A 143,634-nucleotide genomic window follows, 5' to 3' on the forward strand; every position below is an offset into this window, starting at 1 on the left:
AACACATTAAAAAAATTTTTTTTTCAAGTGCAAAATACAGAACACACCCTAATAAACATTTACTGAACTCTTACCATTGACAGGCACTATGTTACTTTGTAATATTTTTTTAAAATCTTTATAATTTGAACTGTCCTGTAGAGTGGAAATGCTAACCACAGCTGCTCAGGTCCACTGTGGAGGCCGGAACTCGCAGTATGGCTACAACACTCAGGGAGGGCCAGACAGTCACAAGGCGATTCAGTGTAACCAGCATCCAGCAGCACAGGACTAGGACTCCCAGCACCTTAAATCACATGGCCAGAAATAATGCATACACATGTACATTTTAATTTCTATGGCTAATATGAGTAACTTTTATTAAACCAGTAATAAAACAAAGAGGGCCATTTAAAGGCAAAGTTTTTTAATAAATGTCGCAGCAAAAAATGTCCTTGTTGCTAGAAAGATATAGAAAACTGAATTAGTTTCAAATAAAACTTCTGGAATCACTTTAACTTGACATTTATAACCTAAGATGAGAGCTGCTGGTACCCCTCCCACCAGTGTATTGGAGACTATTTCAAATTGGCTAGTATGGCATGGCTTTAGGAGACACATGGGAAGACAGAGAACCTCCTTAAATACCTGATTGGAGAGAAATTGTGAATGTAAAAATTTTTAAATTAAAACACCAACACAGCTTGTGTTTCAGAATACTTGTTAAAAAATAAAATGCTTGGGAAAAAACTGGGTATAAAAAAATATTTCAATCACTATTAATCTCATATAATTTCACAAAATGAAAACAGCCAGTTACTACATGGTTCCTAAAAATGTTTTAAAATAGTGTTTTATATTCTTCAGATTATATTCTACAGACAGGGCTACAAGACCTAGCACTGTAACTTACAAAGAAAAACCATGGCAAGGTTTTTTTTTTTAAAAAATAAATGCCCAAAGAGAGTAATTCTCTTAAGCATCAGCTTGTATTAAAATGTATATATCAATACAAGGTGATTTAGTCTGTTATGAACTTCACAACATGGAAGAAAACTTGGCTTTCGGCACAATCATTTCATGAGATGTTTAAAAGGAGTTCCCAGTTCAATAATGGGAAACAGACAGTGTGCGTGTATGTGCTAGGGAGTGGGGGTGGTGGAAACGGGATCAAGAAGTGGAGGATTTCAAGCACCTGATTCTCCAAGATCATTTTCTTTTTCATTGGCTTTAATTTTTAATCAAAGTTATACATCCTCTTGATTTAAAGACACAAACAGCTCTACAAGACCTGTTATAGAAAACAGTAATGCCTCCTTCTCCATGGCTCTCCCCGCCAACCTGAAGCAAAGATTTTTTTCAGAATTTCTTCCCTATCTTTATAAGCCTATGTTGGTATTTCCTGTTTTGTAAGTTTAGACATTATTGATTGTCTACCACAGAACATAAACTGCCTGCCTTCCTAACCTGCTCTCATACCCTGAACTTCTGCCAACAAAAGGTTTATCACCATGTTTGGCTTAATATTCAAGGCTGACCACAGCTTGTGAACACTAGTCACGCTGGGCCATGGAACATGCTATGAATACCATCCCTTCTCTGACAAATTTAAAATTGGTTGGTCTTTTCATTTGCTTGCTTCTCTGTCATAACGTAACCCCAAACTCTTTGCCCATTGTCTAAATCTCTCCAATACATCCTGACACATCAGATCCTGTACAAACATCATCTTCTTCCAAGGCTTCTGCCCAGTCCAGTCTGGCAGGAGTCAAGGTGGTGGGTAGCTGCTACCATCAGGGGAGCGAAGGCTGCCAGGAGGATGGAACTCAGGAGCCAGTGTGCGCTTGGCAGGGCCCTTGGCTGAACCACTCCAGGGACTCCTGGGCAGATTCTCAAGAGGAGGGAGATGCTCAGCAAGGAGAAAGTGAACTATGCCGAGGTCACTGCAAACACAAGCTGCTACACACTTGATATTCTCTAGGAACAAACCTAAAGGCAATTACAGGAGCCTAACAGCTAAAAAGGATGGCCTGAGGTTGCCTAAGAAATCCAGAGATGCTTTGCATAGAAGTCCCGTCATCCACAGGTGCAGGTTCTAGGTGGGCCAGGAGCAAAATCTCCATCTGTCTCAAATTTCTTCTGTGGTGACACAGGTGATCCTGAGCGAGAGAAGCTGTGATGGAGATGAACGCCTTCAGTCATCTTAAACACCAAGTCGATCCACAAGCGTAACTGTGCTATGGTCCTCCATAAACAAGGGACACTCTTCAATCACACCCTTTCCAGGGTGTGAGGGTGACGTGAATCAAGCTCGCCACTGATTTCTTTATTTGCTTAGATGTTCCTGCATCTACTGACAAGACTTCTATTTTCTTCTCTATTATGTTCTGATTTTTGCCAAATTCCCACCATGACATGTACTATTATTTTTTCTAAATTATAAAAATAATCCTAAATTTAAAAAATCAGTAACTACTAGTAACATAAAAATTCACCTACTCTACTTTTTATTACTTGAGATGATGTCATGAAAACTTTTATTTTTTTAAAAATGAGTCTCTTGATTTAGCACTCAGAAGCATAAGGGATTAGCCACTGTCATATTCAAAATGATACATTTATTCAAGGCAAATACTCATTTTCTTTGTCTTCTTCAGAAGAAATAGTTGTAACAATGCGTAAAAGACTTGAAATGTCAATTTAAAGCACTTTTTACTGAAACTTGATTCCTTGGGCCAGAGGAAGGTCCTTACTGTAGTTGATGGTACTAAGAGGAGTAAAAAATGAACAAAATTAAATGAAGAATAGTACACATGTAATAAGAGGAAATATATTTATGTCATGAAAAAAATGTAGCCGATCTGTGTATGTTAACAAGGCCAAATGTTCAAGTTATAAGATAGTGAAAAAAATTAGTATACAAAAAAGTTAGTATAGATCCAGTTTTATAAAAGAAAAAAAAAGAGAAACACAAAAGTCTGAAAAGACACACAGCGTATCTGTTAGTCGTGGTTTTCAGGGTGTAAAGAATATGGAGACTATAACTTCATCTTTATGTCTCTCAATAACGTGCAGTGAATTAGTAGGAAAAACACAGGGATTCACATTTGATAGAGATAAAATAAGGAACTATAATAATTTGGAAAATAAAAGGTTTCCTCTTAGCCATCTGGCTTTACTCCTGACACAGTGTCCCCATTAAATGGGTTCCAAAAAGGCCGCAGCTATTAATACATGTTTGGTCCCCTAGATCCCAAGTACACAAGACAAATAAAAGGAACAGGACTGTCTTCAACAAAAGGGAATCAGGCAAAGAGCAAGCGTATGTCTGAGACTAAACAAGCCATAGCCAAAGCACCTCAGAAACTCCTGACATACATTCAAAACTTTGCTAAGAGTAGATCTTAAGCACGCATGCATGTGCACACACACACACACACAATCACGTGAGGCTAAGTATGTGCCGACTTGACTGTGGGAATCCTTTCACAGTGTATGCCTATGTAAATCATCGTGTTATACATTTTAAATATATCGTGATCTTGTCAGTTACATACCTCAGTAAAGCTGGAGGGGGGAAAAAAATTCCTGACCTATATGAAGTTTCTGGAGAACCCCCTAACCTGCTCCTTCTGAGGTTCTAGAGCCAGTGAGAAAGAGTAAATGAGACCAAGACCGTGTCCTGGTTCCTCACCTGTACTCCTTTAACACCTAACACCACAGGGGCCTCACCTCACATACCATCTTATTGCACTTGGATGGAGCAATTTCTATTTAAAGGGAAGGAAAAATAGAAAACAAGTAAAAAGTCCTAATCAAAATCTCCCAGCCACAGGTTTCCTCACCGGCTACCCTTGCGCTGTTCTACTTTCAAGGTTCATGCTCGGTATTCCCAGAGAGCAGGATCCCCCCACCCCACCCCCGCCCCGCCACTCACTAGCCAGGCCTGCAAGCAGCCCGCCCACCTCCATGTTCTTCTACCCTGGTAGACTGCAGGGGTAGGTTAACTGCACCCAAGGAAAAAACTCAAAGGAGAGCCTCTTCCACTTTATCCTGCTGGCTGACCCCAAGTGTCTTGCCATGGTGCTATCCCTAGACAGAAACCACTGGTTTCAGTCAGGTGCTGGGCACTAGCTGAAGACAGTTAGGAAAATAACAGTACCAAGTGGATGACCTGGGAGGGGAGAGCTGTGGAATGTTAGAAACACAAAATCAAGAGAAATTACATGAACACAGAGCAGAAAGCAGAAATGTGTAGAAGCGTGTTCCAGAGGCTGTAAGGCCAAACTGCTTCCCCAAAGCCTTCTCTTACCAAGTAGATCTTCTCATGTACTGCTTCCAGGCATCACTGCCCGACTCCCTGCCACCGCCAGTGTGCTTCTCTCCTCCTAGAGAAGAGCACAAATAGCTCGTGAGCAGCACCTCTGTGTGGGCTCCTACTCAGTATCATGGAAATGAAGACACCAGCGGACCAGAGCTACCTGACCAGTTACCTTACCTGTGGCCAGAGTAGCTCCTTTCCAAACAAGTAAATAAAAGACAGAGACCAAAACGAACACAAACCAGGGAACTACTGTGGAAAATAAAGGAATTTAAAAAAATAGAAATATCAAGCAGCAGAAGGCAACCTTAAAAAAAACCTTACCACTCGACCACGGTGTTAAGAGTAGAAACCTCTTGACAAGAGAAATATAATTTATTTTCCCATTTATGCTTATCTGTATATAATTTTCTAAAATATACATAAACTGATGTTATAATAAAATGTTTAAATGTTATATTAATATTTTTAAAGATTATAAAAAGATTATGATTCCACAAAACAAGAAAAGGTTACATTTAAAAGTATGCTATCAAAATACACTTAATATTGTTTTTAGGTAAGAGCAGATGAGAAAAAACTTGAGAGAAGGATTAGAAGAAAAGTTTGAAGAAATCTCTCAAAAAGACTAATGAGATAGATAAAGGGAAAAAAAAATTAGATAATTCTTCAAGAGATAACATTCAAATAATAGGAGTTCTAGAAATTAAAACAGAAAAAAAAAATCAAAGGGAAAAAAACTCAAACACCACCAAAACAAAATAAAACTATCAAAAACTTTCCACAACTAAAACCTGTGAGTTCCAATGCTAAAAGGCCAATTGCTAGCCCACTGACTGTGCAACAAGAATTTTACCAAGATCTCCACTGAGGCATATTACTGAAGAATTTCAGAACATCAGACATAAATAACAGACCCCAAACTTTTGAAATGAGGGGAAAGATCAGAAATCAAAGTGGATTGGGCTTTTCAGCTACAGTAATGGAAACCAGAAGACAAGTAAGTTACAACTTCAAAGTCTGAGAAAAGTTACAATCTGTGCAGAAAATACACAGCAGATCTGTTTACAAGGCCACTAGCATCTAGAAACTTACAGGCTAACCAGTCCCCCATACGGTCTCACCAGGCAAACAATGTAGTTTATGTTTAATACTGGTTTTCCTTTTGCAGGAAATATGGGGGCACGTTAGGCCTTGCATGCCTGTGTGACCAACTCCCAATAAAAGCTTTGGGTACCAAGTCTCTATGCTTTCCTGGCAGACAATGTTTCACACACGTTGTCCAACACGGTAAAAGAAAAACGATTCTCCACATACCAAATGCACCTCCAATCTCAGCCCCACTCGTTGGAATGTTGACGTTCACAATGCCACAATCTGATCCTTTTGGTCTGCGTATATAAAAAAGGAGGCACAGTGAAAGCAAAATATAGGGAAGTTAAAACACACACACACACACACACACACACACAAATGAGTAAATAAATAAGCCGAACAAAACCTCTAAGATTCTCAGTGCTGAAAAACAGATTTTCACCTATGATGGGGTCATTTTCATTTTTGTGAAGTCCATTCACCACACAAATCAGACTTACACACATTTTCAAAACACACAAAGTTATACCCAAGCCAGCGAAAGATTCTGCCCATATCCTTGGTAAAGATGCTACTGGAAAGTCCCTGTTTGACTTCATTGTTCCATGCAAAGACCTCATCTTCATTCTAAAAGGACAGACATTGGAAGCTGTTAGATGATACAGTGTCAGGGCCAATCACTAATGGTAAACTCACTCCATAAAATTTACCAGGGTAATCGTAGGGGAACTAAGGAGTCAACATCTTCCTAATACAGTGCTTTGTGGGATCCTCCCCTCAAATGAACTTTGAGAAAAACATATAAGGGGACTTGCTTGGCTGTCCAGTGGCTAAGACTCAGTGTTCCCAACACTGAGGATCTGGGTTCCATCCCTCAGCAGGGAACTAGATCCCATATGCTGCGACTAAGAGTTTCCATATGAAGACCCAGCACAGCCAAAAAAATATAAAACACACATACACACACACAAGTACATTCTCCTGTTCATGCCACTACATATAAGATCTATTATTTACTAAGCTCTTAGTACATGCAACATAAACACACTGACCTGGGCATTGAACATACATTTATATATTTAATTCTCAGCCAATGACATAGGCTCAATGTTATCCCAAATTCACAGACTAGGCACGAGGGGCTAAATTATATGCTCAGGAACTCAAACATGTAGACTCACGACAAAACATGAAACTATAATTTATAGTCACATTATGTGGAACAATAATAGACAATTTAAAGCAAGATTTTAATTCATGCAATCACATAATTGCAACAAGGTATGTCTCATTACCCTTTAACTGTTAATCATAGTAGCCAAGCCTTGATTCAATCTCTAAGCTTCTGCTGGCAGAGTAGGGCCTGTTGCACGTGAGGAAGGAGACCCTCTAGATACCTATGTCTGCTGAAACCTCTGGCAGCCTGTCCTCTGATACAGGTTGTAACTGTATGTTTATATCTTCTCATCTTGTCCATTGATATTGAACACTCAGACTATCAAACTACCTGGCCCCTTTTGTGCACGATTGCATAGCATACACAGCTCAGAATCAGGTGATACAATGTGGGCCACATTCTCCATTAATTTCAACAATGGCCCTTGGCTTGTCTCAATTCCCCTGGCATCTAGCTTAACATGTTTTATTGTTTAAAGTGTTCGGATCATCGTATTTTGTCCTTAACTTTCAAATCTCTACTAATCAGAGTCATTTTATAAAACCTCCCCAAAAGGCTGAGTGAAACTTAATATGCCTTTATTTTCTCCTGGTCTTCTCATTTGTTTCAACATTAAACTAGAGAAAAGAGAGAAGGAATCCACATTTTACCTTGAATCTAAAGACATAAAGAATCGGGGCAAAAGTCTCTGTGTGTACAATGGATGCGTCATGCTCAAGACCTGTCACGATTGTCGGTTCTACGTAATTTCCAGGGCGATCCATAACCTGCAGCAGAGAACGGAAATAAAACCAAGAACATTTGTTTTTGGTTCTTCGGTTCAGCAGATACCATCTTTGCCTATACTTTAAGGTGTTTTTTTTTCATATGGACCATTTTTAAAGTCTTTACTGAATCTGTCACATTGTTGCTTCTGTTCTATGTTTTGGTTTTTTGGGCGGGGCACGTGGGATATCAGCTCCCCAACCAGGAAGCGAACCCACACCCCCTGCATTGGAATGTGAAGTCTTAACCACTGGACTGCCAGGAAGTCCCATGCCTATACTTTTGGGAAAAAAAAAAAATCATTTATAAGTGAATTATTTCTCCAAAATAACTTCCCATCATGAATAAAAATTTCTCTGCCACCTATTGGTTCTAATTTAGCTGGTCAGAAAACAAAAAGAAAAAAGGGTCAAGGACAGAGAGCAGGGATATGCATCATGACCAAGTTACAGTGAAAAAATGCGGCTACAGGTGGCTATTTTTAACTCCACATAATTTTTAAAGAGGTAATCTATATCCATCCTGTTACAATGTACCCCACCCCCCACCGCTTCCCCAATTCTTACACTGAAGCCTTAAACCTCACCTTCTCCACTATGACTAAATTTGAAGACAGGACCTTCAAGGAGGCAAAGTTAAACAAGGTCATGTGGGTGAGGCCCTTATCAGATAGAACTAATTGCTCATAAGAAGAGACACCAAGGACCTCCTCTCTCCAGGGAGACCATGTGAAGACACTGAGAGAAGGCGGCCACCTGCAAGCCAGAAGCCTCATCAGGAAGAACCAAACTTGCCAGCACCTCGATTTTGGACTCAGCCTCCAGAACTGTGAGACAATAAACATGTTGCTTAAGCCACCCAGTCTGTGATGCTTTGTTATGGCAGCCCTAGCAAATGAACACACAGTAACACAGAAACCTAAAGCTCCAAAAGGGCATACTGTAGACACGCTCCTAACTAAGCTCCACATAACCAAATTACTAGTTCATCTCCACATTAACGCCTATAAAATATTCTGATGCTGGCAGCGAGCTGCTTGGCCAGTGGTCAGTTCTCCAGTGTGCCTATACAATTCTGCTCTCACCTTCTGAGCTGTATGTTTACCAAGAGTCATCTATATTTACTCCCAGTTCTGTATGCAGCAGCTATATTTGTAACTGTAATCCTTTATTGCATTGTGTAACAAGTAAATATTACCCAAGGAGGGGAAAAAGTTACTTCTATAAAGTCATATGCTTAAAAAAAAAAAACCTCAAGGTAAATAAGTAACAAAAATACAAATATGCCTATACATCTCTATCAGGTGAAATATAGGTGTGTCAATGTTGAGAAGGATTCTGCTCTCACAGAGCTTTGCAAGAGACTCAGTTCACCGTGATTTTTAAAGAACTGAAACTACATTGTAGATAATAAATGATACTTATAGCTTATTCAAGGATGAAGACAAATTTCTATCGTACATGAAGAAAATGCCTTGGATCTACATCTCAAGAATCCAACAAATAAGAGTGTGAAAGGAAATTCATATTTTACAGCAAGACAAGAAAAATTTAACCATCAAAAGCTTTCTCTGCCCTATGGTTTCCTCTCTCCCCTCTCCTGTGCACTGTGTATCTGTATTATGCATCAACCAAACCTCCCCATAAGCAGAAATACCTGCTTAACCATAAAGAGCAAACATTCTCCTAGCACCAATAAGACAATTCCTTAAATATAACACTCCTTCATTATCTTGTAAGGAGCTACGATGACATTTCTCTAGACTGTGTAAACTGTCATTTAATATACAGTCTAAAATACTTTTATAACTGCCTTGACTTCTAACAGGCAGAATGGTTCTCGAAACGTTCCAAGATACTGTTCCTGGGTTATAATCCTTAACTTGGCTCAAATAAAACTTTCCATTTCTTTCTTGAACCAACTAATTAATTTTCCATTGACAACAGTAATATGTGTCAAATTAAAATGCTTGTAGTGTGTATTTTTTTGATTCCCTGCCTTAAATGACTTAAAAATCAGGACTAAATGCTGATTTAAACTGTACTGAATACAGTCCTCCCCTGTACCATGAAAAAGAGGTCTTCATCTTCCTTCCATGCAAATTGCCAGGCACTCAATTCAAAGATAACCTTGGCTCCGAGTTGTGTCTTTTCAGAAATGTTCCATGAGTGTTATACTGTCATTCTTTCAAATATGTACTTACTCCCCTGTCACAAAAGGAATGCAGAAAAGAAAGCGGGCAGTCAGGGACACTTCATCAATTTACCCAGAGCCTACTTGTGTGCAAAAGGAAAAGAAAGTCCTGATCTCAAGTGGTCATTACCTTGCCACCATAGACAACGGTGCCACCTTCCTTCTTTGCTTCTTCCACTGCTCCAAGAAACATGCTTACTGCCTGTTTGGTGTGGAGTGGCCCATAGAGAACGTTAGCTGGAGAGAAAAAAAGAATGCTCTTCATTTCACCCTAAAAGACATCATTTTATTATTCTAACAACTATCTCAATGAACAGACCAATCCCTTCATATATCACTTCGGTTTAGAGCAGGAGGTTTCAGCAACCTTTCTCTGCAGAGAGCCAGACAGTAACTTTTTAATGCTTTGTGTGACACGTGGTCTCTGCCATGACTATTCAACTACACCAATGCAGTGCAAAAGCAGCCACAGAAGATTTGCAAAAAAGCAGGTGTGACTGAGTCCTCATAAGCTTTCTATAGAGAAACATGGAGGGTCAAATCTAGGCAAAGAGCTATCAATTCATCAGAGCACTGCAGTCAAAATATAGGCTCTGCTTCTTCATTACAGGGTGATGATTCTCTAAGAACTTCATAGGCCCAGCAGTTGTGAACAAGTTAAGGGTGCACAGGGGGTCGGGGGCGGGGGGGCGACGAGGTAAGACCACGCAAGACTATAAACTTGCTAAAATAGGGCTCCAAAGGCATGGAAGTTTTAGTCCAAAAGCAATGAGTGTGTCAAGCAAGAGAGTGAATTATATGGTTACATTTTTAAAACTGCTTTGGTTATACTGGAAGGCAGAAATGGAAGCAGAAAAGTCAGGTAGGTGCCTCTCACCACCTTGCTTGAGGGAAGATGGTGGTAACTCCAAAGAGGGAAATGGAGAAGGAGCAGCTCCTCAAACTCACCCCACCTCAAGATCATTTCCCAAGCTCACCCGCCCCCAGCTCACATGAAACACTCAGATCCTAACTTGGAGCAGACTTATCACCCCATCTGCCCAATAATAACCTGCTTCAGAGTCCCTTGGGCCTCTCGGAAAGGGAAAAAATATATATATAGAAAAATATATATATGTAGAAAATCAGAAACTCTTATAACATCAGCAGTTAAAAAGAAAATCTTTGAAATCAACCAGATACTCACAGTCCCAAGGGTTCCCAACACGAATCTGTGCATAGGCCTTTTTAAGTCTATTGACAACTTCATCATGGATGCTTTCATGTAAGAACTAAATGAAGAAACATTCAAGGGATTAGGAAAGATAAATGCACTATTAATAGTACATATAAATAGAACAAATAAATGCACAAAATTGCTAACAATGTACAATTTTCTTTTTTTCTGCAGCCTTTTTTTTTTTTTGGCTGCATTGTGAAGCTGTGGGATCTTAATTCCCTGGCCAGGGATTGAACCCATGCCCTCAGCAGTGAAATCTCAGAGTCCTAACCACTAGACTGCCAGAGAATTATTCCAATTTTTCTTAATAGTACTTATTTATACAGGTGACCCTGGAACTACATGGGTTTGAACTGCTCAAGTCCCCCTGTATAAAAATATTTTTCTAGAATAAATGCTACAGGACTACATGGTTCACAGTTGGTTGAAACAGAAGATTTTGAATACAGAGAGCCAATGATAAATCATACAGAGGTGTGTAATACTGGAGTGGATTTTTCTAAAGACTACTACTGTCCCTATAGAAACGAATTGGGGTTATGACCCAAATAGTACCCTTTAATATTTGACACTTAATAGAAAGCATAGCTATGCATATTTGCTCCAGGACACAAAGGAAAAACAAAAGTTAACCAAATAAAAAAACGCTTGACATTTATATCATGTCATAGTTTGCCATGTAATTCAGTTCACTTCAGTTCAGTCGCTCAGTCGTGTCCAACTCTTTGTGACCCCATGAATCGCAGCACGCCAGGCCTCCCTGTCCATCACCAACTCCCGGAGTTCACTCAGACTCACGTCCATCGAGTCCATGATGCCCTCCAGCCATCTCATCCTCGGTCGTCCCCTTCTTCTCCTGCCCCCAATCCCTCCCAGCATCAGAGTCTTTTCCAATGAGTCAACTCTTCACATGAGGTGGCCAAAGTACTGCAGTTTCAGCTTTAGCATCATTCCCTCCAAAGAAATCCCAGGGTTGATCTCCTTCAGAATGGACTGGTTGGATCTCCTTGCAGTCCAAGGGACTCTCAAGAGTCTTCTCCAACACCACAGTTCAAAAGCATCAATTCTTCGGTGCTCAGCTTTCTTCACAGTCCAACTCTCACTTCCATACATGACCACTGGAAAAACCATAGCCTTGACTAGACGGACATTTGTTGGCAAACTAATGTCTCTGCTTTTGAATATGCTATCTAGGTTGGTCATAACTTTTCTTCCAAGGAGTAAGCATCTTTTAATTTCATGGCTGCAATCACCATCTGCAGTGATTTTGGAGCCCAAAAAAATAAAGTCTGACACTGTTTCCCCATCAATTTCCCATGAAGTGATGGGACCAGATGCCATGATCTTCGTTTTCTGAATGTTGAGCTTTAAGCCAACTTTTTCACCCTCCTCTTTCACTTTCATCAAGAGGCTTTTTAGTTCCTCTTCACTTTCTGCCATAAGGGTTGTGTCATCTCCATATCTGAGGTTATTGAGATTTCTCCCGGCAATCTTGATTCCAGCTTGTGCTTCTTCCAGCCCTGCATTTCTCATGATGTACTCTGCATATAAGTTAAATAAGTAGGGTGACAATATACAGCCTTGACGTACTCCTTTTCCTGTTTGGAACCAGTCTGTTGTTCCATGTCCAGTTCTAACTGTTGCTTCCTGGCCTGCATATAGGTTTCTCAGGAGGCAGGTCAGGTGGTCTGGTATTCCCATCTCTTTCAGAATTTTCCACAGTTTATTGTGATCCACACAGTCATGTAATTAAGACTATAATATTTTGGAGTGTGACTGTTTCCTTCTAAGCTTTAATGTAATAAATGCTTAAGATGAACAAATTTAATAAATTGTAAATACTTTATGAAAATTGTAGCTTAAATGTTCTTGAGAACTTCAACTGAATAATGTAAAAACAAAGAAAAGATTGATATTCATTCACTGTAAAATATAGGAAAAGTGAAAATGAGAAGTCAGGACAAAAGTAAAGACTTAATTTCCCTATTATCTTATTCTAAAACTAATTTAGATTATGCTAATCTTAGAAAGAATTTGTTCACATTCATTGTGGGTGAGAGGAAAATCTCAAAGCTATGGCCACCTCAGAAGAGTTGATTCATTGGAAAAGATTCTGATGCGATGGCTGGATGGCATCACAAACTCGATGGACATGAGTTTGGGTGAACTCCGGGAGTTGGTGATGGACAGGGAGGCCTGGCGTGCTGCGATCCATGGGCTCGCAAAGAGTCGGACACAACTGAGTGACTGAACTGAACTGAATTCCTCCATAATTCGATTTTTTTTTTAATGACAGGAGGAAAACTCAACAATAATTATTTTTAAAAAGGCAAATGTAGCCAAATTTTCTGCCTAATCAAAACTTGTTTGGCACAAGTTTTCAGTAGCATAAGTCATGAAAATCAAGGTTGTATCCCATAAAAAATCATTTTAAAATCCAACCCAAAACTAAGGGTGGATATTAAACTTCCCAAGCCCCAAGTACTGAAGGGAAATCCCTCTCATCATATTCACTTAATATTTATGTGCTCTTACACACTATGTGAACAGACTTAGACATTTCTCAAGAGAGAATACACATACATTTACTTTCCAGAAAATTATGTCACATCAAGTCAAATCCAAGACTTGACTTTCAGGCCAAAATTTCTTTAATTTTTAAAATATTTTACTACCTAAAATGTCTTTATAAAAAAGCCAAAATTGTCTATCTAAAAGCAAAACAGTTTTGAATTTTGTTTGCTATGCTAAAAGCAAACAGTTTTGAATTTTTCAAATGTTTTGTTGCTGTTGTTCAGGCTCTAAGTCGTGTCCGACTCTTTGCGACCCCGTAGGGTGTTTAGGTTGTTTTATTCTCTAAGTGACATGGGACTCTGTCCACATTGTTAGGTGCAGGATTGAAAGCAGGTCTAATCTCCCAAGTCCAACTCCAGGGAGGGCTCGACCATATCCAGCTTGGGGCAGAGCTGAGGCAGAGGCCCTGGCTGAGCAGCACAATTTGCCACGAGCACAGAACAGAGCAGGAGCGTCAACCACGTTCAGAAACCACAGGTTTCTAGTAGCGCTTCCGTCACACTTCCTGAATGGTACAGTGTGTTAAAAAATGGCAATGGAAACGCGGGACACCCTCACATGCCCACGCAGACACTCACCAGGCGCCTCGCAGTGGTACACCTCTGGCCGGCTGTCCCCACGGCTGCAAAGAGAGCTGAGGGGACGACTAAGCTGAGGTCCGCGTCCTCAAAAGCTTAGGGAAACAAAACGCACCCATTAGTGTCGTGAAGTAGGCAGACAAGGTACTTGACACTAAGTGGTGTAAGATGATGTCTTTAGAAAGCACAGGAAGAGAACATTAGAACTATTTCTCTACGATGAGCAGGTTCACTCTGCAGAGGTACTTCTCTCCCAGGGAAAATGATATGAGAATAGAGCGATGAGTTCATCCTCTTCTGACCTGTTTTATCTCTCACCTCTAGGGAGTTTCTGGTGCTGACTAAGCCTTGTCGGCACCCATGTGATCTCTTCTATTAGACATCATCATCTTTGTCAGTTTTACTTGCCTCCACCCTCAACCCCAAGGCTGATTACAATGGCAACTTCCCTGGGCCATAGAGAACCCACTGGGATCCTTCTGATTTATTACCACCATCAAACCAAGCTTTCTAACAATATCTACACCCTCACCTGCATCAGTCCGTTCCCTTAAATGCCACTTGTTCCCCTCTCTATAGAAGTTTTTTCAAATCTCTCAAATCCCTAGGGCCCTTTACTCCCACACCAGATGACCTCATCCTGCACTTCGTGAAAAATGTTGGAGTGATAAGCCCTTTCCTGCTTCCTCTGCAACTCTGAAGAGATCAACACAAAATGACCTCCAGATTCCTCTCCCCTTTAGCCTATATTCCTTCCTCCTACTTTTCCGCCCTCTGAAGAAAAAACGAGCATCATCTTTACAAGATTAACCCTTCCGGTGATACACTGTATTACTTATAACTCGTTCCTTTCCACCCCTTCCATAAACTTACAGTCCCAATTGCCTTTTACATTCTCAATTTTCCCCTGCCCAGTCTAATAGCATTCTCAGACTAATGTGATGGTTAAGAAGGTAGTTTGTACAACCAAACAGACCAAAGTTCTTATCCATCCCCATCCCTTTTTAGTTGTGTTATTTTTACCTTTTTAAGCCTCAGTTTCCTCATACATAAAATGGAATACTATTATCTAGGGTACTAATGGACAATAGGAAGGAGTTTTAGAAAGAGAGCTGTGCTCTGGGGTCTGATTACCAAGATACAAATGCTGACTCTGTCACTTTAGGCACATATCATGTTAAGCCTCAGTGTAACCTTCAAATGAGATTAATAAAGGTATCTGCCTCATGGGACTACTATGGGGATTAAATGACATATGGCATATGAAACAGCTTATCACAGTACTTGTCAAATGCCTAGTGATCAATAAACACTAACTGTATTTTTTAATCAGCTCTCTTACAAGATTAGAAGTTCATCCAGAACAAATCCTTCATCATACACTTTTTCTATTCCTGGTGTCCCCCACAAACACAAAAGCATTAAACACGATAACGACAGCAGTGTACAATTAGGAAGTTTTTTATCATAAAATTCATGATTCTGTGAAGTCTCAACCAGCTGATATTCATTATATTATCCAGAAGTTATGCTGGTGGACTATTTCCTTTTGTGTCAAACAAGTGAAAAAGAGAATTAAATAATCTCTAAGACTATAGCTAAATGATAAAATACCTCAAGGAAGTGTTCCTTCCCAATGTAAAAGCACTCAATATTCCACTGATGACAAGCTAGTATTTCTGGAAACAGATCATATACGAGTGACTTATTTATTCTAGAGAAACATGTGGCCAGTTAAAAAAAAAACAGGAGAACAAGAAACATGCCACATCAGAAAGTCTCACACACAGGTTCTAAGCCCCAGGTAACATTTTCCAAACAAGAACACATAAGGAAAAGTTCCCACACACGGGAGTTAGATCTCAAACAACACAGAACGGATGAGTTCTACACATTCAGGATGACTACTGAAGACATGTCAACCAGAAAACAAACAAAAAAGGCAACCTTACCTATAATGGCATTGTTTCCTCCAAGTTCTAATAAACTTCTCCCTTTAAAAATATATAAACAGAAATTAATGCCTATTTCAGTTTATTGCACACACCTGCAAACCACAGGCTATCCCATTTGTTTTACTTTCAGATTTAAAATATAGCATAAGCATAAATCAGTTGTACCTCAAGGAAAAGAAAAAAGAACGAGCATTGCATTAATGTCAAGATGACTGATTTCAATAACTGTATGATGGTTATATGACAGAAAGGCCTTGTTCTTAGGAAATACACAAACATATCTAAAGAAATACAATGTCTTCAACTTTCTCAAAAGGTTAAAAAACAATATACTCTCACAATATGTATGTGTTTTTGTGTGTGTATGTCTGTGTGTGCTGCTGAAGAGAAAGTGATTTTAAAAATGGGACAAGTGACTGGTAAAACTTATTAATGAGTATATGGGATTCTTTGTGTTAGTCTTGGAATTTCTCTAAGCTTGGAATTATATCCCCTTAAACTCCAAACAGTTACTGTAAAATGGTACAGTCACCGAGGAAAATTATATGACAATTTCCTAAGAAATTAAACACAGTACTACCATAAGATCTAACAATTCCACCTCTGGGTACTTAACCATAGGAAGTAAACAGGGGCCTGAGTAGTATTTGCAACAGCAATTTTCGCAATAGCTAAAAGGTAGAATCAACCCTAGTATCTACCGACAAATGCATAGATAAATAAACAGTGGTATATCCATACAGTGGAATATTACTCAGTCTTAAAAGGGAAGTTCTGACACACGCTACCACATGGATAAACCTTGAAGATACTATGCTAAGCGAAATAACTGAGACACAGAAAGACGTCTACTGTATGATTCTACTTATAAGAGGTTCTTAGAATAATCAAGTCTGAGACAGAAAACCGAATGCTTGTTCCCAAGGGCTAGGAGAAGGGAGAAATGCAGAACTGGTTTTTAATGGGTAGAGCTGGGAGGACAAAAAAGTTCTGGAAATGGATGATGGTGACAGTTTCACAACAATATAAGTGCAAATGTATTAATGCAACTGAATTGTACAGTTAAAAAAAATATATATATAAACCAAATGTTAAGTTTTGTTATATATATGTGTATATATATACACATATATATTACCACAATAAAAAAGTTTAAAAATTATGTGCTCATTGTAGAAAATTATTTGGAAAAAAAAAAGGCAAAAAAAGAATCAAATAAGCCAAAGGCATGGCACAAGTTACCATGAAATCTCTCCTCATAATTTGATACAGTGCCTTCCAATCTCTTTCCTATACATCTATATTCAGTTGAGATCATAATAATCAATTTTGCTTTATTTCCTCAATAAAAACCTATCAGTTCAGTTTTTCTCTAAATTATTGAGCTATATTTTTAAAAACATCACAATATAGCATTCCATCACCATGATATAAGCCAACTTTTATTTAACAACTTCTCTAGTGTTGCATATATTGGCTGTTGATTACCTACCTCTCGATTATCTACTTAGGTCAGGGGCAAAGGGTGTGAATATTACAGCACCTGATACACACTGCCAACTAAATTCCAGGAAGGAATACAGGAGGTTATGTACACCATTCTCATTTTACACTCCTGAGCACTGAGATTTGAGATCCGTTTGCCTCAACTTAGAGCTGTGTTTACTACTGACCTTTTAAATATACATTTATTTTTTCTTAACTGCACTTCAAAATCAGCTTCTATGTAACTGTTATTTACCTGGGACATTGGCAGCATATGTGACAACAGGAGAATATGTTCTCACCTCCACTATTCTGAAACAGTTAAGCATCAAATGGATTTTCATTTTTAAAGGATTTTTTTCTTTTTTGGCTTCTTGGGTCTTCCTTGCTGCATGGGCTTTTCTCTAGTTAGACTGAGGGGCTGCTCTCTAGTGTGGGCTTCTCACTGAGGTGGCTTCTTAGACTGAGGGGATGCTCTCTAGTGTGGGCTTCTCATTGAAGTGGCTTCTTAGTTAGACTGAGGGGCTGCTCTCGTGTGGGCTTCTCACTGAGGTGGCTTCTTAGTTAGATTGAGGGGCTGCTCTCTAGTGTGGGCTTCTCACTGACGTGGCTTCTTTTGTTGCAGAGCATGGGGCTCTTGGGCCTGTAGGCTTCAGTAGTTGTGGCTTCTGGGCCCAAGAGCACCAGCTCAGTAGTTGCACACAGCTTAGCTGCTTCAAGGCATGTAGGATCCTCCTGGATCCAGGATCAAACCCATGTCACCTGCAGTGCCAGGTAGATTCTTTACCACTGAGCCACCAGGGAAGCCAAAGAATCAAGTGGATATTAAATTACATGGGGATGGGGCTGTAATTACCAAAGCCACTGCGAGCTACATCATAAATGAGAGAAGAACAGACGCAAGTCTTCTATACCACATTCAGTCTAGGTCCTGTACTCTGAATGGTCCTGTTTAAATCACGAGTTTTCTTTTTTTACTTGCTAAACTGGTCAGTTACAGATTAATAAATACATTTGATACGATTTTAATACAGTCAGTTAGGGAAGGAATGACATCCTTTTCCAAATTATGGTATTATATCTGCTCTTAATATTAACCCACTATTAACTGTATCTTTTCTTTTACTTGGACAGTCAAATAATACATGGAAAAACCCCAATCTTTAGATTGCACATCCATAGTTGAGGGTATTAAAATGCTCGTTATAAAGCCAACACTTACCAAACCTCTCCTGCACCATGAGGGCCACCTGTTTTCCCACCTGAGTGCTCCCGGTGAAGGACAGCAGGTCCACCCGCTCATCCTTGGCCATTGCTGTGCTGCAGGGGAACAGACACAGTCACTCATGCAGAGAAACCCAGCAATGGTGGCATCCGACAGTGCCTAACCCATTCTGGGAGCTCTCCATAAACAGAAATCACCTCAAGGATGTTGTTAAGGAAGATATTCCTTCTTGTACTGATGGGTCACTGGACATTTCAACTGGAGCATTTCCTTGATGAGCATCTCAGTTATTCTGAAGTCTCTTAAAACTGATTCTTTCAAGAATTAAAAGTTTAGGGACTCCCCTGGCGGTCCAGTGGTTAAGCCTCCATGCTCCCAATGCAGGGTGCACGGTTCAGTCCCTGGTCAGGGAACCGAGATCCCACATGCTGCGTGGCTTGACTAAAAACAAATAAATTCTTCAAAATAAAATAATTAAAAAATATTTTTGAAAAAGAATTAAAAGTGCAAAGACTGTAGGGAAATATCCTAATTATCCCTCATGGAAGCTGACTTAGAAAGTCTGTGCTAGGATTTCCAGTTTCTAAGGAAGGTAGACCAGACACTGTCAATCTGAACCTCCTTGCTTATAACTCAGTGCTTCAAAGGGTGTGGTGTGTGCCAAGCAAGACAGATACAGATTCAGACCAATGCAGGGCTGGAAATGCTGATGACACTGCATGTGGGCTTTCCCAGGTCAGTCCAGCACACATGGGCACAGACACTCAAGGGGGTTGCTGCTTAGAGCCCTCTTGCACACACTACTGTTGTCATCTGAGCTATACCAAGGCCAACTTGAAGGACTGCACGTCCTAAGTATAAGAACAGAGTGGGTCAAAGGATAGACATATTTTAAATGCCATGTTTTAAATGACATTTATATAATACATCACTATATGCACTCTTTATATGGGAGTTGTATTTTCTAAACAAAATTTCTAAAATGTTCTCACTTATCTTTGGGAAAAAAAGTCTTTACTACTCCTTTTTGAGACTGCTCATTAAGTACAATAGATGGAGACAAGAGTAAGACTTTCACCATACCAGTAAGGGTTCTAAGACCTGACTCCTAGGAAACGTCACCTAATAAAAAGTCCAAGCCAGGAGAACCAGCTTTTACTATGGTTTAGAGAAAGTGTAGTCCGTTCCAGCTGAAAAAGGAGGTTGTGACATTCTGCCACGTGAAAGAAGCCAAACACAAAGGCAACATGTTGTATGATTCCATTTATAAGAACTATCCCAGAAAGGCAAATACAGAGACAGGAAGTAGAAGAGGGGTTGCCAGGGGAAGAGGGAGGGGAAGTGACTGCTATGTCTATCAGGCTCTTTTGAGGGGACGGTAACAAAAATGTTCTGGAATAAGGTAATGAGGATGGCTGTACAACACTAAGACTATTCTAAAAACCACTGAACTGTACATTTTTAAAGAGAGAACTTTATGGTAGGTGAATTACATGGCAACTTTTGAAAAACAATAAATCAGAAGTTGGGTCTCCAGGGTTCCCTTCTTTGGTCACGGAGGAACCCAGAGGACAGGCTGCGTGTCCTCGGTGCGGAGTGAGACAGCAGAACACCCCTCCACAGCTCTGCTTTGTAAGTAAGCACACTGATAAATCAAGCGCCAGGAAACCACAGGCTGCACACTGGCACAGTAATGTGTAACACAAACACCTTAGAATAGCAGCTCTGGGCAACAAAAAAGACAATTCTCACTCACTCTCCAACAACAGCTACATATTAATGAAGTAAAGCCCAGTGAGATCCATAACAGTAAAGATTTCAAAACACCACTCTCACCTCCTCCACTATACTGGGTTTTGAAATTCTAGTGAAGATGATTCTAGGTGATCATCCAAGGTCCTTCAACAGACACTCTGCACCTACTGACTTACCCGATATCTGCTCCACCGCAAGTCAAGGAACAAATTGCACCAGGCAGCTTGTTGTCCTCCAGAACTTTGGCTATTATCCTAGAAAAGAAAAGGCGATTCTAAGGAAGGGACTGATTTAATTTCTCACCAAATTTTGAAAAATAATAAATTCCAACCATTTGGCTTTCCTTTTTCAACTTTCTCTCCCATCCCTCAAGTATCTAGGCCTAGATTTCTCCTCACATACTAGAGGAGGTTTTCAAACACTTAAAAGCAGAATTTTTTTTCCCCCTAAAAGAAACTTCAGAATAAGACAGGCAAAATACATAAAAGACCTAAAGCATTGGTCAGGAAGTTCAAGTGATCACTGTTCTCAAATATTTTCTGCCCAACTATGAAGACATCCAGTTCAAAGTGGTAAATTGATTGCAGGGTTTTCTTGGGGCAGGTGGGGGAGCCCTTTCTCACCACAAATCCATTAAAATAATGTTAAAGAAATAAAGAGGGATATATGGAATAAAACTCAGAAAGATGAAGAAAATGAAGGATAGTTTCCATTAGTTATGAGAGGTTTTGCCACAACTCTTCCAACCAGAGCCAGCTAGAGAAATGGTAAAGGATGAGACGGGAAAAAGGTTCCCCAAACCAAGAGGGGATGTGGGGGAAACAGCAGAGGCCGCAGGACCTGCCTGCAGAACCCCAAAGAAGTTCAGGACGAGTGTCTACTGGCTTCCCACCAGCCTCTCAGCCAGGAAACAGCGCCCCACCCACCAGACTAAAGTAAGGTGGACAAGCACAGTCCTTTCTTAAGTCTGTGCTTACAACTTAGGCTGTTAAGAGTCAAAATGAGAAACACAGCTCAATGCTATTTAAATCTGATTTTAAGTTGTAAAATATGGCTCCAGTAATTCCAATTTCTCTGAAACAGGGTTCTTTCGTTGATTTTGAGCTTCCTGAGGAGTAGGTGCCTCAATGGGGCAAAAATTCTTTTGATCCATTACCCCAAGCTATTGGCTACTTTCTCCTTGATATTTCATAAAAATCTAAATCCTATACCCACTTCCATAAAAAAGGTACCATTATCATACCCAAGTAAATTCTCCAGTTGGCCCCCAAAATGTCCTTTACAGCTGTTTTCTTTCCTCCATCCATCAAGGGTCACACACTGTAGTTGCCATGTCTGAGACTAAGGATCACGTTGTATAATTCTCTCCAGGGACTCAGAGTGTATCTACCGTCTGCACAAGCAGCTGATTGCACCTGAAGGGTAGGCATTTTGCTTTGCACCTGTGAGTAGAAGTTAATCAAACCCTCTTTCCCTAATTCATGAGAATCTGACCTTGGGTTAACTCTTCAGTTCTGTTCCTCAGCTTGCCTGATAAACGCCAACGTCAACAATGCTATCTAGACAACATGGCTCATGGTAAAAGCAACCCCTGGCTGATCACCCCCATCTAAACTGGAATAATGACCTGAGAACTGTGCCGGGAGCCTCATGCTTTTGCTCTTCTCTGAGGGCAGTGGCTTCCGTAACTACATGTCCCTTGTGAGTGGCTGAAAGCCATGCATACAAGAATTGTTACAAGACTTTTTGGTTTCTGTGGGGCACTGAGCTTCTAAGCCAAGGTAACCCTGTCCAGTGTAGATCTCAACTCCTTTGCCCCAAATAAACTGCTCCAAAAACAATGAATGAAGAGAAATACTTGTACCTGATGCTATCCTCCCAGAAAACTATGTTCTTGTCCCATATCCTTCTGAACAGACAGGTACAATACGTAGTCATCTTACGAGTCTGAACAGCAGCTAAATTAAAAAGCTCCCAGTGGAAAAAAAATAAAAATAAAAACTCCCAGTGGATGGTATGATACCTTTGGTTAACTCCAGCACAATATATCATCACTTAATTTACTGTCTTCTATAACAAAAATCAGATGATATCTCAATCATCTAAAAAACAAAATCGGCCATGTTCCTATGTGAACACCTCAAACCTTTCAAAGGTTCAACCAAATAAATATTTAAAAGCATAAGGAATAACTTTATGCTTTAGAATACCAAAGCAATAACTGAAAACATCAAAATAATAATTTAATCAGCTATTTTATAACAACTGGCAAGTCAGTTCACCATGTTCATATTAACTGTTTGCTTTTTTTTTAAGGATTATTTTTTAAAATTGCCTAAGGGAATCTCACCATTTTTATGTGTTTTGTATATGGGTTCTTTTTCATATTTAATTTGAACCCTTACCTTAAAAGATATTATTTCCTCAATATCACACATTCCTTTTAATACTGACACACACTACTCTCTTGGCCGACTTTTTTGCTTCCTAAGCCAGTGTTCCTAAATGATCTTCTAACATTAAGGACCCTCTTATGAACAGACTCCATCACAAGCTCTCTGCCAATAATTCTTAAGCCAGAGAATGCAGGCCAGGCAAACAATGCGTCATCAAGAGCCCATCATCACCCTACACAGGCAGCCATTTTCCTCTATACGTTCTCTAACTCTGGAATGATAAATTAGTAACATTGATTTTATGACTTAACTAGTGTTATCATGTTTCCAAAGAGGAATAAATAAAACAGTAATTTTGAACCAAAAGATGAAATACATTTTAGACAGTGTCAGAAGAATCAGTTGAATAGTATAACCCTTTCTTTGCGTTGCTAAGGTCTATTAAACAAGAGCAATAAAAGTATCGGCCTGAGTAGATATTAAGATATTAAGACATGCTGCATAGTTACAGCATATAGCCCCTAAATTGCAAGACTATTTCCTCTCCACTGGATTTGTTTTTATTTTGCAAGTGACAAAAAAAAAAAAAGTTTTAAGAGTTCAAGTTCAACATTTATATCAGTATCTGGCACGTTTCCCACGACTTAAATGACATGGCCCTGAAAAGGATCTGTAAACTACACAATGATATGAAAATGTTATCCCAATCAAAGAACAGAGTTTATCCAGATTCTATGCTAAAATAAATATGACACTTTCATGTCAGATTAAAAATTCAGTGCTATCAATCACCCTTTTACGATCCTCCCAGACCCAGGAAAAAGAAAGCCACGCATACTTACTTTGTGACAGCTACACTAATGAGGGAAGTTGTAGGAGCTCCTTTCCTTGTAAGCGTAAAAAAAGAAACAAAAAAAATCAGCTTAATTTGGTGAAAATCATCAATACCTTTTATTTTTAAGCAGAAGCAACAGTCTTTGTGAGAAAAAGTTCTCAGTAAATAACAGAGCCTAATAACTGAAAGAGAAATCAGTCCTTCACTTTGGTGCCTCTGGGGCCCAAGGGACTATAAAACTTTCCTAAGTATAAAAATGGCCCTGAGCAGTTCTGAACCTGCTTGCTGCACTGATTATAGGAACTTTACATTAACCTCTGTCTATTGTGCAAACTGAGTAAAACAGAGATCAATCAACATGAACTTTCACTGGAAGACTCAGGGGGCTTCGGAAAACCATACTGCTAGCCTTTGGTAACAGGATGCTGAATCATTAATCCTTCCAACTATGCCTTGCTTATATAGTCTTTGAGTACCTTCAACTGAGAACAACAACATCCGTACACAGTAGTGGGGCAGACACAAAATGGGCAAAGACAGTTCTCCTGGTTCTCCTGACATAGGTTGCTCCATTGAACATGAAAGCTAAAAGCAAGCAACTGTTTTGTCACCTATAAATACTGACATTTCCCCAGCTAACTTTTACTATCGCATATTTTATAGCGATGTAACATTTAACACAAGCAATGGGAATACTGGCCAAGTTCCTCAGAATCACTTGGGAATTCATTATCAAATTTTTATTGAATTAAAGAAAAAAAGAGTCGTGTTTCTAAAAGAAGGTTGTGACTTATCACAAGTTCTCTTTTCCCTCCTCCTTGTTCATTTAGTTTTCTGCTTGTGAAATGTAGCATAATGCAGACTGTATCTGGTGTTCAGTTCAGTTAGTCAGCCACTCAGTTGCGTCCGACGCTGCCACCCCATGGACTGCGGCATGCCAGGGTTCCCTGTCCATCACAAACTGCTGGAGCTTCTCAGGGATTTGGCTCCCAGTTTCTGGCACACCCAGTATCAACAACCTCGGACTGTCTGAATGACAGAAGGGCCTTTGTTATGCTACTGAGGTAACTAGTGCCCCTCCCCACAAGACAGCCTCAGGATGGGAGGTGGTGATGAGAAAGATCAAGCACGGGGAGGGAAGGAGGAAGACGAGTTCAGTCACATGCACAGTGATTTACTCAATCATGCCAATGCCATAAAAACCCCATAAAACTTCGGGACGCCAAAGCTCAGTGATGCCTTCTGGCTGTGAAAGTGATGTCCTGACCTCACAGGGAGAGAGCAGGGATGCTCTGTGTTTGAAACCCTTCTAAGTTGAGTTCAGTCGCTCAATCATGTCCGACTCTTTGCAACCCCATGAATCGCAGCACGCCAGGCCTCCCTGTCCATCACCAGAGTTCACTCAGACTCACGTTCATCGAGTCGGTGATGCCATCCAGCCATCTCATCCTCTGTCGTCCCCTTCTCCTCCTGCCCCCAATCCCTCCCAGTATCAGAGTCTTTTCCAATGAGTCAACTCTTCGCATGAGGTGGCCAAAGTACTGGGGTTTCAGCCTTAGCATCATTCTGTCCAAGGAAATCCCAGGGCTGATCTCCTTCAGAATGGACTGGTTGGATCTCCTTGCAGTCCAAGGGAATCTCAAGAGTCTTCTCCAACACCACAGTTCAAAAACATCAATTCTTCGGTGCTCAGCCTTCTTCACAGTCCAACTCTCACATCCATACATGACCACTGGAAAAACTATAGCCTTGACTAGACGGACCTTAGTCGGCACAGTAATGTCTCTGCTTTTTAATATGCTATCTAGGTTGGTCATAATTTTTCTTCCAAGGAGTAAGCGTCTTTTAATTTCATGGCTGCAGTCACCATCTGCAGTGATTTTGGAGCCCAAAAAAATAAAGTCTGACACTGTTTCCACTGTTTCCCCATCTATTTCCCATGAAGTGATGGGACCAGATGTCATGATCTTCATTTTCTGAATGTTGAGCTTTAAGCCAACTTTTTCACTCTCCTCTTTCATTTTCATCAAGAGGCTTTTTAGTTCCTCTTCACTTTCTGCCATAAGGGTGGTGTCATCTGCATATCTGAGGTTATTGATATTTCTCCCAGCAATCTTGATTCCAGCTTGTGTTTCTTCCAGTCCAGCATTTCTCATGATGTACTCTGCATATAAGTTAAATAAGCAGGGTGACAATATACAGCCTTGATGCACTCCTTCTCCTATGTAGAACCAGTCTGTTGTTTCATGTCCAGTTCTAACTGTTGCTTCCTGACCTGCATATAGGTTTCTCAAGAGTCAGGTCAGGTGGTCTGGTATTCCCATCTCTTGAAGAATTTTCCACAGTTTATTGTGATTCACACAGTCAAAGGCTTTGGCATAGTCAATAAAGCAGAAATAGATGTTTTTCTGGAAGTCTCTTGCTTTTTCCATGATCCAGTGGATGTTGGCAATTTGATCTCTGGTTCCTCTGCCTTTTCTAAAACCAGCTTGAACATCTGGAAGTTCATGGTTCATGTATTGCTGAAGCCTGGCTTGAAGAATTTTGAGCATTCCTTTACTAGCATGTGAGATGAGTGTAATTGTGCGTTAGTCTGAGCATTCCTTGGTATTGCCTTTCTTTGGGATTGGAATAAAAACTGACCTTTTCCAGTCCTGTGGCCACTGCTGAGTTTTCCAAATGTGCTGGCATATCGAGTGCAGCACTTTCACAGCATCATCTTTCAGGATTTGAAACAGCTCAACTGGAATTCCATCACCTCCACTAGCTTTGTTCATAGTGATGCTTTCTAAGGCCCACTTGACTTCACATTCCAGGATGTCTGGCTCTAGATGAGTGATCATATCATCATGATTATCTGGGTCATGAAGATCTTTCTTGTACAGTTCTTCTGTGTATTCTTACCACCTCTTCTTAATATCTTTTGCTTCTGTTAGGTCCATACAGTTTCTGTCCTTTATTGAGCTCATTTTTGCATGAAATGTTCCTTTGGTATCTCTAATTTTCTTGAAGAGATCTCTAGTCTTTCCCATTCTGTTCTCCCCAGGCAGCCATTTTGCTTTTTTGCTTTTCTTTTCCATGGGGATGGTCTTGATCCGTGTCTCCTGTACAATGTCTTGAACCTCAGTCCATAGTTCATCAGGCACTCTATCTATCAGATCTAGGCCCTTAAATCTATTTCTCACTTCCACTGTATAATCATAAGGGATTTGATTTAGGTCATACCTGAACGGTCTAGCGGTTTTCCCTACTTTCTTCAATTTGAGTCTGAGTTTGGTAATAAGGGGTTCATGGTCTGAGCCACAGTCAGCTCCTGGTCTTGTTTCTGTTGACTGTATAGAGCTTCTCCATCTCTGGCTAAATACATCCTTTACAACAAAAGTGCAACCATTAAATACTGCACTTTCTTGAGTTCTGTGGGCCATTCTAATGAATTACTGAAACCAATATATGTGCTGTGCTTAAAGTCACCCAGTCGTGTCCGACTCTTTGCGACCCCACGGACTGTGGCCTGCCGGGTCCCCCTGTCCACGGGGATTCTCCAGGCGAGAATACTGGAGTGGGTTGCCATGCTCTCCTCCAGGGGATCTTCCCAACCCAGGGATCAAACCCAGGTCTCCCGCATTGGAGGCAGATTCTTTATCATCTGAGCCACCAGGGAAGCTCTACTGAAACCAGTGGTAACCTCCAAACCTGTAGACAGCCAGTGAGAACTGCAGATGTCCTGAGGACTGGGAACATTTGCAGCCAGCATCTTAAGAAGGAGGAGTCTTGTGGAAGATTGAGCCCCTAAACAGGTGGAGTCTGACACTGAGTCCAAGCAATTAATGTCAAAACTGAATCACAGTATACTTGCTTGGAGTAGAAATAACTAGAAGGAAGAGGGTATAAGGTTGTGTCAAAAAGTTAAGTCAAAAAATATAAATTTTACCAACGGTAAAATATGTAAATAACTAAAACCCAGCATTTCACAACTAGCAGATATCACTTAGTATGTTAATGGAAAGACTAGTAGAAAACATTTCAATACATTTGCAATGCTTTCAGTAGTACCTGAAAACAGAGACTTTTACCATCTAACTAGTGGATAAAAAAACAAACTGTTCTTACCAAAGGCAAGCGTTCCCACAGATCATGGCAATGGCGTTGTTCCAGCCATACACGGCCACAGGGAAGTTGAAAGCAGTGATGATTCCAACCAGGCCTACAGGATTCCACTGTTCAATGAGAGCATGGCCAGGTCCTGAGGACGAAGAAGGCATGCAACATGCTTAAACACATTAATTTAATGCCTGTCGAGGTCACAAGAACAAAGTCGGCAATCTTTCATTTTCAGAACAAAGATGCACCAGATCACATGGGGACTACAGATGCTTTGTAGCAGATCATCTTACAAGCTGGGGGACACTGGTACATTCACCAGCATACAGCAAATATTGTTATTACCAGACTACCTTATAAACCATGAGGATATCCAGTAAGCCTCTACTCCTCAAAGGAACTGTGTGGATCAGGGTAGTGCCAGTCCCATCTGGGAGACAAGGAAACTTCAGAGAGGAAACGAGACATGTCCTCGGTGATGTGATGGCCAAGGGTAGGGCACAACCACAACACAGGAGTCACGACTCTCCGGGCCATGCTCCTGATGGTGCCGGATGAGGCCCTCAGCTCACCTCTCTACATTCAGGACAAGTGACTCACGTACAGGGGGAAAGTAAGTTTTAACAATTACATAAATGGTGAATGAATTAAATGTACATATCCTTACATACATATAGGAAAACTGAAAATATAAATTAAAATAGTTGTATCTTATAGAGCAACTTAAGTCACCATAATCCCACAAGTTGTTGTTCAGTCGCTCAGTCGTGCCTGACTCTTTGCAACCCAGGGGACTGCAGCACCCCAAGCTTCCCTGTCCTTCACCATCTCCTGGAGTTTGCTCAAACTCACGTCCACTGAGTTGGGGATGCCATCCAACCATCTCACCCCACAAGAGCCTTATTTAATCAAAGGCAGCTGAAGCAGTGAAGAACCAGAGCAAGGAGGGCGAAGGCTCATGAAACCTGGCTAAACGCATTAGGAAGGCCGCACTCCCAGCCATCTGCCTTCCTGGCCATGCTCAGCCTGTCAGCAAGAACAGGGAACCCAGCACTTGTTCCACCTCACTCCCAGGCCCTCCCTTAGTCCGGGAACCCTATTCTCCCTGGAGGCGATGTGCTGGTACAGTCTCTCCCTCACAGAGCCTGCCTCCTCCTCTCTGCCCCTCCCCTCTGTATCCTTCTCTCCAGGGAGACAGCATAGCTCTGATGACATGACGCCCCCAACTTGGCACACTCTGGCAACCCCATCACTACCGGAGCTGCCCTCAGGATAAAGTCCAAACTCCAGGAAAAGTCCCTTCCCGAGGTTCCTTCTCCACCCATCTCTCCCTTCATCCTGCACCCCCCAGCAGGGCTGAAGTAACACAGTTCCCCAAATAAGCCAAGTTCTCCCATCTTAAGCTTTCACACAGGCTTCTTCCCAGTTTAAAATCACCCCTGGGAATACCCTGGCAGTCCAGTGGTTAAGATTTCATGCTTCCACCACAGGGCACAGGTATGATCCCTGGTTGAGGAACTAAGTTAAGATCCTGCATGCCGTGTGGCCAATAAGTAAAAATAAACAAAATTAAAATGCAAGGAATCTACAGCTTTATACATTTCTTGAGGGAAAGGACTATACTTTTTCAACCAAGTTATTACCTATTAGATCATTTGGCAGACACTCAACAAGCATTAATTGAATTAATGAAGTCAAAGTTACCCAAGAGCTTCTGCATAAATGAATAATCTATTTTTTTAATGTGTAAACAATTGAAAAGGATTTTAATTGGTGAGTCAAGACATTAGAGCAAGTAAAAATCAAAGTTACTTGCCTGCACATATATACCTCCCCAAATTGGCAGTTTACTTTCTTAACTCTGAAAAACCTCTGAAAGTGTTCAATATAAAATTAACCTTGGCTAATGGAACTCACTGTTACATAGCAGACTATGGACAATAACTGTACATTTGAAAAGAACTCCCTCTTTCTACCAGCAGGGAATTTGCCCAATATTCCAAGAGGAAACAGAAAAATGTGATTTTTTTAAAAATGTCTTTTCCTGATTATAAATGTAACCTAATTCCCAGTGTGGAAACTTTGGAAAATATAGAAGAAAGACAACACCAACCATTAATAATTCTGCCTTGACAGATAACCACCATTACTACTTCAGGAGATTTCCACCCCTGTGCTTTCAATACAGTCACATGAGTTCACCTGGTTTGTTCCATTGACATGGCGAACACTAGAAACTGGGTAAGCCCTTGTCCCCGCCACTGAGTGCAAGGCTGCAGCACAGTTTAACTGGCAAAGACTGAAACAGCCCAAATATCGGCTACTTGGGAACTGGTCATCCTTACAACAAAACAGCCATTAAAAAAAAAAAATGAAGGAAGCACCTTATCAGAACAATATGAAACAATTCCTAAGATACAATAAGTAGGAAAAGGACACCTGGTTTGCTACATATCTGTCTGCACCTGAATAAGCTCCAGAAAGATACACTCAAGAAACCAGAAACATTTGATAGGTTCATGGGAATACTATGGAGTACCCCACTGGGAGGAGGAAAATATTTCTTCCTTCACCTTTTTATTCCTCTTTAATTTTGTGAAATGAAAAATACTATCTTTTCAAAAAAATCAAAATCATCTACAAATAAGCGTATGTAAAAAAAGAAGACAAAAGAAGTAAAAATAAGTACAACTTTCCTATAAAGTTTGCGGTTGGGGAAGGCAATCTTTATGATCTCTTGACAATATCTGCTAATAAACTGCCAAAGTTATTTGCTCAACCTTTGTCATGATTGGACATTTAGGCCATTTCTATTGTTTCCTGTTTAATGGGACAATGCACACCCTAACACTTGAACCTCAGGTGCATTTCAGATTATTTACTTAAATTAAGATTCCGGAAACTTGCATTAAATATTTAATGGATTTAAGGGAAACTTGCATTAAATATTTTGGGGATAGATATTTTTCCAAACTGTTTTCCAGATAAGATTGGTGATTCACTTTACAAAGTCTCTATTAAAAAGTGTCAGTCTCACCCATGAACACTGAGCTTTATGTTAAAAAATTTAAAAAGTTTAAGCATCTTGATCTGATTATTTTCACCTGTTTTAATTTGACTTTCTTAATAAAGAGATTAAAGACATTTTCATATACAAGTATTTTGTGGAAACTGCTCACAACCAGAGAATTTTGGGGAGTCCCTTGTTTCGGAGTGCAATACTTAGCGCTTACTTTCAGAAGGCAGGATGGGTCCCCCAATCATCCGAGATAAGCCAACAGCATAATCACAAACATCCACGTATTCCTGAACTTCTCCCACACCTTCCACCAAGATCTTCCCCATCTCCAAAGACACCTAAAAATACAAAAGACCAAGCAGCATTTTTCCAACAGAATTCATGCTTTAAACTTTAAATTTGAGGTGGGGAAAGCAAAACATTTTATTTCTGCTTTGTGAGGGTTATAAACCAGTCTGTTCTTATTTTTCTGAAGAATTTTAAAGCCCAAGAATTGTCTTCACATTTTCCTGTCCATCTTGTTAATCCTTCCTCTAAAGAAAAGATTTTGAAATATATAAGTTACAAATTTATATACATATATATTTTTGAAATACATAAATTATGACCTTAAAAAGATCACAATCTTATACACAAAAGTACAAAACAGCCTTATTCTTCAATCAAAGTACTATATATTTACTACAAAAATACTTTACCAAGCTTCCTAGTACTTGGATCTTCTCCCGCAAGGCATCACCAATCTGTCTCACGATTTCTCCTCGCTTTGGAGCAGGAATCTAAGGAAGGAATGGCATTTTAGTGTCTGCTGAAAAGTGTAAGCTCATGTCTATTATCACGGTACTAATATGCTGTAAAAGAACAAAGCACAACCACATCAAAAACATCTGTTTTGATCTCATCAGTGTCTGATGTGACAGGCCTTAAAATCCATTCCAGAGACCAAGAAAATATACAGATGACACCTTCTTGGTGAGCAAGGACTCCACCAAGTACAGAGAGAAATTCAGATTGGACACAACTTTTTGGGATGACTCTGCATGCTTAGTTGTTTGTTCCTTCAGCCGTGCCCGACTCTCTGCGACCCTATGGGCCATGGCCTGCCAGTCTCCTCTGTCCATGGGATTCTCCAGGCAAGAATACTGGAGTGGGATGACTCTACAAAGCTCTAAATACCTTACATAGCCTATGATTTCCAGTGATGTTTTCATATGGGTCAAACTGACTGCAAACCCAAACCCTAAATTCAGCTTACTTAGGCTGGTGTCCAAAATCCATTCAAATCATGCCACCCCCTTACAAAATACTTTCTGAGCACTTACTGTGTGACATCAGCAATACTAGGCACTGGAGCTAAAATAACTGAGGCACTCGTGGAGCTCAGGGCTCTTCTTCACTCTCTCTCTTCCCCAAATGTACATCAAATATCCCTGTATAGTTTTTCTAATCTAAGGGTAGCCTGGCTTTCTATTAACATTTAAAATGCATCCTGCGCCCCCACTACTTTCAACAGGCAGTTCTACTTCTGGAAATTGAACATAAACGTAAGTGTGCAAAAGTCTAGGTTACAACAGCATTTACTGCGGTGCTGTTTCCAGTAGAGAAACAGAAACCATCCAAATGCCCATCAGCACATGATTGGTTAATTACAGAATAGCCATAAATGGAGGGCTTCCCTGGTAGCTCAGAAGGTTAAGAATCAGTCTGCAATGCAGGAGACTGGGGTTCGATCCCTGGGTTGTGAAGATCCCCTGGAGGAGAGCATGGGAACCCACTCCAGTATTGCCTGGAGAATCCCCACGGACAGAGGAGCCTGGTAGGCTACAGTTCATGGGTTCACAAAGAGTTGGACATGACTGACTGAGCAGAGAACAGCACATAATATGTCTGGACACTTTCTAAAAAGAATAAAGTAGATTTATAAGGAAAAACTTTTAAGAGCCATAACAAGACAACAACAACAAAAAAGCAAGATAATGCATATGGTAAGTAAACTTTTGCTTAAATTTCATGGAATATACAACAAGAGGTTAACAGTTGCAATTTCCAGGAAATGGAATCATAACATTTTGATTCTCTGCATTTTCTATGTCTGCAACATTTGCTATTTTTATGATACATGCACACTTTTGGAAACAGTAAACAAAAATTGTAACATTAAATGAAACAGCAAAGATCCTCTGTATTTTCTAAGGCATTGAATGAGTTGAACCAAATTTAGACCACACATTTATAGCCTTAGCAAATTGGTTAATTTCAACTCAGAATGGCTAATTCAGTACACATGACTATTCTGAGCTTATTTATTCTATCAGTCTTTGAACCACCACTTAACTGCACACATTTTATGTGCCAGATAGTGTGCTATTCCCCAGGATTCAAGGGAAACAAGGCAGCTAGATTCAAGTCCATTGGGGATGGCAGACACAAAACAGGAGATTATAACCTCACGTGGTAAGCGCCATGATGGCACTAAACTACACAAGTGGACCACCTATGCCTATTAACCCAGTGTTACTTGGGGGCAAGGAAGTGGGAAGGAAGGGGGCTTTTTAAAGAGTTGAGGCCTACAGCATGATTGGTGTTTGCCATCTGAAGAGGTAGATAAAGGAGAGGGAAATTATGGGGGACAGAGAAGATAACATATGCAAAGGCTAAAAGGCAAGAGAATATGATAATTTCGGGAAACTATAAAGACTTCAAAGAAGTAGGAGTGGAAAGGAGGGGCCACACTGCAAAGGACCATGTTAAGGATCCAAAGAGCAGTGGGGAAATCACTAGAGGGTTTTGTACTGTGGGGAGAAAAATCACAGTGCATTTTAATTTTTTAGCCACATCACGCAGCATGCAGGGACTTAGCTCCCCGATCAAGGACCAAATCCAGGCCCACTGCAGTGGAAGCACAGTCTTAACCACTGGACCACCAAGAAAGTCCTTCACAGTGCATTTTAAAACACCACTCTAGATGTGGTACAGGAAATATTATCAGAGGGAGGAAAGACTCAGGCAGGAAAACTATGAAGCCAGACAAGAGATGATGGCTATCTGGACCACAAAAACAGCAATAGGGATAAACATAATGCAAACTGTTAAGACCTGGCAACTGATCAAGTCTCAACCCTGGGTACACATTAGAACCCATCACCCAAGGTTTAAACTACATTCCCTCTCAGACCACTCAAACTTGACTTTTTTCTTTCTTTCTTCCCGCTTCCAAAATGATGGGTAGGAGCAGCAAGAGATAAAAAGAATGTCAGGATTAAGTATGAAGTGATAGATGAGGGAGAGCAGGAAACCAGGAAGACAGTCTCATTCCCCGTGTGGGTTTGACCAGCCCAGCACAACAGCACATCATAACCTTAGACCCTGCTGAGACAGCCACCGAGAATCCTCATCCCTGCACACTTCACTCTGAAGTCAGGTTTACAGCAAGCATCGGAGGCAGCCATGAACAGGGAACTAAGAGCACCGAGTTCATTACCTGCTGAGCCCTTGGCAAAGTACTGCAAAGACAACTGTGTTAAAGGGCTACAGAGACATCTGTATACCTATGGCTGAGTCATGTTAATATGTGGCAGTAAACAAAATTCTACAAAGCAATTATCCTTCAATTAAAAATTAACTTAAAGAGAAAGAGAGAGCTACAGGGATGTGGAATCCCTTTATGCAGCTGGAGAAGGCCCATTCAAGTTCCTGTCATCAAGAGAAGAAAGACTGGCTTTCCTCCTCACTGGGAATGCAGACGGAAAGTGAGGATACCCACAGGGGATGCAGACGGGCAGAAACAGGTGGCATTTGGACTAAATCAGCTCATGAAAGAAAGCAGCAGGAACAGGGGAGCGGAGCTTGGGGAGAAAAAAAAAAGAGAGAGCAGCAGAGCAAGAATTCCCAACCAGGTTCTTGGTGGTTAGTTGTAGTTAAGAGAAACATTTTTATAAACTGCCTTTTCATATTTTTATACTCTGTCTCCTTTTTCCTTAAAAAAAAAAAAAAAAAGAAAGAAAGTTCCCTTTGAAAAATTCCAGGTCGAATACAAAGAAACTAAATGAAACTGCCCTTTGTCCTCACAGGCAAGGCACCCAGAAGGGTCAGGACCAAGCAGAAGTAGCCCCATGCAAGTGAGGAGCCAAGAGGAAAAATGTGTACACCAGGAGGGGACCAAGCTTTGTTCTCTTCATGTTTGAGGTGTCCTGGAGGCACAGTGAAGAAATGCTCTGCTTCCTCCCTAAACTATGGACTCAATTGCTTAACTCAAATTCCAACAAGTGGGATTCCCAACTGATTCTACCATCACCCAGAAAAGCCACTCGTTCCCACTTAGCAGCCCCACTCTACGGAGATGAATAAAAATGAAGAGCAGAAAGATAAAGAACACTAGGTGCAGAGGTTGGCATGACTGTGGAAGAGCAGGCTTCAAATCAGAACCTGAATTCGAAAACAGCACCAACAGCAAAGCACAGCACAATATTAAAGACATCACAGTGCCAACTGCCACCCCCTTGGGCAAAGCCAAGATTGACCTAAAAGTCAGTTCAGGGAAAGGAAAGACCCTGAATTCACACAAATCTTTTTTCAAACAAGACTGTATTTATTGTGGGTACATACACACATACAATGGAAGTTTCTAATCAAAAGTTCCACTAGCATTCAAAACAGCACATGCAAAGAGTGAATCTTAATGCAACTTATGGACTTCAGTTACTACTGATATGCCTGTATTGTCTCACCAATTATAAGAGGTACCACACTAAGGCAGGGTGTTAATATAGGAAACTTAGGAGTTCAGAATAAGCCACCCCAGAATCGGCCAATCCGACAAGTTCTTTGGCTTTACTTTGAGCTACAGATAATTAAGGCCCAGAAGACTCAGGAAAAGATTTCTAACTCCCCTTAACAGCCCAAAAGAAATTAGAAAGGGATCTGTACCAGGAGTTATCACCAGTGAAAACTTTTTTATATCTGACTTATCTGCATGAGAGGGAAAATACCTGCTTACCGAACGCTTGCTCTGCTCACATTCCTAGCAACTGTCCTCCTCCTTTTTGAAGCCCCGGGCTCCTATCCCTTTACTTAGCTCAGGATGGTGTTTAAGCTTCAACTGCCTGCTGCCTTTGGGTCTCATATCTTTATGCCTCCCCCTCATAAAAAATTAAAATTTGTTTTTCTCCTGCTAATCTATTGTATATTGGCTAATTATTAGATCAGTTAAAGAACATAGAAGGGAAGAATAAAAAATTTTCCTCCCCTACAGTTTCACCCTAAAACTGTTCTAGTTCAGTTGAGTTGCTCAGTCGTGTCCGACTCTTTGCGACTCCATGAATGGCAGCACACCAGGCCTCCCTGTCCATCACCAACTCCCGGAGTTCACTCAGACTCACGTCTATCGAGTCCGTGATGCTATCCAGCCATCTCATCCTCTGTCGTCCCCTTCTCCTCCTGCCCCCAATCCCATCCAGCATCAGTCTTTTCCAATGAGTCAGCTCTTCTCATGAAGTGGCCAAAGTACTGGACTTTCAGCTTTAGCATCATTCCTTCCAAAGAAATCCCAGGGCTGATCTCCTTGCAGTCCAAGGGACTCTCAAGAGTCTTCTCCAACACCACAGTTCAAAAGCATCAGTTCTTCGGTGCTCAGCTTTCTTCACAGTCCAACTCTCACATCCATACATGACCACTGGAAAAACCATAGCCTTGACTAGATGGACATTTGTTGGCAAAGTAATACCTCTGCTTTTCAAAATGCTATCTAGGTTGGTCATAACTTTTCTTCCAAGGAGTAAGCATCTTTTAATTTCATGGCTGCAGTCACCATCTGCAGTGATTTTGGAGCCCCAAACAATAAAGTCTGACAGTTTCCACTGTTTCCCCATCTATTTCCCATGAAGTGATGGGACTAGATGCCATGATCTTCGTTTTCTGAATGTTGAGCTTTAGGCCAACTTTTTCACTTTCCACTTTTCACTTTCATCAAGAGGCTTTTTTAGTTCCTCTTCACTTTCTGCCATAAGGGTCGTGTCATCTGCATATCTGAGGTTATTGATATTTCTCCCAGCAATCTTGATTCCACCTTATGCTTCTTCCAGCCCAGCGTTTCTCATGATGTACTCTGCATATAAGTTAAATAAGCAGGGAGACAATATACAGCCTTGACGTACTCCTTTTCCTATTTGGAACCAGTCTGTTGTTTCATGTCCAGTTCTAACTGTTGCTTCCTGACCTGCATATAGGTTTCTCAAGAGGCAGGTCAGGTGGTCTGGTATTCCCATCTCTTGAAGAATTTTCCATAGTTTATTGTGATCCACACAGTCAAAGGTTTGGCGTAGTCAAGAAAGCAGAAATAGATGTTTTTCTGGAAGTCTCTTGCTTTTTCCATGATCCAGTGGATGTTGGCAATTTGATCTCTGGTTCCTCTGCCTTTTCTAAATCCAGCTTGAACATCTGGAAGTTCACTGTTCACGTATTGCTGAAGCCTGGCTTGGAGAATTTTGAGCATTACTTTACTAGCATGTGAGATGAGTGCAATTGTGCAGTAGTTTGGGCATTCTTGGGCATTACCTTTCTTTGGGATTGGAATGAAAACTGACCTTTTCCAGTCCTGTGGCCACTGCTGAGTTTTCCAAATGTGCTGGCATATCGAGTGCAGCACTTTCACAGCATCATCTTTCAGGATTTGAAATAGCTCAACTGGAATTCCATTATCTCCACTAGCTTTGTTCATAGTGATGCTTTCTAAGGCCCACTTGACTTCACATTCCAGGATGTCTGGCTCTAGATGAGTGATCACACCATCGTGATTATCACACATCGTGAAGATCTTTTTTGCATAGTTCTTCTGTGTATTCTTGCCACCTCTTCTTAATATCTTCTGCTTCTGTTAGGTTCATACCATTTCTGTCCTTTATCGAGCCCATCTTTGCATGAAATTTTCCCTTGGTATCTCTAAAACTGTTCTAAAATATAGTCTATTAATTGAAAAAACAAAAACAATATAGCTGTCCCTCATTATCCATGAGAGATTGATTCAGGACCCCCATGGATTCCAAAACCTATGGATGCTCAAGCACCTTATACAGAGTGATGGAGAACAGTCAGCACTCCATACCTGCAGATGTGAGCCCCGCAGATGGGGAATGAGCTGATTTAAAATAAGTTGGCATGGCATCGGTCACTATTCTCTACATTGCTAAGGTGAACTTCCCTTAGCACACTACTTTTGGAAGCAGTATTTTCTCTGTTCAAGGATTTTTTCAGTTCAGTTTTTGATTGTATACAATAAACCCTGAGCCTAACTTATAGCCAAAATTAGTTAAAGGAAACGTTCTTCCTGCTTTGCACAGAGGCAGCCTCTTGGCTAACAGTAACCCTGCATCCAATTCAGGGCTCTCCTGGAGAGTCTGCCCTTCCCCAAGTCCCCAGAGCAACCACTGATTCAGGAGGAAAAAACAAAAAAAAACCCACTGAGGCTCAGCAGTTCCAAACTCAGCAGCACATGATTCTAAAAATCAAACAGGTACTAAGGTTTACCCCTGCGTGTAAGCATGTTAAATGATTGACTCATTTAACCCTTATGATAACCCAAGAGGTAAGCACACCTGGCCTCCCCTTTTCTACAAAAGACAAAGCACACTAAGGCAAAGTAACTACCTGGGGCAGAGCTGGGTTAACATTTCAGGATATTCCTATAGCTTCAGGCCAAGTATCTCAGGCAGAAGACCAAAAGGGATGTTCAGGGTAAACCGGAAGATCCAGACTAAGCCAGTTCTTTACTCTCCCCTCCTCCAGAGCCTGGCCCTCATCTATTGACAGCTCAGGGTGGCCCAGCCCAGCTCCAGTCAGTTCCTACACCTGCTCACAGAACTAGCTGAAACAGAGACAGGGGAGGCAGAATTAGCCTAAAAGCTTCATCAGACTGCCAAGGAACTGAAGCCTAGGCCCTGTGAGAGCTGCTGCTGACACCACTCCCTCAGAACCAAGAATGCCGACCTACTAACATCCCCTCCCTGCCCCTAAAAAAACCTGGAGGTGGGGGAGGAGCATATGGTTTATTTTTAGCATAGATATTCCTTTCTCTTTGCTTAATTTTTGGAGACTTGGGTGTTCATAGATCAGTTGGAGATGAAACTGTTCATAGATTGGTTACGCTACAATGGTACCGAGTTCTTTTCCGTTTAAAATTACCCTGCTATTGAAGGCAAAATACGGAAAAGAGTACTAGTTTAGGACTACAGCTTAGAGATAGTCACAGCCCCCAAGAAGCTCCAGTATCAGCAAGGGGGCGCTGGCTGCCTCCTTGTCTGTCATTACTGTAGGTCTTTGTGTCCCGGACTCTGTACTTACATCTGCCCAGGTACTCCATGCTTCTCTTGCTTTCTCTACAGTTTCTTCATAGTCAGCCATGCTGGCCTAAATAAATATTTGGAGGGAGACAAAGGGAAAAGGGCAGTGATGATCTCGTAAGAACATAGACTTTTGGAAAAGAATTGTAAAATCCCCAGTGACCCTAAGATTTGTGTTTTAAAATGATTATCACGGCTTACACTTCCCAAAACTTGCTCGAATTTGCTAAGTTAGAATCTGTACTTTTTAAAACCTTGCCTTTCAAAGCAAGGTCCAGGAGCCTCATCTGTGAGCAATACCTGAAGTATATTAGAAATTCAGAATGTCAGGCTACAACCTAGATTCAAGAGGTCAGAACATTCATCTTAACCCAAGTTCCCTGGTGATCCAGAAACACAGACCTCAGTGGAACCCCTCTTGGGTAGTCCTCTCTAGGGGTCTCCTTTTCCAGGGCACATATACTCTCACAGAGTACAGGGTCTCCCCGAGAAATTTTTTTTTCCAGCTGGGCAGCGTAGCATGCAGGATCTAAGTTCCCAGATCAGGATCAACACGTGTTCCCAGCAACTGAAGCCCAATATCTTAACCACTGAAGCTGCAGGAAAGTCCCTCCCCTAGACATTCTTAAAACTTAAAAGGAAACATTCTTCGACTTTGTAAATTTGTATTACTCAGTGATCACTGGCACAAACTCCCTAAGGGCATTTTGCACGTAAAGGAAAAAAAAAAAAAAAAGCACGTACCTGTCTGACTCTGGCAATGGGCTCATTGTTAGCAGGACAGTAGGTGGTGATAACCTAAAACAAAAAAATGATCTACATAAATAGAAAATGGGGAGCAGACCAAACGGAGGAAGGTAAAAAAGGAAGGTGGGCGGGGGAGGGAGCTAAGATACAACAAACTCAGAACCTTTACAGTGGTGGTGGTGGTGGTTTAGTCACTAAGTCGTGTCCGACTCTTGCGACCCCACGGACTGTAACCCGCCAGGATGCTCTGTCCATGGGATTCTTCCAGGTGAGAATACTGAAGGGGGTTGCCATTTCCTTCTCCCTTAACTTGTTGCAAACAAGAGACTAGAGTTTTCACTTTTGACCTGAACACTCAGAACAACTTTTTCGCCAAAACCCTACCTCGCCATCTAAATGTTAGGCATCTAAACAAAAGCCTAAAAGTAACATGTTATTTTGCCTCTTCTTCCATTAACAGAGCAAAGTTACAAGTTTTAGGGACTTCCCTATAGCTCAAATGGTAAAGAATCTGCCTGCAATGAAGGAGACCTGGGTCAGGAACATGCCCTGGAGAAGGGAATGGCAATCGGCTTCGGTATTCTTACGTGGAGAATCTCACGGACAGTGGACCCTGGCGAGCTACAGTCCCTAGGGCCGCAAGAGTCGGACACGACTGAGCAAACACACTCGCAGTTACGTTTAGCTTATTAGCTCTCTCCATAACTCTGCCCACCCTCTGGTCAGAGGTGAAAAGGCCAAGGCTAGACAACCATGGGAAAGGTGTGTGTCCATATGAGCTGGAGGAATAAATTGGGGGGGGGGGAGGGGGAACCAACACCCAGGTATAGCTTTAAAAAGGCTTTCAGGAAAGGGTATTTATCCATGAACCTAATAATTGGATACCACAGAAAAAATAGGATAAAACCACCAATGGGGGATTGGGAACAATTAAAACCACCTGCACTTCCTACAGCCACAGATAACTAAAAGATGCCTTTCCTCCAACAAAGCAGGTTCAGTCAACAAACTGTTGGGATGTTATATAACGTTTTCTTATAAGTTTGGTTTCGTATGCAGCCCTCAAAAAAAATCCAAGTAATAACAACCTTAACTTTCCATCCTAGTCTATAAAACATTTTATTGAACATTAACTGAGAGTCAAGCTACTGTTAGGGTCTGGAAATAGAGAAATGCTGAAAATCTGGCCCTCAAGGCAGTTCTGAGCCCAATGACTGAAAAACAGGATTTCAGCAACTTCGAGTTTGCATTCCAGAGGATTTCAAAAGATAACATAATACTGTGGAACATTACCTGTGGCGCACGTCACATGTGAGGAGCCACAGTCAAGTGGAAAACTCAGATGATTTCCACCAAGTGCGCGGCATTTCGCACTACAGAGTGCAGAACTCTGCCGTGCGGCTTTAAGTACGCTTGGGAAGTTCAACCCCTTTCTGCTCCAAAATGAACTCGATTATCGGTAACACGCAGGACCTAATATCTAGTGGTACTTTTAATGGTTCTACTTGAGAAAATGTTTACTATGGACTTCAAAACTTCCCACCCAGTATAAGCCGACAGCGTCCGCGGGGATTAGGGCTGGGCAGTGCCTGTCCGGCCTCCCAGAGAGGCCGCAGAGATTTGCCCAAGTCGTGCATACCTCTCCCCGGCCTCCCCAGCTTCCATTATACACGCCGTCGTTTTCCTCGCGGAGCCCCAGCTCCTTCAGCCAAGCATACTGAGGCTGATTGATGAGCAGAGTGGACATGAAGGCGGCAGGCCTGGTCCAAGGTGCGGAGAACTTGCTCTTCCTTGCAACGCCCACGCAGAGCAGACCGGGAACGCGCCACATACTGAGTCAGGGATGCGAAGAGCGCCTGCGGCCCGAGGAACTGAAGCGGGGCCCCGCCCACCCGGAGCAGCCTATTGGGTAGGCCCGGCCCCGCCCTCGAGCGCGCCCCCCGCCGTCGCCCTGCCTAGCTGGATCTTGCGCGGGAGCCCGGAGCTGTGGCCTGTAGGTCAACCCGGGCCTAGAAAACGATGAGGGTGAAACCCGGAGGAGGTGAGCAGGCTACTGCCATCTAGTGAAAGACGGCGGGAACAGCGGCACCAGCTAGGAACTTTTTCCAGCAAAAGATTGGCTCTAAAATACAGTGAGAGAAGGCCTCTCAGGCTGTAATGTGCATGTGATCCCACCTAGCTATCGTGTTAAATGCACATTGTGATTCTGTAGGTCTGGACTGGGGTCTGAGAGTCGGTATTTTTAACCAGTTCTGGTGGAAAGGAGAGGATTGTTTCCGCCCCTTTGTTACTTTACAAATTACAGGTTTCTAATTAATGAAAAATGGTAAATTGTGGTAGTTCCCTCCAAATATTCTGTGTGGGTATATTCTTGCTGTTGAAGAACAAAGACAGTTTTGATCAATTTCCTTTTTTCTCCATTTCTTCTCTCTTCCTGCAATATTCTTGCCATCCCCACCATCCCATCTGCCACCCCTAATTCCACAATAACTAGGCCTATCCTATTTAAGAGAAATGGCAACATCTCAATCAGCATGATTTGGGCAGGAGTTTAAAATATACACACACTCTCAAATCCTTGCATAAATAAGGTGATTCCAAAGCTGCTAAGTCGCTTCAGTCGTGTCCGACCCTGTGCGACCCCAGAGATGGCAGCCCACCAGGCTCCGCCATCCCTGGGATTCTCCAGGCAAGAACACTGGAGTGGGTTGCCATTTCCCTCTCCAATGCATAAAAGTGAAAAGTGAAAGAAGTCACTCAGTCGTGTCCAACTCTTTGCAACCCCATGGACTGCAGCCTACCATGCTCCTCCGTCCATGAGATTTTCCAGGCAAGAGTACTGGAGTGGAGTGCCATTGCCTTCTCCAGATTCCAAACCTACTTTCCCAAAATATTACTTCTCCACACTTGCCTTGTGGCCTTCCACATGGCAAGCAGACAGTTGAAAGTCACACTTTTCTTTACAAAGCCTATGTTTTCCTCTCATGGTGCCTTTGCCCTACTGTTCCCTCTACCTGTAAAACCTTTCCTTCCATCTCTGCATTCAAGCTTTATCTGTTTGGCCCTTAGAACATATGTGATTTCAACAAATCATGTTGAAATAGGCATGTATCAAGCATCTATCAGAAACTGTGGTAAGTGCTGGCGATATCTGAATGGTGTTTCCACTTGAAAATGTTATACTTTTCCCCCATTAAGGCAAGGACCGCCTCTGACTCACCCTTGCATGACTCCACAATTCCCAGCATCCTACCAGGCTCACATTTATTTATATCATTGGGAAAAAAATGAACCTATAAACACACCTCAGCAGTAATAAGCAAGGATACCCTGTTCAGCATTGGTAATCTGTATCAACAACCCAGCTACTTCTGTCCATCCACTCCTAGGACTGATGCACTAATTTCCTTCATTTCAATTCTCAGACATTTTAATAGAGAATTTAATTCTCCTTCCTTTCTGGCTGCCAGTAAGATTCTTTGTACATGTAACCCAACATCACATCCTTCCATTCTCTTCCCCTCCATTTGATTCAAAAAATCAGAAGACATTTACAGATGCACTCTATTTTAGAAGCAACACATGACGCTCTCAAGGAATGTTAACTTCCATCTCTTCACTAAGTTGAAAAGAGAGGTTCATGGTGGTCTCCCTCTAAACAAGTTTTGGGACGACGGACACTAGCAACTGCCTATATGGAAAACAGGGATTACATCTCTCTTCCACCTTCTTTTTTCAAAACTTATTTAGCCTGTCAATAGGAGGTCAGGAAAAATCACCAACAGTGAATTTTGATGGGGCAAAGTGGGAAAATATAGAATTAAATGAATCCTGTGAAGGCACATTTCACACTTGAAAAAGAATTAAATGGATTGTACACGAAAGCATATATAAAAACTGCAAAGCCCTACAGAAATTCAAATGTCAAGATACCTTGAACTAATTTTGTATTAAAAGTGGAGGAGTTAGTAGATGGCAAATTCTACTTTTCAAATGACTTATCAAAGGCCTCAGAGAGTGGTTCAAGCAAAGACTCTGGAGTCACAGCGTAAGTACAAATGACCTGTGCTTGGGAAGTCCTCTGTGAATAATAGCTGTCTTTATTCTTCAAAGATAGTTGGCCAGAAGGCAGAGTGATATGAATATGCATGCTTGCCCCAAGGCAGTGGTAAATTGGAGAAATCACAACCATCCAGAATATAATTTCAGCATCTGATTTTTCAGAGCATGAGTGAGTGACACGTACTATTGCTCTGGGCATACTCAGATTAATCAAGCTCACCAAAATATCAAAATATGATGTTGTAACTAACATGCTGGCTTATTATTTAATGGGGAAAATTATTCTCAGAAAGGACCAACCATTCATGTGCTCTAAATACTGTGTTCTCTCCCAGGATACATTCTACTTATCTAGTGGTTTAATCAGCCCAGTGTCAGAAGAAGAGTTATTGATTAATAATATTTGATTCCAGCATTCAATGGTATCAGGCTACTACAGTCTCTCAAATATCCAAATTAACCTATAGATTCAATGCAATCCCAATCAAAATACCAGAATTGGCAAGCATATTTTAAAGTTTAAATGGAAAGGCAAATGAGCTAGAATAGTCAAAACAGTTTTAAGAAAGAAAAAAAAAAGAACAAATTTACATTACCTGATTTTAACAATTATTTTAACAATTTTACAATTGTTATAAAGCTACAATAATCAAGAAAATGTCACACTGGTATAAAGACAGACATAAAGATAAATGGATCAGAAATAGGGTACTCAAAAATAGACTTTCACATGTATAGTCAATTTTCAATGAAGGTGTCAAAAAAATCAAAAGAGAAAGAACAGTTTTTTCAACAAAGATGCTATATTATTTGGATATTCAGGTGCAAAAAAAAAAAAAGAAACGACTTCTACTTCATGCTATATATAAGAATTAAGTTAATATGAACCATAGAACTAAAACTCTAAAACATCTAGTGGAAAATATTGGAGAAAATCTTTAGTGTGAGGGGCTGTTCTATGCATTATATGATATTTAGCTGCATCCCATACCACACAGTATAATGTTAATAACAGCATGAAAATGTACTCCTACCTCACATTACACACAAGAACCCATTCAGGGGGACTGTTATTCTATGCAAACGAAGTACAATATCAGTTGTCTAAGAGGAGACCTTAGACAACCCAATAGACCTGTCTATTAGGAGACCTGGAGTCAGGACAGAGGTCTGCAATAGCTTAGCTATATAATCTCCCTTCAGTTACCAAAATAAAATGGGCCAAGTGACTTCTAAGTTCCTTTATAGGTACTAAATTCATATTTCAAAAATATAAATTCATTTTTTCCCATACAGTCTACACTAAGGAAATAATAAAACAAGTTTGTAAAAAGACATGTTCATTGCAAAACTGGCTACACTTTAAATGTACACCATCAGAAACTAAATAAATGATGCTACCTCCCTCCATGCAGTGGAAAAACTGGGAAGTCATTAAAAAGGAGCTAGATCTTTATATTTTGGTATAGAAAAGCGTCCTGGATAAACAGCTATATTGTTTCTTTTTGAAAGGAGATTACAGAATAGTAAAAAGGTACAAACAATAAGATCCCCTTTATGCCGAAATGGCAACCCACTCCAGTATTCTTGCCTGGAAAATCCTATGGATGGAGGATCCTGCTGCTGCTAAGTCGCTTCAGTCATGTCCGACTCTGTGCGACCCCATAGACGGCAGCCCACCAGGCTCCCCCGTCCCTGGGATTCTCCAGGCAAGAACACTGGAGTGGGTTGCCATTTCCTTCTCCAATGCATGAAAGTGAAAGTGAAAGTGAAGTCGTGCCCGACTCTTAGCGACCCCATGGACTGCAGCCCACCAGGCTCCCCCGTCCCTGGGATTTTCCAGGCAAGAGTACTGGAGTGGGGTGCCATTGCCTTCTGGTAGGCTACAATCCATGGGGTCGCAAAGAGTCGGACACGAGTGAGCGACTTCACTTCACTTCACTTTTGCCGAAAAAAATTCAATTAATATTTCTTCACCATGTTTACATACAAGAAATCACTGGACTGGGCACAGGTAGAAAAAGGTGAATAAAATAGACATTTTGGTGGGGAATTCAGACAAAAAAATTAAACAAATAGGCATATGACTATTGAAGCCATGAAGGAATAAAAAGGGTGCGAGAATGACTGTAAAGAAAGGACCCTGTTTTAGTGAGAGTGCTTGAAGAAGACCTTTGTGGGAAGGGCACATTTAATCAATTCTGAATCATGTGAGAGCATAACCTCTGGAAGAATGGGGTGTGGGGTATTGGAGGGTCTGCAGGCCGAGGGAACAGTAACTGCAGCGCCCTTGGGCCGGTTAAGGACCAAGGGTGCCTGAGAAACAATGTGAGAGGCGCCAGCGTGGCTGGAGAGCAGGAGAGGGACTCCAGCCTGAAGCACACACCTCCAGCTCTGTCGCTGTGCTGAGGTCTGAGCCGGGCGGCGACCTCACGTTCCGTCTGGAAGGCTCCCCAGGAGGCTACTTGCAGTGGATCACAGAGGAGCAAGACTGGAGCATCCAGGCGAGGACTGTGAGACCGAGGGAGGAATCCCTCACGGCTGCCATGCGTGCACATCTTTAGGTTTGAAGACAGCAGATCAGAAGCAAAGGCGCCAGGGTGCTGAGGCAGCACAAGTGAGCCGTTTGCAAAGATGATGCAACATCCGCGAGTCTCGACTCAGGCGGCCGGGGCGAGAGCGGCCCCCTCGCGGGGGCGCCCGAGCACCCACCGCCCGCCGCCCCGCCGGAAGTGCCCTCCCGGCCCGCCGCGCCGCGCCGGGGGAAGATGGCGCAGGAGGCCGGCGACATGGACGATGGGCCGCTTTCCGACTCGGATTCCGACATGACGGTGGCACCCAGCGACAGGCCGCTGCCGGTGCCGGTGAGTGCGGAGGGCAGGCGGGTGGCTCGGGGCCGGGAGCGCGGGGCCCAGGCGTCCTCCTGTCGGGCGCGCGGAGCCCGGCAGGCGGCGGGGAGACAGCAGGCCCTACGGACCTGGCCTGGCATTTAGCTGCGAGGCGGGGTGCGCGAGGCGAGCGGCTTCCCAGAGGCGGGCGTGCGGTCGTCTTCCCCGCCTCCCGTGCTCCTCTCCTTGTTTTCTAAACCTACGGAATTCCCCACTGGGCGTCGCTGGGTTCTCCCCGAAGGGCAAATTCTCCCGAACATGTAGAACGTGGGGCCGTCGGCCCACCACCAGCCTGTGGCGCTCATTTGCACCCCGAGGAGAAAGGGAGTGAGGATCGGAAATGAAGTTCATCTCTTGCTCAGGGGCCTGTTCTTCCATATTCCCATGGAACCTAGCTTCGTCGTGCCCTAATGTGCCACTGGGTTTTATGTTAGCTTCCCAGGTTTCTAAATAGGCGTTTGTCTTGGCCGCCCTACTACGTAGCAAGCTGTTTTGAGAAGGCTTTAGTGCCAGGCTGCCCGCGTTGGAATTCCAGAGCCGCCACTATGTGTTCGGTGACAAGGTATTCAGCCTGTGCCCCACCTTTAGAGTGGGAATAATAGTACCACAGTGGTAGGGTGGCGGTAAGGATTCGGTGGAGCCTAAATGATGGCTGACAAGTGTTAGTGCCGTTATTGTTTCCAGATACGAAGACTGCTAGCTTTAAAAGACCCCTCCCCTATTTCTAGCACGGATTAGGAGCTCAACAAATACTTTGTTTAGTTGAAAAAGCAAAGGTGATTCCTTTTGCATAGAAGCATCTTGGGACATCGGTACCAAGATACTTTGTTTTTCAATCTTTTTCAGTTTTCCCCAGATTGACCCTTGACTTAGTAAACTTAATGCCATGGACGCTGCGGTTTTACAAGTAATTTGTCAGTGATGCTTACACATAGGATTTTACTCTCTAGTCTAAAAGGAACATAGTCCCAAAACCTTATTAAAGGCAGTTGATATATCCACATGCATGACAGGCACCTTTGGAAAAGAGGAAAACAAGTTCTAACTGCCTGTAACAATTGTTCAACATGTGATTTTCAAACATTCTGACAACTGAAAAGATTGAAAATCTTCTGAAGGTGAGAATTAAGAGCTTTGATAATTTTTTGGAAAGCTGTTTTAGCACTAAGTGCTGCATTAGCTATATAGAAATAAGAATTTGTGGCTTTAAAAATGGAAATTCCAGGAAGTTCCTTGGTGGTCTAGTGGTTAGTATTGGCCACATTCACCTTGGGGGCCCAGATTCAATTCCTGGTTAGGGAGTAATCTTCGGAAGATCTCTGAAACCAATTCAGTCCCTTACATGGATTTTTCTCTCTCTCTCTTTTTTTTGGGCGGGGGGGGAGTGGGGCAGTTTGCAGGATCCCAGAGTGACGCAGGCTAACACTCTCAGGGATCCTGCAAGTGGCCAAAAAAAAAGGAAGTTCCATGTAAACCTTTAGAAATTCAGGCACCGAATTGGTTTCAGAGATCTTCAAAGATCACTGCTGCTTTAAAATGGTTCCGCTGAATCCCTAAATAATTTTTTTTAATAGCACTGGGTGTGTGGGGGTAATGTCTTTTGTGGAGTTGATTGTGATTTTCCTTCACTTGCAGAAAGCGCTAGGTGGGGACTGTGCACTACGGCCCTTCCAGAGTACTGCAACAGTGTGTGCCCCGGCATCCCATTATCGGACTGTTAAAAGTGTGGATTCAAGTGAAGAGAGCTTTTCAGATTCAGATGATGATAGCTCTGTCTGGAAACGCAAGCGACAGAAATGTTTTAACACCCCTCCCAAACCAGAGCCTTTTCAGTTTGACCAGAGCAGCCAGAAGCCACCTATAGCAGGAAGGAAGAAGGTGAACAACATATGGAGTGCTGTGCTGCAAGAACAGAACCAAGATGCAGTGGCCACTGAACTTGGCATCTTGGGAATGGAGGGCACTATTGACAGAAGCCGACAGTCTGAGACCTACAATTATTTACTTGCTAAGAAACTTAAAAGAGAATCTCAAGAACATACAAAAGAATTAGACAAAGAGCTAGAAGAATATATGCATGGTGGCAAAAAAATGGGACCAAAGGAGGAGGAAAATGGGCAAGGTCATCCCAAAAGGAAACGACCTGTCAAAGAGAGAGTAGGAGATAGACTAGAAATGAACTATAAAGGCCGGTACGAGATCACAGAGGACGATTCTCAGGAGAGAGTGGCTGATGAAATTTCTTTCAGGTGAGCATTTAAATATTTCTACAAGTGAACACTTGACCAATTGTCTTCCATTTATAAGATATACCATCGATCCCAAATACATTGATGGTGCTGTTCCTTTCTGAGATTTTAAAATCCAAGGCAAGAACTGGGCTTATGTGGTTATATGAATATGAATATGGTTGGCTGTTCTTAAATTTGGGCAGACCTGATAGAATAATTTTGTAGATTTTTGTGAACTTTTGAGCAGCTCTTTCTATTGAGGGCTATAGAACTCCTCAGATAAAAAGACCCTTTTAAATCATGTGGGTTTCTTGGAGTGTTTTTTTGTTTTTACAACTTTATTGAGGCTTATTATACATGTAATAAAATTTGTCCTCTTTAAGCGTTGACTTTTTTTTGGTAAATTTATCGGTTGTCCAACGTAAAGCACTTTTAAAACATTTCCATCACCCAATAAGATCCCTCATGCCATATGCCCATTTAAAGTTAGTTCCTATTCCCATTCCCAGGTAACTATAATCATTCTATTGCTGTCAATTTGCATTTTTTGGAAATTCCATGTTAATAGAATCACAATATGTAGTCTTTTGTGCCTGGCTATTTTCACGTAGTGCAGTGTTTTTGAAATTCGTCCATGTCGCAGCAGTCATCAACAGCGTATATATTTATACACACACATTTGTATTGGCTATTACACTTTTTGGCAATTATGAATAATTCTGTTATGAACTTCCATGTACATATCTTTGGACACATATTTTCATTTATTTTGGATAGGAGTAGAGTTGTTTGATGTGAATTTACATTTCATGTGTTTTTAACATGAAATTTTTAAAGTTGAAATTTTGTTTACATTTTATTAGCTCTAAGTCACTAGTGAACAGTTTCACAAGTTTGAAAACACGTTTGGTTCAAAGGTAATATAACTAGTAGGAAAACAAGTATTTACTTTCCAGGCAAGCCTGTCAACAGTAGTACTGGATTTTTTAAGTACTGAGGTGGTTTGGAATTTGAGTGCTGGAAAGAAACCTAGAGATTTTGTAAACCAATACCTTCCCTTTACAAATAGGAGATTGAGGCCTAGTAGTTGTGTGGTTTGCTCAAAGTCACTGATGTGTCAGACCTGGAACTGAAGTCTAGTCCCTCTATTCCTAGACTAGTGCTCTTTCCACAATAGAGAAAAAACAAAAGAAGCCAGAGCTTGGTAGGGAACTGGTAAGACTTCTGTTAATATTAATCCTCCTCCATCTCTGCCGAGGATGGTCTCTCATGTTAGGTGTGCTACTTACTTAGGCTTCCTGTATTTTTACCTGTCAGTGGTAAAAATAATTATATCTGCTTTGTAAGATTGTTGAGAGAATTAACTGAAATATAGTGCATCTATAGTTCTTAGGATTGTGCTTATCTCATAATAAGCCTTTGGTAAATATTAGCCATATCTTCTGTTCTGAGACAGGGAGCCCATGAGGGAAAAGTCCAATCCATTTTAAAGCTCCTAGACATCTCGAGTTAGGAGAGCTAAATTTTAGAAATCGTGATAAATGTTTGCTTTTGGACTTGCATTCGTCATGCTGTGTGTGCATATTTCTTTTGAAATGTGCTGTAACCCCATAAGGCAAAGTGAAGAGGCCAGTATGTAACTTGAGACGGAATCTTGACATTACTGTCTGCTTGGGCCACCCAAGATAAGAATGTTTCCATGTCAGTGATTCCAAGGTTAAATATTGAAGATTTCGGAAAGCAAATGTTACTAGAATGGGATGTTAATTCTATCTGAGAACTAAATTGGAGACAAAGGTAGATTTCCTCAACTTTATGCAACAAATAAAGAGGTTGATATTACTTCATTTGTTCCTTATCAGGTTGCAGGAACCAAAGAAAGATTTGATAGCCCGAGTAGTGAGAATAATTGGGAACAAAAAGGCAATTGAACTTCTGATGGAAACTGCTGAAGTTGAACAAAACGGTGGTCTTTTTATAATGGTAAGGCTAATAAAATGCCCTTGTCTCTGATTGTTGGTTCTCTTATTTATGGATTATAACCAGTGTGTTTCAGACTTTTAAAAACCTTCATTAATAATGAAAATTGAATTTAAACATTCAGTATGGTCACTTTTTACAATTAGTACTTTTCTTATTAAAAATATATCTAAATTGTAGCTTGTTAGTGTGTAGTCCACAACAAATCTCTAACAGGCTTCATTAAGGGTAGGGGCTGAACTAAGAAAAAATACAGGGCAAAGGACCTGGAAGCTCAAATTAGTGAGTATGGGTTTTGGAGTTTGGGGTTTCTTGTTTTGAATTTTGGATGTGCAACATACTAGATGTGACATTTGGCTAAATTATTTGACTTTGGAGACCTCAGTCTCAGCTATAAAATGGGATTAATCTTCTAATGTAAGGATTAAATAAGATAATGCATATATAATGCTGATCATAGTGCCCAAAACTCAGTTAGTAGTGGTGAAGAAAAGTGTTATTTTTGGTTCATTTAATTCATACATTCTTGGAAACTGGTTTTTGGGGGGCAAAAAAAAATCTTATGTATAAAGCACAGATAAAGTATGAGGATTAAAATTTCATGGGTGGTAGGGTGAATAGGAAACAAAATGTCTAAAGAGGCTTCTGGGGTTGAGGAAGGGGAAATAAAAATAATGGTTAAAAAGCACTTTATTGTCCCAGAATGACTGATAGAGCAGTTCTCTTGCTGGGGCCAGATCACAAGCAGTAGCAATTTATGCTGCAGAATGAGTGGTCTTGCAGATCTCATTCAATTGAGCTTTCACCACAGAGTGAGGATGAAGGTCGAATGGTTTCCTTCTTATTTGTTCCTCATGAATTTGAGTAATAACATCACAAGAGACTCCATCAATATTATGCTGTGGAAATGGAGAGAAAAGTAACCAATTAGAAGTGATAGCACTGGGTGCCGAAACAGCCTGTGAACATAGATTATAGAAGTTAACAACAAACTATGATGATCCTGAGTGTAGTGGAGCCCCCTGTCTGTGTTTAGGGCACTGTTTAGACTCAGGAAGCTTATGTTACAATAGGGAATGGGAAGGAAGCGGTCTAAAGAATAAATGTAGTATCTTCCAAGTATGCTACAAAGTGATACCTGCTATGAGAAAAGAAATAGAGCAAATGGGAAGTCTGGAGAGGTGAGAAGGACACTGCAGTTTAACGGAATGGCATAGTAAATCTTAATAATTGCGCCTTAGGAACATCTCTGAAAGTTGCTCTGACCATTCATGGTAAGAGTCTACACAGGATAATTTTTCTGTTCCTTTTTGTAGAATGGTAGTCGAAGAAGAACACCAGGTGGAGTTTTCCTGAATCTCCTGAAAAACACACCTAGTATCAGTGAGGAACAAATTAAGGTAAAAATGATAATGTCCTTGACTTTTAAGATCAATCATAATTTGACTGCCACTCAGCCTCTAGCTTCATCTTCTATTGATCTCTATTACCTGCTCTGCCTTATGTCGACTGATTTTTTTTAGTTGCTCTTTTCAAATAAAACTTGAACCTCTTATAAAGCTCTGCCTCCTCTTTTTCTCCTCTTTCAGAGACAAAGTCATGATTTCCTTTTATGGAAATTTTTCCTGGTGTCTTAGCATGTAATTATTTTTTTCTACTCTCCTATAACTTGGCTTTCGGAATCTTAAGGCTTCCCAGGTGGCTTAGACAGGAAAGAATCTGCCCTGCAATGTGGGAAACTTGGGTTCGATCCCCAGGTTGGGAAGATCCCCTGGAGAAGGGAATGGCAGTGATTCTTCTTGCCTGGAGAATCCCATGGACAGAGGAGCCTGGCGGGCTATAGTCCATGCAGTCACAAGGAGTCAGACATGACTGAGCAACTAACACACACATAACTTGGCTTTCAAGATCTTAGTTCCTTGACCAGGGATCAAACCTAGGCCCTCTGCCCTGGAAGCATGGAGTCCTAACCACTGGATCACCAGGGAATTCCCTCTATAACTTTTTATTAATGAAAAATTTCAAATGTGCAGAATAGATGAAAAAATAACAGCATGTATACCAATGTATCCTTTACCTAGTTTTAGGAGTAGTTAATATTTTGACTTTTTTCTTGTGTACCATTGAGAAATAAGAAGCAAACATCACGACATTCAGCCCTAATTATTTTAACTAGAATCTCGCAATAGTAAAGACAATATCCTCCATAACCACACCTAAGAGAAATAAAAATGATGATTTCATAGCGTCATCCCATTATCTATGTAGAATTTATTCTGGTTTAATGAATTGTCCCAAGAATGTATTTTCTAGCTTTTTTCCTCCCCAAACCAGGATCCTATCTAATAGATCTCCACATCCTTTTTGTTATATCTCTTTTGATCTTTTTAATCCTACATTTTCCTCTAGGATGCAGACCTTTTGATGGGTCCAAGATTGCTATTACAGAGGGTACCACATTCTGGTGATTGTCTGCTGGTGCATTTGTTTTTGTTTCTCTGTCTCCTGTATTTCTGATGAACAGGAAGCTGGGCACTTTAGTATTCTTAATCATTTTTGTATTACTAGAATGTCATTTGGAAAAACGTAAACAGTGTGGGTTTTTCATAGCTCAGAATTTGGTATCTTTTAATTTGTTAATTAAGGAACATGACTTGGCGTTTAGCACATCTGATCAAAATAAAAAACTGGCTTCTTACATAGGAAAGAGGTGGTACTCGTGCAACACAGCTGCAGTATTTGAGAAATTTTGTATTCTCTTTATTATACCAGTGGGTGATAAAGGTCGTAGGAATGTGCTTTAACTGTTTTAATATAAGGCTGATGGTGACACAAAATTAAAAGCCTTTTCTCTTGAGCTGATGCTCCATGTGAGCATATTTTGCATCTGCTCAGTTTTTTTTCCCCTCATATTCACTTTTGGTCATTTTTTTAAAAATATGTTATTGAAATTCCTCTAAGAAATGTTCCCGTTGTTGCACATTTGGAATCTGTATTCCTTAAGTGCTCTTTTCCCTCATTGGACAGTTATTTTGATAACGTGAATTTGTAACGAAGTGGATTTCCTTGGGAACACAATTTCTGAGTGGTAGAACAGAGCTTATATTAATACCTTAATGTTCTCCCACCTCCCCTAATATTACCCCTGGCCAGAAATGTGTACTTAGAAGGAACATTCTTCTCAGGTTTTGTTTGATGGCAAAATGTCACTCTTTTGAAAGATACAGTATGATGTGATGAAAAGGATTCTCTAAGATTCAAAGTCTAGGTTTTAATCTTAATTTTGCCATTTAGCGATTGTAGACTGTGAGAAGATTGCTTACTGTCTCCCCCAGCCTTGATTTTTTCATCTATAAAGTGAGGACTGTAATATGTGCCCTGCCTGTTTAATATTACTATAAAAGAGTTAAATAAAATGATATCTAAAAAAGCTTTTTCTTGGTAACTAAATCTGGACAAACAGTTTCCAGAAGCAGGAGAGAAGAAAAGAACTTTTATTTACCGTGAGCCTGGCACTAAGGCCAATATTTACAGGACTTACTCTTGACAGCCTGTCATTGGGTGTCACCCTGCTCTGCAGATGAAAGCAAGAAAAGGACAGGTCTGAGGTCACACAGGACCCTGCCTTCAGACCCATGTGGTTTCCACTGAATCACTGGTCTTTGAAATTCAGTTCTTCTAACTTGTTGTGGAGAAGGGAATTTAATGTGTGTAGATTTTTATCGTAAACTGTCAGAAACATGGCATTATAATAAACAGTGGAAACATTTTTAATAGTATCCAATAATAGGGGAATGTTTACTTATAAGGACATTCTTAAAACAACTATTGTGTAGCCTCTATTTTTGTGAAGCAATTCTGAGAAAATTAGAAAATAATAGCTGAAAGGCAGAGTACAGATTTTGAAAGAAAAAGAGTCATGGGATAATAGATTGGTAGTTAAAACACCAAAATGTTATCAGTGCTTTGGTCTGTTGTGAGGGGTTAGAAATGTTTTGGCTTTTAAGATTTTTTTTTCTGTTTTTTCCAAATTTTCTGTTGTATATGGATTGACTACCTTTGTTACTAGAAAGAAAAATCAGAAGGTAGATATAATTTTATTGCAGGTAATTTCATATTTCATTCAAACAATGGTGTTATAATTTTTCTTTGTCACTCTTCTTGTCACTCTTTAGTCACTCTTATTAACAATCACAGTCTGTAGAATTCGGAAGCCAGAACTGAACTGAGTGGGCTTGTTTTCAACTTTTTCAAGTCCAGCTATAACGATCGCCCTCTTAAAGTAGTATGCACTAGGTTCTTAACTTGTGGATGGGAGAAGAAAAATTTCTCTCAGATTATCTATTTTCTGCATTTGTTGTAACACGTTAACAATATGATAAAAAGACATTTCTCTAGGCCATTCCCTGGTTTGTTTTATTTAAGTATATAACCCATGGGAATGACATTTCCTCTTTAATAAGGTTTGCTGTATTTGGAGGGAAAGGGGGGACTTCATAATTTAATTTAGTATCGCCAAGCGTTGTACTAGTTAGAATTGTTTTTATCAAGATGTCTGGATGTGTTTTCATATAAAATGAAAATACTGCTACTATGCTCCACTTAAAGGTAAGTAGACACTTGAAACAATTGTGAATTTTCACACTGTTGTGAAGGCAACATAATAGGGTTTAAGGATATGGTAGTTTTAATAAATAGTAGTTCTTGTTTATTAAAGTTGTTCCTTTATTGTAGGACATTTTCTACCTTGAAAATCAAAAGGAATATGAAAATAAAAAAGCTGCTAGAAAGAGAAGAATGCAAGTGATGGGGAAAAAGATGAAACAAGCCATTAAAAACCTAAACTTTCAAGAAGATGATGATACATCACGAGAGACTTTTGCAAGTGACACTAATGAGGCCCTGGCCTCTCTTGATGAATCACAGGAAGGACATGGAGAAACAAAGTTGGATGCAGAGGAAGCCATTGAGGTTGATCATTCTCACGATTTGGACATGTTTTAGTGCATTTTGAGGAATACACCTTTCTAAGATAACATTGTAATAAACCATTTCTACTGAGATTATTTTACTTTGCACTGATAAACAAAAATCTGGAGAGAACTGTTACCTTGTTTAAATAAAATTGAATATGTGGGAGATGAATGTGATAAGAACATTTAAAACTTTCTCATGTCTGACAAAATATTTAAAAGTATATAGTGGAAGATTTAATTTCTTAATCTATTGCATGTGCTAATTATTACTAGTTGATAATCAATTTTGTCCAGGTCATTATAACATGCTGTTCAAAAGTTTTTCTGATTTATCTTTGCAATGAACTATGATTGGTTTCAAAACATTCCATTAGAAGATCCTATTAAGACATAAATTGTTAAGCTATTACAAATGCATTCAAATTTAGTTTTTCTGTGTTTTAAGAACTCTTAGGCTTTTAATGATAGAAACTAAAAATAGGTTTATACTAGTGGCTCTTCCCACTTATGTGTTTGTTCCGAAGTAAATAAACATCAGAAGCTTTTCAAAGAAGTATCAGTTCATAACTTTAACTTTGTTTTTGACTTATTAGTTACTTTGGTCATATGTTTAAATACTGAATATAATCCATATGTGCATAATTACAATGACATTTAAGAAATTCCCAGTGGTGGCCTGCCTAAGACAGTTTTACCTTATGTTAAGGAAGTTAGGTATTAAAAATGTTTCTTCTGCATGATGTTTAAAATTATTCATTTTTATTTAAGAAAATAAAGGTAGTTTACTTAAGGTGTCCCAAGAGTTGACCACAGTTTACAGAGTAAGCAAAAAATATGTAGGAAGCAGTTATTATCTATTCTTTGCAATAATGTACTTGAAGTCTTTCAGTAATTTTTGAAACACATGATCATTGAAGTTGGATCTAAGCAGGGAAGGAAGAGGAAAATGGTTATTGGTTACATTTTATTCATAAAGAATGCAGAAATAAAATTGGAATTCTGGAAGTCAATGAGATTCGAGTGATTTTATTGTTTAATCTCAAATTTTCTTTCATAAAATTGCCATAACCAAGGAAAGAAGCATTTTAAATAGGTAAGTATTTAAATATTGTCCCTAAAGTTTTTTTTTAACCTTTTATTTATTTGAAGAACTTTTTTCTAATTAAAATATAATTGACTTACAGTATGAAATTAGTTTCAAGTGTACAGCATAGTGGTTCAGTATTTTTATGTATTGTAAAATGATTACCACCATTCCTGGGATTACTTTGTGTGAGGTGATTTTAAAGGTCTGGTATATTAGTAAGATAACAGTCAGAAATCTAAATGTCATGTATCCTTGTAAATACTACTGATTTTTCTAGTGAAAGTTAAAACAGTTTTTGAAGAATGTCTCAGGCTACTTCATCTTTAGTGGATGGCTCATTTCTCCCCCACCCTGCTTCCTAGCTTGTTTTCATTTTCTTAACATTTGTAAACTACAGATTTCTGGATTATATTACATCCTAATGGTATAGAAACCAGTGCTTCAGTTTTTAAGGTTTCAAGTTTTGTTTATTAACATTACTCTTCTCTAAACCTTTCTGATTATCCAGATCTAGGAATGTCTGTACAAACTCTTGCTAGAAATGTATTCCCTTAATACTGTCACCATACCAGCGTACATTACAGTCATTCTTCTTGCTCAGCCGAACATTCTATTTGCTGGCTAGTAGGATTAACAGTAATAGCCCTCTGTGTCTCTGGCTTAGTAATTTAGGTGCTCATCCTCACTCATAACCTTTATTAGAATGAGTTTACTTTTTTACCTAAAATGCTCTGTGATTCAACTCAAAACCTAGGAGATAAAATGGGTTGGATTGGTTTGGGTTAAGGCAAGTTTGATTTACACTCAAAATCATGGCATCTAGATAATTGTATCTAAATAATGGCAAAACAGAAATGGGACATACCAGCTATGTGCAATATATAAAGAGGAAAATATGCAGTGATTATTTGTGAGTAATAATTGCTTAGTCCACTATATTTCCTAGTATCTTTGTCAAAGTTGTAGTATGTCTGCAGACATCCTTATTTTTTAAGTGCTCATGATAAGAATGATGCTGTACTCATGAAGTATTTAAAAAACATTGAAAATGGCTCTAAGCCCCACATTCTTAATTAACTGCTGAAGCAATTGCTATGGGTTACTATGAAGTTAGCAAAACATTGTTACATCTGAGGCAGCACTGTCATCATAATTAGTAGACTAGTGAAGTTCTAGATGAGAATTCCTGTCACTACTGGCAGTGATGGCTTCAGGCAAAGACACTTGTCCGATCCTACCTAAACTCACCAACAACTGTTCTGATGAGAATTCAGATAAGCTTGCTAATAAGTGAGGACTTAAGGGTTTGGGGTTTTCCGGTGGTTTTGTTTGTTTTCAGTCTGGGAGTTAACATTCATGGGGACGCCAATTATGTGCTTCCCCTTGGTATCTATATAGAAAACTTCATGTTCCAGAACAAAACTGTGTGTGCTAGAGAAAGCAAGACTGTCCTGAGTGTAGAGCATGTACTAAATTCAGAAGCTAAATGAGTTCCTGATTTTTGTGACTGGCCAGAGATTCCTTTAGCCAGTGCATAGGCCTGAGCTAAATCATGGTGTGCTGTTTTCCCCTTAAAATAAGGCCAAAATGAACATGAGCAAATTGTAAAGGACAGCATGCAGTTAGAGTAATGATATCCAGAGTGGACTCGGTGACACTTGGGGATTTAATGGGTCGGTTATCTAGTGTTAATAGGTGAGTCTCAAAGCAGTGACAGCTCTGTCCTGCAGATGCAGGGATTCAAACCTCACAGACAACTGCTTCCATTCCCTCAAATGATGCTAAAGCAATTGTATTTAGTTCACAAGATACCCTTTCTTCTTGCTTTCTTAATCTTCAGGTGTTGTGAGATTCATTTGCCACGGTTTTCCTTAAAGCAAGGGATGATCCCAAGACATTATGTAATGCCTTGGAAGCAGAACATGAAATTCAGGAATGTGAATCTGAAGGTATTTTCCTATAAATATTCATAATTTAAAAAAAAAAACTATAGTATGTAATATATCTGTGAATAAGCATACAACTCTATGTTTTGAAATTTGTTTTTCATTTTTTTCAGCTTTATTGAGGGACAATAGACAAATATGATTGTGTATATTTACAGTATACAACATGGGACTTCCCTGATAGTCTAGTGGTTGAGACTCGTGCTTCCACCGCAAGAGGCACAGATTTGATCTCTGGTTGGGGAAATTTCTCATGCTGTGTGGTGTGGCCGAAAAAAACTACGGAAGATTGTGAATCACTATGTTGTACAGCAGAAACTTACATGATATTGTACATCAACTATACCTCAACAACAACAAAAAAATTTGAGGGCAACTGGGGGAAATATAGCATATACAGCAAAGGGCTAGTTTATTAAAAAATCTTTAAAAATAGGAGCTTCCCTCTAGTGGTTAGGAATCTGCCTGCCTGTGAATGGGACACAGGTTGGATCGCTGGTCCAAGATGATTCCGTATGCCATGGAGCCGCTCAGCCCACGCACCTAGAGCCTGTACTCTGCAACAAGAGAAGCCACCACAATAAGTCCACACACTGCAACTGGAGAAAGTCCACATGAGCAAGGAAGACCCAGTGCTGCCGAAAATAAATAAAACTTTTAAGTGTACAGCCTGATGCTTTGTACATCACCAAGATCAAGCTAATTAACACATTCATCATCTCTCACAGTTAACTTTCTTCTTGTAGTAAGAATGCCTCAAATCTACTCTCAGCAGCTCTCAAGTATACAGTACCATTTTATTAACTATAGTCACTGTGTTGAACATTAGATTCTTAGAACTTCCTCTTCTTAAAACTGAAAGTCTGTACCCTTTGTCTCATTTCTTCCTCTTCCCAGGCCTTGACAATCACCATTCTAACGAGTTGTTTGGAGCACCTGCCACCTAAACTTGCAAACAAGTTAAATAGCAATATCTTACTCAAAGACCCCAATTATAAACTTAAAATAGATAAACCAAAAGATATCAGAAATACGTGTCTACATTTTCTCTACATAATGCCAACTCACAGTTATTAAGTTCATCAGTCGTAGGCATCATTAATTTTAAGGCTGTAGTACAGAGTATGTATTTTTTTTTATTAAAGTATATTTCATTTTCAATGCATTAATTTCTGCTGTACAGCAAAGTGATTCAGTTATATATGTATATAAATATACATATATTCTTTTTTATATTCTTTTCCATTAATGGTTTATTACAGGAGATTGAATATATTTCTCTGTGCCACACAGTAGGACCTTGTTTATCCATTCTATATACAACAGTTTGCATCTGATAACCCCAAACTCCCAATCCAACTCTCCTCTACTTCTCCTCCCCCTTGGCAACCACAAGTCTGTTCTTTGCAGAGAGTGTTTTTACAGCTGTACTGCATACTCAGGTTGAAAGGTATGCGAACAGTTTGGCTAGATGTATACACAAGACTCCGTATTCACTCAGTGCTTCTGTTCAGTACTCAGCAGTTTCAAAACATTTTCCAAATTCAGACTTGACCATTCACTTGTGAAAAGGTAAGCTGTTTCTTTAAAAGAGAATATAATATTCTGTAATAATCAGACAACAAGAAGTTTCAAGTTACGATTCCTAGGAAGAAATGTGTGTATGTAACTAATTTCCACATTTCTAATCAATAAGCAATTAATGTTGAATAAGAATATACTTTACCAAAACAGATGATATTATAAAATATGAATATTATACATAAAACGTTTCTAGTATTCTTGACCTTACTCTTTAGAGCTATAATTCAGCATAAATTTTTCATTGTGATTTCACTTCTGCGATTTAGTTGACAGTGTTCCTAACGGTTTTTAAAATATACTTAACAACTGGTATATGGAGCATCTGGAGAAGGTGATGGCACCCCACTCCAGTACTCTTGCCTGAAAAATACCATGGATGGAGGAGCCTGGTAGGCTGCAGTCCATGGGATTGCTAAGAGTCAGACATGACTGAGCGACTTCACTTTCACTTTTCACTTTCCTGCATTGGAGAAGGAAATGACAACCCACTCCAGTGTTCTTGCCTGGAGAATCCCAGGGACGAGGGAGCCTGGTGGGCTGCCATCTATGGGGTCACACAGAGTCGGACACGACTAAAGCGACTTAACATATGGAGCATCTATCTTACAAAGTAAAAGTGAAAACTAAACAAGAATTATAATGAAGTGAATGTGCGCTGAGTAAATGCTAGCTTTGCTTTTCTTCCATTGTACGATTTTGCCTATAGGAGATGAAATAGCTATTTAACAACATAAAAACAAGAGCACTGTATAGGAGAGAGGGGGCTGTACCCCAAGACCAGGCCAGACTGCTATTCAGCAATATCAGAGAATCAGAAATAGATGTACAATTCAGGTAATAACCTCTTACTACAGGTAAGTAACTACTGTCTATCCAACAGCAGTTGCAGCAGCCTCCGCACACCCTACAGCTTATTTTACTTTGTGGTGGTGTTTAGTTGCTCAGTGGTGTCCGACTCTTTGTGATCCCATGGAGAGTAGCTCGTCAGGATCCTCTGTGCATGGGATTTCCCAGGGCAGAATACCTGAGTGAGTTGCCATTTCCTTCTCAGGGATCTTCCTGGTGTAGGGATTGAACCCAAGTCTCCTGCACTGGCAGGCAGATTCTTTACTATTGAGCCACCAAGGAAGCCCTAAAAAGAGCTTTGAAAGTCAGCAAAAGATTTTGCATTCACATACAATGTTTTATTCAGCACTCAAAGAATTGTTTAATAATTCCCATTTTATATTTGAGAAAACTGAGTCCCACAGTACATAAAGGACACATAAGTGGTGAAGCTAAAGGTCAGTGATCTGACTCCAAGTTTAGAGTCTGCAGCCCACACCACTGGCTCTTCCTGTTGGTTGGAAGACACCAGTTATCACTGCTTTTTTAGAAAAGGGTTATTGCTCTGCCCACTAGAGATTGCTTCTTGACAGTAACAGAAAAACTACTGGGCAACTTCCATCTTAATATAATAAAGTGATTTTTGGTGCAATATACAGCAGATTTTTTTCTTCCTCTTAGCACGCAGAAGCATGTGGGATCCATGCTGGCCCTTTGGAAGACTCTCTGTTTTTGGATCACAGTGAAAGGCTTTGCCATGGGGAAGATCGTAAAGTTGTCTTGAAGAAAGGCCCACCAGAAATAAAAATTGCAGATATGCCTCTGCATTCACCTCTCTCCAAGTACCAAAGCACTGTGATTTCCCATGGCTTCAGGAGGCGACTGATCTGATCAAAGAATAAAATAATCAAGTAGTTCAGTCTCTCCCTCTCTCTCTTCCATAAATATTTCACCTACAGGTTTAATTTATTCAAAGGCTATAAGGCAACTGCATATTTTTTTTACATTATTATAGCTTAGAAAGAAAATAGTCTCTGAGAACACCAGGAGCAAGGAAAACTGTCTCACTGAAATTAATTTCAGAGTAAGTAGTTAAGAAACAGCACACTGATCCAGTCCCACCATCTATCTTCACCACACTCCTCTACCTTTTCCTCCTCCTCATTTCATCCTTATTATTCATCTCTTCCCAAACTCACTGTCAGGTAAACCAAACTGAGATAGAGCTGGAGGATGTAGGATTATTTTTGCTACTTTTCTGATTACCCCAACACTTTTCTTTCTGCCTCCCTCACCAACACACATACCCCTAAGGCTATAAGAGACTGGTAACTTACCAATATGGTTATTAGAAATGTTTGGTAGACAACTTTATGATGCATCATATAATTTTAGCTGAGATATACTTTCCATATTGGTTCAGTGTATTCAAGTATCAGTAGCCTACAGCAAAGAATTGATTCACAGAACTTAAGAAATAAGAATGACTATGGGCTTCCCTGGTGGTGCAGAGGTTAAAGCATCTGCCGGCAATGCGGGAGACCTGGGTTTGATCCCTGGGTCAGGAAGATCCCCTGGAGAAGGAAATGGCAACCCACTCTAGTACTCTTGCCTGGAGAATCCCATGGGCGGAGGAGCCTGGTGGGCTATAGTCCACCGGGTCACAAAGAGTCGGACACGACTTCACTTTCACTTTCACTTTCATGTGTAAAAATGACGCCCTGCTGTGGAAGACAGTATAGTAGTTGCTCAAACAATTACCCACAGAATTACCTTATGATCCAGCAATTTCAATACTAGGCATATGCCCCAAAGAATTAAAAGCAGTGACTTGAACAAATATTTGTACACCAGTGTTCACAGCAGCACTATTCATTATAGCCAAAAGGTAGAAACAAATGTCCATCAACATTTGCTGGGGAGGAAAAATTTTCCTCTATTCTTCTAGGTTCTTCTGGTGGGTTTAAGAATTGAATTGACATGAGACAGATTAACAGGAGAAAACCAAACAAACGTTAAATAACATGTATACATGGGCGAGACCCAGGAAAACTGAATAACTCACCAAAATGACTGAAACCCCTTTATATATCATCTTCTGCTAAAGACAGAAGAGGATTTGAGAATAGTGGTCTGGGCTTCAAAGAGGAGGAAGGTAATTGATACACGGAGATGGAAAAGCAAACGTTCTGTAAATGTTTGTTGGGCCATGCAGAAACAATATGACACAGAGGGGACAGAGATCTTGAGCGTTTCCCCCACCATACCTTGCTCATGTTTTTGCAGACGTCTCTGGTGATATAGCTCTATTCTTGTAATAAGCCTTCTATCTAAATTCCTTTAGGCACTTTAGGGTACCTGGCTCAGTGACAGTCTCATCACCTTATAGTATCAATTATTCTGTTCTACTTAATTTTCTCTAATTTTGTGTGACCCTCTAAGTTACCTCCTAGTAAGGGATTCTCTTTCACATTATTCCTCATCTAATTTCACTCTCTTAAATGTAAACTCTAATTTGTACCTATGGCTTCCTTCTTTAAAAATTCCAGGGACTTCCCTGATGGCCCAGTGAAGGTCCCCTTGGTTCAATCCCTGGTCAGGGAACTAGATCCCATATGCTGCAACTAAGAGCCCATATGCCTCAACAAAAAACGTGGCTCAGCTAAATAAATAAATATGCTTTAAAAGATTCCCTATTCCACTGTGGTTTAATTTAAAACTCTGAATTTCTCCCAAAAAGAGCAGATTATCATGCTGCATCTTGGGCCCAGGTGGGTTAATCCCCATGACTGGTAAATCTCTGAGATTTCCAGGGTTGAAAATGCCAAGGGATATATTTTATACATATTGAGAATAAAGGTGATCATATTCGACCATTACTAATTAGCTTCCAGCAGGCTAAGGGGCCACCAAGAGCAGGTGAACAGGTGTGTCCCACACAAGGGTGTCTGGCAGAGAAGGTGAGCAGTGGCTGCAATAGAGCCAGCACCACACTCCCCGAGCTTTGTGCACCTCAGCGCACCCCTGGGGCCCTGGCAACACAGGGGCCAGTTCCAAAATCTTCACTACGACTTCAGCTTTTCACGTGATTTATTACTAAAAGCCTGGCTGTCAGAAAGCATCTTTCTTCTTTTAAGAATGTGGCCGAAATAGTGACCACTGCTGAAACGCCAGCAGCCAGAATGAAGTTCAATTCTTTTATGGCTTCTCATCAAAGCAAGAACCAGAAAAGTCACATCATATGCACTTCCCCACGTTCACAGGAAGATTATGTCTTCCCCTCTTTCCAAAAGAGCTGACACAGAAGTATTCGATCAGTGCTTATCTGAAAGGATGAGGAATTTCAGATTTTGCGAGGGCCCTACAAAAAGCAGCAAACTGGCAACACAGCCCGAGCTTATGGGAAGAAGTCTGTCACCTACACTGAGTGCAGCAAGAGGAAGCTAACAGCACAACTGTCCACGTAGGCATTCAGCCCGGCAAGGTGCTTGTCACTAGATAAAAACCAGACAAAGACTGAAAACGATCCCAAATCTCGCCAAGTAGGAAAAGCAAGGGGCAGACATAAGGAAGAAACAATTGAGAAAACGCAAGAATCATTAGCAACTTTCATTAAAAACTGTTAAAATGGGACTGCCCTGGTGGTCCAGTGGTGAGGAACCTGCACGTCCACTGTAGAGGGTGCAGGTCTGACCCCTGGTTGCACATGCTGCACAAAAACAAAACAAAAAAACTGTTAAAATGAAAAAAAGGAGAATGTGGCAAAATATGTGGGATAGAAGGCTGGATTAAAAGTCAGGATGTATCAACTTGTGTGGATAAGAAGAATGCCTATGACCAGATAACAGTGCTGGAAGCCAGAACATCAGAATGTTTACAATATTAGTTCTGAAAGGTGGAGTTGTGATTCTTACTTAAAACCTCATATCTTTGTAAATTATCTGCAGCAAACACTGCTGTATTTTACCTTTGCAGACACTACTCCCCACATGTGGAAGGCACTCCTTTCTATTCTGCTGTCAAGAGTTTCATATTCAACACAACTGCCAACTCTTCTATGAAACCTAGTTCATATTCTTTTTTCTCCAATACCAATTCTCTCCACCTTAACCTTTTCCAAGTTGGTTCTCTGCCTAAGCCTTCTGCTTCTTGACCAGAAGAGGTCTCTACTGTGTTGCTCAAAAAAAAAAAAAAAAAAAGCTTTTTTTTTTTTAAATGTTTTGTTGGTTTGCACTTTTTTAATAAGGGAAATCTTTGTCATCGCCTGTTAGAAATATTGTGATACTATAGAAATCAGAGGTAGAAATTCTTCAATGCTTCTGTAACTAACAAATGTTCAGATAGAGCGTTTTATTCACAAAGGGGAGCTTAAACCCTTTGGGTCTACCCCTCAGTGCTTTGCAGTGAAATTATACCTAATATGTAAAAATTTGAAAACTGAAAAAAAAAAAAAAGAAACTAAGGGATAACACATTTAGACAGAAAAACATGTCTTTTTCTAGGGACAAATGATAAACCATCAGTAAAGTGATTCTTTGGAATTCAAGGAAGGCCTCGGAGGCTAATTTTTTTCTACAGACAAGAGGCAGGCAGAGGACATGTTGCAGGGAGTCTGTTCCAGGAAGGCCCGTAGGGTTCTGCTCAGATATAGAGCAAAATCAGCAAAGCAAAGCAAAAAGACACATGGGGTGAAGTCCAAGGGACAATGAGCACTAATTTCCAAAAGTCCTCTTTCAGTGAAGTCACACAAGATATATTTAATTAGCCATAGCAATGAGCTGTGACAACTCTGTTCTTTCTTTGATCAGGAAAATTAACTTGTGCATTCTTTGGTCTTTTCTGGGGATTTAAGAGAACATCTTGCAAGTACAGCAAGGTTCATTTTCGTTCTGGTGTTAAGAGACAAAGTTCATGGGGGGTTCTCAAGCAATTACAGGTGCATTTTATCCTAAGTGATGACTAGATGATCGGGCCTCAGCTGGTGCTACCCTCCAGAGAAGAGTTAAGCTTTAGAGTGTCAGAGAAATCAGAGCAGGTTCCAACAGGATGCTGGATTTGAGCAATGGGTCAGATGCAAGCCAGTGAGAGCTAGAAAGGACTTTCCACACATGGGAAAAGCATAAACAGAGGCAATGAGGAAAAATCACTATGTTTACAGAATATGTGAGGATATCCTGGGCAGAGAAAAGTTTCCTGCTGGGAAATAAAAGAAGGTAATCTTAGGAAAAAGGATCCAGCTTATTGAGGACTTTAAATTCCAAACCAGTGGTTGAAATAGATTACTATTAATGATCATGACAGAGTTTGAGAAAAACTAATCTGTCAATAATTCAAAGGATGAATTGAAGATTAAGAGATAAATAAACCAGTTTGAACATAAATCCAGGTAAGAAGCCCCGATTAGGATCAAAGCTATGCAGATGGAGAATAGGGACCTCCATCAGGATGGTTTATACTGGAGTGAGTGAAGCACAGAAACAAGGCTTGAGCATGTTGTCAACCCTTCCTGGAAATGAGTTTACCTGCACTTGGTAAGTTACCTTTATAAATCAGGTCAGTAAGGCACTATTAGAACTTTTTTTTTTTTTTTTCATGCACAGCTTGTGGGATAATTCCTCAACCAGGGATCAAATCCCAGCCCTTGGGAGTGAAAGAACTGAGTCCTAACCACTGGACCACCAGGGAAGTCCCTATTAGAGCCATTTTAACCTCCAAGAAAAGGTATAAAACACTTCTACTAGAAAGACAGATGATAACGCAGAAAGGAAATCAGTGTGTGGTATAGGAGTACCAGGAGGTGCAGTTGTTTTCTATTTTTTATGGTGAAGTATTTTAAGAAAACCATTTAGTGTGACTAATCTGTTTTTCCTTTCAAAGGTAGTTCATTTAAGTATAACCTGATTAGAAGGAATGAATAAGACAAGGTCAAGATTGGACCTGCTGTGTTGACATATAAAAATTCATGAAAGCAATGATATTTAAGAGCTCATACATTCATATCTAAGATCTGATACATTTGAAATGAGCTATGAGCTGATGTGGGTTGTGTGTATTTTTAATATAAGCAGGAATGACATTTCTTTTTAAAAAAAATTTTCATTGAAGTATTAACTGATTTACAGTGTGTTCATTTCTGCTATATAGCAAAGTGATTCAGCTATATATATATATATATCCCCATTTATGTACATTCTTTTTCATATTCCTTTCCATTATGGTTTATCAGAATATTGAATATAGGCCCCTGTGCTGTACAGTAGCACCTTGATTAACCATTCTCTACACAATAGTTTGCACTGCTAACCCCAAACTCCTAATCCATCCCTCCCCCAGACCCCCTCCACCTCTGGCAACCACAAGTCTGTTCCCTATGTCTGTGACTCAGTTTCATAAATAAGTTCACTGGTGTCGTTTTTAGATTCCACATATAAGTGATAGCCTTTTTCTTTTTCTGACTTTGCTTAGTGCAATAATTTCTAGGTCCATCCGTACTGCTGCAAATAGCATTATTTAATTATGTTTTACGGCTGAGTAGTAAGGAATAATGTTTCTAATCACACCTCTCAGATGTCCTCAGTGCAACAACATTGTTAACATGCCTTAAAGATGTAAAGCGCCTTAAGGAAGCGGTAGTCAGAATAAAGCCCAGCTGTTGCTTGTGCCACGCTGCTCGGCTAGATTCACAAGCTCAGTCTCTCCAGCCTCGCCTCCGTTCCCCCATTCCACTGGGAATGGCCTTTCTGCACTTCAAACATACCAAGTTAGTTCTCTCCTGAGAACTACCTGGAATGATCTTCCCAAGATTTTCCTGTGGCTGCCTCCTTCTCATCACTCAGCTTTGAAGCTGGATCATCTCCTCAGGGAGGGACAGAAGATGCTGTTGGAGGCTCTGCCCGTATGGCTCTTCACAGGGTGTGCATCCATCCCCCAGGTGCTGTGGGTACTGGCTGCTCCTGGCTCAGGCCTTTGTCCTTTCATGAGGAATTGCCTTTGGCTTGCAGGAGCCTCCTCACCTAGCACTGGTCCAGGAGATAATGGCAGTAACTTACACCTCCCCTCCCAGGGGAAGGCCGTGGACAAAGGCTGAATGATGAAAGGATCTAGCAGCCTCCACCTCTGATGGCTCAGACGGCAAAGAATTCGCCTGCAGTGAAGGAAACCCCAGTTCGCTCCCTGGCTTGGGAAGATTTCCTGGATGAAGGGAATGGTCCAGTATTCTTACCTGGAGAATCCCATGGACAGAGGAGCCTGGTGGGCTACAGTCCACAAGGTCACAAAGAGTTGGACACAACTGAGTGACTAACATATGACATGACCTCTGCGTGGAGCAATTCATGATTCAGGGCTTCCCATGGGATCGAGCTGAGACTAGACTTCTCCTAAAGCCATATCTTTACTGAGCTTCATCCCCTGCTGTCTCCTCCTTTTTTCACTCCCTAAAAGGTTTCTCCTTAAAATCTTTTAAGTAAGGAGTCCCATTTCAGATTCCATTCACAGAGAAAGTGGTTTAAGACAGCTAGTGAGAGGAATGGCCCTAGGAAGCCAACTGGATGTAGGTTTGGTGTTGGAGTGCTTATCTACTAGATGGCAATGAGAACCCTGTCATCGGTAGTGAGTGAACTATTGTTACTGCTTGGCTTGCTGTTGTGGTGCCATTGCTAAGATATTCACCTGCAGAGAACCAGGACAAAATAAAGGAAGAAGAAGCTGTATTGAATTCTGCAGTGGCTCTGGGTATTTAACATGTATGAGGAAACAGGGGAAAGCTTGGTACACAGGAATGCTTGCTTGTACTGTCTTTGCCACTTCTTGGGAGTCTGTAGTTATTTCAAAATCAAAAGTTGTAAATGAAAACAGATAGCTATTTAGTGGGTGATGAGGAAGTTTACTGGGCTTCCCAGATGGCTCAGTGGTAAAGAATCCGCTTGCCAATGCAGGAGACGGGTTTGATCCTTGGGTAGGAAAGATCCCCTAGAGGAGGAAATGGCAACGCATTCTACTGTCCTTGCCTGGAAAATCCTTTGGGCAGAGAAGCAAGGTGGGCTACAGTCCATGAGGTTGCAAAGAGTTGGACATGACTGAGCAACTGAGCTTGCAACATGAGGAAGTCTACCAGTTTAAGTGGGACTTAGAATACAAAAGGGCTCTGTAGTGGATCTCGGTTATGGTATAAGAAACATTGCCTTTTGGGCCACACGACCCCCAGAATTCTAGGGTATTTGATGTATCTGTGGTAGATAAAGATGCTGTGTGAAATACTTGAGAACCTTAAATGTGAGAATTGCAGTGCAGATCTCTAGGGTTCTTGGGCAAGGCTGTGTTACCTGTAGCAGAGAACTATACACCATTCACAAAACAGCGTCTGACACATTATTTCAATCTGGAAGTGACTATCTGATTATGAGACATCAAATCACTATGAAACAAGAGCTGCCCACCACAAGCTGAGTTTGGTCAGACTTACCAGGTCATAAGATTGGGTACACCAGCAGCATCCCTCAGAAGATGGAGACAGTGCATCTGAAACTAGGCTCGAGCAGTTCCCCAAAGCATAACAAAGCTGGGCAAACAAGTAGATCAGAACAACTACTACCTTTAACCTGAGGACAGCCTGCAACATCAAAGTTGTAATTTGTTCTAACAATTCTCCTAAGTACCAGAAATTGCACCAACCAGAATGCTGGAGGACCTGCAACCAGATGGAATGGCAATAACATGAGAAACAATTGGCTCTGAGTGGTACAAAGGGTAGATTGTAGCAGATGCTATTGGTGCCTCCCAGGTGGCTCAGGGGTAAAGAATCCGCCTGCCAATTCAGGAGACACAAGAGACGTGGGTTTGATCCCTGGGAAGGAAAGATCCCCTGAAGGAAATGGCAACCCACTCCAATATTCTTGCCTGTGAAATTCCATGGACAGAGGAGCTGAGTGGGCTACAGTCCGTGGGGTCTCAAAGAGTTACATAACTAAACAACTGAGCATGCATGAAATCCCCTTTACAAACTGGAGTACCAGTGTTGGCTGCTAATTACACCTGAGCTTTTCCCCAGGAGGTTGCATTTGGCTGATTGGAGATGCTTAAGTCAGAAATGAAGCCTCCTTCCACAGTCTACAGAGGCAGCTGTCCAGCCATGGACTACACTTGCTAGCCTCTTTTGCAACTCGATAGGGCCATGTGAATAGTTCTCACTGAGAACTATTGAGATGTATTCTCTCAAGACCAAGATTAAGAATCTTTCTCCATTTGTTTTTTCCCTATGCTCCTCCTGCATGTAAAGGGTGAAAACCCTGAGAAAAGAAGGCCACAGATAAAAGGAGGCTGAGTTCCTGAGTCACCATGTGGAAGGTGCCACCAGTCAGGATTGTTAAATGACTTGGGTCACAGTCGCAACAGCTGCATTACTCTAATATCCTCTCTCTGTGAACTCTAATGGGATTCCTGACATACTGGGAAGTGGGCCTGGATGCTTCTGAAACCTCCTGATACAGATTCTCTGGCACATTTCTTCTGAAATTTATAAACTATTGTCCTTGAAAGTTATGTTGTCAAATAGGATCATTTAATTATCCTGTAGTAAATATCGTAGAGCTTAAAACCACTGGATCAAAACTGGTTTCTAGCTCTGGCTCTTCTACAAGCCTGTTATAGAGTCTGGAAAATATAATTGCTCCTCTGAGCCTCAGTTTCATCAACTGTAAAATACAAATAAAATGCAGTGTGAACGAGGAGACAATATGACCTCGAAGTTCCTTTCGAACTCTTATGGTTATTACTTCTCTGTATCATATTAAAATAAAATCTCTTCGAGGAATGTACAGCAACAGGTCTTTATAGGCAGAGAGAAGTGGGAGCACAGAACTTTAGTGCATTAATTAATATTGCACTAAACTTAACCTATAATAAACTCTTTAATCACAGAGTATCTTTTATTATTGGACTTAAAAAATTGGAGATGAGTCATTAGGTTCTTTGCTTTTGGCTCTGGATATAGTCAAATTGTCTTGACCAACTCAGACACTCCATTCAGTTGAGGCAGTAATTGGGAATGATTTGTTTCAGGAGTAGGAAATGGGGCCAAATGAGTCCAGTGGGAAATGACTGGCAATGCCAAGAAATACTCCAGGGCGCCGGGCCATGACCGTGTCAGTGACACACAGCCCGCACTAACCACGAATCCCACAGTAAACCATAGGCTGATTGAACTTTTGTTTTCCTTTATAAACAAATAGGTATGGTGGTGTTCCAATAAAACTTTTACTGGCTTCAGTTATTATTTTTTAAAAATTAACCAAACTAAGAAAGTTGTTCAGGGGAGGGTAGTGGGAGGGGTTCAGGGTTGTTCAGGGTTGGGAACTCAGGTACACCTGTGGTGGATTCATGTCAATGTATGGCAAAACCAATACAGTATTGTAAAGTAAAAAAATAAAAAATTAATAAAATAAATAAATAAATAAAATTTTATTAAAATGTAAACAAAACAAACAAAAAAGAAAGTCGTTTAGAAGGCACAAAATTATTACAGAAAAAACTCTGCAAGCTATTAGATAAATCTGTTTCCCTGGTAAACATGAAGTCTTCTGACACTCTGCATCTCTAAATCACATCATTTCATTTTGTTTGTGTTGGACAGGGCATTTAACTAATCTCTTGGTGTTTGTGTAAGGAACTTGGGCTGGCTGTAGATAAAGGAGGGATTGAACTGCTTTGTGTCTTATCCATTGTAGAATATGCATGTTTTCATTGGGTTGATTTTCCTGCAGGTGAGCATGGTAAGCAATTCTCAGAGGTTAGAGGAGCTGCTGGGTTCAATCTAGGCTGTTGGATTATATCTTCCTGAATGGCCACACATGCAAATGTTTGTCAAATTCTAAGGTTAAGATGCAGCTCCAACAATGATATCTGGTAAAGTATCTCGAGTGATGGAAAAAGCAGATAATTTCCTCAGCCTCTTTACCAAGCATCAGTTCAGTCCAACTTCCCACAGACCTGGCTCCCAGTGTTGGGCTGTGTATTCCTTGCACTCCTAATAGTAATATAAAGAGAATGCACTGACTTTCTCTGCTGAGGCTCTGTGGACAAATCTGATGTCTCCTTGCATACATACACACCATGAGAGGACATACTGAAAGATCCATAAGAGTCTAGGACATGCTTTAAGAATTGCCCAAACTTAAAATCTTAGCTCTGTCTGCCCCTACCCTGGACTGCCTTTTACTTTCTATAGCCAATCACTTGCCAATTTATGTTTATTCAACATACACAGGGGTTTTCATTTCTTTCTAGGGCTACTCTCACTTACTTCAGAGCCTCTCACTGACACGGTAGTATTAGATTCTAAACTGCCTTCCCAGACCCAATGCATCTTAGACATGCTGGTAGACTAAGCATTTGAAACCTGGTTCCCATCATGTTTATTTCTGCTCATCCTTCTCATCCTCTTGCATATATAATTATGTATAACTTCCTCCTGGCATCTCTTAAAATTAAGCTCAAATTTGCATTTTCCAGTCTTAATCACCTATTTCACACATCCAACTCTAATATAACTACCTGGAAAAGTTGAAACTTTCTTATGAATGTGCTGTTTTTCATATTATGCCTCAATTCTTCTTTGAAACTTTTTTCATATAAGTTGGCTCTGGTTTTGTTTTCCTTCACTACTCCAAGGGCAGAACCATTTACATAGTTGGTTTTCAGTACATTTTTGTGGATCTGAGTTTGAAGGTGAAGTCTTTCAGGTACAATCCAAGATCCATTCTCTCATGGTGATGTGTCAGGCATTGTTCTAGGACTTGGGATAAAAAAAATCTGAACACACCAACAGGACTAGAATTATGCCCTCACGAAGCTCAAATGGGGGAAGCTTGGGTAGGAGACGAGATATTAAACAAATAAGCAAGCAACATACTTAGAATGTCATATGAGATGTGAGCTATAAAGAAAAGCAAAGTGGGAAGGGGAAGGGTGAGTACCAGAAGTGGCTGGGATAGGGGGAGAACTTTTAAATAATAGTGATCACAGAGGGTCCTTCTGAGAAAGTCATGTTTGAACAAAATACTTACTGGGGAGGAACTTGTGGCTACTGAGGAAAAGCCTTCTAAAAAGGCACCAGATATGTGGAGGCCCTGAGGCAGGAACTTTTGGTGCCCCAGTAATAAGTAGCAAAGAAAGCAGCGTGAGCCAGGCAACAGGTCAGAGTGGAGGGTCTCAGTGGATCATCAGCTATTGTAAAGACATTGACATTTACCCTAAGTCAAATGCAGAGACTTGGCAGGGCACTGAGCAGAGAAGTTCCATGATCTGTATTATATTTTAAAAAGATCTCTGGCTCCTTGAGAGTGAACTGATAGGCCAGGTGGTAGAAGCAGAGAAACAACTTAGGAGCATTTATGATAAGCTAAGATGGTGACTTGGACTTGGGTGGTGGTGAAGGGTTTGAAAGGAGGTCAGATTCTAGAAATATTTTTAAAATAGACCTGATAAGAGCTGCTGGTGGTTTGAATGTGGCATGTGAGAGAAAAAGAGAACCAACAATGAGACTTTCCAAGTGGTCCACTGGCTAAGAATCTGCCTTCCAATGCAGGGGACGTGGGTTCAGTCCCTGGTCAGGGAACGAAGATCCCACATGCCACAGGGAAACTAAGCCTGAGCACCCCAACTAGAGAAGCCTGCCCACCGCAACAAAAGAGGCCCAGATGCTGCAACTAGAGAAAGCCTGAACACTGAAATGAAGAGCCTGTGTGCTGCAAGAAAGACCTCGTTCAGCCAAAATTTTTAAATTGAAAAAGAAAGAGAGAGAACCAAGGATAAGTCCAAGGTTATCCTTGAGTAAGTAGAAGGAAGTTGGCCTCATCAAGATGGGATAAACTATTAGAGAAACAAATTTTAGAGTTTGGATGGCAAAATGATCAAGATTTTTATTAGATTATCAGTGATAATTTAAGGTAATTCTGGTCTCATCCAAAGTTTTAATTAGAATGTTCCTTTCTAGCAGACTGTGAATTTTATCTCAAAGCCTTTTTCTTCTAGTATTCTTATAACACAAATCCAAGACACTGTAGACAAATAAAAATTAAATTATGTTTTAAAAGTCAGCATGGTAAAAACTACCAAAAGCAAAGACTAAATACAAATGACAAACCATGAAACAGTATCTGTAGCTCATATTATAATCCTAGCTTTCTTAATATATTAAAAAACACTTATAAGTAAATAAGAAATAACAATAATAACCCAGAAGGAAAAATGGACAATGGATGTGGACAATTCATGGAGAAAGAAAACACCACTATGAATGCCTCTTAAACATAAGACACTCAATGTCACTCATTGAAAGCTATAATTAGATAGCTTCTTCCCTATCAAATTGATAAACATCAAAACGCTTAATAATTCAGGATATTGGTTAGAGTATAAGGAAATAAGTGTTCTCATATATCAACATCTATGGAGGACAATTTAGCAACATCTGTCAATATTTTTAATGTATGAAAGTGAAAGTGAAGTCGCTCAGTCGTGTCCAACTCTTTTCGACCCTGTGGACTGTAGCCCTCCAGGCTCCTCCGTCCATGGGATTCTCCAGGCAAGAATACTAGAGTGGGTTGCCATTTCCTTCTCCAGGGGATCTTCCCGACCCAGGGATTGAACCCAGGTCTCCTGCATTGCAGGCAGATGCTTTAACCTCTGAGCCATCAGGGAAGCCCTATACACTCCAACAAAGCAATTTGACTTCTGGCTACGTGTGCTAGAGATGTAGTAACATATTTCAGAGAAGATACACATACAAGGTTAGGTTTTATACCACGGTATGTAATTTTCAAAGACTGAAAAAAATGTTCAGTTAAGTTCAGACGCTCAGTCGTGTCCGACTCTTTGCAACCCCATGAATCGCAGCACACCAGGCCTCCCTGTCCATCACCAACTCCCGGGGTCTACTCAAACCCATGTCCATTGAGTCGGTGATGCCAGCCATCTCATCCTCTGTCGGCCCCTTCTCTTCCTGCCCCCAATCCCTCCCAGCATCAGGGTCTTTTCCAATGAGTCATCTTTTCACATGAGGTGGCCAAAGCATTGGAGTTTCAGCTTTAGCATCAGTCCTTCCAATGAACACCCAGGACTGATCTCTTTAAGAATGGACTGGTTGGATCTCCTTGCAGTCCAAGGGACTCTCAAGAGTCTTCTCCAACACCACAGTTCAAAAGCATCAATTCTTCGGCACTCAGCCTTCTTCACAGTCCAACTCTCACATCCATACATGACCACTGGAAAAACCATAACCTTGACTAGACAGACCTTAGCCGGCAAAGTAATGTCTCTGCTTTTTAATATGCTATCTAGTCATGTCTAACTCTTTGCAACCTCATGAACTGCAGCTCGCCAGGCTTCCCTGTCCATCACCAACTCCCAGAGCTTACTCAAATTCATGTCCATTGAGTCAGTGATGCCATCCAACCATCTCATCCTCTGTCGTCCCCTTCTTGTCCTGCCTTCAATCTTTCCCAGCATCAGGGTCTTTTCCATTGAGTCAGTTCTTCACATCAGGTGGCCAAAGTACTGGAGTTTCAGCTTAAGCATCACTCCTTCCAGTGAATATTCAGGACTGACTTCCTTTAGGATGGACTGGTTGGATCTCCAGCTTGTGCTTCATCCAGCCCAGAATTTCTCATGATGTACTCTGCATATAAGTTAAATAAGCAGGGTGACAATATACAGTCTTGAAGTACTCCTTTTCCTATTTGGAACCAGTCTGTTGTTCTATGTCCAGTTCTAACTGTTGCTTCTTGACCTGCATATGGATTTCTCAGGAGGCAGGTCAGGTGGTCTAGTATTCCCATCTCTTGAAGAATTTTCCATAGTTTTTTGTGATCCACAAAGTTAAAGGCTTTGGCATAGTCAATAAAGCAGCAGTAGATGTTTTTCTGGAACTCTCTTGCTTTCTTGATGATCCAGTGGATGTTGGCAATTTGATCTCTGGTTCCTCTGCCTTTTCTAAAACCAGCTTGAACATCTGGAAGTTCACGGTTCACATACTGTTGAAGCCTGGCTTGCAGAATTTTGAGCATTATTTGCTAGCATGTGAGATGAGTGCAATTATTTGGTTGTTTGAGCATTCTTCCAGTTCAGATAGCTGAATATTGTGATAGCTACTGGGCTGAAAGAAGCACAAGCTGGAATCAAGATTGCGGGGAGAAATATCAATAACCTCAGATATGCAGATGACACCACCTATGGCAGAAAGTGAAGAGGAACTAAAAAGCCTCTTGATGAAAGTGAAAGAGGAGAGTGAGAAAGTTGGCTTAAAGCTCAACATTCAGAAAACGAAGATCATGGCATCTGGTCCCATCACTTCATGGGAAATAGGTGGGGAAACAGTGGAAACAGTGTCAGACTTTATTTTTTGGGGGTTCCAAAATCACTGCAGATGGTGACTGCAGCCATGAAATTAAAAGACGCTTACTCTTTGGAAGAAAAGTTATGACCAACCTAGGTAGCATATTCAAAAGCAGAGATGTTACTTTTCCAACAAAGGTCCGTCTAGTCAAGGCTATGGTTTTTCCAGTGGTCATGTATGGATGTGAGAGTTGGACTGTGAAGAAAGCTGAATGCTGAAGAATTCATGCTTTTGAGCTGTGGTGTTGGAGAAGACTCTTGAGAGTCCCTTGGACTGCAAGGAGATCCAACCAGTCCATTCTGAAGGAGATCAGCCCTGGGATTTCTTTGGAAGGAATGATGCTGAAGCTGAAATTCCAGTACTTTGGCCACGTCATGCGAAGAGTTGACTCATTGGAAAAGACCCTGATGCTGCGAGGCATTAGGGGCAGGAGGAGAAGGGGCCGACAGAGGATGAGATGGCTGGATGGTATCACTGCCTCAATGGACGTGAGTCTGTGTGAACTCCGGGAGTTGGTGATGGACAGGGAGGCCTGGCGTGCTGCGATTCATGGGGTCGCAAAGAGTCGGACGCGACTGAGCGACTGAACTGAACTGAACTGACTGAGAGTGCACCTAAGCTGGACTGGGTGGGGGAGGAGGGTGGGGAAGGCTTTCTAAAGCCTAAAATAAAATTTTAAGGGTGAAAAATGGGTTAGCTAGGTGATGGCAAAATGTTCCAGGTAGGCAGAAGAAGCAAATTTCTCCTTCTACTTGAACGTCCATGGAGGGAAACTGAGAGAAGGGACAGCACGTTTAGGTAGAGACTAACGGTTAATAAATTGTGGTATATCTATTGTAAACATCCATTAAAAATAATAAGGCAGATTTGCAAGACATATTATTAAGGGGTAAATATATAATTAAATGAATATATATATAATTAAATATCTCAGCATTCAGAAAACTAAGATCATGGCATCCAGTCCCATCACTTCATGGCAAATAGATGGGGAAACAATGGAAACAGTGACAGACTTTATTTTGGGGGGCTCCAAAATCACCGCAGATGGTGACTGCAGCCACGAAATTAAAAGCCACTTGCTTCTTGGAAGAGAAGTTATGACCAACCTAGAGAAGACAATGGCAACCCACTCCAGTACTCTTGCCTGAAAAATCCCATGGGTGGAGGAGCCTGGTAGGCTGCGGTCCACGAGGTCGCTAAAAGCTGGACACAACTGAGTGACTTCATTTTCACTTTTCACTTTCATGCATTGGATAAGGAAATGGCAACCCACTCCAGTGTTCTTGCCTGGAGAATCCCAAGGACGGGCGAGCCGGGTGGGCTGCCATCTCTGGGGTCGCACAGAGTCGGACAGGACAGAAGCGACTTAGCAGCAGCAGCAGCAGCAGCAGGAGACAGTATATTAAAAAGCAGAGACATTACTTTGCCAACAAAGGTTCCTCTCTTCAAAGCTATGGCTTTTCCAGTAGTCATGTATGGATGTGAGAGTTGGACTATAAAGAAAGCTGAGCACCGAAGAACTGATGCTTTTGAACTGTGGTGTTGGACAAGAGTCTTGAGAGTCCCTTGGACATCAGGGAGATCCACCCAGTCCATCCTATAGGAAATCAGTTATGAATATTCATTGGAAGGAGTGATGCTTAAGCTGAAACTCCAATACTTTGGCCACCTGATGTGAAGAACTGATTCATTGGAAAAGACCCTGATGCTGGGAAAGATTGAAGGCAGAAGAAGAAGGGGACGACAGAGGATGAGATGGTTGGAAGGCATCACCGACTCAATGGACATGAGTTTGAGCAAATTCTGGGAGTTGGTGATGGACAGGGAGGCTTGGCATGCTGCAGTCCATGGGGTCGCAAAGAGTCGGACACAACTTTGTGACTGAAATGAACTGAACTGAACTGATATAATTAAAAGAAAAAGCAAGATGAAGAATGATTTGTGTAGTGGCTTACCATAGATTTTAAAAAATACGAGAGAGACAGAATGAACACGTCTATATTTATAACTGCCTGGAGTTTCTCTGCACGTATTATGGCAAAGTAATAAATATGATGGCCTCTGGAAAGCAACTTGGAGGAGCACTCTTTTTAAATAGATGACTCTGACTTCATTAGACCCCCTGGAGCTACCATCTCATCCAAGAAGATTCTTACTTCCTTTAAGGCATCCATTTTCCTTCAGGTGGCAGAGGAGGAAAGAGAAATAAGCAAAGTAATCGTGACTTGAGAAAAAAATTCACAATTCCATTTTAAATGAAAGTGCCGTATTTTATCTCCTTGTCTAATTTTAGATAGAGAACTTAAGTACATCTAATTTTAAACTGAAAGGTTGTTGTTGAATCATGACACCAGGATTCTTGGCCCCCGGAGGAGAAGAATTCAATCCAGGGGCAGAGACGAGGCTTGATCGCTCAGAGCTTTTGTGTAATAAAGTTTTATTAAAGTATAAAGGAGATAGAGAAAGCTTCTGACATAGGCATCAGAAGGGGGCAGAAAGAGTACCCCCCTGCTAGTCTTCAGCAGGATGTTATATAGTCACTGCTGCTGCTGCTGCTGCTGTCGCTTCAGTTGTGTCCGACTCTGTGTGACCCCATAGATGACAGGCCACCAGGCTCCCCTGTCCCTGGGATTCTGTAGGCAAGAACACTGGAGTGGGTTGCCATTTCCTTCTCCAATGAATGAAAGTGAAACATCAAAGTGAAGTCGCTCAGTAGTGGCACCAGTTCCCTCAACCATAAGATGCATTTTGTGATAATCTTGGCACCAAATGGTTCATCTTAGGCCATAAAATGATTAACTTGAATCTTGAAGAAGGGCAGGTCACCATACAAATAGTTCCATTTACATAGATTAGAGGAACAATATCTGAGTATAACCTACTGGTTTGTCAAGTAGGTTCTGAGCCAAAAGGCGGAACCGACTTGAAGACAGACTTTGGGGTATATGTATAGTATATTAGCATAGCTTAAGATAAACATTTCCATAAGAAAAAGGCATTGGTTAACTTCAGGTGAAACCAGGTGTCACTATGGCAACACAGAATTTTAAGAGAAACCTCCTTTTGAATTTGTATCAGTTCAGTTCAGTTCATTTCAGTCGCTCAGTCATGTCCGATTTTTTGCAACCCCATGGATCTCAGCACACCAGGCCTCCCTGTCCATCACCAACTCCTGGAGTTCACTCAGACTCATGTCCATCGAGTCCGTGATGCCATCCAGCCATCTCATCCTCTGTCGTCCCCTTCTCCTCCTGCCCCCAATCCCTCCCAGCATCAGAGTTTTTTCCAATGAGTCAACTCTTCCCATGAAGTGGCCAAAGTACTGGAGTTTCAGCTTTAGCATCATTCCTTCGAAAGAACACCCAGGGCTGATCTTTAGAATGCACTGGTTGGATCTCCTTGTAGTCCAAGGGACTCTCAAGAGTCTTCTCCAACAGCACAGCTCAAAAGCATCAATTCTTCGGTGCTCAGCCTTCTTCACAGTCCAACTCTCAAATCCATACATGACTAATGGAAAAACCATAGCCTTGACTAGACGGACCTTAGTCGGCAAAGTAATGTCTCTGCTTTTGAATATGCTATCTAGGTTGGTCATAACTTTTCTTCCAAAGAGTAAGTGTCTTTTAATTTCATGGCTGCAGTCCCCAGCTGCAGTGATTTTGGAGCGCCCCCCCCCAAAAGTCTGACACTGTTTCCACTGTTTCTCCATCTATTTCCCATGAAGTGATGGGACCAGATGCCATGATCTTCGTTTTCTGAATGTTGAGCTTTAAGCCAACTTTCTCACTCTCCTCTTTCACTTTCATCAAGAGGCTTTTTAGTTCCTCTTCACTTTCTGCCATAAGGGTGGTGTCATCTGCATATCTGAGGTTATTGATATTTCTCTCGGCAATCTTGATTCCAGCTTCTGTTTCTTCCAGTCCAGCGTTTCTCATGATGTACTCTGCATAGAAGTTAAATAAGCAGGGTGACAATATACGGCCTTGACATACTCCTTTACCTATTTGGAACCAGTCTGTTGTTCCATGTCCAGTTCTAACTGTTGCTTCCTGACCAGCATACAGATTTCTCAAGAGGCAGGTCAGGTGGTCTGGTATTGTTATGCCCAAGTCGTGAAATCTCCCAATGACCACCAGGGAGCCGATATCCGATGCAAAAGCAAGAGAGTTTTTATTCCCAAGCTCGAGCTGGGGCTCCCACCATACCGACGCAGCGGCTATAGGGAGGAGCCCCAGTTCTTGGATTACATTGCTTATATAGGGAGTATACATGGAAAAAAAGGATTTCTAGGTAGGGGAACATCTGATTGGTCACTTTCTTTTGAAGGGTTGTGTGCTGGTTCTTGATTGGTCCCTATTGTCTAGGTAGACCACAAGTTCCTGAGCGTTAAGTCAGGAGATTTTGATCTGGGGTCCGATTGGCTCGTGGGCAGTGGGGTGAGGTCAGGGGATTTCCAAAGGCTCTTGGATTTCCAAAGGCTCTTCTCCTGGAACCTTACAAAATGGAGTTTTTCTGTTAACAAAATGGAGTAGCTTAGATTCTTCGGTATTCCCATCTCTTGAAGAATTTTCCACAGTGTATTGTGATCCACACAGTCAAAGGCTTTAGCATAGTCAAGAAAGCAGAAATAGATGTTTTTCTGTAACTCTCTTGCTTTTTCCATGATCCAGTGGATGTTGGTAATTTGATCTGTGGTTCCTCTGTCTTTTCTAAAACCAGCTTGAACATCTGGAAGTTCATGGTTCACGTATTGCTGAAGCCTGGCTTGGAGAATTTTGAGCATTCCTTTACTAGTGTGTGAGATGAGTGCAATTGTGCGGTGGTTTGAGCATTCTTTGGCATTGCCTTTCTTTGGGATTGGACTGAAAAGTGACCTTTTCCAGTCCTGTGGCCACTGCTGAGTTTTCCAAATTTGCTGGCATATTGAATGTAACACTTTCACAGCATCATCTTTCAGGATTTGAAATAGCTTAAATTATAGAGAAGGAAAAAATATCGCTAGTTTGTTTCCTCCTGCCGCTTAAGAGAGATAAAAATGCTTGACACTTGCAGGCTATTTCCTCGGTTTGGAGACCCTTGGCCTTCCGGCCTGTTACCCTCTCAAAACCATTACATTTAAAAATACGTTTGGCATCCTTATCTTTTCTCTGTTTCTTTCTTTTATTATGAAATTAACATATTCACAGAATTCCCTGGTGGACCGGTAGCTAAGACTCCAAGCTCCCAGTGCGGGGGACCCGATTTCAGATCCTGGTCAGGGAACTAGATCCCACATGTCACAACTAAGACCCAGTAAGCCAAATAAGTAAATGTTTTAAAAAATAAAATAATATAAAATATTCATATATTACTTAAATTCATTGAGGAAAAAAAAAATGAGTGAATGAGACTTAAAGAGGAACTTCCCTGGTAGTCCAGTGGTTAAGAATCTGCCTTCCAATACAAGGGCTGGTTGGGGAACTAAGATCCTATGTGCTGCAGGGCAATTTGTCTGTTCAAGCTGCTGTAACAGAATGTCATTGACAGAGTGAATTAGAAACATAAAAACTTTATTTCCCACAGTTCTGGAGGCTAAGAAGTCCAACAGCAAGGCACCAGCAGATTTGGTGTCTAGTGAGAGCCTGTTTCCTATTGCATGTTAGAAGTCTTTTTACCTGTGTCCTCACGTTCAGAAAGGGGTGTGGGGCTCACTGGGAATCTGTTTTAGACACTAAGGTCACTCATGAGGACTCCACCCTCAAGACATAATCACCTCCCCCACCCTGGCCAAATACCTTCCACATTAGTTAATTTACATTAAATGCACTAATTTGGGGAGGCGGGGGAGGGCGGTGAGTTCAGTTCAGTCACTCAGTCATGTCGACTCTTTGCGACCCCATGGACTGCAGTATGCCAAGCCTCCCTGTCCATCACCAACTCCCAGAATTTGCTCAAACTCATGTCCATTGAGTCGGTGATGCCTTCCAACCATCTCATCCTCTGTCGTCCCCTTCTTCTTCTGCCTTCAATCTTTCCCAGCATCAGGGTCTTTTCCAATGAATCAGTTCTTCACATCAGGTGGCCAAAGTATTGGAGTTTCAGCTTAAGCATCACTCCTTCCAATGAATATTCATAACTGATTTCCTTTAGGATGGACTGGGTGGATCTTCTTGCAGTCCAAAGGACTCTCAAAAGTCTTCTCCAACACCACATTTCAAAAGCATCAATTCTTTGGCTCTCAGCTTTCTTTATAGTCCAACTCTCACATCCATATATGAATACTGGAAAACTATAACTTTGACTAGATGGGCTTTGTTGGCAAAGTAATGTCTCTGCTTTTTAATATGCTGTCTAGGTTGGTCATAACTTTTCTTCCAAGGAATAAGCGTCTTTTAATTTTATGGCTGCAGTCACCATCTCCAATGATTTTGGAGCCCAAAATAATAAAGTCTGTCACTGTTTCCACTGTTTCCCCATCTATTTGCCATGAAGTAATGCCGTCGATGGGGTCACACAGGGTTGGAAACGACTGAAGCGGCTTAGCAGCAGCAGGAGCAACAATGGAATTAGATGCCATTGGTTGAGGGGAAGGGGGAACACAAACATTCAGTCTATAGACCTTAGTTAAAAAAATATTCTAACTGAAGTTTTAAAAGGTTTTTATTTCTTCTTCTTTTTTTTCTTTTAGTTCCCCAACAAGGGATCAAACTGTGCCCTTTTCAGTGGACATGCAGAGTCCTAACCACTGGACCAATGGGGAATTCCCCAAAAAGGTTTTGAAATAGATGTTTAATATGCTCTCATAACAAAAAGTCTGTTGGGAAAAATTAGCTTTAAACTTAATATTTAATTGTAAAGTTTTTGTTTATTACCTCCATTATGACTTTTGACGTCAGCTATTTTATTTGCCCAACATCTAAAAACTTCTATTTTCCCAGGTAATGCTTGGCATAGTTTGTGGTATTAATCTTTCCAATACATTATTTTCTTTGCACTTCTTATTATGGGGTGGTATTTCTTTTCATTTAGTAAGACATGTTTAAACAAGCAGCTTGGTCAACATTCTGCTACTAATGCATTATTTTTTTTTTAAGTAACTCTATTTCTGTTTATAAAAGTAAACCATACTCACTGAAAAAAAATCAGAGAAAGAAAAAAATAAAAAAGACCAGAGAAACAGAAATTACAAAATAAAGATTACATAAAATTCCAGCTTCCAGAGACAACCACTGATAATATTTTGTGGTCTAATCCTCCAGATTTTATTATACATATAACATCAATTTGTCATCACAGTACATAGACAGATATCTGAAAATCAGATGTAGCAAACAACTAAAATGTGGCCAATTTGCTTTAATGTTTGGAGTAAAATGAACTATGATGTTGACAGACATTGCAAGAACACATGGCTTTATACTAAAAGCGCATCTTGTGAAACTAGGAGCTTAGTGTCAGAATATTTTTTTCATAATTTACTAAGGCTAAAAAGTTGATGCTACTAATCTATCTAGATTTTAGTCTCAAGGTCATATTCTTCCTCATAGACAAATAAGCCAGAGTTTCCCAGTTTGTTGGCAAGACTGGAATTTTGCAAATTATAGGGCCTGAACAACATCACAGTTTTACACAGATGTTGCAGTAAAAGGAGCATCTGATGAGACTTTCTGAATTAACCAGATCTGTTCTTGTATGTCTCATTGTTGTTTAGCCTACAGCATTAATTAACCTTTTCATATATTTACTCTGAAATGTTCATCCAGTTATTCTCTGAACAGATGGTCCCCAGAAGTTACCTCATTCAGAATAGGGTAATTAAGCATGAAAATTATGATACGAGTTATGGTCCCATTTTCCACAGAAAATGCCACAAAATCTTGTAGACAGGGTGGATTTAAAACAGTGTCTTCATGTATGCTGTGCTTAGACCAGAGAGTGAAAAAGGCCCATACTTGTATAAAACAGGTTACAAGAAGAATAGAAGCAGTTGTTCCTGTATTTCCAGTTAGTGAGGAAAGAACTTTCAGAGCTCATCCGGCTATCCAACTCCCCAGGGTTGTCAGTGATAAATCCCTAGTGAATATGTCAGATTTTTCTAGGGCCTGATCTTTCTTTTTTTTTAATATAATTTTTTAAATTTTAATTGGAGGCTACTTTACAATATTGTATTGGTTTTGCCATACATCAACATGAATCCGCCACAGGTGTACACGTGTTCCCCATCCTGAACACCCCCTCCCACCTTGCTCCCCATACGATCCCTCTGGGTCATCCCAGTGCACCAGCCCCGAGCATCCTGTATCATGCATCAAACCTGGACTGGCGATTCGTTTCACATATGATATTTTACATGTTTCAACGCCATTCTCCCAAATCATCCCACCCTCGCCCTAGGGCCTGATCTTTCTGCATGAAGCTTTTGGATTACAAGATAGTTGTGAAGTCTTCACTGCTTTGGCATATTAAATGTCTGGTTTTAAGTCAGACATTTGGAAATTGCTTGAAATCTTCAAGATGCAAAGTTTAGTCCAGCCTAGTGGATGATCTGTATACAGTGATAGCTAAGAGCTAATTCACCAATCATATCCTTCCAATGTGATGCATGATTATAATTCTTTAAAAAATTGATAAGTAAATAAACTGGAAAGGGATTACTAGAACTGATTAAGTAATTTCCCTTTATAAAGACATTTTTAAAATTCAGTAGGCATCCCAATGTGTCACCTGTAGTGGTGGTGAAATTATGTAATGGCTTGAAAATCTTTCTTGCAAATCTGTAGATTTGAAAGACTGATAGGCCTGGTGGGGTGTGAATATTAACATCATTTACTTATTCATTTGTAGGAATAACACCCCTCCTCATTTTCTCCATTAACGTCGTATGTTGTCTTGGCATATGAGCCTTAAGTTTCTTTTTCTAATGTACAAATATAGATCACATTTGTTCCCTGCTATTTCGTTTTTCTGTTTTTCTTCTTATCCTCGTACCCGTCTTAAACACAGTCCTGTCGATTACAAGCAGCTGCAAGGATCTGACTGTTTCCTGTCTTTCAGTGCTTCACCACTGCGGAAGGTATGGTCGAAGGACCTCATCTGGGAGCTTGCTGGAATTGCAGAATCTCAGATCCCTCCAAAACCACTACATTAGGATCTGCGTTTTTTTTTTTACAAGATCCCCGGGGCATTCATATGTACAACTAAAGTTTGAGAAGCACTGTGATAGTGTAACCATGCCCTATGTTTCACTTGTTGAAATGGTGAAAAACTACATAATATTTTGTTATAAATTGTGTTATGGGCTGAATTGTATCCCCTTAAAATTCACATTGAATTTGAAGCCATGACCCCTTCAGAATGTGACTTTATTTGGAGACAGGGCCTTTACAGAGGTGATTAAGTTAAAATGAGGCCCTTGGCCTGGGACTTAATTTAATCTGAGTGGGATCACAACAATATGATACTGACATAAAAACAGACATATTGATCACTGGAACAGAAAGGAGGCCAAGAAGGAAACCCACACATATATGGTAAATTAATTTATGACAAAAGAGCCAAGAATATACAAAAGGGAAAAGATAGTCTCTTTAATAAATGGTGTTGGGAAAACTGGACAGCTACATGCAAAAGATGAAACTATACCCTTATCTTTTGCCATAAACGAAAATCAACTCAAAATGGATTGAAGACTTGAAACTATATAACTTCTAGAAGCAAACATAGGGGGTGAGTTTCTTGACACTGGTTTATATTGCTTCTACTGGTTTAGAAAATATACTGCAATTTATTTTTCTCATTGGTAATTCCTAAAATATAAATATATAATTTAACAAAACAAAAACTTGATAATTTTGTTTTCTTCCTAAAGAATTCAATAATTTCAGTGTGCTTTAACTTTGAGAATACCACTCTCATCTTTACTTCCTTTGGTTGCCTAGTATTTTAGTATATTGCTCTATGGGATATACTATTCTATATCTATACGGGATATACACGATTGAAGCAACTTAGCAGCAGCAACAGCTTGGTCTAAGAATTACATAAGAGAATTTGTTTTCTTTACATATTTGTATAGAAGGGTCTTTATTTTGTGATCATGTTAGTTAGCCTAGTTTTATTGAATTGTGAATAGGGAATGTGGCCTCTATTATTACCATTCAAAGTTTGTTCAGTGTTTTCTGTGGACAAATATATGGTCAATTTTCTATGGACACTTGAAAATGAAGTATATTATTTATCTTAAGGAAACACAATATACCTACCGTGTAGTATTGAATCCAGCACAGTTTCTTTCTTTTACATTTTAAAATCACTGCTTGAGATTCATCTTTCAATTTTAGCATCTCATAGATGCTTTTGGCCAGGTGGCTGTCATAAGGCATCTCTGGCACAGGCGTATACATGGTCCCTGCTGTTTACATCATTGACACTTCAACTGAGATACGTTTATATTGCCTACTCTGTACATGTGGAGTTTAGTTACCATTTTAAGTGGTTGAAAAATTACAGTGTATTTTGGTGTCGAAACTAAAATTTATTGGGTACATAGAAAGGCTTGGAAAGGTGTAAATTTGATATTAGTAAAGCAAATATTATTGAATGGCAAACTACACATTTTCTTGCAAGAAACAACCAAAGACTGTACAGAACCTTGAAACAATAAAGGAGAATAACTATGAGTAGATGAATCTGTGTGGCATTTTATTCCTGAGACATATGTTAGAAGATACCTATTGCATATCAACTGAAGCAACCAAGTTTAGGAGAAATTGAAAGATCCCTCATAATAGATGAAATAAATTTCATAACTAGCAGAGGATACTGAGACTTCTTCATGCATTTTGCAAGCCATAAGGCATGTGTCATAGTTTAATTGATAACACTTATTTTCTTGTGCTATATTTCAAAAATGATGTTCTACAGTTGATGGCATCTTACATTCCGAAATGTGATATTGACCAGCTTTAGCTTATCATGCTACTTAGGTTGTCTATATTCTCACACTCCTTAAAAATTTCTTTGATCTACCTTAAATGCAGATGAAATGTCTCCTAAACAAGCACATCTACTCCCCTTTGTTATCTCCTGTAATGTCTGCTCCTTGAATGTTGCTCCCAAGCTTTAAGGGCACATATACCACAAGTGTTATATGATCGTTATCACTTAAATCTTATAATTTAATATTATAAGTACCCTACTTGATCTCATTTTATGGCTTTTTGGTATGCATATCTGTTGCTGATATTAAGATCACAGAGCCTGCTTTTTTTAAATCTGCATTTGCCTAGTTTATTTTTGCCCATCCTCTTATTTTCAACCTTTGTGAACCACTTTGTTTTAGGTGTGTTTCTTTCACATACCCAAAAGTTTGGATTCTTGCCTGGTGCTCTAATTTGAAAGTCAGTATGTTTCTAAAAGCTAAATAAGCACGTTTAAAATTTTTGACATATTTCTCTTTCATTATTTTTTTTATCATTTTTAAATTCCCTCGTGATATAACTTATTTTCTTTGCTCTTTTGCTAATTTGATATTTGGAGAAGTTTATGGGTTTTGTGACTTTAATTTTAAATTGTTACTCAATAAAATATATCCTTTTGCAAATAATATATCTGATAAATGAAATGTATCCGGAATATTTAAATGACTCTTACAAATTAATAATAAAAAGACAAAAACTCAGTTTTAAAATGGACAAAGTATTTGAACAGACATTTCCCCAAAGAAGATAAACATTTGAAAAGACGCTCAGCATCATTAGTATTAGGGAAGTACAAGCTCAGATTCACAGAAATATTACTTTATATTCCCTAGGTTACGGACTGAATGCCTGTACTCTAGCAAAATTCAGACGTTTTAAGTTCTAACTCCTATGTGGTTAAATTTGGATACAGTCTGTGAATGTAGAACCAGGGATAGGAGGAATGGTGGATACAGGTGTATTTTTGACCGCAAGGGGCAGTGCTACACCCTCTAATGCCTGTGTTGTTCAAGGGTCAATTGTAGTATTCAGAGAAAATTAAGGAAACGGGGTGGGGGGGAAAGGTAATTATTAAAGCTAGGGGGTAGTAGAACAGAAGTCGGGCAGGGAGGAACGCTGTACAGGAAAGCGAGAACATTCAGTCATTATATACCACTTGGCTCAGACGTGAGTAGTGTTTACATAGACATAATAATGAAATTCTGATTATTTATATAAGCAATCTTACAGTATAACTGTGGAGACAAGGGGAATGAGACATGTGTGTGTGTGTGAGAGAGAGAGAGAGAGAGAGATACAGAGTTAGAATTCATGGCAGTCTTCCCACGGTGTGAAATCAGTACATAATGCCTACAGTTAGCAACTCAAGAAGTGATATTATAAGCACATTATTTACAGATATGGAGGTAAGTATTTAAAAAATGCACAAAAATAGTTAAAAATCATTGCTAAAGAGTCAGACACGACTGAGTGACTGAACTGAACTGAACTGATGGGAAACAGAAGTGGGATATTGGGGGAGGGTGACATGTTAGAGAATGGGGAACAGCTGGGATTTTTAAAGTAATAAGCATTATAAATATATTTAACTCTACATATGTATATATAATTTTTGGTAAAAATAAAATAATATGGTCAACTGTGTTGAATGTCACCAAAAAAAAAAAAACACCCACCAGATTCACTAACAGGAATTAAAAATAGATAGTGAGGGACTTTCCCAGAGGTCTAGTAGTTAAGACTTCTCCTTCCAATGCAGTCAGGTAGCTAAGATTCCACATGCCTCAGAGTCAGAAAACCAAACCATAAAACAGAAGCAGTATTGTAACAAATAAAGATCATAACAATAAAGACTTTTAAAATGGTCCACATCAAAAAAGTCTTCTAAAAAAAGTTATATTAATAACACTTGGCAGCATTAATTTTTCCAACAATTGTATATGTTTAACTATCATCTTTTTTTACATGCTTTCCCTCATTTTATTTATGTATAGAACCGAGAGGAACTACCCATATGAATATTTTTATTTCATTATAAATTACAAGTTATCCCTTGCCGCAGTCTGTAAAGTCATGTTTGTAGAAAACTTCAAAGGATAAGTAATGTGTAGTCTCCATTCCTTCCCACCCAACCAGTTCTCACTGAAATTCTTCACCTGTACCTTGAGGGCCTCTCCCGGCAGCTGGGTACCAGTCATTCTTGTTTTAGGGGATGAGTTTCACTATCAGCATGTGAAAGTTATGAAGACTGAAAAATTTAGAGACACATTTACAGTTCCCTGCACCCCTCTCTCCATCCACGCCTTCTGACCAAGTTAAGATTCCACTGGAGGAAAGGAGAGACAGAGCGGACAGACGGCGTGGGAAGAAGTGGGTGGAGAATGGCATCGGTGTTCAGCCTGAACAAGGAGGCCCCGTGTCAGCGGCAGGTCAGCTCCCAGAGGCCATCCAGTCACTAGGCAAGTGAGGACGGGTCACTGCTCTGCAGCGTTGCTGTGTTAACTACCCTCATCTGTTCACGCTCCTTCCCTCTCTGACACCCAGAGAGATCAGTAGGCTATTAGGAATGACCAGCCTCTTTCCCAACAGAGGCTTTGCCACCTCCCACCCCACGGGCTCCATGTGCTCGGCTGGCCTTTCTCTGGCCATCATTGACAGCCCTTGTCTGAGCAAGACTGGACCAGACACAGGCAAAGAGGCGTCTAACACTGAGGGGGGTGCTGGGGAAACATACTCTCCATTGTGATCCCAAGTGGGGTTGGGCCATCTGGGGGAGGCAGAGCTTAAGGATACAGAAGGATGGAGGGGGTCTGCAATTACTGCCCCATTCATGCTTCACAGACCACCACCTAACTCTGCAAACTCCACCTCCAGAGGTTTGACCCAGGACCCTGGTCTCTGCTAAGGTGGGGAGGAAGGGCCAGTCCTGAATGTACCTTGTCCATCTGCGTGCCAGTGAGTAAAACGGTTGTCTTTTTGCAGTGTGACTTATTTAACATCAATAGTTTTGTTCTATTACTCAGTAATTGTTCAGGTTTTCAAATGAAACCCTTTGCCTCTCTCTACTTTTAGCAAAATGAAATATTTCAAGTAGATAAACACCAAAGCTGGCCCCAGATATTCTGTAACCTTCCCTTTACACCATTACATGTTGGATAAGGTTATGATTGTCTTGAGGCCCATGGTGATTTAAAATACTGAAGAATGATGAAGGATGAAGTAATTTGTTTTGAACTAATGAACTAGTTTTGGCTGAATTATTTGTAAGATTTTTTTTTAATGACCCAAATCAGCTTTTTAAAAACCTAGAAACTTGCATAATTGTAAGAACTTGACAAATTCCATTTCTTATCCTAGACAGATATGTAAGCACTGGCGGTTCTGAGATCCATAATTCACCACTAAGATTGCTCATGTAACATTGATTTGTGAGGTTTTAAACACTTATTGAAGCCAAACTTAGACAAAAGGGCAACAATTTAGTGCTTTGAAAAATCCTATAAAATTTTCTAAACATTGCTAACCCTTTAATTTTAATCTTTTTCAATCACTTACAGACTAAAAGCTGAATTATAATTTTATATTTTGAGTTAAACGTTGTAATCATAAAAATAGCTATTTCCCTGACAGGATCTCAGAGACTAATCTTCAAGCTTAATACAAACATTCTACTACATTTTCCCAAGAATCTATTGTTTTCAGAACTGAAATAGTAAAGATATTTTAAAATTAAACCTAAATTTTATGTGAAAACAAAAAACTGGCTATAACTCTTATATCATTTCTACATTTGCATAGCAAGTGATAATTGCCAAAAAATTAGAGAAACTGCCATTTTCCCTAGAGTTTTAAAAGGTACTTCTTCATTCTTTTATGAAAAGATAAAACTCATGACTGAAAACATTGGATTGTTTTGAATCTGGAGGCACAGATTTAATAATATTGGATGGACTATTTCCTCTGCTGCTGGGACTTACCCCAAGGGCATTTAAGTCTCAGAAGACCACAGCAGCTGCCTTAACCAAAGCAAAAAGCAGAGTTTAGCAGTAGCTCATGTGAAAATGATTTAGGGAATGCAGGCAGCAGTTGTATCAGTATACACCCATACTGAGATTTACACCAATAATAATAATAATAATAATAATAAAGTGGCTATGATGTTGGTCTGCATTAAGAGAAAAGCAGAGATGACAGTTGCCGTCTCTACTCCAGAAATATAACTTTCAATTCTGGACATCAAGTCTTATAAGGAAAAGAGACAACCGCAAAATACTCAGGGAAATCAGGAGCATGAAGGGCCTCAGCACATGTCACACAAGAAACAGTTGCACAAACAATTCTGAGTGTCTTCAGCTTTGAAAAAAGTGATGTCTCAGGCTGACTGACTTTACTTTGACTGGTATTTTGTAGAGGATGGATGAAATTTAGCCCTTATTGCCTCAGGTTATAGAACACAAGAGTGAACATTACACAAATTCAGGCTTAACTTTCAAGATACTATTTTATTAATGTTTCCAAACACAGAATGAGGTGCTTCAGAAAAGAGTGAGTTCCAGTCTTAAGAACTCTGTTGATACAGGCCGGACAACTCCTGGCAAGAAGTTTTTAATGCTGGGTGTGTTGTTAAATGAGACAATCTTTACAGTTATCTCCAAAGTCCAAAATACAGATTTCAGGACCTCAGCACAACAGAATAAATGCCCAGTTCTCTTCAAAATGTAACTGAGGTTACATATGCTTTGGGGTAGAAGCAATGCTTCCCACCTGCACATATCCTCGGATTATCGGCAAGTTCAATTAAAAAAAATTTTTATTAGAGTACAGTTGATTTCCAATGTTCTAGTAGTTTCAGGTATACAGCTGCAAGGTCAATTTCTACTCCTCAACCCCCATGTCTCCATTATATCTGGGACCCTCTCAAAGTACTGTTACCAAAACAATTTGTTTTGTTTGATGCCCAGCAAGCAGTTTGCTGCAACACCAAAGTTTGAAGCAAACAGAGGGCTTATTCACAAGGCAGTCAAGCAAGGAGAAGAGAAAAAAAAATCTCACATCAGCCTCTCTGAAGACAAGGGGATGGGGTACTTATGGGATAAAAGTACAGCAGCAGTCTGTGAGGCAAGGGGAATGTGGGGAATGGTGACTGGGAAAAGGTGTGTAATATCTTCCTGCAGAGGTGTAACTCATCTTCAGTTCAGTTCAGTTCACTTCAGCCGATCAGTCTTGTCGGACTCTTTGCGACCCCATGGACTGCAGCAGGCCAGGCCTCCCTGTCCATCACCACCTCCCACCTTGCTCAAACTCATGCCCATCAAGTCGTTGATGCCTTCCAACCATCTCATCCTCTGTGTCCCCTTCTCCCGCCTTCAATCTTTCCCAGCATCAGGGTTTTTCCAGTGAATCAGCTCTTCACATCAGGTGGCCAAAGTATTGGAGTTTCACCTTCAACAGCAGTCCTTCCAATGAACACACAGGACTGATCTCCTTTAGAATGGACTGGTTGGCTCTCTTTGCAGTCCAAGGGACTCTCAAAAGTCTTCTTCAGCACCACAGTTCAAAAGCATCAATTCTTTGGTGCTCAGCTTTCTTTATAGTCCAACTCTCACATCCATATACGAATACTGGAAAAGTAGCTTTGAATAGATGGACCTTTGTTGGCAAAGAAATGTCTCTGCTTTTGAATATGCTGTCTAGGTTGGTCATTACTTTTCTTCCAAGGAGCAAGTGTCTTTTAATTTCATGGCTGCAATCACCATCTGCAGTGATTTTGGAGCCCCCCAAAATAAAGTCTGTCACTGTTTCCATTGTTTCCCCATCTATTTGCCATGAAGTGATGGATCAGATGCCATGACCTTAGTTTTCTGAATGTTGAGTTTTAAGCCAACATTTTCACTCTTCTCTTTCACTTTCATCAAGAGCTGATGAGCTCATTAGTTCACAGCTGATTTTCCACAAGTTCCTGGAAAGCAACTGGGGCAAACATCTTTAGGCTACATGCTGCTTGGCGGACATTCGGGTCTTAAAATGACCTTGCTTAGTGAAATGGACCTGATGGAGGGTTTCAGTGCTTCATTTCAAGGGACAGTCCTCTTTGCTCATGTCTCACTGCTAGAGACTAAACAAAACTCAGATAGCCACCCTCACTTGTGCTTTGGAGACACCAACATCTAGGTTCCTAGAGTAGAAGGAACCTCCATGCTGCTATTGCTGTAACCAGAGGGCAGTGGTAGCCCCGCTGAAACCTAGGTAATCAAAGAACTCTCTACTCACATCTGTAACCATCACGTGCCATTGCTCACCGTGTCCAAAGCAACATGACTGAAGCTGTGGTTCACTAACACAGACACTTATCACACTGCTGGCAGTTCTGCAAGGAGTTTTCAAAGGGTAAGGAGGAGCAGTACTTGCTCTGGTCAGTCACAGCACCTGAACTCCCAACTGAACAACCTTTTAGACTGAAATCACCAGCTAAATTCTGGTCTGTATGTCCCAAGACTTAATCTCTTTAAACTATACTCAGCTGCCAGGAGAAAATTAATCAGGAAATGTGGAAAGATTTGATGCATTTCCATGAAGAGGGTTGGTAAAAGGGCAAGAATTCCCATATTACATTATCAAACCAATTAGGAGAATGGGAGCCACTTTTATCCAAATGATTTGTTGTTAAATTTATTCTGGATTTATTAGCCAACTGGGAAATTGCCGCTTAGTGGTTAGGACTGGGGGTTCTCAGGCTGGTCTGCCTGGGTTCACATCCCAGTCACATTATGCCTCAGAGCCTCTGCTTCCTCATCCTTGTATTAGAGATTATAATAGCATCTACCACACTGGGCACTTGTGAAGATTAAATTAAATGACCCACATAAAAGCAAGGTTAAGAAAATAGAATTCAGTAAATTTTAGCTTTAAAACAGATGCTTCTGGAGAAGACTCACTGTGCTGGGAATCTTGATTCTGATTCCCAGGTACAATCTGAGAATGCCTGAACAGTAGGCTCTCTGCTAAAAACTTACGTTAGTAATTTAGGAGGGCATCCTCTACATTACCTAGTTATCTCCTTTTTCTTACTAACATCTCTGGGACCGTATATTTTCTCAGACTTATCTTCAGTATCAGTTCAGTTCAGTCGCTCAGTCATGTCCGACTCTTTGCGACCCCATGAATCGCAGCACGCCAGGCCTCCCTGTCCATCACCAACTCCTGGAGTTTACTCAAACTCACGTCTATCGAGTTGGTGATGCCATCCAGCCATCTCATCCTCTGTTGTCCCCTTCTCCTCCTGCTCCCAATCCCTCCCAGCATCAGAGTCTTTTCCAACGAGTCAACTCTTCACATGAGGTGGCCAAAGTACTGGAATTTCAGCTTTAGCATCAGTCCTTCCAAAGAACACCCAGGACTGATCTACCTGTACTCAAATATCCTTGTATCCATAACAAGACTGATGAACTTACAGGGGAAATAAAGCTTAAGATAGATTATCTTCAAAAACATTTTTGGATTTGATCCAGTACTTGAACCAGACCTCTCTGGTAGGTCCCTCCCTGTCCTAATTCCCCTTCAAGTGTGCTTTGCATACCCTGGAATTCTCTGCCCAAATTGCCTCAAGAAGTTCATTTTCAAGACCTGGCTGACTGGGCCCTGTCCCTAGTCCATTCTCCCACATCAGGGCCACAGTACTAGGGGGGTTGAGCAAGTATGTGGATACAGCTTGAACAGGAGAATGAGATAGTCTCACAGGTGCACACAGCCCTGATTAGCCAGAATAGAGCTGGGAGCAGGAAGAAAAAATAAATGGGCCATGAGGGGACCAGAGCTGAGACTGGACCAGCTCTTTCTACTTCTCCACACTGGGGTACAATAGACAGTACTTACTGTCTGAAATTTGAAAACTCCGAATTGATATCTGGAATGTTGGTTCTGAAGGTAGATGTGTCTGAGTATAAATAATGGTGCCTGAAATATTCTTGCACACATGGAATTGAAACGTCTCCAAATTCCCTTGCCTTCTGGATTACCCAACCCACTCCAGTATTCTTGCCTGGAGAATCCCATGGACAGAGGATGCTGGTGGGCTACAGTTCATGAGGTCACAAAGAGTCAGATCCAACTAACACTTCCACTTTTCATCCCATTTAGAGTAGCCCAGGACCTTCTGTTTTATACTAAAAGGCCTCTTAAGGTGAGAGAGAGGAAAAGGAAGGACGGGTGGGAGGGTGGGAGGGAGGGAGGGGAGGAAGAAGATGAAAAAGAAGAGGAGGAAGAGGAAGGTCAAGAAAAAAGGAGTTGGGGAAGAGAAGAAGAAAAAGAAAGTAATTTCCTACTTAAAAGACAGACTGCTTACTGTCTACTGTGACCAGGTGGAAATTTTATTCCCTTTACACACACACAAGTCTTTGTTCTTGGCACTGGTTATTTCTTAGGCCAAATCCCCAGAAGTAAACTGCTGAGATAAGGGTCTGATTGTTAAGCATTTTAAGATATGTTAAACATATTGTCGAGTTCTGCTGCAGCTGCCATGGCCTGATATGTGGTGTGCTCTCCTTGACTTGATTCAGGCCTCCTCCTGGCCACTCTGGGCTTCCCTGGTGGCTCAGAGGGTAAAGAATCCACCTGCAATGCAGGAGACCTGGGTTTGATCCCTGGATTGGGAAGATCTCCTAGAGGAGGGCATGGCAACCCACTCCAGTATTCTTGCCTGGAGAATCCCATGGACAGAGGCACTTGGTGGGCTACAGTCCATGGTCGTAAAGAGTTGGACAAGACTGAGTGACTAAGCACAGCGCAGCACTGGCCACTCAGCTTGTATTGCCCATGACTTGTTCACAAGACTTTTGTGAAGTGAAGGCTGTTCCCTAACACCTGATCCCTAAAACAATCTAGAGAATCCTGTGCCAGATGAGAACAGAGATCACCTTGCTGTATTGCTGGCCGTAATGAGAATGTTTCCTGGCATTTTACTATTGAATAGAATGTTGAGTTTTGGTATAAGATATACACTTTAAAGTCAAGAAGATATTTATCTTGGACTAGTCAGGCTTCTTGTTTTCAAAATCCCAAACAGAATCTAGGTAACTTAATGGAAGAAAATATTGGATGCCTATGTGATAACCCAGAATCTCTGGGAAAATTGAAGATTCAAACTCAGCTCATAAGAATAAAACAGACTGAGCATCATAAAATTGGAAGTTTTTTTAAAATATGGGGTTTTGCTTATTCCCAGACTGAGAAGCATCCAGGAATAAGTCTCCAGTTTGCAAATATGAGTTCTTCTGGTCTGAGTACCATCTGATATTTGAATCATCTTTGCAACATTCCTATCAAGTGCAGATCAATCAGCCTTTGTCCGAATGCCAAGACGAATGCCGGAAATTGGTCTTGCCAATTTCCTTTGACTTCCTGTAGCATTTACCCATTGTTACCAGCTTTACGCCTTGAGTCATCAGAATAAACCCAATGCATTCTGTTTGTCCAAGAATGCTTTTCCCACCTTCAAAAGACACAAAAATACTGATCTTTCAAATATGAAATGATATCAGTTCTTAAAAAAAAAAAATGCTGGGAAGCCAGACTGCAGATGCCTCTGTCCCAAGAGGCGTCAGGTTGAGATGCCTCCTGTCGCCCTGGCTGATCCCGAACATTGTCCCCTCAGACACTTCTGTTCACCTCTATTTCTCTGCATTACCCACTTGTGTCTCAGAGTCCCAGGTGAGGGTCTCTGGTTGACAAGGTTAGGGTTGGTGCTTGCCCTGTGGCTCCCAGGGTCAGAAAAATCAGTGCCTTGTCTTCCTACTGGGACCCCATGTCCCACCAAGATTCACACAAACTCCATGCCCCAGAATACCAAGCTGATGCTGGACAGCTAAAAACAGAAATGACAGGTGTCTACTAGTCATCTATTCTGACTTTACTGAAAATTTCACTGGGACTCAATATTGATTACCTTTCGAGTCTTAGCAATAACCATATGATTTTTTTTTTTGCTTCAAATCTATTGCTATAGTAACTATATTAATAAATATGACTGAACTATTTTTCCAGTTTTGGAATAGCACCCGGTTGGTTGTGATATTGTGTTCTCTTAGTGTACAGCTGGATTCTACTTGCTAATATTTTATTCAAAATTTTCATGGTTAATTTATAGGTGAGATTGATATGCATAATCCTTTTCAGGATTCGATATTCATCTTTTGATTCCATCATAAAATGCTTTGCATGGTTTCCCTCTCTATTCCCTGGAGCAGTTTAAATACTTGGAAACACTTATATATTACATATTATGCACTTTTTAAAAATTGTATTTTTAAAATCATTTACTTATTTATTTTGCCACACCACATGGCCTGAAGAACTTCTCCAACCAGGGACTGAACCCGCACCCCCTGCAATGGAAAAACTCCCTGCAGAGACTTAACCATTGGGCCTCAAGGAAAGTCCACCATGTACTTCTAAGTGTGTTAATGTATTAATTAATCTTTCCAGCAACCATATGAAGTAAGTAATGTTATTTCCATTTTACACACAAAAAAATTGGGAGAGTGGTTTAGTAACTTGTCCAAGGCCGCAATGGTAATCAGTATCAGAATGACATGTTCCTTGAAAATTAGAGATATTTTACCTGCACGATATATCCAGGAATGGTGTTTATTTGGATAAAAATCTCTTTGATAATTAAACAAAGAAATTCCAAAACAGAGGTTCACAAAGCATGGTCCTCTGACCAGCAACATCACTTAGAAAGAGACCTGCTTAATCAGAAACACTGTGTTCCCAGTAATCTGTGTTTTAACAAGCTCTCCAGATGTTTTTGATGTACGTTAAAGTTCAAGAACCAATGAGCCACAAATATAAACATATTAGTCAAACATTCAATGGAATATGGCTGAACCAAAAGATAAGGGCAGATTGGAAGTTGGAATCTTCGGAATGTCTTTTGGTTCTGTATATGGAGCTCTTCTTTTGGGAAGCAGGTTCTCTCCAACAGCAATGTGATCAGGTGATTTTGATGGCCTACTAAACCAGGATCCTGTTCCATAGTGGGCACAGAACACTCCAGACATTCCTAATATCCAAATATCCTGGGCTTCCCTGGTAGCTCAGATGGTAAAGAAGGTAAAGAATCCGTGTGCGATTCAAAAGAGCTGGGTTCTATCCCTGGGTTGGAAAGATCCCCTGGAGAAGGAAATGGCAACCCACTCCAGTATTCTTGCCTGGAGAGTTCTATGGACAGAGGAGCCTGGTGGGCTGCAGTCCATGGGGTCGCAAAGAGTCGGACATGACTGAGAGATTTTCACATAGTAGGCAAAGGCATGCAACTCAAGTCAGGCCAGTGGAAATCCCTCCTGGGATTTTACACTTAGAGTTGGAGGGGAAAGCACTCTGCTTTTTGTGTTATGGAGGTGGGAGTAAAAAAAAATTTTTTTTTTAAATGTGGACCATTTTTAAAGTCTTTATTGAATTTGTTACAATATTGCTTCTCTTTTATGGGTTTGGTTTTGTTTTTTAGCCACAAGGCATGGCTGATCTTAGTCCCCAACCAGGGATCAACCTGCACTTCCTGCCTTGGAAGGCAAAGTCTTAACCACTAGACTGCCAGAGAATTCCCAGGGAAAGATATTAACCAGGAAACATTGATAATCTCCCTGCTACACCTACCTGCATAGAAGAGAATAGGTCCAGAACGGTTAAAAAAAACAAAGTTGAGAAATCTGACAGGCACATTTGAGACCCTGGATCTGTCATCCTGAAACCAGCCACACCCGGAACACCCTGAATTTACCAGTTACACAGAAGGCAGTAAATTCTCCTGTGTGTGTTAGTCACTCAGTCATGTCTGAGTCTTTGTGACCCTGTGGACTGTGCCTGCCAGGCTTCTCTGTCCATGGGATTCTCCAGGCAAGAATATTGGAGTGGGTAGCCATTCCCTTCTCCAGGGGATCTTCCTGAACTAGGGATCAAGCCTCAGACAATTTTGAGCTGGCTTCTGTCATTTGCAAAGGAAAGCATGCTGCTTACTACACTAGAGGCAGGGAGTGTATGGAGGGTGTTAACCTATTTCATAATCACAGTATTTAAATTTTCTAATCTACAAGTATTTTGGCAACAGCAAAGGGCTTATCTAAATTATGCTTTTATACTACTATTTCATACCTTATGCATTGTGTAACTAAAGTACTTTGTGTAACTAAAGTAATTTGCTTTTTGTATGTTGGTCCATAAACTTGCAATTTCTTTTTTGAACTCAAGCCATTACTTCCATCTGTCACCAGTGGACTATGTATGATACTTTGCTTCCCTGAAACTGGCAGCTGCCACAAAAAACATCAAGTCTAAACTGCAGCCCCCTCTGGGAGTTTGTTCACTTGGAAGAAAACAGAACAGGGCAAAGCTTGGCAGCTCTCTTTGCTCTATTCAGCTTAACCAAGAAGAAAACACATAGGAAGCCCTCAATATTTATTAAATATTTATTGAATACATGAAATACAACCTGGGAGAAACATAACAATTAAAAATGAAGAACACTGAGGATTTTATTTCAGGAGCTAACTTCAGTATCCATGCATGAATTTAGGAAATGTATTCACTTTGGGAAATGATATATGTCAGAAATGAGTGTAGTTGCAGTAACAAAAGTTGTGTTATGGTGTCTTGAAATCTTAGATGGCACAACAAGGACACCCATGCTGCACAGCCGGAGTATGGGCTCATCAGGTGGGAGGTAAACTACGAACGTTTAGCTGGCGCTGCTTATCTCTGACCCAGCTTCACCCTTGTAGCTGTCCAAGTGGATTACTGTATTGTCTTGGCTCCTAGCCAAGGCTGGCTTGGATGTGTATTTTTGAAATGTTTATGGCTGGTGACATTCCAGCCTGAGTGATGCTAAGCATTTACTTGGCTGAGATATCATCCTAATGGGATATAAATTCCAGTGGAAAGGAAGTTTAGGGAGACAAGTGATTCCTGTTGGAGTACTAGAAAGATTCCCTTCTCAAGTTGTATTGTACTGGCCTTTTTGATAATTGACCTTGGCACTTCTCCACGAGGTCCAGTGGTTAAGACTCCATGCTTCCACTGCAGGGGACTCAGGTTCAATTCCATGTCAGAGAACTAAGATCCCACATGTCCTATGGAAAGGCAGAAAAATAAAAAGAAAGAAAGAAAATTGACCTTGTTTAATAGAAAATAAATGAGTCTTAGATTCATTGTTTTTTTGTGTGTGTGTGAAAAAATTTTATTTACCTCCAACTATGAGTATCCTCTTGCTATCTGACTCTACAAAGCAGATTCTTTAAAATATAGTTCAGTTCAGTCACTCAGTTGTGTCTGACTCTTTGAGACCCCATGGACTGCAGCATTCCAGACCTCCCTGTTCATCACCAACTCCTGGAGTTTACTCAAATTCATTTCCACTGAGTCGTTGATGCCATCTAACCATCTCATCCTCTGTCGTGCCCTTCTTTTCCTGCTTTCAATCTTTCCCAGCATCAGGGTCTTTTCACATCAGGTGGCCAAAGTATTGGAGTTTCAGCTTAAGCATCACTCCTTCCAGTGAATATTCAGGACTAATTTCCTTTAGGATGGACTGGTTGGATCTCCTTGTGGTCCAAGGGACTCTCAAGAGTCTTCTCCAATACCACACTTCAAAAGCATCAATTCTTTGGTGCTCAGCTTTCTTTATAGTCCAACTCTCACATCCATACATGACTACTGGAAAAACCATAGCCTTGACTAGATGGACCTTTGTTGGCAAAGTAATGTCTCTGCTTTTTAATACACAGTCTAGGCTGGTCATAACTTTCCTTCCAATGAGTAACCATCTTTTAATTTTATAGCTGCAATCACCATCTGCAGTGATTTTGGAGAACCCCCAAATAAAGTCTGCCACTGTTTCCACTGTTTCCCCATCTATTTGCCATGAAGTGATGGGACTGGAGGCCATGATCTTAGTTTTCTGAATGTTGAGTTTTAAGCCAACATTTTCACTCTCCTCTTTCACTTTTGTCAATAGACTTTTTAGTTCCTCTTCACTTTCTGCCATAAGGGTGGTGTCATCTGCATATCTGAGGTTATTGAGATTTCTTCTGGCAATCTTGATTCCAGCCTGTGCTTCTTCCAGCCCAGCATTTCTCATGATGTACTCTGCATATAAGTTAAATAAGCAGGGTGACAATATATAGCCTTGACGTACTCCTTTTCCTATTTGGAACCAGTCTGTTGTTCCATGTCCAGTTCTAACTGTTGCTTCCTGACCTGCATATAGGTTTCTCAGGAGGCAGGTCAGGTGGTCTGGTATTCCCATCTCTTGAAGAATTTTCCGCAGTTTATTGTGATCCACACAGTCAAAAGCTTTGGCATAGTCAAGAAAGCAGCAATAGATGTTTTTCTGGAACTCTCTTGCTTTTTCCATGATTCAGTGAATGTTGGCAATTTGATCTCTGGTTCCTCTGCCTTTTCTAAAACCAACTTGAACATCTGGAAGTTCATGGTTCACATACTGCTGAAGCCTGGCTTGGAGAATTTTGAGCATTACTTTGCTAGCATGTGACATGAGTGCAGTTGTGCGTTAGTTTGAGCATTCTTTGGCATTGCCTTTCTTTGGGATTGGAATGAAAAGTGACCTTTTCCAGTCCTGTGGCCACTGCTGAGTTTTCCAAATTTGCTGGCATATTGAGCGCAGCACTTTCACAGCATCATCTTTTAGGATTTGAATTCGCTCCACTGAAATTCCATCGCCTCTACTCGCTTTGTTCATAGTGATACTTCCTAAGACCCACTTGACTTCATATTCCAGGATGTCTGGCTCTAGGTGAGTGATCACATCATTGTGATTATCTGGGTCATGAAGATCCCTTTTGTACAGTTCTTTTGTGTATTCTTGCCACCTCGTCTTAATATCTTTTGCTTCTATAGGTCCATATCATTTCTGTCCTTTGTCGAGCCCATCTTTGCATGAAATGTTCCCTTGGTATCTCTAATTTTCTTGAAGAGATCTCTAGTCTTTTCCATTCTGTTGTTTTCCTCTATTTCTTTGCATTGATCACTGAGGAAGGCTTTCTCATCTCTTCTTGCTATTCTTTGGAACTCTGCATTGAGATGCTTATATCTTTCCTTTTCTCCTTTGCTTTTCACTTCTCTTCTTTTCACAGCTATTTGTAGGGCCTCCCCAGACAGCCATTTTGCTTTTTTACATTTCTTTTTCTTGGGGATGGTCTTGATCCCTGTCTCCTGTACAATGTCATGAACCTCCATCCATAGTTCATCAGGCACTCTGTCTATCAGATCTAGTCCCTTAAATCTCTTTTTCACTTCTACTGTATAATTGTAAGGGATTTGATTTAGGTCATACCTGAATGGTCTAGTGTTTTTCCCTACTTTCTTCAATTTAAGTCTGAATTTTGGAATAAAAAGTTAATGATCTGAGCCACAGTCAGCTCCTGGTCTTGTTCTTGCTAACTGTTTACAGCTTCTCCATGTTTAAAATATAAGCCCTTTGAAAAAATCCATAACTGCAATTTTCCTGTATTCCAGTTGCAGTTTGCTAATCCTCTCTGGGCATTCTGGACATTCATAGAACAGAAAAGAATATGTCACACATTTTTTATGAATCTACCATTAAATCAACACTTCAGTCTGCTTTTATCGTCTCCTTTGGGGACTTCCTTTAAATATCTTAAGGTTTTAATTCTAAGTGGATTTAATTAACTAAAATATTCCAAATGTTTAGAAATGCGAAACCCAGAAGTATTCTTCTAGAGCTTTCATTGGATATAGTAAGTGTAATGGTCTATGTAGTAGACTTTCGATATTTGCAGAGTAAGTCCAATTTCTTGACTCAGGCAGATTATACAAGTGGGCTCTGAGGGATTTTCTGTAAATGTCACCCTAACACAATCAAATAGATACATTTGATGACATTTGATCTCTCTGATGACATTTATCTTTTGTTAAGATGATCAAAAGATACTCCTGTAGATCTGTTTCTGAAGATTGGATTTGTTTGACTTGAGGGGAGTAGACAGTTTCACCATTCTTTAAGCAGGTGAGAAACAAACAATCATGTTATTCATTATGGAAATATGTAGGTTCTAAGTTGCCAAAAGTTAAGTGTCTGACACATATCAGACACTCGGGAGGTTTTGGCATGCCTTAAAGATGTTGCTTGCCTTCTTTATACATTTATCAGTTGATCATGGGTGTCCTCTGAACAATGTAGCAGGCACTCCCTTTGGGGCATGAAAAGCTTTGGGAATGTAAGCTAAGAAAACAAAAACAGCACCTCTTCTTACAGAATAGTTTACATAGATATGTACTGTTACGCAATAGAAGTCAGTTCCTTTTTAAAACTTTAAGTCACAAAATACCAAAGATGATGACAAAGAAAAGTTAAAAGATTTTTTAAGAAAAAAAATATATATACTTTAAAGACAAATATCCAATGGCCTCACTTTAATGTATGCCAGCTGTCAAGCCAAGTTCAAGAGCTTTAAAGCTACACAAATGCTGCATCTCAAACTAATCAAAGTTATAGACTCAATCGGCTCTCTGAAATAATTGAGTCTAATTCTTATTTGGTTTGTCAGAGCCACCTGCCTCTGCTCCATTCTATACAACGCTTTGTGACATTGACCCCAAAACCTCGTTTAAACTTCCTTATTCTTCCTGTGTGTTCTATTCTGGAATATTCCAAAGCATTCAGCCTGACCAAGCAACAATCTATTAGTAGAATGTAATGTTTCTCCACTTTTGGCAATTGCTAAAGTCTCTGAAACTGCTCCAGGAGTTTCTCGTTCCTCTGCTGTATTGGATGCATTCCTTGTTCTTACCTTCTCTGGCATCTGACTTCCTTGGCCCTCCACCTCTCCCGGTGCCTGCCTTGGGCCACTTGCTCACTCGCTCTGACAATTCATTTTAGACACACCTCCCTGAGTAGTGCTCTTGTGAATGGATTGGATCCACATACTGTAGCTGGAGGTTAAAAGTGCTTGTCCCCAGCGTGACCCTGAGACCAGCAGCACCAGAAGACCAGCCAGTGGTATCACTAGGCCAGCCCTGCCCAGCTCTTCTGTAGCTCCACCTTTGCTCTTTGCTGTTTCTAGTGAACACTGTCAAGCTCCCTGTGAGTGAATCGCTCAGACCTTCCCTTTTAAAAAGGTCAAAAAAACAAAAAAATCACACCACTTAACACAAAAATTATATTACACATAGATTTCTTTAAAATACCTTTTATTGTGTCAAGAACAGCTAACAGCTGTATCTTCCAAAAGGTAGATACATATGAATAAAACTATTTTCAACCTCTGAATTTCTTTAATCTTTTTTTTTTTAATTCATAAAGATCTTACAAAGCACCAATGGTACAAAGATTTTGAAAAGAAATTTTCACTATTTATTTAATCAAACATGGAAGAGAGGGATTTTCTCTCTCATGTTCACACTCTATTTTTCCTCTTCCCCAATTTTTTCTAACATGATAGGACCCTAGAAGTTATGTCATAAAAAGTAACAAATTTTAGCAGGAGAAAATTTGTTTTCTGCATCTGCAAGCCAAGGAGACAGACTTTAAAGAAAACAAACTCCTTGATTTTGGACTTCCAGTCTTCTGCTGCTGCTGTTGCTAAGTCGCTCCAGTCGTGTCCGACTCTGTGCGACCCCATAGACGGCAGCCCACCAGGCTCCGCCGTCCCTGGGATTCTCCAGGCAAGAACACTGGAGTGGGTTGCCATTTCCTTCTCCAATGCACGAAAGTGAAAAGGGAAAGTGAAGTCGCTCAGTCGTGTCCGACTCTTAGTGACCCCATGGACTGCAGCCTACCAGGCTCCTCCGTCCATGGATTTTCCAGGCAAGAGTACTGGAGTGGGGTGCCATTGCCTTCTCCGTCCAGTCTTCAGAACTGTGAAAATAAATTTCGGTTGTTTAAGCCATGCAGTCTGTGGTATTTTGTTATGGAGCACTAGCAAACTAATACACTATGTGTCCAGAGATTCCACTCCTAGGCATGTTGCCAAGAGGAATGAAGACATGTGTGCGTGCACGCTCTGCTTGGTCGCTTCAGTCACATCCAGCTCTTTATGACCCTGTGGACTGTAGCCCGCCAGGCTCCTCCGTCCATGGGATTCTCCAGGCAAGAATACTGTAGTGGGTTGCCATTTCCTTCTCCACAAGATCTTCCCAACCCAGGGATCGAACCTGCCTCTCTTACATATCCTGCATTGGTAGGTGGGTTCTTTACCACTAGAACCACCTGGAAAACATATCATCACTACGCAAAAATTTGTATGTGAGTGTTCATAGCAGCACTATTCTTAGTAGCCCAAACCCCAAATGTCCAGCACCTCTATGAACAGATAAAACGTGGCATATCCACACAATGGATTATTCATTCAGTAATTAAGACAAATGGAGAACTGATAGATGTTACAACATAGATGAATCTTAAAAAACATTATCCTAAGTAATGGAAGCCAGACATTAAAGACTACATATTATATGACTCTGTTCAAATGAAATGTTCAGAATAGAGATTTCTATAGAAACATGGCGCTAGTGGTAAAGAACCTGCCTGCATGGAGGAGACACAGAAGACTCGGGTTTGATTCCTGGGTCAAGAAGATCCCCTAGAGAAGGAAATGGCAAGCAACTCCAGTATTCTTGCCTGGAGAATCTCATGGATAGAGGAGCCTGGAGGGCTACTGTCCATGGGGTCACAAAGAGCTAGACATGGCAGAGCAGCCAACTCACACACACACACACAGAGAAACAGAGAATGGTTGCCAGAAATTGGGGATGGACGGGAATGGGAAATGATTGCTAATAGGTAGGAAATTTCTTGTAGGGGGTGATAGAAATGCTCTGAAAATAAATAGTGGTGATGCTTCCACAAGTAAAAACCACTGAATTGTACAGAGAAAGAGGGAATTTTATGATATGTATTCATGCCAATCCCAAAGAAAGGCAATGCCAACGAATGCTCAAACTACTGCACAATTGAACTCATCTCACACGCTAGTAAAGTAATGCTCAAAATTCTCCAAGCCAGGCTTCAGCAATATGTGAACCGTGAACTTCCAGATGTTCAAGCTGGTTTTAGAAAAGGCAGAGGAACCAGAGATCAAATTGCCAACATCCGCTGGATCATCAAAAAAGCAAGAGAGTTCCAGAAAAACATCTATTGCTGCTTTCTTGACTATGCCAAAGCCTTTGACTCTGTGGATCACAATAAACTGGAAAATTCTGAAACAGATAGGAATACCAGACCACCTGACCTGCTTCTTGAGAAACCTATATGCATGCAGGTCAGGAAGCAACAGTTAGAACTGGACGTGGAACAACAGACTGGTTCCAAATAGGAAAAGGAGTACATCAAGGCTGTATATTATCACCCTGCTTATTTAACTTATATGCAGAGTACATCATGAGAAATGCTGGGCTGGAAGAAGCACAAGCTGGAATCAAGATTGCAAAGTAATGTCTGTTTTTTAATATGACCAACCTAGACAGCATATTAAAAAGGAGAGGCATGACTTTGCCAACAAAGGTCCCTCTAGATAAAGCTATGGTTTTTCCAGTAGTCATGGATGTGAGAGTTGGACCATAAAGAAAGTTGAGTGCTGAAGAATTGATGCTTTTGAATTGTGGTGTTGGAGAAGACTCTTGAGAGTCCCTTGGACAGCAAGGAGGTTAAACCAGTCAATCCAAAAGGAGATCAGACCTGAATATTCATTGGAAAGACCGATGCTAAAGCTGAAAATCCAATACTTTGGCTATCTGATTTGAAGATCTGACTCTTCGGAAAAGAGCCTGATGTCGGGAAAGATTGAAGGCAGGAGGAGAAGGGGACAACAAAGGATGAGATGGTTGGATGGCATCACTGACTTGATGGACAAGAGTTTGAGAAGCTCTGGGAGATGGTGATGGACAGGGAGGCCTGGCATGCTGTAGTCCATGGGGCCACAAGGAGTCAGACATGACTTAGCAACTGAACTGAAAGGGGCCATGACAGTTCCAAGCTACTGGCAAAAGACCAAGGAGTGGGCAGTGGCCCAATCCCTGGAATCTCTATCCCTTCCCAAAAATAATTGGAATAATCATCCCACTCATTAGCCTATGAAATTACCCAACCCATAAAAACTAACCATGCCACAGTTTCATGGCCACACTCACTCTCTGTGACGGCCCACACTCTGTCTGTGGAGTGTGCTTCTCTCTGAATCTGAATAAATCCACTTCTTACCTATCACTTTTTCTCTCACTGAATTCTTTCTGTGATGAGACATCAAGAACCTAAGCTTCATTAGGTCCTGAAACGAGGTACTGTGGGTTTTGGCTGGGTTCAAGTCCCAATCTGGGGTAAATGGTTTCATTTTTGCATTTCTTTTTCATGGAGATGGTTTGGATCAGTCCCTCCTATAAAATGTTATGAACTTCTATCCACAGTTCTTCTCGCACTCTATCATATCTAATCCCTTGACTCTATACACTTACACTGTATAATTTTATAAGGGATTTGACTTAGGTCATACCTGAATGGTCTAGTGGTTTTCCCTACTTTCTTCAATTTAAGTCTAAATTCTGCAGTAATGAATTCATCATCTGAGCCACAGTCACCCGCTGTCTTATTTTTGCTGAGTGTATACAGCTTCTCCATCTTCTGATCTAGATTAGAGAGGCAGTTAATAGCTAACAGTCAAAAACATGATCAGACAAATCTGCGTTTGTATCTTAACATCAACAGGCTCAACTAATTTTTTCACTCTAACTTTTAATTTTAGTATAAAATCAGAATCTAAGTTGCAAGGTAGCACACAGAATTGCCAAGTAACTTTTACCCATTTCACACATGTTAACATTTTATCATACTTGCTTTATTCTTTATCGTTATTGCCAAATTCAGACTTAAATTGAAGAAAGTAGGGAAAACCACTAGATCACTCAGGTAACACCTAAATCAAATCCCTTATGATTATACAGTGAAAGTGACAAATAGATTCAAGGGATTAAATCAGATAGACAGAGTGCCTCAAGAACTGTGGATGGAGGTTCATGACACGGTACAGAAGACAATGATCAAGACCATCCCCAAGAGAAAGAAATGCAAAAAGGCAAAATGGTTGTCTGAGGAGGCCTTATAAATAGCTGTGAAAAGAAGAGAAGCAAAAGGCAAAGGAGAAAAGGAAAGATATACCCATTTGAATTCAGAGTTCCAAAGAATAGCAAGGAAGGATAAGAAAGACTTCTTCAGTGATCAGTGCAAAGAAATAGAGGAAGATAATAGAATGGGAAAGACTAGAGATCTCCTGAAGAAAATTAGGGATATCAAGGGAACATTTCATGCAAAGATGGGCTCAATAAAGGACAGAAATGGTATGGACCTAACAGAAGCAGAAGATATTAAGAAGAGGTGGCAAGAATACACAAAAGAACTATACAAAAAAGATCTTCATGACCCAGATAATCACAGTGGTGTGATCACTCACCTAAAGCCAGACATCCTGGAATGTGAAGTCAAGGGCCTTAGGAAGCATCACTACAAACAAAGCTAGTGGAGGTGATGGAACTTCAGGGGTGCTATTTCAAATCCTAAAAGATGATGCTGTGAAAGTGCTGCACTCAATATGCCAGCAAATTTGGAAAACTCAGCAGTGGCCACGGGACTGGAAAAGGTCAGTTTTCATTCCACTCCCAAAGAAAGGCAATGCCAAAGAATGCTCAAACTACCGCACAATTGCATTCATCTCACACTAGCAAAGTAATGCTCAAAATTCTCCAAGCCAGGCTTCATCAGTACCTGAACCGTGAACTTCCACATGTCAAAGGTGGATTTAGAAAAGGCAGAGGAACTAGAGATCAAATTACCAACATCCATTGAATCATCAAAAAAGCAAGAGAGTTCCAGAAAAACATTTACTTCTGCTTTCTTGACTAAGCCAAAGCCTTTGACTGTGTGGATCACAATAAATCATGGAAAATTCTTCACGAGATGGGAATACCAGACCACCTGACCTACCTCTTGAGAAACCTGTATGCAGTTCAGGAAGCAACAGTTAGAACTGGACATGGAGCAGACTGGTTCCAAATAGGAAAAGGAGTACATCAAGGCTGTATATTGTCACCCTGCTTCTTTAACTTCTATGCAGAGTACATCATGAGAAACACTGGGCTGGATGAAACATAAGCTGGAATCAAGATTGCTGGGAGAAGTATCAATAACCTCAGATATGCAGATAACACCATACTTATGGCAGAAAGCCAAGAAGAACTAAAGAGCCTCCTGATGAAAGTGAAAGAGGAGAGTAAAAAAGTTGGCCGAAAACTCAACATTCAGAAAACTAAGATCATGGCATCTGGTCCCATCACTTCATGGGAAATAAATGGGGAAACAGTGGAAACTGTCAGACTTTTTTTGGGCTCCAAAATCACTGCAGATGGTGATTGCAGCCATGAAATTAAAAGACACATACTCCTTGGAAGAAAAGCTGTGACCAATCTAGACAGCATACTAAAAAGCAGAGACATTACTTTACCAACAAAGGTCCATCTAGTCAAGGATATGGATTTTCCAGTAGTCATGTATGGATGTGAGAGTTGGACTATAAAGAAAGCTCAGCACCTAAGAATCAATGCTTTTGAACTGTGGTGTTGGAGAAGACTCTTGAGAGTCCCTTGGACTGCAAGGAGATCCAACCCATCTATCCTAAAGGAAATCAGTCCTGAATATCATTGCAAGGACTTATGCTGAAGCTGGAAGTCCAATACTTTGGCCACCTGAAGCAAAGAACTGATTCACTGTAAAAGACCCTGACACTGGGAATGATTGAAGGCAGGAGAAGAAGGCGATGACAGAGGATGAGGTGGTTGGATGGCATCACTGATTCGATGGACATGAGTTTGAGTAAGCTCCAGTAGTTGGTGATGGACAGGGAAGCCTGGCGTGCTGCAGTTCACAGAGTCACAAAGAGTTGGACACAAGTGAGCAACTGAACTGACTGAATCTACAGATCTTATGAAAACCTTTCCAATTGTTGGAATAATGGCTTTTATTTACTTATTTATTTTAATAAAAAGGACTGCCTCCTGTCTTTATCTGAAGCACATGGTATTATGTGGTGTTTGCAGACCCAGTCATTGGAGCATGTGAACTTAGCTGCTCTCTGGCTGTTGGATATTATTTCCCCAACCAGGGATGGAAACCAGTTCCCCTGCATTGCATGGCAGATTCTTAACTACTGGACCACCAGGGAAGGCCCTGAATAATGGCTTTTAGAGCGAGAGAAAATCCTAGATCATGTATTGCTCTCAGTTGCTAGGTCTGTTTAGGCTCTTATAATCAGAAAAAAATTCTTTCTTTCCTTTCATGATAAAACTTTTGAAGGACTCTAGTCATTTACTGTACAGGGTGTCCTTCAGTTTCGGTTTGCCTGGTACCTCCTTGTCGACTCAAAAAAGATGTACAACTTGAGAGCTGTGAGTTAAGTTTTATTTGGAGCAAAATGATAACGGCAGCTTGGGAGGCAGCATCTCAGATAGCTCTGAGAGACAGCTCCAAAGCGGCAGTGGGTAAAATTCAATATATAAGGTTTTGGTGAAAGGAGAGTTCAATACCATGAAGCACCTATTTTACAAAAGGCTTTTTTTGTTAGTAGTGAGGATCTGATGTCACCAAGAAGGGATTTAGTGCTTCTCTTTATATGAGGAGATGTAAGGATTGAGATCATAAAATCTGTTCCTAAAAACATCCAAATATCTAAAGACCTGTCCCACCAGATTCCTTGGAGCACAGAGTGCCTCAGTTCACCCTGAACTCCCTCAGGGGTTGCTGAATGTCAACAGCTATCGCTGCATGGGGTTCAGTCTCCGTAGAGGCAGATGGCAAACCCCTTTTTTGTTCAGTCCTTGGCAATACTCTTGGTAAGTGCTACTTTTTAGTTGACATTCTTGTGATTAAAATCATACTAGGTACTTTGGGCAGAAAGAAATTCCACATATTCCTCAGTGCATTATCAAAAAGCACATGATGTCAAACTTGTTCCCTATCTCGTGAATTTAACTACAATCTCTGGATAAAAAGTTGTTTGGCAGTTTTCTCCACTGTAAGGGAACTAATTTTCTCTGAGTAATTAAGAATATTGTGGCGAATATTGTGTCTCAACCGCCCAGCTGGAGCTCCTCTGGTCCAGGTGGTAAGCTTCAGGGTGTGTAGGGTGCGGGCCTTGCAGCTCACTTGCTCCTCCACCCCGCCTAGCTTGCTCCTAAGGTCTGTGCCTCAGGCCCCTGTCCAAGGTCTCAGCCTGGCCAAACCTTTCCCGCAGGCTGCACCCTTGGGATCCACCTCCTTGCTCAGTTTTCAAGGCGCTCTGTTTCCTGGCCTGGGCCATTATTTGTCTTTTTGTGAATGACTGCATAATGGTGACCCCACTTCTTGGGGTCAGAATAAGGTTTTATTTATTTTGGTGTTTTGGAATGTGGTAATAGGTTACTTTTTTCAAAGGTTGGAAAGGTAAGGAGAAACACTGGGCCTCTGGGTTCAGTTTAGTCGCTCAGTTGTGTCTGACTCTTTGTGACCCCAAGGACTGCAGCACATCAGGCCTCCCTGCCCATCACCAACTACTGGAGCTTACTCAAACTCATGTCCATTGAGTCAGTGATGCTATCCAACAATCTCATCCTCTGTTGTCCCCTTCTCCTCCTGCCTTTACTCTTTCGCAGCATCAGGGCATTTTCCAATGAGTTAGTTCTTCGCATCAGGTGGCCAAAGTACTGGAGTTCCAGCTTTAACATAAGTCCTTCCAATGATTTTCGGGACTGATTTTCTTTAGGATGGACTGGTTGGATCTCTTCACAGTCCAAGGGACTCTCAAGAGTCTTTTCCAACACCACAGTTCAAAAGCATCAATTCTTCAGCACCCAGGTTTCTTTATAGTCCAACTCTCACAACCATACATGACTATTGGAAAACCCATAGCTTTGACTAGACGGACCTTTGTTGGCAAAGTAATGTCTCTACTTTTTAATATGATGTCTAGGTTGGTCATAATTTTTCTCCCAAGGAGCAAGCATCTTTTAATTTCATGGCTGCAATCACCGTCTGCAGTGACTTCGGAGCCCCCAAAAATAAAGTCAGCCACTGTTTCCACTGTTCCCTATCTATTTGCCAGGAAGTGATGGGACCAGATACCATGATGTTAGTTTTCTAAATGTTGAGTTTTTAGCCAACTTTTTCACTATCTCACTTTCATCAAGAGGCTCTTCAGTTCTTCTTGGCTTTCTACTATAAGGGTGGTGTCATCTGCATATCTGATGCTATTGATATTTCTCCCAGCAATCTTAATTCCAGCTTGTGCTTCATCAGCCCAGCATTTCTCATGATGTACTCTGCTTATAAGTTAAAGAAGCAGGGTGACAATATACAGCCGTAACGTACTTCTTTTCCTATTTGGAACCAGTCTGTTGTTCCATGTCCAGTTCTAACTGTTGCTTCCTGACTTGTACACAGATTTTTCCAAGGACGGTCAGGTGGCTTGGTATTCCCATCTCTTTCAAAATTTTCCAGTTTGTTGTGATCCACACAGTCAAAGGCTTTGGCATAGTCAATAAAGCAGAAATAGATGTTTTTCTGGAACTCTTTTCCTTTTTTGATGATCCAAGGGATATTGGCAATTTGACCTCTGGTTCCTCTGCCTTTTCTAAAACCAGTTTGAACATCATGTTCATGTACTGCTGAAGCCTGGCTTGGAGAATTTTGAGCATTACTTTACTAGCATGTTCCCTTGGTATCTCTAATTTTCTTGAAGAGATCTCTAGTCTTTCCCATTCTGTTGCTCTCCTCCATTTCTTTGCATTGATAGCTGAGGAAGGCTTTCTTATCTCTCCTTGATATTCTTTGGAGATCTGCATTCAGATGCTTATATCTTTCCTTTTCTCCTTTGCTTTTTGCTTCTCTTCTTTTCACAGCTATTTGTAAGGCCTCCTCAGAGAGCCATTTTGCTTTTTTGCATTTCTTTTTCATGGGGATGGTCTTGATCCCTGTCTCCTGTACAATGTCACAAACCTCTGTCCATAGTTCATCAGGGACTCTGTCTATCAGATCTAGTCCCTTAAATCTATTTCTCACTTCCACTGTATAATCATAAAGGATTTGATTTAGGTCATATCTGGATGGTCTAGTGCTTTCCCCCACTTTCTTCAATTTAAGTCTGAATTTGGCAATAAAGAGTTCATGATCTGAGCCACAGTCAGCTCCCGGTCTTGTTTTTGCTCACTGTATAGAGCTTCTCCATCTTTGGCTGCAAAGAATATAATCAATCTGATTTCGATGTTGACCATCTGGTGATGTCCATGTATAGAGTCTTCTCTTGTGTTGTTGGAAGAGGGTGTTTGCTATGACCAGTGCACTTTCTTGGCAAAACTCTATTAGTCTTTGCCCTGCTTCATTGCATATTCCAAGGCCAAATTTGCCTGTTACTCCAGGTGTTTCTTGACTTCCTACTTTTGCATTCCAGTCCCCTATAATGAAAAGGACATCTTTTTTGGGTGTTAGTTCTAAAAGGTCTTGTAGGTCTTCATAGAACCATTCAACTTCAGCTTCTTCAGCGTTACTGGTTGGGGCATAGGCTTGGATCACCGTGATATTGAATGGTTTGCCTTGGAAACGAACAGAGATCATTCTGTTGTTTTTGAGATTGCATCCAAGTACTGCATTTCAGACTCTCTTGTTGACCATGATGGCTACTCCATTTCTTCTGAGGGATTCCTGCCCACAGTAGTAGATATAATGGTCATCTGAGTTAAATTCACACATTCCAGTCCATTTTAGTTTGCTGATTCCTACATGTCTATGTTCACTCTTGCTGTCTCCTGTTTGACCACTTACAATTTGCCTTCAAGAAAATTAGAGATACCAAGGGAACATTTCATGCAAAGATGGGTTCAATAAAGGACAGAAATGGTATGGACCTAATAGAAGCAGAAGATATTAAGAAGAGGTGATAAGAATACACAGAAGCAGTGTACAAAAAAGATCTTCACGACCAAGATAACCACGATGGTGTGATCACTTACCTAGAGCCAGACATCCTGGAATGTGAAGTCAAGTGGGCCTTAGAAAGCATCACTACGAACAAAGCTAGTGGAGGTGATGGAATTCCTCCAGTTGAGCTATTTCAAATCCTAAAAGATGATGCTGTGAAAGTGCTGCACTCAATATGCCAGCAAATTTGGAAACCTCTGCAGTGGCCACAGGACAGGAAAAGGTCGGTTTTCATTCCAATCCCAAAGAAAGGCAATGCCCAAGAATGCTCAAACTACCGCACAATTAAACTCATCTCACACGTTAGTAAAGTAATGCTCAAAATTCTCCAAGCCAGGTTTCAGCAGTATGTGAACCATGAATTTCCAGATGTTCAAGCTGGTTTTAGAAAAGGCAAAGGAACCAGAGATTAAATTACCAACATCCTCTGGATCATGGAAAAAGCAAGAGAGTTCCAGAAAAACATCTATTTCTGCTTTATTGACTATGCCAAAGCCTTTGACTGGGGATCGCAATAAACTGTGGAAAATTCTTTAAGAGATGGGAATACTAGACCACCTGACCTGCTTCTTGAGAAACCTATATGCAGGTCAGGAAGCAACTTTAGAACTGGACATGGAACAACAGACTGGTTCCAAATAGGAACCATCAAGGCTGTATATTGTCACCCTGCTTCTTTAACTTATATACACAGTACATCATGAGAAACGCTGAGTTGGAAGAAGCACAGGCTGGAATCAAGATTGCCGGGAGAAGTATCAATAACCTCACATATGCAGATGATACCACCCTTATGGCAGAAAGTGAAGAGGAACTAAAAAGCCTCTTGATGAAAGTGAAAGAGGAAAGTGAAAAAGTTGGCTTAAAGCTCAACATTTAGAGAACTAAGATCATGGCATCTGGTCCCATCATCATGGGAGATAGATGGGGAAACAGTGAAAACAATTTCAGACTTTATTTTTGAGGCCTCCAAAATCACTGCAGATGGTGATTGCAGCCATGAAATTAAAAGACGCTTACTCCTTGGAAGGAAAGTTATGACCAACCTAGATAGCATATTGAAAAGCAGAGATATTACTTTGCCAACAAAGGTCCATTTAGTCAAGGTTATGGTTTTGCCAGTGGTCATGTATGGATGTGAGATTTGGACTGTGAAGAAAGCTGAGCACTAAAGAATTCATGTTTTTGAACTGTGGAGTTGGATAAGACTCTTGAGAGTCCCTTGGACTGCAAGGAGATCCAACCAGTCCATTCTAAAGGAGATCAGTCCTGGGTGTTCATTGGAAGGAATGATGCTAAAGCTGAAACTCCAGTACTTTGGCCACCTCATGTGAAGAGCTGATTCATTGGAAAAGACTCTGATGCTGGGAGGGATTGGGGGCAGGAGGAGAAGGGGACGACAGAGGATGAGATGGCTGGATGGCATCACTGACTCGATGGAAGTGAATCTGAGTGAACTCCGGGAGTTGGTGATGGACAGGGAGGCCTAGCATGCTGCGATTCATGGGGTCGCAAATAGTTGGACACGACTGAGCGACTGAACTGAACTGAACTGAGCGACTGAACTGAACTTTCTAGCATGTGAGATGAGTGCAGTTGTGCGGTAGTCTGAGCATTCTTGGGCATTGCCTTTCTTTGGGATTGGAATGAAAACTGACCTTTTCCAGTCCTGTGGCCACTGCTGAATTTTCCTAATTTGCTGGCATATTGAATGCAGCACTTTCACAGCATCATCTTTCAGCATTTGAAATAGCTCCATTGGAATTCTGTCACCTCCACTTGCTTTGTTTGTAGTGATACTTCCTAAGGACCACTTGACTTCACATTTCAGGATATCTGTTCTAGGTGCGTGATCACACCATTGTGATTATCTGGATCATAAAGATCTTTTTTGTACAGTTCTTCTATGTATTCTTGCCACTTCTTCTTAGTATCTTCTGCTTCTGTTAGGTCCATACCATTACTCTCCTTTATGGTGCCCATCTTTGCAAGAAATATTCCTTTGGTATCTGTAATTTTCTTGAAGAGATCTCTAGTCTTCCCATTCTATTGTTTTCCTTTATTTCTTTGCAGTTATCACTGAGGAAACCTTTTTTACCCCTCCTTGCTATTCTTTGGAACTCTGCATTCAAATGGGTATATCTTTCTTTTTCTCTTTTGCTTTTGTCTCACTCAGTGAAACTATGAGCCATGCCATGTAGGGCTACCCCAGATGGATGGGTCATGGTGGAGAGGTCTGACAAGATGTGGTCCACTGGAGAAGGGAATGGCAAACCACTTCACTATTCTTGCCTTGAGAACCCCATGAACAGTATTAAAAGGCAAAAAGCTAGGACACTGAATGATGAACTCCTCTTGTCAGTAGGTGCCCAATACGCTACTGGAGATCAGTGGAGAAATAACTCCAGAAAGAATGAAAAGACTGAGCCAAAGCAAAAACAACACCCAGTTGTGGATGTGACAGGTGATGGAAGCAAGGTCTGATGCTGTAAAGAGCAATACTGCATAGGAACCTGGAATGTTAGGTCCATGAGTCAAGGCAAATTGGAAGTGGTCAAACAGGAGATGAATGTCGACATTTCAGGAATCAGAGAACTAAAATGGACTGGAATGGATGAATTTAACTCAGATGATCATTAAATCTACTACTGTGGGCAAGAATCCTTGAGAAGAAACGGAGTAGCCATCATAGTGAACAAGAGTCTGAAATGCTGTACTTGGATGCAATCTCAAAAATGACAGAACGATCTCTGTTCATTTCCAAGGCAAACCATTCAATGTCATGGTAATACAAGTCTATGCCCTGACCACTAATGCTGAATAAGCTGATGTTGAACATTTCTATGAAGACCTACAAGGCCTTCCAGAACTAACACCTAAAAAAGATGTCCTTTTCATTATAGGTGACTGGAATGCAAAAGTAGGAAGTCAAGAAATACCTGTAGTAACAAGCAAATTTGGCCTTGGAGTACAGAATGAAACAGGGCAAAGGCTAATAGAGTTTTGTCAAGAGAACGCACTAGTCATAGCAAACATCCTCTTCCAACAACACAAGAGAAGAGTCTACACATGAACATTGCCAGATGGTCAACATTGAAACCAGATTGATTATATTCTTTGCAGCCAAAAGTGGAGAAGCTGTATACAGTCAGCAAAAACAAGACTGGGAGCTGACTGTGGCTCAGATCATGAACTCCTTGTTGCCAAGCTCAGACTTAAATTGAAGAAAATAGGGAAATCCACTAGATCATTCAGGTATGACCTAAATCAAATCCCTTATGATTATACAGTGGAAGTGAGATAGAGATTTAAGGGACTAGAGACAGAGTCCCTGATGAACTATGGAGAGAGGTTCGTGACATCGAACAGGAGACAGGGATCCAGACCATCCCCAAGAAAAAGAAATGGAAAAAAGCAAAATGGCTGTCTGGGGAGGCCTTACAAATAACTTTGAAAAGAAAAGAAGTGAAAGACTCTGGTCTTTAAACTTAACTGATGATGAAATGTGAAAGCAGCTCTTTTGAAAGATAATAAAGATATAAATAATTCTTCCTTTTTTTTTTTTTTTTTTTAATATGGACCGCTTCATGAATTTGCATCTCATCCTCGTGCGCAGGGGCCATGCTAATCTTGTTGGTATTGTTCTAATTTTAGTATATGTGCTGCCAAAGTGAGCACAGTTGTTGCTTGTAAATAAACCAATTTACTTCTTGTGGAGACCCAAGTGACCAGATATTTCCAACAGGGAATTTTATTTTTTTACAAAGGCAGAGAGAGGTTAAAAGATCCCCAAGACGAAGAAGAGCTGGGGCTGTAAACTTAAGATTCTGAGTCCAGGACTTCCTCATGGTGCCAAATTCATTTCGGTCTGGTCCAGCCCTTTACAGGTATTCCCTGGTGGCTCAGAGGGTAAAGAATCTGCCTGCAATGTGGGAAATCTGGGTTCTATCCCTAAGCTGGGAAGATCCACTGTAAGAGGGCATGACAACTTATTCCAGTATTCTTGCCTGGAGAATCCCATGCACTGAGGAGCCTGGCAGGCTGTATAGTCCATGGGTCATGAAAAGTCAGACTAATCATATCCCTTTACAGACACAAAGCAGGATGGACAAATTTCAGGACTCTAAAAGATTTTAACAGCAAATTGTGGTTGCTCGAGACCATCTTTTTTCTAATTGAGGTGAAATTCACATAGCCTAAACTTAATGATTTATGATTTTGAAGTATACAATCCAGGGGCGCTTGCTGTACTAGGTTTTTGTTTCTTGTTTTCTTATTTAAAAATTTTACATACGAGATTCCATTACACCTGGTCTCACTTAAACTCCAGATAAAGAGTTATTTTCAGAGGCAGATGAGTGAAAGCTTGTGCAGAGAAGGAATGCAATCTGTCGTTCCCTCACACAAACTACAGAGCAGGAGAGATGCTGAGTTAAACCGTCCAGTGGATACTTGCCAAATGCAGTAAATAAGTCACTCCGTCTAGGGCACTATTTTATTATGGCTTATATTGTCATTTATTTTCCCTACTATGTCTTAGATGCAAAAAGAACAGGGGAAAAAGCCTAGCAGCTTTGATGACAGTTTTGGTTTGACTATCTTCCATTTAAAGAGCCTGGGGGTGGTGACTATTTAGGAAGCCCTGTGGAGGTGGGAGGGGCTGACTCTCATCCGGTCAATGCAGTTTCAGTCGGTTCCACCTCTCACTTGAGACTTTCCTCCACGTCCCCAACCCCACCCCCCATCCCCACCCCCAACACCCAGGAGTTCACTTTGGGGGCTACTCTTCTGGTTCCAGGTGCAGAGTCCTGAGTTTTTGAGTGGTCTTTTAATACATTAATACTTTGTTTAGGGACTAACTACAGTTTGACTGAATACTGAAATCTCTCTGTATTTGCCAAACTTACTACTCTTTATTTAATTCAATAAATATGTGTTGCGGTATGTCTTGTTTCCCTGTGCATGAAATTTGTCTGTACGGTATGGAATCTAAAGTTTAAGTCTATATAGTTCTTACTCCCTTTGAAAACTCAATTCTAATAGTAAAGGTAAAAAGGATATGTTCATTTGACAAATATTTATTTATTGAGCTTCCTAATAGCCCACATGATGGTAGGTGCTAGAGGATGCAAAGAGTCGGACGCGACTGAGCGACTGAACTGAACTAAGGGGATGCAGAGATGAACTGGATGATGTTCTAACACTCAAGGACTCCTTCACAGCATGAAGAGAATTGGCAGTTCAGGCTGACAATTAGACTTGTTCCTGAACTCAACCAGAAGATCCCTAGGCCATGTTTGAATTTCTCATGTAAGCCGGGGAGGGTGTGAGCTTTTCAGACATCTTCACAAAAAGGTAAGCCTAAGAATTCATTTACTATCTCATAAACAATTACTTGAGGATTAAAGAACCTTAATGAATTGGTGGGACAGGGTTAAGGTCAATAAAAGGATGTTCTAGTTAGGGACAGACTGGAACTCCAACTCAAGTCACCATGTCTAATCTTACCCAACACTGTCCCCAGGTTTAAACCATTTATTTTGGGCAAAATGGAGATCAGATGTTTTGTGATGCCTACTTGTGCCCTCAATAGAGGTTTTTAAGTTCGGCAAGATCTTGCTGCTTCCAGAAGCAGGGGGTGGACCTGGGAGGGGCAGAACCATACACTCAGTTTTCACGGCAGAGATCCTGAAGAAGAATCCAGAGGTGCTTGCTTTGATATTAGTGTAATTGGAAACACACCCTAAATGTTAGACAAAACCTGAATGGTTGCTTTCATCTGAACTCCAGAAGAATGAAAGACTCTGGGTTAAGTACACTGCCCACTCCCACACTAAACACACGCACCTACTAAGTTCTCCCGGGGCTTTCCTTATGGCTCAGCTGGTAACGAATCCCTCTGCAACGCGGGAGACCTGGGTTCCACCCCTGGGTTGGAAAGATCCCCTGGAGAAGGGAAAGGCTACCCACTCCAGTATTCTGGCCTGGAGAATTCCATGGACTGTCCATGGGGTCATAAAGAGTCGGACAGGACTGAGCAACTTTCACTTTTCAGAGTTAACTGAACCTGTGAGACAATATAATCCAGTCCAGTGAATGTGGCAGAGCAGGATACTGTGTGTTTTGTGGCTGCAAACTGTAGTCTGCATGTGTTGGTGAGACTTCTGCTCTGTTTCCTGCTTTTTAAACTTTTTCGAAACCTCATTGCCATAAAATGACTTAGCACTTTTAAATCCTGAGTAGATCAGCAAAGACATTTATACCTGGTGCTTAAGCCAAAATGAAGACTCTCCTTTGCTTATAGAAGTTGAATGGCTTTTAATGATGGTTCACAAATAGTCTCCTGGGGGATGCTGGGATTCTAAAAGAAAGTCTAAAGGACTTTTTTAAAGTTAGTGTACAAATTAATAAACCCCACATTTCCCTACAAATTCCTTAAATTATTTTCTCTTATACTGCTCTGGTGCTGTTTAGTCACTAAGTCATGTCTGATTCTTCTGTGACCCCATGGACTGGAACTCACCAGGCTCCTCTGTCCGTGGGATTCTCCAGGCAAGCATACTGGAGTGGGTTGCTATTTCCTCCTCCAGGGGATCTTCCTGACCCAGGGATCGAACTCATGTTGTGTGCATTGCAGGTGAATTCTTTATCACTGAGTCACCCTGCTTTAACCATACTGTTTTAACCTACTTCAGATAATTCTAAACATGCCAGCTGAGGTTGTTTGGGGTTCTTCATAAAGGACAGTGTCAGGTAGAAGATAAGTCTGTGATCGTCATCCTACCAGAAACCATAAATTCCATGTTAGTACGGAAATAAAGTCATATTAAGCACGTGTGTTGTGTTACAGTTTTCTCTGCTTACAAGTGAACAAAAACAAAGAGAACTTGAGCAAAAAACTGAAGGGTGGAGGCCCTTGTAGGAGAATAGTCAAGCACGGCCTTGAGTGCAGGGGAGAGTGGGCAGCAAGCCTTGCAGTGGCACAACCAGGGCATCCCTGGGGACATCAGTGAACCCAGACAGTCAGGGGCTTTCTCCTCAGAGGGCTTGCTGCTTCAAATACTTCTTGGTCAAAAGGTACCTCCTGGGGAAGAGAAACAAATTGTCCCTCTTTGCTCAGGGTTCTGCTCTGGACTGGTCAGCCATTCTTGTGGGACAGAACCGTGCACCAGAAACGAGACTTAGGAGAACCCAACCATCTGGGAACACTAGGAAGTTCTTAAGGAGAAGTGAGGAGGGAGGAGGCGGGTGGTGAGGAGAGTGGTTCACTGCCCACTACACATTGCCTTTAATATAATAACCACGTGTTACAATTAAAGTCAAGCTTTGTTTATTTTCCATAGCATAGCAATGAACACATTGTTGTGTTCCTTCCTAATACTCTATTTCCAAGATTTTAAAAAATTAAGGCTTGGTGCCGTGATATGAGTCAGAGGCATGACCAAAGGGAAAATAGAGGATGAGCCTGGCATCTTAATATGCAGTGGGAGACATTGAGAGACAGACAACTTGCAATTACTATACACATACAAGCAAAGACAGATCTCTTATTTAATTAGCTTTTTTAAAAGAATTTTAAAAAAATTTAAAGTTCTCAAATGTATCTTTATTGTTCCATGCCATGGATATTAATTGGCTTCTATTCTTTATTATGTGTGTGTGTATACATATAGACACATGTACATATATTTTGATATCACTGTCCTCCATCTCATCCAAAAATACTATCTACAGTCTTTCTAAATATGAAGATGGAAAGTCATAATTAACAATGCCTATATTACGCACATAAATACAGCTGTTGGAATCACTAGTTTGGTAGCCTGTGCTTGTTTAAAAATCTATTTTTTTTTTTTTTTTTTTTTTTTGCTCACATGACTGTCCTAAGTCTGTTTCCTATAGCTGTATAGTATATGGGTATGATACATCTAATGCAAGTCCCGAGGTGAAAAGACTGTCAAAATGTTTTTTGGGAAATCCAGAGAAGAGCTCAGCATGCCTGCGATGATTCTAGATTTGAACACCTCATTACTAGGAAGGGGACTGTGTCAGCCCCCTCCATCTGCAGTTCCTGGTATTGTTAGAAACTGTAGGCCTGCACAGATAGTTTCCCGCCTGGTTAATAAGTTGTCTTCATTTCTAGACATATAGGCAAATGTTTCTTTCTCTCCCAGAACTCATTTATTTGGCTGAACCAGGTCTTCATTACAGTATGTGGGTGGCATGGAAACTCTTAGTTGCAGCATGTGGGATCTAGTTCTCCAATCAGAGATGGAACCCGGCCCCCTGAACTGGGACCCGGGCCACCATGGAAAACCCTCCCAGAATTTAATATGTATGGGAGTCCTGGAAATCCTTACTCCGGACTGCAACAAGCACTTATAGTTCACAAGAATAAATGATGATGTCATCCCTTGAACTATTTATCTCCTTATCATCCCATCAGCTGGGATTTATTTTTTTTATAGTTCTCTAAAAAGAATTGACTTTTTTCCCCATTATTTAGTAACAGAAAAAAAAAAAAAAGCCTAATTTACTCCCTCTGTCAACCTCAACCCACAGACTGTGAAAACACATTAGTCACTCAATTTACAACTCTGAAGGAAAACAAAACACCAACTAGAAAAATAAATGTATCAAAGCAAATGCTCTGATTCTTAGATCATCAGATTATTCCAACACAGTTGATATATCTGTATCTCAACTGCCAGACTGAAATCCCAGATACCTGGGGTAACAGAGCAAAAGGAAGGGACCATGCTCTTCTGGGAATCTGCAGTGCCCAGTCTTGGAGTCTCTAGGTCTGCACATAATGTTCCCCTTCTCCCACAGCCTTATTTCTGCCCTTTGTTCTTGCAGCATCTTCCAGCGGGGTGTACAAAGAAAGTGGTTTGTAGACAAGCAGGCCTGGATTCCAGCCGCTCCTCACAGCCGCTGCTGTGGGGCTCTGACTACCCTATTCTTGGTGTTTCCTTCTCCCTTAAGCTGGAGGCAACCACGATTGGTCCAGGACCGTGGCAGGATGGTAAGCAGTAGCATCAGTGGCAGTGGAAGGGAGGGACCACTGCAAGTGATGGTGTCTGCTCGTGCTGTGCCCCGGGGTTCTCCCCTAAGACACCTTTGCGCCACTGGGGACGCAGGTACAGTAAGTGCCACCCTGAGAAATTCAACAGTTGTTCCTCATTCCACAGAATACTGAGACTTAACATTTAAGAAGACAGTGGGAGATGGGGAGGGAGGTACCCTCTTCTGGCATTTCCTCATCTGTGTGGTACTGCAGAGACAGACAGAAATTTGCTCAGTCATGTCTGACTCTTTGCAACCCCACAGACCATAGCCTGCCAGGCTCATCTGTTCATGGGATTCTCCAGGCAAGAATAGGGGAGTGGGTTGCCATTCCCTTCTCCAGAAGATCTTCCCAACCCAGGAATCAAACCTGGATCTCCCACACTGCAGACAGATTCTTTACTATGTGAGTCACCCGGGAAGCCCAGTGCTGCAGAGAAATGCTTAGAAAGGGCTTACAGGCTAAGAGGTATGGATGCTTCTGCCCTTCGGGAGGCTGCAACGGTGTGGCCACAGGAGTCCAGGGACCCATTTTCTTCTAAGGAGCAGTGCCACCTTTCCACCCCAGGGTGCTGTGCAAATATTCTCCTTTTCATGCCAAGTGCTGGCGGCACTGTAGCCTCTAGGACACCTTGTGTCCGGCTTTTAGCCAAGCATAGGCAGTCTAGAGGGCTTGTCTGCCAATGCAGGAGACATAAGAGACCCAGACTCGATCCGTGGGTCTAGAAGCAACCCACTCCAGTTCTCTGGCCTGGAGAATCTCATGGACAGAGGAGGCGGGTGGGCTACAGTCCATTGGCTTGCAAACAGTTGGACACCACTGAAGTCACTTAGCACAACACAGGTAGTAGTCCAGAAAGCAGTATGGGGTACATCACTGTGATAAATGTCTAGGTACCCTGTGACCCGCAGTTCCCTCTCAGGGGGCACATGTGAGAGTATTCACCAAGGTCGGTGTTCAGAGACAGGAATCCATGCAATCAGGGTACCTGTCACAGGGGATGGGCGCTGATGTAGGAGATGACCACCGTGAAGTCCTGAGGAACAGATTAGACGTGCACACAGCAACGCTGTAGGTCTCCAAAGCTAGGCTGAGGAAAGGAAGGAAGAGACAGAACGAGGGCAGCATCCTGGCGTCACTTGCGCGGGTTAAAGACACAGGCGCACAGGGTAACCCTACTCCTTATAGTAGCACAGAAGACAAGACACATTTAGCACATCAAAATGGTTGCCTATGGTACTGCAAATAGAGGGGAATAGAGATCACAGGGAATAGAGGGATGGATGATGGATGGACGGTTGAATAGATAAATGAATAAATAAATATCCTCCCTGTGCAGAGGGACTGGGGATATGGTTGACTCAGGCTTTTGCTTCTGTATTCCTAAATAGAAAATTATTTCTATGGGCATGACTTAAAAATATATATATTTATTTATTATTTTGGTTACTCTGGATCTTAGTTGCATCAAGTGAACTCTTAGTTGAGGCATGTGGGATCTAGTTCCCTGTCCAGGGATTGAACCTGGGCTTCCTGCATTAGAGGCACAGAGTCTTAGCCACTGGACCACCCAGTGAAGTCCCTCGGCATGACTCATAAAAGACTGGGAAGCAGCTATTCTAGGTAATTCAAACCATTTCCTTAGAAGTTATCAGAAGGAGCAATGCATAGCAATTCAACAGCAATTCAATAGCAATTCAACAAAAGTTAAAAGTCAGACTAGGAGAGAAAAAATGTGTATCCAGGGCATTTTCCTCATAATAATTGTAGAAGAATAGTTTGTGAAGAGAGGCCATAACTTCAGCTGTGCCAGGTCTTAGATGTGGCACAGTGGATCTTAGATCTTTGTTGCGCCATGGGGGATTTTTAATTGCAGCATGTGAACTCTTAGTTGCCGCATGTGGAACCTAGTTCCCTGACCAGGGATCAAACCTGGGTCCCCTGCCTTGGCAACACAGTCTTAAAACACTGGATTACCAGGGAGGTCCCAAGAGAGTCCATAACTTTGAATTAAGGTGTTAAAACCACTAGTGCCATTCAGTTCAGTTCAGTTGCTCAGTCGTGTCCAACTCTTTGCGACTCCCATGAACCAAAGCATACCAGGCCTCCCTGTCCATAATCAGCTCCCAGAGTTTACCCAAACACATGTGCATTGAGTCGGTGATGCCAGCCAACCATCTCATCCTCTGTCATCCCCTTCTCCTCCCGTCTCAATCTTTCCCAGCATCAGGGTCTTTTCAAATGAGTCAGCTCTTCACATCAGGTGGCCAAAGTATTGGAGTTTCAGCTTCAGCATCAGTCCTTCTAATGAACACCCAGGACTGATCTCCTTTAGGATGGACTGGTTGGATCTCCTTGCAGTCCAAGGGACTCTCAAGAGTCTTCTCCAACACCACAGTTCAAAAGCGTCAATTCTTCAGCACTCAGCTTTCTTTATAGTCCAACTCTCACATCCATACATGACTAATGGAAAAACCATAACTTCGACTAGACGGACCTTTGTTGACAAAGTAATGTCTCTGCTTTTTAATATGACATCTAGGTTGGTCATAACCCTCCTTCCGAGGAGTATGCATCTTTTAATTTCATGGCTGCAGTCACCATCTGCAGTGATTTTGGAGACTTCAAAAATAAAGTCAGCCACTGTTTCCCCGTATATTTGCCATGAAGTGGTGGGACCAGATGCCATGATCTTAGTTTTCTGAATGTTGAGCTTTAAGCGAACTTTTTCAGTCTTCTCTTTCACTTTCACCAAGAAGCTCTTTAGTTCTTCTTCACTTTGTGCCATAAGGGTGGTATCATCTGCATACCTGAGGTTATTGATATTTCTCCCAGGAATCTTGATTCCAGCTTGTGTTTCTTCCAGCCCAGCATTTCTCATGATGTACTCTGCATATAAGTTAAATAAGCAGGGTGACAATATACAGCCTTGATGTACTCCTTTTCCTATTTGGAACCAGTCTGTTGTTCCATGTCTAGTTCTAACTGTTGCTTCCTGACCTGCATACAGGTTCTTCAAGAGGCAGGTTAGGTGGTCTGGTATTCCCATCTCTTGAAGAATTTTCCACAGTGTATTGTGATCCACACAGTCAAAGGCTTTGGCATAGTCAAGAAAGCAGAAATAGATGTTTCTCTAGAACTCTCTTGCTTTTTCAATGATCCAGTGGATGTTGGCAATTTGATCTCTGGTTCCTCTGCCTTTTCTAAATCCAGCTTGAACATCTGGGAGTTCATGGATCGTGTATTGCTGAAGCCTGGCTTGGAGAATTTTGAGCATTACTTTACTAGCGTGTGAGATGAGTGCAATTGTGTGGTAGTTTGAGCATTCTTTGACACTGCCTTTCTTTGGGATTGGACTGAAAAGTGACCTTTTCTAGTCCTGGGGCCACTGCTGAGTTTTCCAAATTTGCTGGCATATTGAGTGCAGCACTTTCACATCATCTTTTAGGATTTGAAATAGCTCTACTGGAATTCATTATCTAAATAATTATTTTTAAAATGACTTCCTTGATATTCAAGAAGATCATCAGGTGATCTAGGAAGTTTAAACTTATAGAATGTAGTTAGCAATAAGGATGGTATTTTCCCCTTAATACCGTTTTGCTGGTCCTCTCCCTTCTGGTGATGAGAGTTGTGTTACGTTTCTGATCCCCATCCCCTACTCGCTGTCTAGTCAAACATCTGAGAGGTGTGTCTGCAACCATCCCTTTAAAATCAGTTTGGTTTGCCTCAGCAGCATCCCTCCAGCTGGGCGCTAGGAAAGGGAAAGAATGCTATTTTGGCTGACCCTTGAGTGATCGGTAGGATTGAAAAGTCTGTTGATAAGTGGAAAGGACGTTCCAGGTGTAGGAAACAGCGTGATTGATGGCACAGACATAGGAATGTCCACGGCAGATACAAGAATGGGTCTGGAAATGAAGAAACTCCTCTGCAGCTGTGATGTTTGGTAGGCCCAGGCTCCTGCCGCAGCTCGGACTCTTCCAGCTATGATTGATCCAGTCTGGGAGCTTTCAAGTGTGCTCTTAACATTCTGTGGGCCTGCAGCCAGCAGCTTCTCCTTTAAACCTCACATGTTAAAAAAAAAAAAAAAAAAAAGTTAGTTACCGCCAAGTATGGTTTTCATTTTCACTTGAATAGTCTCAACTTCCCTCTGTCAGTGTTGCCAATTTTTAGGTGGGTGTGTCCATCTCTGCTAGATTCTTATTTGTTACATTTTATTTCTTTTCAATGTATTCCAAACCTTGAGATGTTTGTGTTACTATTGTCCCGGATACATGCATCTAACTTGCTGTGAAAGGGAAGTGATTTGTTAGTTATCCATTAGACAAGAGTAACAATTTCTCAGTTCCCAAAAGGTTGCAGTTCTCACACCAAGTGCCAAATGTTTAAAAGAGAAGATCCCTAAACACTTAAGAGTAATTTTTAAACCACTTTGCTGAGATACAATTCACATAAGATACAATTTACCCATTTGAAGTGTACAACTGAATGGCTTTTGGTATGTCATTAATATTTTTAAACTGTGTTAACATATATCTAACAAACTTCGCCATCTTCATCACTTTAAGTGTAAAATTTAGTGCCATTAATTACACTCATGATGTTATGCAACCATCACCACAATCTATTTCCAAACTTTCACCCCATAAACAGAGCTGTTTATAATCTTGCTGTGGTGTAATTAGGTCTAGACTAAAAGAGTTTGTTTATACTTATTAAGTAGTGTTTAAAATATCATACATTAACACATATATGTGGAATCTAGAAAAAATGGTACCGATGAAGCTGTTTGTGGAAGAGGAATGGAAAGGCAGACGCAAAGAACCGACTTGTGGACACAGTTGGGGAAGGAGAGGGTGGGATGAGTTGAGAGGTAAGGATTGACATATATATACTACCAGGGATAAAACAGACAGGCAGCAGGAAGCTGCTGTATAGCATAGGAGCTCAGCTTGGCGCTCTGTGACCTAGAAGGATAGGATGGGGGGTGGGGTAGGAGGCAGGCTCAAGAGGCTGAGGGGATACATGTACATAGTCAACTGATTCATGTTGCACAGCAGAAACCAACACGACACTGTAAAGCAATTATATTCCAATTGGGAAAAAGTGTTTAATATTATCAACCTCTCTTAAGATTCCCTACCCCAGGTATTCTTTCTTATAACCCTTCCTGCTGCCTGTTTGAGCTGGGAGCTCCAGCCTCGTGGTGAATCCCATCCATACCAGCAGGCAGGCTCATCTTCAAACCCAAAGGATGCATGGCTGGAGTTTCTTTCCCTCCTGGACGTCTCAGGGGCAGAGGAAATGGCACCAGGCATGTGGGCCAGACACCTTCAGATAAAAGCCCATCATTCTGCATGAGTCTATTCAGCCATTCCCTTTTATCTCTACCCCCGACTCCTATTTCCAACTCCCACAGACAGCCAGTTTCATGTGTTTAATGGGTATTATTTTGCTTTATGTTTTTGTAAAATGTCTATAGTTTTCTACTCCTGCCTTTCTGAGCTGTATAAGTAATCTAGACCTGGACCTAGATAAAGGGGTAAGGCTCCCCATCCTTGTTTCGAGACTACCACTGAAACCAGTCTTTCTCTGTATATCCTGGATATACACACACGCCTACTTACACCAAGGAAAAATATGCACATACCTCATCGCTAATGAGCTTGGCTTCAACTCTTTCATGAGCCATATATAACTTATAAGAGAAATTATAATCCAGTCACTGGTTCCTCTCTTTTAAATTCTAGGTTACTAGTCCAGAGGTTCTATGTCCCGTAAGGTTCTTCACTACAAGCCAACAGAAGGTGATTCTGACTTAAGCAGAGAAGTACCGTTCAGAGGAAGAGGCGATTCTATAGCTGCTATCCCCCTCCCCCCACAAACCCTGCAAGAAGGATGGTGCTCTGTCCCCGTGCCTTTGGGAAACTGAACGTTGATACCAGAATGGATTCTCCTGTCTTGCAATCAGTTCAGTTCAGTTCAGTTCAGTTCAGTCGCTCAGTCATGTCCGACTCTTTGCAACCCCATGAATTGCAGCATGCCAGGCCTCCCTGTCCATCACCAACTCCCAGAGTTTACTCAAACTCATGTCCATCGAGTCGGTGAGGCCATCCTACTATCTCATCCTCTGTCGTCCCCTTCTCCTCCTGCCCCCAATCCCTCCCAGCATCAGAGTCTTTTCCAATGAGTCAACTCTTCGCATGAGGTGGCCAAAGTATTGGAGTTACAGCTTCAGCATCATTCCTTCCAATGAACACCCAGGACTGATCTCCTTTAGGATGGACTGGTTTGATCTTGCAGTCCAAGGGACTCTCAAGAGTCTTCTCCAACACCACAGTTCAAAAGCATGAATTCTTCAGCACTCAGCTTTCTTCACAGTCCAACTCTCACTTCCATACATGACCACTGGAAAAATCATAGCCTTGACTAGATGGACCTTTGTTGGACAAGTAATGTCTTTGCTTTTTAATATGCTATCTAGGTTGGTCATAACCCTCCTTCCAAGGAGTAAGCGTCTTTTAATTTCATGGCTGCAATCACCATTTGCAGTGTTTTGGAGCCTCCCAAAATAAAGTCTAACACTGTTTCCACGGTTTCCCTATCTATTTGCCATGAAGTGATGGGACCAGATGCCATGATCTTAGTTTTCTGAATGTTGAGCTTTAACCCAACTTTTTCACTCTCCTCTTTCACTTTCATCAAGAGGCTTTTTAGTTCCTCTTCCCTTTCTGCCATAAGGGTGGTGTCATCTGCATATCTGAGGTATTGATATTTCTCCCAGCAATCTTGATTCCAGCTTGTGCTTCTTCCAGCCCAGCGTTTCTCATGATGTACTCTGAATATAAGTTAAATAAGCAGGGTGACAATATACAGCCTTGATATACTCCTTTTCCTTTTTGGAACCAGTCTGCTGTTCCATGTCTAGTTCTAACTGTTGCTTCTTGACCTGCATTCTGTTTTCTGACAGAATGTGGTCCACTGGAGAAGGGAATGGCAAACCACTTCAATATTCTTGCCTTGAGAACCCCATGAACAGTATGAAAAGGCAAAATGATAGGATACTGAAAGAGGAACTCCCCAGGTCGGTAGGTGCCCAATATGTTATTGGAGATCAGTGGAGAAATAACTCCAAGAAGAATGAAGGGATGAAGCCAAAGCAAAAGCAATACCCAGTTGTGGATGTGACTGGTGACAGAAGCAAGGTCTGATGCTGTAAAGAGCAATATTGCATAGGAACCTGGAATGTCAGGTCCATGAATCAAGCAAATTGGAAGTGGTCAAACAGGAGATGGTAAGAGTGAACGTCGACATTCTAGGAATCAGTGAACTAAAATGGACTGGAATGGGTGAATTTAATTCAGATGACCATTATATCTACTACTGTGGGCAGAATCCCTTAGAAGAAATGGAGTAGCCATCATGGTCAGCAAAAGAGTCCAAAATGCTATTCTTGTATGCAATCTCAAAAACAACAGAATGATCTCTGTTCGTTTCCAAGGCAAACCATTCAATATCACAGTAATCCAAGCATATGCCCCAACCAGGAATGCTGAAGAAGCTGAAGTTGAATGGTTCTACGAAGACCTACAAGACCTTTTAGAATTAACACCCCAAAAAGATGTCCTTTTCATTATAGGGGACTGGAATGCAGAAGTGGGAAGTCAAGAAACACCTGGAGTAACAAGCAAATTTGGCCTTGGAATACGGAATGAGGCAGGGCAAAAGCTAATAGAGTTTTGCTAAGAGAACGCACTGGTCATAGCAGACACCCTCTTCCAACAACACAAGAGAAGACTACACATGGTCATCACCAGATGGTCAACACCAAAATCAGACTGATCATATTCTTTGCAGCCAAAGATGGAGAAGCTCTATACAGTCAGCAAAAACAAGACCAGAAGATGACTATGGCTCAGATCATGAACTCCTTATTGCAAAATTCAGACTTAAATTGAAGAAAGTAGGGAAAACCACCAGACTATTCAGGTATGACCTAAATCAAATCCCTTATGATTATACAGTAGAAGTGAGAAAGAGATTTAAGGGACTAGATCTGATAGACAAGAGTGCCTGATGAACTACGGACAGAGATTCGTGACATTGTACAGGAGACAGGGATCAAGACCATCCCCATGGAAAAGAAATGCAAAAAAAGCAAAATGGCTGTCTGGGGAGGCCTTACAAATAGCTGAGAAAAGAAGAGAAGCGAAAAGCAAAGGAGAAAAGGAAAGATATAAGCATCTGAATGCAGAGTTCCAAAGAATAGCACGGAGAGATAAGAAAGCCTTCCTCAGAGATCAATGCAGAGAAATAGAGGAAAAGAACAGAATGGGAAAGACTAGAGATCTCTTCAAGAAAATTAGAGACACCAAGGGAACATTTCATGCAAAGATGGGCTCGATAAAGGACAGAAATGGTATGGACCTAACAGTAGATGCACTGGAGAAGGAAATGGCAACTCACTCCAGTGTTCTTGCCTGGAGAATCCCAGGGACGGGGGAGCCTGGTGGGCTGTCGTCTATGGGGTCACACAGAGTCAGACACGACTGAAGCAACTTAGCAGCAGCAGCATCAACAGTAGCAGATCTTAAGAAGAGGTGGCAAGAATACACAGAAGAAATATACAAAAAAGAGCTTCATGACCCAGATAATCACGATGGTGTGATCACTCACCTAGAGCCAGACATCCTGGAATGTGAAGTCAAGTGGGCCTTAGAAAGCATCACTACAAACAAAGCTAGTGGAGGTGATGGAATTCCTCCAGTTGAGCTATTTCAAATCCTAAAAGATGATGCTGTGAAACTGCTGTGCTCAATAAGCCAGCAAATTTGGAAGACTCAGCAGTGGCCACAGGACTGGAAAAGGTCAGTTTTCATTCCAATCCCAAAGAAAGGCAATGCCAAAGAATGCTCAAACTACCACACAATTGCACTCATCTCACACGTTAGTAAAGTAATGCTCAAAATTCTCCAAGCCAGGCTTCAACAGTACTTGAACTGTGAACTTCCAGATGTTCAAGCTGGTTTTAGAAAAGGCAGAGGAACCAGAGATCAAATTGCCAACATCTGCTGGATCATGGAAAAAGCAAGAGAGTTCCAGAAAAACATCTCTTTCTGCTTTATTGACTATGCCAAAGCCTTTGACTGTGTGGATCACAATAAACTGGAAAATTCTGAAAGAGATGGGAATACCAGACCACCTGTCTCGCAATGCTTTGGGTCAAATTCTGGATCTGCTGCATCTGATTGGCTAAACCTATGCCTGCAAAAAAAAAAAAAAAAAAAGGCTGGCTGGCTTTCTTAGCGTCTATAGTGGAAGGCAGAGAAGGTGATGGCACCCCACTCCAGTACTCTTGCCTGGAAAATCCCATGGATGGAGGAGCCTGGTGGGCTGCAGTCCATGGGGTCGCGAAGAGTCGGACACAACTGAGTGACTTCCCTTTCACTTTTCACTTTCATGCACTGGAGAAGGAAATGGCAACCCATTCCAGTGTTCTTGCCTGGGGAATCTCAGGGCCGGGGGAGCCTGGTGGGCTGCCATATATGGGATCACACAGATTTGGACACGACTGAAGTGACTTAGCAGCAGCAGCAGCAGCATAGTGGAAGGCAGACCCTGTCTCTTGCTAAGACTCAAATGGTGAGGAATTCCCCAAGCATAGAAAGACAGCTCAGAGTGAACAACCAAAAAAGTTACAGATGTTCCCTATAGGTAGGAAGCATCTGGTGTTCTGTACAGATCTGAGTCACAGCGTAATTTTATGTGACTTTGAAAAATACTCTAAAATGGTTTGTTGGCTTCCCTTTCCTTCTGTTGTTAAAAAGATACACTTGGGCAATTTCTTTAAAAAAAAAAAAAGGTAAAATTTCTGACATCAAAATCTCACAGTATTTTCGTCTTTTTCATATATACATTGCTGTGTTGAAATATAACTATGGACCAAGTCTTTTTATAGCAAACTTAGCTACAGCTTTTTTCCAAGATTCCAGTCAGATTCTTATTCTGACCCAATATTTACGGTTTTGTAATTTTCAAAGTTTGTTTTCTATTGTGTTTCTTCTTTTAAACTGGAAGAGTTAGATTTTCTTCTTCTTTTTTAAAGTACACAGCTTATATTACTACAAGGTAGAAAAAGAGAAAAAGTCAGAACAAGGGGAAAAAAATTTATTTTGTAACCAAATCCAAAGTTAACAAAGATTTTTATTAGTGAAACATCAATTTATCCAGATTGCATTATTTCCTAGGTAAATAGAATCATATTTCTTGCGTGTTAATAGCTAATATGTGTTTATTGACTAGTTAGAAGACTCAATCTATTTATTCTTTAAAGTCTCAAAATCTTAATTTGCTTCACTGATGTCCTATTTATCTGACATCTTTTTAATGAGTAATGCCATTTGGGCTGTCGCTGCTGTTTCACATTGAATGTATCCTCTCATCATTTCCTGTGGCTTTATGGCGAAAGATACTATATTTATATAATATACTATGCTATACTGATTTTTGTTTCTATCTCTGCTCTTAAAACTAATTGCCCCTAAAAATTTGCGAGAGAGACTCAGTGTGGGAATTAGGTACTATCAGACAATTGTCAGACTGACAATTGTCCATTACAAAGTAGATTGGATTCCAGACCTACCAGTTTCCTTGGACAGGGAAAAAAGATGTTTTGAGGTTTCATCCATGAAAGGCAGCATTGTTGGTGTGAGTGGTGGAGGTAATTTGTGTAATTTCCTTTCAAATTTTAGAAACACATGGCCCAGAATTCTGCTGAAGTCTATTCTTGTCTCTTCCTAGGACAGGCAAATGTCTCTAACCTCCCCTAGTCAGAGGATGTGGAAAGAAGCTGGTATGAGAGGGAAGGGAATGTCACCAGGAGGAAGGGCCGAGGTGTTAATTAGCTTTTCTTGGCTCACGCAGAGCCAGTGGCAAGCAGATGGCTGCACCTTTAATACCACCTTTTTTTTTTTTCTGTCCAGCAGGCAGTATCTTTTGGACAGGCAAATAGCATGCAGTTTTTTTTTTTTTCCTCTTCAGAATGTGGAAGTGGTGAAGAAACATACAAAGGGAAAAATCTAGATTTAAATGTTATATGTATCTAAGAAAAATAGACCTTATCTCTTTCCATCTTTTGCAATAAGGAGATGTGCCTTCATATTCTGAGAACAACTGAGAGTGATTTGTTCTATTACAAAAATCAGTCTAAACTAATCAAACTGTGCCTGGATGTCTGAAAGATAATCTGTAAAATGATAAAACCGGCTATGAAGTTCAAACTCAATACCACAGCATCTTGTGTTTGGAGAGAGGCTGGCTTGTGGACAACTGTCAGAAGGTTCAGCAGAGCATATATCAGAAGTACTGACACTGACCTCTGCCCTTGGACACTAGCAGTTTCTGTGGGGTGGGGACTGTGGCTTGATCATTTCTTATTTTCTTTTACCCTGGCCATAATGATATTCACTGGAAGTTTATGAAATGAAATGAAGTTATAGTAAGTCAACTGTATTATAGGCACTATTCAATATTTGTATAATTATTGACTTTATGTCAAGATAAACATTAGTAAGCATGACAAAGTTTAACAGTTTACATTTTGAAAATGTGGTATTGTAACAGGCACAGATTTTTCTCAGTGCTTTATATGCCAAATTAAATAACTTTCAAAACTGAGACGTTAATATCCTGATATCTGGTTTTGAGGAAGGGAAAGGAAAAATACTTACTAAGCATTGCCTATGTAACAGATATACTTTAGATACATTAACATATCCATTTTTTTCAACATCCCTATAGGGTAGTTTTCTCTGCTTTTTACAGATGAGGAAACGGAGGTTCACAGATGGTAATTGCTAGAGGTCATATAGTGACTGAGAAGGATACACACTCGGGTATGCCTATCTCTACTGTCCTGCTTTTACTTTCCCTGAACCCCAGTAGCTCCATCAGTCCCCCAATATTCTCAGTTTCATTTGTCCAGCGATTGGTCAAATCAGCCTACGCTGCCTCTGAAGTGGGCTTCCCAGGTGGCCCTAGTGGTGAAGAATCCACCTGCCAGCACAGAAGACGCGGGAGGTGCAAGAGAGACAGGTTGGATCCCTGGGTCAGGAAGATCCTCTGGGGGAGGAAATGGCAACCCGCTCCAGTATTCTTACCTGGAAAATTCAGTGAACAGAGGAGCCTGGTGGGCTACTGTCCATGGGGTTGGAAAGAGCTGGACATGACGAGCACGCAGGGCACCTCTATCTCTGAAGTAGTCTCCAAGTAGTCTTCACATTCTTTCTTGGCCCTGCCCCAATGACAGAAACCGATCTGGCATCCAGATCTTCAACTGCTTAGTGAAAGTGAAAATCGCTCAGTTGTGTTCAACTCTTTGCGACCCCATGGATATACAGTCCATGGAATTCTCTTGGCTAGAATACTGGAGTGGGTAGCCTTTCCCTTCTCCAGGGCAACTGCTTAACTCTTAAAACTAAATCACTTTTACAGCTTTAAAAGACAAATGGGAAGTGAAATAGTATATTGGTGATAATCCAGGACAAAAAAAATTAATTTTTTGGCTGCATGGAGTGGCACATGGAATCTTAGTTCCCTGATTAGGGATTGAACCTGTGGCTCCTATGTTGGAAGTGTGGAGTCAACCACTGGAACACCAGTGATGTCCCAGAGCATTAATTTAATCCTAATGTACAATTGTGCAATTCTACCAAATTTCCACACTTCACATTCACTTTGTTCTTGCTAATATGTGATACACATGTCACATTTTTGTATCTGCATTTGATATTTGGGACAGGTGATACATTTATGGTTCTCTTTCTCATTGCTTGGTATACCACACTCAGTTTTTAAAATATGCATTTTAGGGAGTACTCTGTCAGTCCAGTAGTCAGGACTCTGAGCTTTCACTACCAAGATCCAGGTTCAATCTCTGATTAGGGAGCTAAGATCCCTCAAGCCATACAGTGTGTCAAAATACACTTATATATATGTATGATATATATATGTATACATGCATTTTTATTATGTTTAAAATTTATTTACTTTTTAATTGAAAGAACTGGTATGGACCTAACAGAAGCAAAAACATATTAAGAACAGATGGCAAGAATACAAAGAAGAAGTATACAAAAAACATCTTCATGACCCAGATAATCACAATGGTGTGATCACTCACCTAGAGCCAGACATCCTGGAATGTGAAGTCAAGTGGGCCTTAAGAAGCATCGCTATGAACAAAGCTAGTGCAGGTGATGTAATTCCAGTGGAGCTATTTCAAATCCTAAAAGATGATGCAGAGAAAGTGCTGCACTCAATATGCCAGCAAATTTGGAAGACTCAGCAGTGGCCACAGGACTGGAAGAAGTCAGATTTCATTCCAACCCCAAAGAAAGGCAATACCAAAGAATGCTCCAACTACCGCACAACTACACTAATCTCACATGCCAGCAAAGTAATGCTCAAAATTCTCCAAGCCAGGCTTCAACAATACGTTAACTGTGAACTTCCAGATGTTCAAGCTGGTTTTAGAAAAGGCAGAGGAATCAGAGATCAAATTGCCAACACCACTGGATCATCGGAAAAGCAAGACAGTTCCAGAAAAACATCTATTTCTGCTTTTTTGACTATGCCAAAGCCTCTGTGTGGATCACAACAAACTGGAAAATTCTGAAAGAAATGGGAATACCAGACCACCTGATCTGCTTTCTGAGAAATCTGTATGCAGGTCAGGAAGCAACAGCTAGAACTGGACATCGAACAACAGACTGGTTCTAGATACGAAAGGGAGTATGTCAAGGCTGTATATTCTCACCCTGCTTATTTAACTTATATTCAGAGTACATCATGAGAAATGCTGGAGTGGATAAACCTGAAGTTGGAATCAAGTGCCGGGAGAAATATCAATAACATCAGATACGCAGATGACACCATCCTTATGGCAGATAGCCAAGAACTAAAGAGCCTTTTGATGAAAGTGGAAGAGGAGAGTGAAAAAGTTGACTTAAAGCTCAACATTCAGAAAACGAAGATCATGGCATCTGGTCCCATCACTTCATGGCAAATAGATGGGGAAACATTGTCAGACTTTATTTTTGGGGTCTCCAAAATCACTGCAGATGGTGATTGCAGCCATGAAATTAAAAGATGCTTGCTCCTTGAAAGAAAAACTGTGACCAACCTAGACAGCATATTAAAAAGAAGAGACATTACTTTGGAAACAAAGGTCTGTCTAGTCAAAGCTATGGTTTTTCCAGTAGTCATGTATGGATATGAGAGTTGGACTATAAAGAAAGCTGAGTGCAGAAGAATTGATGCTTTTGAACTGTGGTGTTGGAGAAGACTCTTGAGAGTCCCTTGGACAGCAAGGAGATCCAACCAGTCTATCCTAAAGGAAATCAGTCCTGAATATTCATTGGAAGGGTGATGCTGAAGCTGAAACTCCAATACTTTGGCCACTTGATGTGAAGAACTGACTCATTGTAAAAGACCCTGATGCTGGGAAAGATTGAAGATGGGAGGAAAAGGGGATGACAGAGGATGAGATGGTTGGATGGTATCACCAACTCAATGAACATGAGTTTGGGTAAGCTCCGGGAGTTGGTGATAGACAGGGAGGCCTGGCGTGCTGCAACCCATGGGATCGCAAAGTTGGACCCAACTGAGTGACTGAACTGAACTGCTTTACAGAATTTTGTTTTCTGTCAAACCTCAACATAAATCAGCCATAGGTATACATATATCCTCTCCTTTTTGAACCTCCCTCCTGATATAACATATTCATTTAAATATAAATTAAACAAATACGTTTATTTAAATTACTTAAATATAAATTAAATAAATTTATATTTAAATATAAATAAATATATACATATGCATTTAAAATCAAGTGGTTGATTTCCTCCAATTTCTTCGTAATGAAGTTTGTTGGAAGCATTTGAGATTACATAGTAAATCTGAAACTGAGATAGGCTGCTGGTTAAGGTTAAAAAGTCTTACCTTATATATTGTTATTTACTATACTTGGTACTATTTTATCAATAATAGGTAGATAACTATGAAATATACATTACAGATCAGATTCATTTTCAGGCAAAAGTTATAGAAAATAAGAAATTTTCCAAATGGAATTCTTACTACGTTTTTAAGTAATTGATTTCTGAAGTTTTAAGATATCTCTTGGGATTTTCCTGGTGGTTTAGTGGTTAAGACTTTACCTCCCAATGCAGGTGAGGGTTCAGGTTTTGATTCCTTGTTGGGAAGCCAAGATGTTTCTTAGATGGACCAAGAAACCCAACCACAGAAACAGAATGAATGTTGTAGCAAAATTCAATAAAGACTTTAAAAGGATTTTTGTTGTTGTTCATCACTAGGTCATGTCTGACTTTCTGCGACCCCATGAACTGCAGCATGCCAGCCTTTCCTGTCCATCACTATCTCCTGGAGTCTGCTCAAACTCATGTCCTTTGAGTCAGTGATACCATCCAACCATCTCATCTTCTGTCGCCCCCTTTTCCTCTTGCCCTCAATCTTTCCCAGCCTCAGGGTCTTCTCCAATGAGTTGGCTCTTCACATCAGGTGGCCAAAGTACTGGAGCTTCATTCAGCACCAGGCCTTCCAAAGAATATTCAGGGTTGATTTCCTTTAGGATTGACTAGTTGGATCTCCTTGCAGTCTAAGGCACTCTCAAGAGTCTTCTCTAACACCACAGTTTGAAAGCATCAATTCTTCACTGCTCAGCCTTCTTTATGGTCCAACTCTCACATCCATACATGACTACTGGAAAAATCTTGAAATAAAAATCTCTTGACTCATGCCTATTAGGGTTTTTGCTCACTTCTTAGATGAGGTAGACTTATTATGAGAAATGAGAGATTGATGAAAGGCCAGGGTGTTGAGGTCCTTTAACGGACCGGAACCTGGTGATCCGGATTTGACGATGAGAAAGTGAAAGAAGGAGAGAGGCTAATATTTCCTGGGTTACACAGCCGGCTTTTGCGTTCCAGGAAATCAGCCAGAAAGAGAGAGAGAGAGAAAGAAAGACAGAAAGACATGGGGACCCAAGCTCTGATGGAGCAAAGGTGTTTTAATCAACATGGTGTGGGCATATATACTGTCTTACAAGGTAGTTATTCTCAGATAAAGATTAAAATTCCAGACTTACAAAACATAGGCAATCCATATTAAAGAGAGAGAGAGTTGTAAACAATCACTTTTATCATATGGTTCCTAAGAAGGAAGAGGGTACTTATCACTGTATTGAAAAACTAAGGAAGGAAATGCCTGGATCCCTCAGCACTGGGAGAGGCTTGCCTCTCCTCTTAATTCCTGAATAGTCAAGAATTAATAAGGAACAGAGGATTCCTGACAGATCCAAACAGCACCCAGGAAGCCTCCTGTTAAATGCCTTCTGACACAATGGGATTAGGATTATCCACTGTTGTATATTGCTCCACTCCCAGTTGGGTATTGTGGAAAGAAAGGGGACAACATTTCATCATTTGCACTGTCCCTCAGGGAATTACTCCACTGGTGAAAAGTCTTATGATTTGGTCAAAATGATAAACCGAAAAGCAATATGCTTGGTTCCAAGTGACTGCTGGAGATGATCAAGCCAGGGGGGTTCATGGAGGAATGACATCTTAATTATTTTGGGGTGCAGCAGATCTTTTAGATTCACTTCACTTTTAAAAATAACGGTGCTGGGCTCACCCCTGTAACTTCTGTTTTTCCAATGACAGTTGAGATTTTGTTTCTGCATCCCTCATTTTGAGATCAACCCAACTTAACTCCCTTAAGGGAAGTATGTAGTAAATGAAAAGAACTAAGAAGTTTAGAGAAATGAAACCACCTTCTTTTAAATGACAACACATTTCTGGAAACCTTTTGAAAGGGCTGATTCAAGTTACCACAGGGTGATTTTTTCAAATGAATGTCACAGTAAAAGCACTTGTCTGTAGTCATGGTTGTCATGGTGGGTTGTCCGACTTAGTTACTTCTGGTATGTAATGGTATACAGGTGTGCGTGGTTCTGGATGTGACTCAAGAGCCCCAGCCAGACCAAGGGCAGGAACTATGTGGTATACGTCCTCTGCATTCTCCACTGCAGCGTCTCATAACTTTATCATCCCACAACCTCTTTTGATAAACATAAAAATGTCATCTGCCTACCCAAATCGAGAAAGCCCCTTATAAACAGGGTGCCTTTTGTCCTTCCCCCCAGCACTCAGTTAAGCATCACAGCTTTTACAAAACCTGTCTAGCCAAGAAGATTTAGTCAGACTTTTAAATATGTTTATTAAAACAACAGATAATTTTTTTTTGCTGTCCTAGATTTTGATAACCCCCCTTTTCTTCCCTTCTTCCTGATCCCCATCCCCTTTGAAAATTTCTTCTCTATCCTCATTAATTAAACTGTAGTGTGTCTTTAGTGTTTAGAAAGTTGTTATATTAATAGAAGAATTTAGGACCTTGGATTACTAGAGTTCAGTATTTGTATCTGATCAACAGAATGATCAGTGTCTAAATGTGTCATCTTATAAAATGAAACCAATATAGGAATGAAAAACAGAACTTCATGGGTAGAAACTACCATTTTAGGTTACTCTATTTAGAACTTCCTTTATTAAGTCCTCAGTTTTTTAGTGTCTGTATTCCAAACTTTTTAAGACAAAAGTTGGCAGTAGCTCTCTTCAAGTCACCAGTTTTACCCTTAACATCTGGCTTCATTACTCAAACACATCATTTAAATCTGATTAAGTAAGAGACTTAAAAAAAAAAAAAGGGTTTATACAATTTTTTGACTCCTGAAGAAATCACGGAGATTTATAGCACAGGTGTAAAAACATGAACAGTTCACAGAAAATTTAGAATTCAAGCAACAAATAAGATGGAAATGGTATTCACTTACCAAAAAAAAAAAAACTTCCAAGTATACCTCACGAATTTTTCAGTTTAATCTATAAGAGACTGGGTTATGTTTTCATCCTTGTAAAATTTACATACAGCAAAATGCACAGATCTGAAATGTGCAATTTAATGAGATCTGATGACTATGTTTATGCATGGGTCTATGCTCCTGTCATTCCAGAAAGTCCCTTCACGTCCCTTTCTAATCGATTCTCACCACAGTACACACCGGTGTTCTGACTTTGTTCACATAGATTACACTTAATTTGCTTTTGAATTTCATATAAAAGAATCACGTAAAATATTGCTTGTGAGATTCATCACCTTGTTACGTGTATCTGAGGCTTATTCCTCTTTATTGCTCAATAGTACTTTACCATGATTTATTTGCCTATTCTGTTGATTGGCATTTGGATTGTCTCCAGTTTGGACTATTGTGAATAAAGCTACTATGAACTTATTGTGTAAGGCATTCAGTAGACATGTGCTTTCATTTGTTTTGGAAATAGAATTGTTGGAACGCAGCATAGGAGCATTTTTAACTTTATAAGGAGCAAACAGTTTTCTGAAGTGGTGGTACTATGTACACTCCCATCAGCAATCTATGAACGTTTCACTTCCTACTTTTCACAATATACATGTAATTCAGAGAGGCTGCTATTTACTTTTGAATGTCACTTCCTTTCAGTGACTTTAATAGAATATTTTTGGTATTGTTAAAACTCAAGCGGGTGGGGATCCAAATTCTGGATACTTCTTGCCCAGTTTCTAATATACTTGCTAAACATAGACAAATACAAATGTTTCGTACAATCAAAAATATAGAATCATCTCACTTTATGGAACAGTTCTGTTCCTGAAAAATTGTGTGTCAAGATAATCTTTTTATAAATCAAATCTCTTACTAAAGAAGACTTTCTCTACATCAATGTCTAGTTAAATCTTTTTTTCACACTGTCCTCTCATTCCCTAATTTCTTCATTCTCTACGTTTTAGTAGAGATGTAACACTTGCCAATGATGTTCTTTGAGGCCTTTGTCCCTCACGATTTAGTTGCCTAACCTATTTATTAGCATGTATACATTTCATTTCCACCAACACAAGATGATACCTTTATGGAGGGAATGAACCACGTATCATACTTTAAAACATTTCTTTGAACGCACATGGTGCTATGCTTTGCACAAAGGAGTTACCCAAAATTTCCTGCTTAGTTGATTATCTATTTTTGTTTTGCTTTATGTGAGGCATAACTGTTCTTTTACAACTCAGCTTAAGTAATGTAATTGTTTTAATTTTTCCGTAATTTCTTCAATTTCCCATTTTTCCTGACAATGTAAGCTATGCCTGAAGTTAAGATTATTGACCAACATCTGCTTCCCTTACCACCTTTACTAATTCCTAATTTAAAGCACCCCATATGCAGTGTGGTTTGAAATAAAAAGCACAACATAAGGAGGTTAGGATTCCATCTAGGGTTTCCCCCTAATTCTCCCTGGAGGTGTGGGTTGCCATTTACTGGTCTCTACTAAGTCCCCGATATATTTTCCAGTCCCTGGAGGCTGACATTCTTCCCGGCCCAGCTCAAAGATCATCTGGCTCCAAGTGTTTTCCTCCTCCCAACACAGAGGCCTGTTTGGTCCTTAATGAACCTACATTACCTTGTTCATGCCTCAGTTTTAGCACAGGGCACAGTGGGGTGGAATTTATTTGCACAAATGCTTGCCTATCCACCACTGGACTGCGGAGCTCCTCAAAGCAGGGATCATGCCTGGACTTTAGGCATCCCTGCTCTGCACATAAAGTCCTCCACAAATGTCTGATGAATAAGTGCATGGATTAATGAGTGAGCAAATGAGCATAACTTTTTAGGTATCCTGAATCGTCATTTCTACTTAAATATATATATATATATTTTAATGTGCAAATCTCTGGAGTATTTTAGGCCAGCTTCC

General features: G+C 40.8%; 3 protein-coding genes, 1 non-coding gene and 1 pseudogene across 4 annotated transcripts; 3 read left to right on the top strand and 2 right to left on the bottom strand.

Moving 5' to 3' along the window:
• Nucleotides 1-1,191: 1,191 nt before the first annotated feature.
• Nucleotides 1,192-41,770, bottom strand: ALDH7A1 (aldehyde dehydrogenase 7 family member A1). Its single transcript, XM_040241742.1, has 18 exons — nt 41,392-41,770; nt 39,750-39,803; nt 39,007-39,072; nt 31,371-31,451; nt 30,887-31,010; nt 27,663-27,795; nt 23,560-23,604; nt 20,498-20,575; nt 18,564-18,661; nt 15,854-15,895; nt 13,902-13,996; nt 10,717-10,801; nt 9,661-9,767; nt 7,223-7,339; nt 5,925-6,022; nt 5,618-5,691; nt 4,292-4,367; nt 1,192-2,746 (listed from the first exon to the last, which is right to left on the bottom strand). Exons 1-18 carry the CDS (start codon nt 41,581-41,583, stop codon nt 2,692-2,694), a joined length of 1,620 nt encoding a protein of 539 aa, XP_040097676.1. The 5' UTR covers nt 41,584-41,770; the 3' UTR covers nt 1,192-2,691.
• Nucleotides 41,771-46,521: 4,751 nt separating this feature from the next.
• PHAX (phosphorylated adaptor for RNA export) lies at nt 46,522-56,894 on the top strand. The gene is made up of 5 exons (XM_040241743.1): nt 46,522-46,678; nt 48,338-48,951; nt 50,796-50,916; nt 52,230-52,313; nt 55,648-56,894. The coding sequence occupies exons 1-5, from the start codon at nt 46,583-46,585 to the stop codon at nt 55,915-55,917; spliced, it is 1,185 nt and encodes a 394-aa protein (XP_040097677.1). The 5' UTR covers nt 46,522-46,582; the 3' UTR covers nt 55,918-56,894.
• Nucleotides 56,895-58,180: 1,286 nt separating this feature from the next.
• On the top strand, nt 58,181-62,222 carry TEX43 (testis expressed 43). Its single transcript, XM_040241744.1, has 3 exons — nt 58,181-58,266; nt 58,817-58,925; nt 62,013-62,222. The coding sequence occupies exons 1-3, from the start codon at nt 58,181-58,183 to the stop codon at nt 62,220-62,222; spliced, it is 405 nt and encodes a 134-aa protein (XP_040097678.1).
• A 2,291-nt stretch (nt 62,223-64,513) lies between these two features.
• Nucleotides 64,514-64,957, top strand: LOC120864545 (annotated as a pseudogene).
• Nucleotides 64,958-118,271: 53,314 nt separating this feature from the next.
• LOC120864906 lies at nt 118,272-118,380 on the bottom strand. Its single transcript, XR_005721257.1, has one exon. It is a non-coding gene; the product is annotated as a U6 spliceosomal RNA (small nuclear RNA).
• Between the last annotated feature and the right edge of the window lie 25,254 nt (nt 118,381-143,634).

This window comes from Oryx dammah, unplaced genomic scaffold (assembly GCF_014754425.2).
Source record: "Oryx dammah isolate SB20612 unplaced genomic scaffold, SCBI_Odam_1.1 HiC_scaffold_5, whole genome shotgun sequence".
In the NCBI taxonomy this organism is placed as follows: domain Eukaryota; kingdom Metazoa; phylum Chordata; class Mammalia; order Artiodactyla; family Bovidae; genus Oryx; species Oryx dammah.

Bases quoted from the DNA above. Each gene is read 5' to 3' on its own strand.
- ALDH7A1 (XM_040241742.1), bottom strand. From the start codon at position 41,583: ATGTGGCGCGTTCCCGGTCTGCTCTGCGTGGGCGTTGCAAGGAAGAGC. The intron at 9,768-10,716 runs GTGAGTATCTGG...TTTTCTCTCCAG, and splicing joins TGTTGGGAACCCTTGGGACT to CTAACGTTCTCTATGGGCCA. The intron at 6,023-7,222 runs GTAAAATGTGGA...CTGTCCTTTTAG, and splicing joins TTTATGTCTTTAGATTCAAG to AATGAAGATGAGGTCTTTGC.
- TEX43 (XM_040241744.1), top strand. From the start codon at position 58,181: ATGGCTTCAGGCAAAGACACTTGTCCGATCCTACCTAAACTCACCAAC. The intron at 58,267-58,816 runs GTGAGGACTTAA...CTTAATCTTCAG, and splicing joins TCAGATAAGCTTGCTAATAA to GTGTTGTGAGATTCATTTGC. The intron at 58,926-62,012 runs GTATTTTCCTAT...TCTTCCTCTTAG, and splicing joins TCAGGAATGTGAATCTGAAG to CACGCAGAAGCATGTGGGAT.
- PHAX (XM_040241743.1), top strand. From the start codon at position 46,583: ATGGCGCAGGAGGCCGGCGACATGGACGATGGGCCGCTTTCCGACTCG. The intron at 46,679-48,337 runs GTGAGTGCGGAG...CTTCACTTGCAG, and splicing joins ACAGGCCGCTGCCGGTGCCG to AAAGCGCTAGGTGGGGACTG. The intron at 52,314-55,647 runs GTAAAAATGATA...CCTTTATTGTAG, and splicing joins TCAGTGAGGAACAAATTAAG to GACATTTTCTACCTTGAAAA.